The following is a 144,179-nucleotide window of genomic DNA, read 5'->3' as shown; positions in this document are numbered from 1 at the left end:
TCTTCACCCTGTACTCATCTGTTTCCAAATGTTCCCTTCTTGTAAGGGCAGCAGTCATGTTGGGTTAAGACTCGTTCTGACTACCTCCTTTTAAGTTAATCCCCTCTGTAAAGACCCCATCTCCAAATACAGTCACATTCTGAGGTACTAGGGGTTAAAACTTCAACGTGTGAGTTTTGAGGAGGCACTGTTCAGCCCATAACAGGGGCTTTTGCAGACTACAAAGTTAAAAGGGAGACGGGAATGAAAACTATGCCATAAAGGTAGCTGATAAAACCACTGCATGAGGCAAGGAAAGACAAATGATTGAGAGCCTTTAAAAGCCAAACTTGGCTGAATACTAGTCAAGCAATTGAAAGTAAATTTTAATCCCCTACCATAACTTTCACAGTTGGTTATATTAACTGAGTTAATGGTGTGCAAGCTTTTAAAAAATGCCTTCTATACAATAAGGACTTAGTATTACCTGTTGCCCCTGCCATTATTGTTGTTGTCATTATCGTCAATGTCACCATCATTGTCAATGTCATCGTCATTGTTCTCTCATCCTGGCCCTCACCACAGCCTACTGTAATAAAATGGTGTAGTCATATCTGTCTCCCTCAACAAACATGGGTTGCTAAAGGTATGCTCACTTAATTGTCTTCATATTAGGATACATTGTATACCGTTCTTGACACCTAAATCAATGTTGAACTTAATGAGAAGATGAAAACAAAGCAAGGATTCCCTATTTCTTAACATGTTTTTCCTTAAAAGCTTGGACTATACATATGTTCTAGTAAGTGCTAAATTAAATACAGACAATATTTGCCTAAATAGAGAACTAAAATTTTTTGGGTAACAAAAGAAAAACCATTTACTGAGGTATTTTAGAAGCTCATGAGAAAAACATTTTAACCAGTAAAGAATTTCAGTTTGGTAGTGTTTGTAAAATGTTGTGAAGATGCAGACTGCTGCATGTGCATTTTTTTAACTTGACAAAAAGGAAAAGGATACAGAATATATAAAACCAGATGGAGTGTGAAAAACACGAAAAAAAGTGAAAACTAAATCAGCAAAAACAGTTTTTAAAAATAATTAATATTTTTGTTGTCATGTTGGCCATGTTGGCCAGGTTGGTCTTGAACTCCTAACCTCAAGTGATCCACCTGCCTCGGCCTCCCAAAGTGCTGAGATTATTGGCATGAGCCACCGCACCAGGCCCGTATTGCAATTTTTTTTTTTTTTTTTTGAGACTGAATCTCGCTCTGTCACCCAGGCTGGAGTGCTGTGGTCGGATCTCAGCTCACTGCAAGCTCTGCCTCCCGGGTTTACGCCATTCTCCTGCCTCAGCCTCCCGAGTAGCTGGGACTACAGGCGCCCGCCACCTCGCCCGGCTAGTTTTTTGTATTTTTTAGTAGAGATGGGGTTTCACCGTATTAGCCAGGATGGTCTCGATCTCCTGACCTCGTGACCCGCCCATCTCGGCCTCCCAAAGTGCTGGGATTACAGGCTTGAGCCACCGCGCCCGGCCTGCAATTTTTAAAGTAATTCTAAAGTATGTAATTTGGAAGGAAGCTGTCATGGTTTGAAGAGCTCTAAATTAAGACTTGGCTGGCATTCACATTCTGCTCAGCTAGGAATTAAATGTTGAAAAATAGGTAATTTATGTAATTTCTCTAATCTCTTACTTTCTTATCTGAGAGACAAGGGAAATAGTAACCATTCTTGCTATCTAATGCAGTTGTAATGAGGACCACAGTTGTAATGAGAATCATGAGAAAATGTACATAAAATTTTTATTAAATGAAGTGTGATTTACCCTTTATTTTTTTTAACACAATTTATAGTTTTTACTCAAGTGACCAGTTTCCACCCTTCATGTCTTATCAGTGTCAAGAGACACCTGCTCTCTCCATACATTGCTCAGCAAATTGTATCAAGCAGCTTCTCTTCTTGTGAAGTTTGGTTGTGTATGATAAGACATAACCAAAATTTAGAGTTAGAAAAACACTCAAAATATCTAATTAGGCTTCTGTATGAATTTGTAAATAAAGAGACTGAAGCCCTGATATAGTTAATAATCTGTGTAAGATCATTGTACTCTGATATGTAATTTAATGCTTACTATGGTTCATGCATGATGCTAGTGGCACTAATAGCTGGACTGCATTTTGTCTGGACTAGTGGGCTTTGTCTCAATATTTTAGATCAGGGTAAGTAAACTACAGTTCATGGGCCAGATCTAGCCTACTGCCTGTTTCTGTAAATAACATTTTTTTGAACACAGTCACACCCATTTGTTTAGGTATCATCGTGGCTGCTTTAGCTCTACACTGGCAGAGTTGAGTAGTTGCAACAGAAACCTTATGGCCCTAAAATATTTACTGTGTGGCTCTTTACCAAAAAAAGTTTGCTGACCTCTGTTTTAAAATAATTATTTTTTATAAAATTATTTGGAATATCTTTGAAAAGTGATATATACTTTTTAGGATAAAATTCAAATGTTCAGAAGTAAAATGTAAAAGAGAAAACTTTCATTCTTCTCAGGTGACATTTCTATCACCCGTGGAACCTAGCAGAACTACCTGGCACAGAGTAAATGGTCGTCAGTGAATTTTTGTCAAGGGAAGAAAGGAAGGAAGGAGGGAGCAAGAGAGAGATATTGGGAGGGAAAGACAGGAACCAAAAGGCTAGGTGACAGGTTGAAAGGTCAAATTCAAGGTCCTAATGTCATGAAAATGAGAAAAAACAGTGATTTTTTTTTCTGCCATGCTGTATGAGTATTCTGAACAAGGTAATAGATTTTCTCTCCCAATGAGACATTTTGTTTCCGTTCTAAAATTGGAAACATGTAACATAAGAAGAAAATTTGGTTGAGATGTGTAGTTCTGAGCTACTGCCTACATAAAATAAATACAGCGAGCCCTCTTACCGTGGGGCACATGTTTCAAGCACCCCAGTTGATATCTAAAACTGAGGACAGCATCAAACCCAGTATCTGCTATGATTTTTCTCATACATACATACCTATAATAAAGTTTAACTTACAAATTAGGCACAGTGAAAGAATAACAACAACGATAATAAAATAGAATAATTATAACGATATGTCAGCATCACTACTCTTGCAATTTGAGGCCATTATTAAAAAAAATAAGGGTCACTTGAACATAAGCACTGTAATACCACAACAGTCAATCTGATAACCCAGACGGCTATTAAGTGACTAGGCAGGTAGTGTCTTCAGCGTGGATATAATGGACAAAGGGATAATTCGAGTCACAGTTGGGAAGGTGCAATATTTCATCACACTACTCGGAATAGGGCACACTTAAAAATTTAGGAATTGTTTATTTCTGGAATTCTCCATTGAATATTTTCAGGGCTTGGCACGGTGGTTCACACTTGTAATTCTAGCACTTGGAAGGCTGCAGAGGGTAGATTGCTTGAGTTCAGGAGTTCGAGACCAGCCTGGGCAATATGGCAAAACCCCGTCTCTACAAAAATGCAAAAATTGGCTAGCATGGTGGTGCACACCTGAATTCCAGCTATTTGGGAGGCTAAGGTAGGAGGCTGGCTTGAACCTGAGAGGCGGAAGTTGCAGTGAGTAGAAATAGCACCACTGCACTTCAGCCTGGGTGACAGAGCCAGTGTCAAAAAGAAAAAAAAAATCTCTCTCTCTCTATATAGATATATCAATATATTTTTTTCTGGATATATATATGTACATATATTATATATATACACACACATTTTTTTTTCAGAGTGTGGTTCACCACCGGTAACTGAAACTGCGAAAAGCAAAATTGTGGATAAGGGGAGACAACTGTACCGTAAATGCTAACTTTGGCAGAAGTTAAAGATTTTGTTTTGCAGAGCAAGAAAAAATGAACCACATAATTTACACATAGAATTAGTCTTCTGGGAAAAAGAACAATAACAACAAAAAAATTTTAAAAAATAGATTTTTCCATAAGAAACAAGAAAGCAATGGATACTTCTGGAATACTCTCAATCCTAGTTTCCTAGGGGATCACAGACCAGGGGTTGCCTTGGCAGGGATTTAACTACACCATTTAACCAAAAGACTGCTCTCAGTTCATTAAACATGAATTGCATATGCTTCTCTTATGCTGTTTCTAAAGCAAGTTATTGTAAAACAGTGCTAGCCCATGAATTCTCAAGAGAAAAGTGTCATGAGAAAGACATCATAGGAAATGTACCTATTTCCTTATTATATTCCTATTTCTTCACTTCACTTTTGACTGGTGAGGTCATGCAAGTCAGAACCTTCAGCTTATTGTTTTAAGAGTTCATCTAGTTCACTTTGGTTCCTGGGTGGTAAATTGCTCAAAGACCTCCCATAGGTAACAAACCTTTGTATTGTTATCTCATTACACAACAGTGAAGGCTTGAGGAATGAATTTTTTAAACTTTTTTTTTCCTCACTGCAGTTCGTCTCTGCTACATAACAATGTGATACAGAATGCAGCTGGCTCAAGTCTCTGTAGGTGATATTAACTTGGAACTGCTTCTTGGCTGTCATCATTGACCATGTCACCACTTTGTCACCTGACTCCTAGATTTTGTCAACTGGAGCTGGGCGTCTGAGATCACTTTCATCCCTGTGGAATGTGCCTGCAGTGTTTGCATGAGGGCCGGTCCACTCAGACTTCCCACACAAGGCTATCACTGCTGATGGAATGGTTTTACTTGCAATCTCTGTACTTGTAAGATTAATATAAAGCCCTCCAATGGGAAGGAGGAGGAGGATTCTAAGAATGTCAAAGGAGGAAGCATTTCCTCTAGCTATTTGATTGTGAGGTTAATTTTATGAAACAAAATAGGTGTGAAATTTTTACTTACAGCTTTTTTATCTCACCCAATACTGTGGCTGGGCTTCCCTCATCCGGCTTTTCTTTCATTCAAAAAAGAAAAAAAAAAGTGTTATCAAATCCCAGAACTCAGTCCCCCAGCATCTGTTTACACTTCGTAGAGTGACTGAGTATGTGTGAAAAGAAAATAACAGAAACAAGAAATAAGGAATGACCCCATTCCTAAACTCGAGGATATTCAGTTTCTCCCCTCTTTCCTTCTCCTCTTCCTCAATTTCCACCCAAACGGCTTCACTCTGTGTGTGTGGAAGTTTTCTATTTGATGCTCAAGATTAATTTTAATACTTAAATGATTCAGCTGTTAGTTTTTCAGCAACCTGTGTGACTCTCTCTGCTTTCGGTGACTGTAAAATAGGTACAGGGTAAACAACAGGATTCGTTTTCATCTACACTCACAATGAAAAATCCTTTCATTTGCTTTAAAGTAGTAACTCTCAAAAACTAAAACTATTTTCAAATATTTTATCATTTAGTTAAAACTATTCAAGCATATCACAAAACATGACTGAACAAAGAAATACGAATAGGAGGTGTGGGGAAGAGAGGATTCAAAATTCTGGTGGAGTCCCAGCAAAACAAAATAACAGTGATCATTTTAGTATCTTATACATCTTCCTTTTCTTTTTCAAAGAAAATCTCAATAAGCATGCTAGCCTGCAACATCATTGTTTTAGGCTTCTAGCTCTGTTCCTGCTTAACTACATTCAATCCTGTCTTTAAGAACCCCACTGGGAGAGGAACAACATTCCCTTTGCTGGCAGGTGGTCTTTTTGTAAGCACTTTTCAATTGAAAACATATGTGTCTGGGTGTGAGGAGGCTTCTGGTAAGTTAGTGGGGAGTTTATGCCGGGGAATGATTGAATTCTACAGGCAAATACAGGGCAAACATGGATAGCCCTCCCTTTCTTTCAAAATGAAGGCAGAGGCTTTTGGTGTCATATAGAAGTTCTCCATCCTACCCACCCTCACCTTCAAGTCAGAAGTTAGCCTTAAATGTCTACAACATAATTCAATATTTACAATCATTTCTTATCAGTGTTATAAGACCCCCTTGTTTCTCCTCCCTTCTCCTGGTCTTTTCCACCAAGATGGGTTAAACTACCAACAACTGGGGACTGATCTTAGGGATAAAACCTCTTTTTCAGACCTCAGAACGCTTCACAGTTAATCGAAGAGAAAAGAGATATGCCAAAGTAAATGTCTTTTCAATTAAGAACCAAAAATCTTTTTCCTCTTCGAAAAGGGGGAAAAGGCTTTTGCAAAACACTTTTTAAAATGAGAAATATGATGCAGGAAGAGCAGTATGTAAATAACCATTTGAAAAGAAGTCAATTAGAAAAGTGGAAGAAAATCATTATAACGAAATAGATGTTAATAATAAAGTTTTACTAAACTTCAGACCTCTATTAGGTGCCTTTCCCCATCTGAACACATCTTGATAAAAAGGCTCAAGGTGGCTAATGCCCTTATAGCTTTCTGTTACATTTCCCAGAAAGAAGAAAGACTGAGTCAGCTTCATATAAATTAGAGTTTAATTTGCAAAGTAACTAAAACCGTAAAGGCATTTCCCCCAAATCCCTAACTCTAAAAATAATTAAAGATTGCACAGAGGCAGTGAATTACTGAATAATGTGGGAAAATGTACTTTACTCTAAGCCCAAAAGTACTTTATAAACAACTGTACCTCACAAATATCAGTCAAAAGAAGAAGTTAGATTGACCCTGTTTAAGTTACTGGTCATTTAATTAACATTTGCTATATCAACACCATAATGCTTCCCAAAATACCAATGCTCTGTAATGAAATTTCTTTTGCTTGAAACTTCAACGTGTTCTTTATTGGTTCAGAGAAAGTGATAGCACATTTTCCCTCTGTCCTAATAAATGACTTTTGAACATTTACTACAGAAAGTGAATATAACCAAATCAAGGGAAAAGTCACATTGCTTAGCTTGGAAAATACTGAAAATGAGACAAAGTCCTCTTATTTTCTTTTTAATGGAATATCTTGCACCCTACTTGTATATCATTGGTCTATACATGAAGCCACTTGCAATAGATAGAGTGTTACATGTGCACATTAGAATTCCTAGGAACTGCTTGAGTAACCCAGAAAAAGGGGTCAAGAATTATTAGACTGTCCTTCAGTTATTACAGACTAACTAGAAACTGGAAAACAAGTTAATTCTAACCACCTCAAAATCATGGTACTTTGTTGTATACTGCGTTTCAGACATGACTTCATTGTTTATCAGAACATTCTTCTTAGTGTAGGTAGCAACGGTTTTCTACAGTTTATAGAAGCATAATCTTGGGCATAAAAAGATTAATTGATTTCTGTTGGGTAGAGAAAATCTATACTGAAAGGAGGGAGAAACTAACTTTCTCCAAGGACTCCAGAGCCTGCTATTTCTCAGGGATATAGAAACTACATCATCAGCAATCTTGGTAACAGGTTCTTAAAGTCTTTGACACAACACTGATATTAATCATCTATATGATATTGACTTAAGAAGGTTTGGTGGTTTTGTTTGTTTATTGTTTTATACTAACACACTACACTCACATAGAATATAGTTACTAATTGGTTGAACAGCATGTTGCATATACAGCAACAAATATAATATGAAAATCGGTAAATGATGCTTAAATCTTAATTCAAGAGTGCACGAGGGGTACAGTTAGAATTGTCATTACTCACTCCCAGAAAGTACCATTTAAGGACAGAAAATTACATAAGTGTACTCGCTTCAGCAGCACAGATACAAAAAGTAGAAAATTACACAATTAGAGAAACTTCAGAAGTCTATGATTTCATGAAAAATGGATAATATAATTATAACACCCTTATGAAAACATCTTTAGGAGATTGCTTTGCTTATGTAGTTTTCCCTGTTTGAATGTATCACCTCTACTTTCTCTAACATCTCTGCAGTTCATGCATTCGTTACTTCATGTATTTAATAAATATTTATCCAGTACCTATATTTTGCCCGGAAACTTTGCTTAATATTGGGGATCTTAATACTGGGGCAATAAGATAGGTAAGGTCCTTATTCCCAAGAAATTTATAATGGTAAACAAATATGTTAAAGGAGGAAACACGTTCTATCAGGGAGACAACAGCAAGTGGAGATCGTGGAAAGCTGGAAATTCTGTGCCCCTTGTAAAGAGTATTGTGCCATGAGGGGGCACAGGCCATAGTCCACACAGATTATGGATTTTTCAAGAGGAGTTCAAGGCTTTATTTTTTTGGTGGTGGTGTTTTGTTAGTTGTGAAATTATTTATAATTAAAGCAAAAAAGTTTTTAAAGTATGTCTATAGTGTTGTGTTCTCTCATAAATATTGTTGGGATTAACAGCGGAGTTTCTGGCCTCAAATACTGATTCTGCTATTTCCAGGATGTATGACCCTGGATACATTATTTTACTTCTCTGTGCTTTAGTTTCCTTAACTGTAAAACAAGACATACCTCATTAGGTGTTGTGTGTAATGAATGAATCTGGCATGCGGTAATCACTCAATTAATCCTTACTATTTATTTTTACTGTCTTTACTATTACTATAGTCTTGTGGGAAAAACGTGATTAAGGAAGCAACTACCGTAATGTGTTGTAAGGACTCTGTCAGGGGAGTTTTGGAAGGCGGTGGAAATGCAATGCAAGAGCATTTGACTTCAGTCTGTGGAGTATATATATGGTAGAAGGTTGTAACATGGAGGTCAGGGTAACTTCCCTGAGGAAATTATACAGGAAGGAATAGTAGATTTCAGTCTAGCATATTGTAGATTCTAAAAGTAGCTCAATTGGGTGCACTCACAATAGGTAAAGGAAAGGGTGGCAAGAGTTGAGCCTGGAGAAACAAGCAGAGGCACAAATGGCCTTTCAAGACAGTTATGTTAAGAGGTTTAATTTTTTTTAAGAACAATAGAAAATCATTGAAGCAGAGGTGCAACACAATTTGCATTTTTGAAAGTTGCATTTTGGTGGTTTGGAGAACACAGAGGTCAAAGAGATGGAAGAAAATATGATCAGTTAGGAGGCTTTGGTGAGTATCCAGGTAAAAAATATTGCTGGCATTAATTGGAGCAGTGTTAGGGGTCTTGGAAAGGAGCAGGAAGACATACAAATATTTACTTGTTAACATTGATGTTTGGTTAGTTTTGGGGGTTGATGGCAAAAAAAGACATATAGATGTTTTTCCAAGTTTTCAAATTTTTTTTTTTTTTTGAAACGGAGTTTCGCTCTTGTTGCCCAGGCTGTAATGCAATGGCATGACCTTGGCTCACTGCAGCCTCTGCCTCCCAGGTTCAAGTAATTCTCCTGCCTCAGTCTCCTGAGTAGCTGGGATTACAGGCATGTGCCACCACGCCCAGCTAATTTTGTATTTTCAGTAGAGATGCGGTTTCTCCATGTTGGTCAGGCTTGTCTCGAACTCCCAACCTCAGGTGATCTGCCTGCCTAGGCCTCCCAAAGTGCTAGGATTATAGGTTTGAGCCACCATGCCCTGCCTGTTTTTTGTTTGTTTGTTTGTTTGTTTTTCAATTAAGTGGATGCTAGTTCCATTCAGTGAGATTAGGATTAGCACAGTATCACAGATTTGGTCTTGCAAAGATGAAGCCCCAGCTATTGACTTGAGAGTTTAAGTGGCCTATGAGAAATCCAGGTAGAAGCAGAGGCACCTGGATGTGTGGTTACATCATCCAGCCTCAATGTTTATCCTCCATGAAACCTTCTATGATCACCTCATTGGAAGCCAAGTCTAAACTCTGGATGGTCCCTCATTTCCAGGGATTTGAAGAACTTATCTCACAGTATCTTGATTTATAGTTAAAAAATAAAAACAAAAACAAAAACCTACCTAATTTTTGAGTTGCTTACATTCTAAAAGCTCAAACATATAAAGTAAATTTATAAGCAATGATCTTCCCTGAATATGTGAGGTATTTTTCTTAATTCCACTTCAGCCAGAGAGTATATTCATTTGCTGAGACGCTACACACTTCTTGGAGTTCAGCATTTCCTGGGTGTTATGAAATGAGGCTATTGTTTTTAAGTCTGTCAGGTGTTTGATTTAAGAGATGATTCCTATGCTTTTAAGCCCAGACCTCTAATGAATACTTTAAATTTTCAGATATGAATTTACAAGCAGTCCTGTCATTCACTCACTTGTTTAGCAGGCATTGTTCTAGGAGTTGGAGATTTGGCAATGAATCTCAAATAGATGCCCCTTTCCTCAGAGAGATTACAATCTATGATAAAGACAGACAGTAAAGAAAAGATGGTAGAGAATATAGCATATCAGATGGTTATGAATTATCTGAAGAAAACTGAAAGCACCAGAAGATTAAAGAAGAAACATTTGAAGAGGGATATTTTCAGTTTTCATTGTGGAAAGCTTCACTATGAAGATGAGATTTGAAAATTTACCTAGCGGAGATGAGGCAGGAGGCCAAGCACTATTTAAAGGAAGAGCGTGTCAGACAGAAAGGCAGCAGCACACAGGCCCGTTTCCAGCCATGACCTCCACAATGAGGAGGCCAGTGTGACCAGAGTGGAGAAAGTAAGGGGAAAAGTTGGAGAAGACCAAGCTGGAAAGGGAAGGAGGTAGAGGTCTAGGTGGTGTGGGTCTGCTAGGCCATGAAACGAAGGAATTCATGGAGGGTTTTATGTAGAGGAGTGCCATGTTCTGACTTCTTATCTTAAAGGATCACTCTGACTTGGTTAAGAATAGGCTATCCAGTGTTAAAATGGAAGCAGGGAAAAGTGCAACAATTCAGGATAGAACTGACAGGGTTGTGCTGTGTCAGTGAATTCCAGCAGGCCTGGAACTGGCCTGAGCTGTTTTGCTAAAGGTAGGAGATATATCTGGATGACACTGATCCCTTAGTCAAGGCGTGAAATATACAGAATAATAGTGTTACTTTGTAACCATGAGTCCAAGACAAGTTTGAGGGTAGTTATTACCAGGTTTTCAGCATTATTTTGTTTACCGATAATAGCAAGATTGATGATCTGTACCTGGTTTCACTGAGACCTCCACAGGGCTCTGATGTTGAGGCTAAATAATTGACTTAAAGGAGATGAGGGAGGAGGCCAAGCAACTGTCTAAAGGAAAAGCATGTTACATCGCAGAGAACATGCCTGATTGTCCAGCAAGGAATTAAAAAACCAAGTCAGAAATCCACCTAGATGTTTCTTGGACACATTGGAGGTCCTGATCTTTGAGAGAAAACAATAGAGTCCTACAAATAGGAGATGATTGGCGCCTATATACAGACTTTCTAGACCCCTTGCTGAGAGGCAGCCTTTGGCCGGAATGCATTCTTACTTTAATCCTGTGCTTTTTCCAGCAATAAACATTACATTTGTATTCATTTTACTTTGGATCCCATGAGTCTGGCAACACTAGTGCCAGGATTTAGACCAAGGTGGTAGCTGTAGAAGTGGTGAGTCAGTCTGTTGCACCCTGTATAACATTTACAGAAGAACTGATGTGATTTGCTGATGGATTAGATGTGGGGTATGCAAGACACAACAGGGTCTAGAATGACTCCCAGTTTCTTCATCCTGGGCAATTGGCAGGATACAGTTAGGAATAATGACTGAGATGAAGACTGATTAGCATTCACACAGTTAAAAAAAGAAAAGAAAGAAATTGAAGACATTGAGTTAAGACAATTCTCTTGGGGAGATCTCATTTAAAAAGACGCAGAGAAAGGGAAATTTGTTGGAGAATCACAGAACTATGAAGATTTAAGAGAGCTGGTAATCTAGGCATAAAAGGGAATTAATGTTTTGAAAACTTATTTGAATAAATTATTTCCTTTTTCCATACTGGCTATTTAAATTTTAGCTAACACAAGCAAATAGAATACAATAAATATCAGTGCCATATTTAATTATATTATGAGACTTGTTCTATAAACTATATCATCCTGTCTCTCAGATATTTTCATTCCAAAGTGATATTCCATTTAACACTAAAATAAAAGGTGACTGCAATACTATAGCACAATAAAATCAGAAGCTGGAGCCTAGGGAAAATGTAAAATATTGACTCAGTTTCCTATGTGGAATATTATATTTAAGCAAAATATTATTCCTTGTGATTCTGGACCCAGTATTAATCCTAGAATTACGTGGATATAATATGAGCCCAAGAAAAGAATCCCATTTCTAAGCTAAAATGAATTAAACTTGCCATTAATGATGCTATTTACCTTTAATATTTATTTTGTTCTGTGTTTACATTTCATCTGGAAGTCTTTTTGTAGGAAATCTGGGATGATTTTTACTTAGTTTGAAGGTAAAAACTTTGAAAACACCCTTAACAGCTGTGTTGTAGGTGCAGAATAAATGTTTGCTAAATGGATGAATGCATACATTAATGAATATATGAATAAGTAGAGAGTTGCATAAATGGTTGACAAATGAATATATGAATTTACCATGGCATATATAATGCAAAAGACATTGCACATAAACAGAGAGGAAGGCATGAATTCTTTATGAATCCCTTTATGCGTGAATAGGAACAATATTGAGAGATACTAACAGAATTCAGGCAGCAAAAAATAGCATTATCATTGATCATCTTAGAACAAACTAGGTGGATGGAACACAGGGCAGAATGAGGAGAAAACGCAAGTCTAACACAGGTGATTTCACTAAACAATTACTATGTGTTTTGGTGGCATCCTTGGCCCTTACAATGGAGATTGAAGTTAGAGTTACAGCCAAAAGAAACTGCCCAAAAAGAATGTGTCACTTTTGGTGTAGAATTGACTCACCTGAGAAAAGAGTGAAGTTTATCTTTCCTCCTCTGAGTTAGGAATTTGTGACCTCCCTCCTGTTTCTACACACACACACACACACACACACACACATACACACACGTCCCTAAGGCATTAGTGAAGTGAAAGATTTATATAGGCCCTCTTAAAGGATATGACTGTTCTCATGAGTTTCTCTACCCATCCGTCTCTCAAGGTAATTCCTAAACCAGGTAGAAAATTGAGGCATGGAATTGAGACAAATACCAAAAAGATATTTTAGGGAGATCAGCCTCAGGACAAAAGAGAAAAAGTAATTCTAAATTTTTATATTCTTACTTGCATGTACTTCTAGATAGACAGACAGACAGACAGAGCTCACCTTCATAGAAAAGGCTTCCAACATTATCTCTTTCTTACTTTTAAGCTATTTTTAAAATGTCTTTCTGCTTCCTTTTTTTGCAATTTAGTAAAGATGGGCCAATTCTCACAGGATTAAAAAAAAAGATAAATTACCTATCGTAGCACAATTTGATAGAAATTAATCAAAGAAATGCAATGCAGCTCTTCTAATGCCAAGCTGCCACACTGCCCACTAAACCCATAAATGGGGATTTCCATTCAAATAGTTGCAAAATATTCTTTGATACTTCAGACTCTTTCTTGATGGCAGGATTGTTTCCTCAGTGAAACAGAACAATCCTGCCCTCTGTAATGAAAAGAAAATTAAATTAAATGTTAAAAGAAGGCAGTTTGTTGTTTGTCTTTAGACAGTAGACACCAGGCACCAGGAGGTAATGAAATAAATGCAAAGAGAAAAGATGTAGGTCAGAATTTCCAAAGTTTTTCCCACGGAACTCTAGTCCAGATGCTCCAAGAAAAGTGTGCTCCACGCTGAAGCAGTTCTGCAGCGCTCCATATGCTGTCCTCTCTAGGGGACGCATAGTGCTCATTAAAACAGTAAAGGCCCCCAAATCCTGAACTAAAAAACCCATTGAGTCTCCTTTAACCTTGTGTTTCCAAAATTTATGAGTCCACACAGCCTTTTAAAATATAACACACATCAAGATCCTGCAGAGTTAGTGACATGGAATATGCCTGGGGCGTTCCTATACAGACAATGCAAACACATCCAAGTGTGCACAGAGCCAGGCCCTAGGGAAATGGAATCACTTAGTGGTAATCAAAGCCTTTGGTAGAAAAACATAACCTCTTGATGGTCAGAGCACGAAAAAAAAAATTATTTAGGTTGGGAACAATGTACTATATCACTTAGGGATAGCTGGAATTAGAAAAAATTTGAAAGAAGCCAAGAAACTGGAACAAAAGCTTAATAATTACATTCACTAGACTGTATTTTTAATTAATCTTTCTGGTGGTACTAGACACAACTTTTCCAGCTTAAAGGATATTAATATTATGATATTGTTCACTACACCAGTACCTTCTAAACTCTGAGATACATTTGTCTTTGGAAAACCCCACTTCCCAGGGGTTCCAATGGGGAGAATTAAAAGATTCACAGGCATCTTGGACATCAAATTCCTCTTAAAAAACAATAATTTGTTGAATTAAGTGCTAATGAAGCAGATGGATTACATTTCCCTCACAATGTGCACAAATTAAAAAATTAAAGAGAAAAAGCACTTGGTAAAACCAGCTTTGTATTTTGCTGGTTCTGAAACATTTAGGAAAATGGTTCGAGATGTTTGGCCAAAGCCCAGTGCCACCAGGCCTGTCTGGCTCCAGACACCAGTCTCATTGACTGAAATATTCTATTAAGCAAACAGATGGGTGAGCAGTTTGTTACTGACTTCTCCACAAAAGTGAAACATGAAATGTAATATTTCCGGAAGGATAAAAGCCTTGTGCTTCATACTTTAACAAAGCTGCGATTTATCTCCAGGACACTTCAGAATAATAGAAGCTCAGGGAATTTATTTTGTAAAGAGATTAATTGTATCAGTATGAGATAATTGAGAAAACGAGAAATAAGTACTCAAAGAAAACAAAGTTAAAAAAATCGGTAGCATAAATTTTGTGAATAGCTTGAATTTCTGCAACTAGGAATACAATTATTGAAATACTTCTTAGAATAACATATTTATAGATAAAAAATAAGATGTTGTGTATGCTTTAATAAAAATTAATAAACTTTATTTTTAAAAGCAGTTTTAGGTTCACAGCAAAACTGAGTGGAAAATACAGAGAGTTCCTACACAGAAACCCCTGCGGCCACACAGGCACAACCTCTCCCATTATCAACATCCCTCACCAGAGTTGTGCATTTCTTCCAATCAGTGAACCTACATTGACACATTGTTATCACCTAAAGTCCATATTTTACATTAGGATTCACTCTATGTGTGTTTTTAACAAGGCAGTAACTTGATATTATGGATTATTTATCTTGTCAAATAATTGACAATGCTATGTAAAGCATATTATTAGTAGATATTTGAGGATATAGAAGACTGGAATTAATGCTTTGCCTTGTTGTAAAAGAAATAATTTATAATTACACATTGGTTTATTTGATTTCAAAAGGAAATACTTACAGGAAAATGTAAGTTTTACAGACTTAACTTTGATGTTCTTCATAGGAAACAGATAAGCCTAATAAATTATCAAGCACCCTAATTTTTCTAATTTACAATTGTAGATTTATAATTTCTGCAAATGTAGAAATATTATTTCCCTGATGTGACCCATTCTTTCTTTGGATAGCTATCTTTGGAAAGGCATATATTAGCACATATTAGAAAATTAGCAGCTGGAAACCATCATTCTTAGCAAACTATCACAAGAAGAGAAAACCAAACACTGCATGTTCTCACTCATAGGTGGGAACCGAACAATGAGATCACTTGGACTCGTGAAGGGGAACATCACACATCGGGGCCTATCATGGGGAGGGGGTGGGGGGAGGAGGGAGGGATTGCATTGGGGAGTTATACATGATATAAATGATGAATTGATGGGTGCTGACGAGTTGATGGGTGCAGCACACCAACATGGCATAAGTATACATATGTAACAAACCTGCATGTTATGCACATGTACCCTAGAACTTAAAGTATAATAAAAAAATTAAAAAAATGTAAAAAAAAGAAAATTAGCTTTATAGCAATGCTTTACATAGATTATCATAATAACAAAACAAAGCCCATATTCATTTCTAATAAGCCTACTTTGCAAATGCTCCCATTTCAATATCATGCTGAAATCTTCAGCATATCAATCATGTATCTCCTCTTTTACAGGGACACTGAGATATATTCATGGGATGAATTGTGATGCTGATTCTGACTCTAAAGGTTCAACTTCGGTTTTTCGAACTAAGCTGAACCTCTTAATCTATTCCCTGACATTAAAATTCCCAAGAAAGAGATTAGAAACTCCACAATCAATTTAGAGTCTGTGAATGTTCCTGCCTAAGGCCTGATCCACACATTTCTGGCATTAACTCTCCTCAGATATATTCTTGAAGAGGACGACTGGAGTTTGCCTTTGGCAACCCAAAGAATCACTGTTTTTCTCAGCAATGTCCAGAAACCCTGGACGTACAGAATTTTTAATAAATTGATTAAGTTAGAAATTCACTCTTACAGATCATTTTATCTGGAGTTTAAGATTTCTTTATATGATGGTTCTCTGGGTTTTATTACTAAGTTAAGTCTCTATTATTCTTTTGCTTCACAGTAAGAATAACTGCAGATATTTTAGTTTATTTTTCAAATTGAAGGACATGATTTTTTTACAAACAGAACAAAATGAAATTCAACTGCAATCCCCAACTATCCAATGAATACTCCCTTTTTGTTTTCTTATTTCTTGTCTCTATTTATCTCTTTCAGTTGTTACCTTCCCAATTTCATTTTTCTTTATCCTTGATGCAGCCTTCAACCTGCAATTTTTGCTCAGATATCCACATTTACTCCATTTTGACCTGGGGTTCCAAGGTTAGAGCACTCATCTAGGTTTGGCCAGATACCTTAATATCTTCCTCCACCTCTCCATTCCCCGATCCATGGTAATAAGTTGAGGATTGGGCTATGACCAAATCCTGTCAAAGCTGGATTTTCGTTTATGTAAACCAATACATTCTCTTTTTTTGCTTAAGCTGACTTGAGTTGGTTTTCTTCAAATTTGAAACAAAAATAGTCCTGGTACACCTTTTCAGATTTTTCTGGGTGCTATTCATGCATGTATTTTTACTTAGTATAGTTACTTCTACGAATTAATGATAGTGACAAGAGGCAGTCAAATGCCTAGGCACATAGAGGTGGGACCCCAGGGAAACCTGACCTTCAAGCCAAAGATAGCCCTGGGTAAACCAGATTGAGAACCTGTCTTCCTGTTTGGTGTGTTTTCCTCTGAGTGATCCCTACACTTCACTTATTTTATAATACATATACCTACCCTTTTCTAATTGGTTTTATACACTGTCATGCTCACTTTTGAGTAGTGCCTTTGCTTTAGTCTTTCTCTGCATATTCACAAACCAATCAGCACCCACTTCCCTCTTCTGAGCCCATAAAAGCTCCAGACTCAGCCACACAGGGAGAGAAACCACCTGACTGCAGGGATGGGGGACTAGCCCCCACATCCCCTCTCTGCTGAGGGCTGGTCTGTCACTCAAAATTATTCTCCACCCTCCTCACCCTTCAAAATGTTAGTATAATCTCATTCTTTTTGGATGTGGGTCATGAGCTCAGGAAACCACTGAATGTGGGTACAAGCTATAACACAGGCAAGCTAGGGCACGTCTGGCCCAGCCATGGGCTGAGCCAGTACACAAGCCAGTCTTGGCCCAGCAGGCAAAGTGGGCAGGGTGCCTGTGATGCCAGGCCACAGGGCTGGGGGCAGGGGTGCGTCACTGGCTATGGAGGTCCCTGGTTTCAAACTGGCTGAGAAATGTCCTGTGTCATTAACTTTTACAACAACTAAGTAAGAGAGCTTGTATTTGGTGATTTTAGTTCTGTAATAGAATTAGTTCTGTAATAAAATTTAGACTCTGAATGAACTTTAGCATTGTATTAAGAACATAGAAATAATTTGATATTTTTATTTGATGGATTGATTTTTTTTTTTCTAGAATACAGGCAGTTTTGAAGAAGTTTCAGTAGATTTGTTGCTTTGTTGTACAACATTGCAATTCAGAGAAAATCACATGCTTTTTTTTTTTTTTTCTGAGACTGAGTCTCACTTTGTTGCCCAGGCTGGGGTGCAATGGCACAATCTCGGCTCACTGCAACCACTGCCTCCCAAGTTCAAGCAATTCTTCTGCCTCAGCCTCCCAATTAGCTGAGCTTACAGGTGCCCACCACCACACCCAGCTAATTTTTGTATTTTTGTAGAGACGGGGTTTCACCATGTTGGCTAGGCTGGTCTTGAATTCCTAACCTCAGGTGATCTGCCCACGTTGGCCTCCCAAAGTGCTGGGATTACAGGTGTGAGCCACCGTGCTGGGGTGATCACTTGCTTTTTGAAAAATATTGCTCTGTATCTTGTTAATTATTCTGCATATTTGAGTGGGATTTATTGGGAACATGTCAAGAAAAGAAAAAAATCATTAATTAGTATTTAAAGAATTAATTAGTATTATTCAGAAGTCTTTCTCAGGACTATCGACAAAACCTATGGCCTGGGAGCAGTACCATCAGACTGCTCTGGCATGGTAGTTCAGCCCACTGCTACGTACGGGTGGTGGGGGTTCAGTACATGCAAAATCACATTGAGCTTGCTCAGAAGTTACATTAAAGCAGAACCACATCAAGACTGGGGTGTATGGAATACTATGCAGCCATAAAAAAGGATGAGTTTGCGTCCTTTGTAGGGACATGGATACAGCTGGAAACCATCATTCTTAGCAAACTATCACAAGAAGAGAAAACCAAACACTGCATGTTCTCACTCATAGGTGGGAACTGAACAATGAGATCACTTGGACTCGGGAAGGGGAACATCACACACTGGGGCCTATCATGGGGAAGGGGGAGGAGGGAGGGATTGCATTGGGGAGTTATACATGATATGAATGATGAATTGATGGGTGCTGACGAGTTGATGGGTGCAGCACACCAACATGGCATAAGTATACATATGTAACAAACCTGCACGTTATGCACATGTACCCTAGAACTTAAAGTATAATAATAAAAAAAAAAAAAAAAAAAGACTGGGGTGTAACCAGTATATAATTGATCTATATAACCCAAAACCTCTTGTACTCCAAAAGCTATTGAAAAAATATTTTTAAAAAGATTGGGGTATAACAGCACATCTGGTTATAAACTACAGAGGCACAGTCACTAATCCTGTCAGACGTTGTTTTATGTGTAGACAAAGGCAAGGACTATGGTCATTATGTTTTAGGGAATAGAGAGACTCAGGCAAGAAACATGGGGGGCCATGTACTATATTCTGTTTTATCTTCAAGGCATTATTCTGGAGAGCTGCAATTCATCATAGAGCCAGGGGTTCGAGCAGGCAGGAATAACCCAACATGGCTTCTTACATGTTTACTACTTTGTGTCATCACACACATAATCCATCAGTTTTAGCTTTGATTTCTCATTAAAATGATCTTGGCTTAATTAGTTGGAAAGCTACACATGGATTGCAAAAAAACACATCCTGTTTTAAAAGCAATTAGTCTATAAAGTCACAATTTTTTCCTTGATTCTGTATGAGAACTATAGCTTGCTAGTTTCTATTTCAACTAGAGAGGTGAGCAACAGTTTCTAATCCAATCATTGTAGGTGAGGAATATGTGTAAGAGAATTTGGGAGCATAGTAAAATAGTCTAATAAACATGTTATTGCTGTCTCAAAAAAAGAGAATAGGATCAAAGCAGTTTTTGAAGAGATGATGTCAAGTATTATTTTAAAATAGGCTGGGTGTGGTGGTTCATGCTTGTAATCCCAGCACTTTGGGAGGCCCGAGGACAGGTGGATCACTTGAGGCCAGGAGTTCGAGACCAGACTGGCCAACATGGTGAAATCCCGTTTTTGCTAAAAATACAAAAATTAGCCAGCCGTGGTGGTGGGAGCCTATAATCCCAGCTACTCAGGAGGCTGAGGCAGGAGAATCACTTGAACCCAGAATGCAGAGGTTGCAGTGGGTGGAGATCATGCCATTGCACTCTAGCCAGGGCAACAAAAGCAAAACTCTGTCTCAAAAAAAAAGAAGAAAGAAAAGAAAGAGAAGAAAGAAAAGAAAGGAAGGAAGGAAGGAAGGAAAGAAGGAAGGAGAAAGACACGAACCACTAGGTTTATGAAGGTCAGCAAACCCCAACCCAGATAAATACAAAGATAACTCCATTATGCCTATTTTTTTTTTTTTTTTTTTTTTTTTTTGAGGCGGAGTCTCGCTCTGTCACCCGGACTGGAGTGCAGTGGCCGGATCTCAGCTCACTGCAAGCTCCGCCTCCCGGGTTTACGCCATTCTCCTGCCTCAGCCTCTCGAGTAGCTGGGACTACAGGCTCCCGCCACCTCACCCGGCTAGTTTTTTTTTGTATTTTTAATAGAGACGGGGTTTCACCGTGTTAGCCAGGATGGTCTCGATCTCCTGACCTCGTGATCCACCCGTCTCGGCCTCCCAAAGTGCTGGGATTACAGGCTTGAGCCACCGTGCCCGGCCCGATTATGCCTATTTTAAGCAAACTTACAGAAACCAAAAGTAAAGAGAAAATTTTAAAATCAGCTAGGAGATCCAAGAAGAAATGTTACTTTCAAATAAGAAAAATCAAAATGAATAGTTGGTTTTTCAGCCAAAACTGAAAATTAGAAGACAGCAGAATGACATCTTTAAAGTACTAAAAGAAAAACAAAATGCCAACTAAAATTGTAAGCACATTGAAAGTATTCAAAAATAAAAACAAAATAAAATGTATGTAGTTGAATAAAGACTGAAAGACGTTGTTAGCAAAATGGCAATACAGAAAGTATTAAAAAGAAATTACTCAAGTCAAAGGAAGTGGGAAAATACAGGAATGAGTGCAGAGCCTTTGAAAGTGTGTGTAAATATATTTTAATTAATATTTAAAATAATTGCAATATATTAGGATGCTCATAATATCCCAAGATAACTCAGTAGAGAAATATAGCAATCCAAAATGTGAGTGCACCAGATAACATAGTTTTTTTAAAAAAGAAGAAAAATTGACAGAACTATAAAGAAAAATGGAGCAATCATAATTGGAGATTTTAACGTATCTCATGACTGATGGAACAAACAGATAAAATATAGCAAGAGTATTTAAGATTTAATTTAATTTATATTTCAGAACACTGCACTAAACAATTGCATTTTTTACATTTTTTTAAAAGTGGACATGGGATATTTGCCAAAATATAGGCCCATAAAGCAGATCTCAACAATTTCAGAGAATTTGAGTAAAACAATATATTACTGAATCACAGTGGAGTTGAACTAAAAGATCAATAATAAAAATATAACTAGAAATTGTGCAAATTTATGGAAACCAAGTGACACACTTGTAAAGAAACATGCGTCAAACAAGAAATCATAATGGAAATAAAAATTATTTTGAACTGAAAGCCAATAAAAACAGGACATGTAAACACATGATATACAGATAAAGCAATGCTCACTATGAAGTTTACAGATCTAAATTTACATAAAAATAAGAATGTTTGCAGGTTAGTGATATAAGCTTACATCTTAAAAAGCTAGAGAGAGAATTCCAAAGTAAATAAAAGAGCATAGCAGAAAGAAAATAATAAGTAAAAGAATAAATGTCAATTAAATAGAAAACGAAAAGGTAATAGAGATAATCACCAAAACCAAAGGTAGGTTTTTGAGAAGATTAATTAATAAACTCAGCCAGGCGTGGTGGCTAATGCCTATAATCCCAGCACTTTGGGAGGCCAAGGCAGGCGGATCACGAGGTCAGGAGATCGAGACCATCCTGGCTAACACGGTGAAACCCCGTCTCTACTGAAAATACAAAAAAAAAATAGTGAGGCTTGGTGGTGGGTGCCTGTAGTCCCAGTTACTCGGGAGGCTGAGGCAGGAGAATGGTGTGAACCCGGGAGACAGAGCTTGCAGTGAGCCGAAATCATGCCACTGGACTCCAGCCTGGGCAACAGAGTGAGACTCTGTTTCAAAAAAATAAAAATAAATAAATAAAATAAACAAATAAATAAATAAACTCAATAAAAATGATCTAGAATATAAAAGAGAAAAAGACAAATTATCAATACAAGGAATAAACTTTGGGACATGAGTAAAGACTTTAGGGATGTTAAAAAGATCACTCAGACAGCAGGGCAGGGGAAACATAGATGTAAAAATCCTCAACAAAATACTAGCAAATAATCAAAATACTAGCACATAATTAAAAAGCTAACCTACCATGATCAAGTAGGCTTTATCCTTGGGATGCAAGGTTGGATCAACATATACAAATCTATAAATGTTATTCACCACATAAACAGAACTAAAATAAGAAGCCACATGATTATCTCAATAGATGCAGAAAAGACTTTCAATAAAATTTAACATCGCTTCATGTTAAAAACCCTGAAAAAACTAGGCAGTGAAGGAATATACCTTAAAATAATAAGAGCCATCTATGACAAACTCACAGCCAACCTCATACTGAATGGGCAAGAGCTGGAAGTATTCCCCTTGAGAACCAGAACAAGATAAGAATTTCATGATGGTTATATCAGAGGCTGGGAAAGGTAGTGGAGTGGAGAAGAGGAAGTGGATATGGCTAATGGGCACAAAAATATGGTTAGATAAGATGAATAAAATCTAGTATTTGATACCACAACAGTGTGACTACAGTCAACAATAATGTATTGTACATTTAAAAATAACTACATGAGTATAATTGAATTGTCTGTAACACAAAGAAAGGATAAATGCTTGTGGTGATGGGGTCATTTACTCTGATATGATTAATGCACATTCCATGCCTGTACCAAAATATCTTATGTACCCCATAAATATATATGCATACCTACTATATTTATACCATAAACATATATACACCATAAATATACACACCTATTATGTACCTCAAAAAATTAAAAATAAAAAACCATCAGTCTTAAATGGTGTTTTATCAGATAATCAAAAAAGGAGAAATATTTTTTACCTCAAAAGACCAGCATAACCTTAAAACTAAAGCCTAGTAAAACATTGTAAGAAAAGGAAAATCGCTGAGTAATAATCCTCATGAACACAAATGCAAAAATACTAAATAAAATAATACAAGAATTCAGTAATTTATTAAAAGGATAACATACGATGACCAAATGGATTTTTTTCTAGGAATCAAGGTTGGTTTAGCTTTCAACATCAATGGAAGAAATTTACCACATTAACAGAATCCTCTCCAAAACTCCATATGACAATTTATATAAATGCTGAAAAGCATTTGGTAAAACAGCCGTCACTCATGATAAAATCAATTGTCAGCCAGTAGGAATGCCCTTCATCTGTTAAAATATACCTACAAAAAGGCTTACACTTAACATAACAATGGTGTATTGAAAACTTTTCTTCTGAATGCAAGATCAAGACAAGAACGTCTACCACCATCACTTCTACTAACCACCATACTTACAGCCAATGCACAAAGGCAATACAAAGAAATCAAGTTACAAAGACTAAAAAGGAAAAAGAAAACTTTCATGATCTACAGATGACATAATTTTATGTGGAAAATAAACAATAAATCTATAAAATTTTAGTGAATTTAGCACAGTTACTGGATACACACTCAATATAAAATTTACATATATGTTTTATATAAAAGTAATAAACAGCTAGAAATGAAATGTACAAAAATTACCATTTATAATATGCGGTAACAGCAATAAAACATTTAATTCATGGAATAAATCTAGTTAGACATTAAAAATTTCTATGCCGAAAATTAAATTGCTGAGAGTAAAACAACTAATCCTCTCAAAATTGATCAACATAATCAAGAAAAGTACAATCAAAATTACCAGAAAGCATGTGTGTGTGTGTGTGTGTGTGTGTGTGTGTGTGTGTGTGTGTAAACTAAAAAACTGATGCTGAAATGTACATAGAAATGCAAAGGACCTAGGTAAGGCATGGAAATCTTGAAAAAGAAGAACAAACTGGTGGATTTTACAAATTTACAGTAACTATCACAGTGTAATATTGGCACAAGGACTGAAACTGAACCAATAAAAGATAGCAAAGATTCCAGAAACAGGTTCATGCCTATGTGGTCACCTGATTTACAACAAAGGCATCAGTGCAATGTAGTAAAGAAAGATAGTATTTTCCATGGCAGGGAAGGGGAACAAAACACCTGCCTTCCATTGTACACAAAAATTATTTTGAGATAGATCATGAATCTAAGTGGGAATGGTAAAACATTAAAACTACAGAAAAATAGAAAAATAATTTAATATAGGGAAATATGTTTTAAATAAGTCCAAAAAGATAAAATATTATTAATTTAGACTTCATTAAAATTATGAATTTTATGAATTATTGCTTATTAAGTCACCATTATGAGGGTAAAAAGACAAAATGATGGGCAAGAATGCTTGCAATATATTTATCTTGCCAATCATCTGTACCTGGAATTTCAAAAAACTCCTATAAATCAAGTTTTAGAGTCACAAAAAACACAATAACAAATAGACATAAGATTTGAACAGGTACTTCACAAAAAAGGATATCTAAATGCCCAAAAACATAAAAGTGCTACCAATCATAACTCATCATGGAAATGCAATTTAAAACACAATGAGGCACTTTCATATATCCATCAGAATTACTAAAATTAAAAAGACTGACAATACCAAGTGTCAATGACAAAGTGAAGCAACCAGAACTCTAACGCTACTGCTTGTGGAAGTGGAAGTTGGTAAAAGCATGTTGGGTAACTATTTATAGTAGTATCTACTAAAACTAAGCATACTTATACCCTGCGAAATGACAATTCCACTCTTACGGGGATAACTAAAAAAATAAGGGCATGTGTCCATTTAAAAGACCTACTTAAGAATGTTCATGGGCACTTTATTCATAAAAACCTCCGTTGGAAATAATCCAAATGTTCATCAAGAGTAGAATGAAGAAGGCCGGGCACGGTGGCTCATGCCTGTAATCCCAGCACTTTGGGAGGCTGAGGCGGGCGGATCACAAGGTCAGGAGATTGAGACCATCCTGGCTAACACGGTGAAACCCCGTCTCTACTAAAAATACAAAAATAAATTAGCTGGGCATGATGGCAGGAGCCTGTAGTCCCAGCTACTCGGGAGGCTGAGGCAGGAGAATGGCGTGAACCCGGGAGGCGGAGCTTGCAGTGAACCGAGATCGTGCCACTGCACTCCAGCCTGGGTGACAGAGCAATACTTCATCTCAAAAAAAAAAAAAAAGAGTAGAATGAAGAAATGAATGGTGATAAACCATTGATTTGGCATACGTTAATTACTGTGTGAGATACACTGGAATCCCACATAGTAACTAGAGTAGGTTACTGCTACATGTAGTAACATGTATAACTATCACAGAGATAATATTGAATAAAAGAAGTTAGACATAGAAGAATACACACTGAATGATTACATTTGTCTCAAGTTCAAGAGCAGCCAGATCTTATATGTGGCGGTAGAAATCAGAATACTGGTTTATGGCTAGCGTGTTGCAGACTGTAAGAAATGTGCTAGAGATGTTCTATATTTTGGTCTTAGTGGTGGTATCACGGAATATCGGGAGAACCCGCTCCAGATGATTAAGGTGGGTTTTTTTCTATTTCTTAAGTGTCTCGGCTGGGTTGAGAAATAAAGGGAAACAGCACAAGAGAGAGAAATTTAAAGCTGGGTATCCAGGGGAGACATCACATATCGGCAGGATCCGTGATGTTCCCTGAGCCCTAAAACCAGCAAGTTTTTATTAGCTATTCTCAAAAGGGGAGGGAGTGCACGAATGGGGTGTGGGTCACAGAGATCACGTACTTCACAAGGTAATAAAATATCACAAAACAAATGGAGGCAGGGCGAGATAACAGGACCACCGGATGAGGTGAAATTAAAATTGCCAATGAAGTTTCAGGCACGCATTGTCATTGATAACATCTTATCAGGAAACAGGGTTTGAGAGCAGATAACCTGTCTGACCAAAATTTATTAGGTGGGAATTTTTGTTCACCTGATAAGCCTGGGAGCGCTAAAGGAGACCAGGGCTTGTTTCATCCCTTCTGCTTTGACCATAAAGTATGGGACACCTTTAAAAAGGGCCGTCTATAAGCCTACCTTCAGGGTGCATTCTCTTTCTCAGGGATGTTCCTGGCTGAGAAAAAGAATTCAGCAATATTTCTCCTATTTGTTTATGAAAGAGGAGGAATATAGCTCTGTTCTGTCCGGCTCACCTGCGGCCAGTTCAAAGTTACCTCTCGTTCCCTGAACATCGCTGTTATCCTGTTGTTTTTTAAAGATGCCCAGATTTCATATTTTTCAAACACACATTCTCTACAAACAATTTGTGCAGTTGATACAATCACAGGGTCCTGAGGTGACATTCATCCTCCTCAGCTTACAAAAAAGATGACCAGATTAAGAGATTAAATTAAAGACAGGCATAGGAAATCACAAGGATATTCACTGGGGAAGTGATAAGTGTCCATGAAATCTTCACAATTTATGTTCAGAGATTACAGTAAAGACAGGCATAAGAAATTATTATAAAAGTATTAATTTGGGGAACTAATACATGTTCATGAAATCTTCACAATTTATATTCTTCTGCTGCCGCTTCTGCCGGTCCCTCCAATCCGGGGTCCCTGACTTCCAGCAACAATGGAAGAGGATACAAATGTAAAAATGTATCCACCTGGATATTTAATATCCATGTGTTTTTCTCTTTTCTGCAAATACCCTGTTTTTAGGGTATTTGCAGAGATACTTCATATCTTGAAGTATAAAGATTAATTTATATGTTGACTTTTAATTTTTAAAATATAGTCTATATTGAACTTTAAATAAATGCTAAGAAAAGACACACAATTTTCCTACTTATTGCAGAATAATATATTTAAATGTGTTTAAATAGCTATATCGTTTTGAAAATTCTGCTGACTAAAAATAGTATGTACAACTCCTTTCAAAGGTTGTTCAAGTACCTGTTAACACATCTGTGCAAACAGAAAGTTGTAACAGTTGTCTAAACATCAGATAAAAACATCAACACAATAACAAAATTTAACTCCAACTATTAAAATATGTTTCTATTTATTATTGAGGAGTGACTCAATCTTTTTTCTTTCTTTGCCTCAATGTTTGTTGACATGAAATGAATATTTATGCATGAATCAAATTCTTTAATAGTGTCAGCTGGATAGAGTGAAATTTGAGACTGAATTTGACAACACGGGTTGTAGTATCTATTTCACGGGCTAGTCATCTAAGAGCAAACTTTTATATTGACGTGAATTGTGGTAATAAGTTTGTTAGTTTTTCTTATCTATACATTCATGTAATTCATTTTATATATTTATTATATATAAATTTCAAACTACCTGATTCAAAAAATGTAGCCAGATGTTAACCTCAACATTTGAGTAATTCACTATTTTTCTTTTGAAGTATTTTTAAAATTATTTGATCCAAAATTTTGTTCTACTTAGTAACTTACGATTGGATATTCATAAGTCTATTGGCCATTTTAAGTATATTATCATTGTAACTAAATAATTGCTTCGAATTAGAAAAGTTCCTTTTGGCGGGGCATAGTGGCTCAGGACTGTAATCCCAACACTTTGGGAAGCGGAGGCGGGCGGATCATGAGGTCGGATCGCGTGGTCAGGAGATCGAGACCATCCTGGCTAACACGGTGAAACCCAGTCTCTACTAAAAATACAAAAAATTAGCCACGCGCGGTGGTGGGTGCCTGAAGTCCCAGCTACTCGGGAAGTTGAGTCAGGAGAATGGCATGAACCCGGGAGGTGGAGCTTGCAGTGAGCTGAGATGGTGCCACTGCACTCCAGCCTGGGCGACAGAGGGGGAGTCCTTCTCAAAAAAAAAAAAAAGAAAGAAAGAAAGAAAAAGAAAAGAAAAGTTCCTCTTAACAGAAAGGTATAAACGGCAGCCTCCTTCTATAGGAAGAGAAGTAGAAATAGAAATAACAGCTTTTCCAGTAGATGATGTAAACAAATATTAAGAATACCAAAGAGGGTGGGGCCAAGATGGCTGACTAAAAGCAGCAACAATGGGAGGCTCCCATTAAAAGAACCATAACAGCCTGAATCCAGCACCAGCAACCAAGGTATCCAGGTTCTGTCATCAGAAGTGACTACATGGCTGGCATGACCACAGAGAGGAAGGAAGAATAGTGTGGTGTGGCGGCCCAGCTGACAGCCACACAGGGCAGGGGAGACCCCAACCCCCAAAGGAGGCAGTGAATGAGGATGCTACCCAGGCTGGGAAACTGTGCTTTTTTCTCAAAAGTGTGCCACCACGGATTGGAGGATCCCACTTGTAAGCCCATGCCTCCAGGGCCTAGGGCCCCAACCATGGAGCTGCACAGATTCTCAAAAGGTATTCAGCTAGAATCTGGAATCAGTTAGAGTCTGCTAAGCTCCCAGGGTGGGGGTGGCCAGCACCATAGCTGCTGCTGCTTGCCACCATCTAAGCCATTTGAGCTCCTTGCGAGAGGGGCAGCAGCCAGCACTGGGACTGATAGCTGCCTAACACTAAGCTCCTAGGGAGGGGGAGGGGCAGCTGCCATCCCTATAGCTCCAGGCCATGCTTTTCCCCTGCTGGAGCAGAGAAGTCCCAAGAGGTATCTGCCACAGCCTAACAAAACACCTGTGGCAGACTGTGGCCAGAGACACTCTTCAGGCCTGATCCTGACCTATCACTCCTCACTTGGCAGGGCCTCCCTGCAGCAGCTCCAACAACTCCTGCCAGGATCTCAGAGACAGAACTCTGATCTCCCTGAGCCTAAGCCTCTAGCAGGACGGGTAGCCACAGTCTCCACGGAACAGCAGACTTAGTCTGTCCTCTTGCTAGTTCTGAGGAGTCTGGGCAGCCCAGGCAAGTGGGTTTTCCCCCAGGAAGCACACCCCTTCCACCAAGGGACAGTCAAAGCACTTTGTTAAATGGGTCCTGCTCCCTGTGCCACCCAACTGGGTGAGACCCTCCAAAAGGGGTTGTCAGATACCCTATGCAGGAGCATACCTACTGGCACCAGGTCAGTGCCCCTCAGGGTCAGAGATCCCAGAGGAAGGAGCAGGCACCAATCTTTGCTGTTCTGCAGCTTCCTTGAGTGACATCTCCAGACGCTGGAGCGAACCAGATGAATAAGGCCTTGAGTGAACCCACAGCAATCCGCTGCAGCCCTATAGAAGAGGGATCTGATAACTGAAAGAAAAACAAACAGAAAGTAACAAAAATAGCATCATCAACAACAAAAAGCCTCCATAAAAACCCCATCCAAGATTCAGCAGCCTCAAAGATCAAAACTAGACAAACTCATGACGAAGTGAAAGAATCAATGAGAAAAATGCTGAAAACCCAAAGGCCAGAGTGCCTCTTTTCCTCCAAATGATCGTAACGCCTTTCCCGCAAGGGTGCAGAACTGGACAGAGGATGAGATGGGTGAATTGACAGAAGTGGGCTTCAGAAGGTGGGTAATAACAAACTCCACTGAGCTAAAGGAGCATACTTGAACCTAGTGAAAAGAAGCTATGAACCTTGATAAAAGGTTACAGGAGCTGATAACTAGAATAGACATTTTAAAGAGGAACATAAATGACCTGATGGAGTTGAAAAACACAGCACAAGAACAACATGAAGCACACAATATCACAAGTGTCAATAGCTGAATTGACCAAGAGGGAGAAAGCATATCAGAGTTTGAAGACCATCTTGCTGAAGTAAAGCATACAGACCAAATTAGAGAAAAAAAGAACAAAAAGGAATGAACAAAACCTCCAAGAAATATGGGACTATGTATAAAGATTGAGCCTATGATTGATTGGAGTATCTAAAAGAGACAGGAGAATGAATGCAAAACACACTTCAGGATATTATTCAGGAGAAATTCCCCCTACCTAAAAAGACAGGCCAACATTCAAATTTAGGAAATACAGAGAACACTGCTAAGATACTTCATGAGAAGATCAGCCCAAGATGCATAATCATCAGATTCTCCAAGGTCAAAATAAAGGAAAAACTGTTAAGGGCAGCCAGAGAGAAAGGTCAGGTCACCTACAAAGGGAAGCCCATCCGACTAACAGCGGACCTCTCAGCAGAAGCCCTACAAGCCAGAAGAGTGGGGACCAATATTCGACATTCTTAAAGAAAAAGAATTTTCAACCCAGATTTTCATATCCAGCCAACTAAGCTTTATAAGCAAAGGAGAAATAAAATCTTTTCCAGACGAGCAAATGCTGAGGGATTTTGTTACCACCAGGCCTGCCTTGCAAGAGCTCCTGAAGGAAGCACTAAATCTGGAAACGAAAAACCAGTACCAGCCACTGCAAAAACATACCAAAATATAAAGACCAATGACACTATGAAGAACCTGAATCAACTAGTATGCAAAATAACCAGATAGCATCATGATGACAGTATCAAATTCAAACATAACAATATTAACCTTCAATGTAAATGGGCTAAATGCCCCCAATTAAAAGACACAAACTGGCAACTTGTATAGAGTCAAGACCCATTGGTGTGCTATATTCAGCAGACCCATCTCACACGCAAAGATGCGCATAAGCTCAAAATAAAGGGATAGAGGAAAATTTACCAAGCAAATGGAAAAAACAAACAAACAAACAAACAAAAAAACAAACAAACAAAAAAAACAGGGGTTGCAATCCTAGTCTCTGACAAAAGTCTTTAAACCAACGAAGATCAAACAAGACAAAGAAAGGCATTACATAATGGTAAAGGGATCAATTCAACAAGAGCTAACTATCCTAAATATATATGCACCCAAAACAGGAGGACCCAGATTCAAAAAACACGTTCTTAGAGACCTACAAAGAAACTTAGACTCCCACACAATAACAATGGGAGACTTTAACGCCCCATTGTCAGTATTAGACAGATCATTGAGACAGAAAATTAACAAGGATATTCAGGACTTGAATTCAGCCCTGGAACAAATGGACCTAATAGACATCTACAGAACTCTTCACCTCAAATCAACAGAATATACATTTTTCTCAGTGCCACATGGCACTTATCTAAAATCGACCACATAACTGGAAGTAAAACACTCTCTTAGCAAATGCAAAAGAACTGAAATCATAACAAACAATCTCTCAGAACACAGTGCAATCAAATTGGAACTCAGGATTAATAAACTAACTTGAAACGACACAACTACATGGAAACTGACATTCTGCTTCTGAATGACTCCTGAGTAAATAATGAAATTAAGAAGAAATCAAGAAGTTTTTTGAAACCAATTAGAGCAAAGAGACAACATACCAGAATCTCTGGGATGCAGCTAAAGCAGTGTTAAGAGGGAAATTTATGGAACTAAATGGACACATCATAAAGCTAGAAAGATCTAAAATCGACACCTTAACATCACAATTAAAAGAGCTAGAGAAGCAAGAGCAAACAAATTCAAAAGCTTGCAGAAGACAAGAAATAACTAAGATCCAAGCAGAACTGAGAGAGACAAGAAAAATCCTTCAAAAAATTAATGAATTCAGGAGCTGGTTTTTCAGAAAAAATAACAAAATACATAGACCACTAGCTAGACTAATAAAAAAGAAAATAGAGAAGAATTAAATAGACAAAATAAAAAATGATGAAAGGGATATCACCACTGACTCCACAAAATTACAAACTACCATCAAGGAATACTATAAACCCCTCTAGGCAAATAAACTAGAAAACCGAGAAAAAAATGGATAAATTCCTGGACACATATACCCTCCCAAGACTAAACCATAAAGAAGCTGAATCCCTGAATAGATCAATAACAAGTTCTCTTATTGAGGTAGTAACTGATAGCCTACCAACTAAAAAAAGCCCAGGACCAGATGGATTAACAGCCGAATTCTACCAGAGGTACCGAAAGGTACAAAGACGAACTGGTACCATTCCTTCTGAAACTATTCCAAACAAGTGAAAAGGAGGGACTTCACCCTCTCATTGTATAAGGCCAGCATCATCCTGATACCAAATCCTGGCAGAGACACAACAATAAAAGAAACTTCAGGCCAATATCTCTGATGAACATCGATGTGAAAATCCTCAATAACATACTGGCAAACTGAATTCAGCAGCACATTCACAAACTTATTCACCACAATCAAGTCAGTTTCATCCCTGGGATGCAAGCCTGGTTCAACATACACAAATCAATAAATGTAATCCATCACATAAACAGAACCAATGACAAAAAACCATAATTATCCCAATAGATGCAGAAAAGACCTTTGATAAAATTCAACATCTCGTCATGTTAAAAACTCTCAATAAACTAGATACTGATGGAGCATATCTCAAAATAATAATAGCTATTTATGAAAAACTCACAGTCAATATCACACTGAATGGGCAAGTTGAAAGCATTCCCTTTGAAAACTGGCACAAGACAAGGGTGCCCTCTCTCACCACCCTTGTTCAACATACTATTGGAAGTTCTGGCCAGGGCAATCAGGCAAAAGAAAGAAATAAAAGGTATTCATATAGGAAGAGAGGAAATAAAATTGTTTCTCTTTGCAGATGATGTGATTCTATATTTAGAAAACTCCATAGTCTCAGCCCCCAAAATCCTTAAACTGTTAAGCAAATTCAGCAAAATCTCAGGAAACAAAATCAATGTGCAAAAATCACAAGCATTCTTATACACAAACAATAGACAAACAGAGAAACAAATCTTGAATGAACTCCCATTCACAATTGCTACAAAGAGAATGAAATACCTAGGAATACAACTTACAAGGGATGTGAAGGACCACTTCGAGGAGAACTACAAACCACAGCTCAAGAAAATAAGAGAGGACACAAACAAATGGAAAAACATTCCACCCTTATGGATTGAAAGAATCAATATCACGAAAATGGCCATGCTGCCCAAAGTAATAGATTAATAGATTCAATGTTATTCCCCTCAAACCACTACTGACATTCTTCACAGAATTCGAAAAAAAACTACTTTAAATTTCATATGGAACCAAAAAAGATCCCATATAGCCAAGACAATCCTAAGCAAAAAGAACAAAGCTGGAGGCATGATGCTACCTGACTTCAAACTACACTACAAGGATATAGTAACTAAAACAGCATGGTACTGGTACCAAAACAGATAATAGACCAATGGAGCTGAACAGAGACCTCAGAAATAACACCATACATCTACAACCATCTGATTTTTGACAAGCCTGACCAAAACAAGCAACAGCGAAAGGATTCCTTATTTAATAAATGGTGCTGGGAAAACTGGCTAGCCATGTGCAGAAAACTGAAACTAGACCCCTTTCTTACAGCTTATACAAAAATCAACTCAAGATGGATTAAAGACTTAAATGCAAAACCCAAACTATAATAACCCTAGAAGAAAAACTAGGCAATACCATTCAGGACATAGGCATGGGCAAATACTTCATGATGAAAATGCCAAAAGCAACAAAAGCTAAAATTGACAAATCGTATCTGGTTAAACAAAAGAGCTTCTGCATAGCAAAAGAAACTATCGGGGGGGCGGAGCAAGATGGCCGAATAGGAACAACTCCAGTCTCCAACTCCCAGCGCGAGCGACACAGAAGACCGGTGATTTCTGCATTTTCAACTGAGGTACTGGGGTCATCTCACTAGGGAGTGCCGGACAATCGGTGCTGGTCAGCTGCTGCAGCCTGACCAGCGAGAGCTGAAGCAGGGCGAGGCATTGCCTCACCTGGAAGCGCAAGGGGGAAGGGGATCCGTTTTCCTAGCCAGGGGAACTGAGACACACAACACCTGGAAAATCGGGTAACTCCCACCCCAATACTGCGCTGTAAGCATACAGGCATTCCAGGAGAATATATCCCACACCTGGCCGGGAGGGTCCCACGCCCACGAAGCCTCCCTCACTGCTAACACAGCAGTCTGCCGCGATCTATCGGCAAGGCAGCAGCGAGGCTGGGGGAGGGGCGCCCGCCATTGCTGAGGCTTAAGTAGGTAAACAAAGCCGCTGGGAAGCTCGAACTGGGTGGAGCTCACAGCAGCTCAAGGAAGCCTGCCTGTCTCTGTAGTCTCCACCTCTGGGGACAGCGCACAGCTGAAGACCAACAGGGGAAGTAGCGGGAGCCGGTGCAGACGCGAACGACTCTGTCTGACAGCTTTGGGAAGAGCCGCGGATCTCCCAACGCGGAGGTTGAGATCTGAGAACGGACAGACTGCCTGCTCAGGTGTGTCCCTGACCCCTGAGTAGCCTAGCTGGGAGAAATCCCCCACTAGGGGCAGTCTGACACCCCACACCTCCCAGGGTGGAGTACACCCCTGAGAGGAAACTTCCAAAGGAAGAATCAGACAGGTACACTCGCTGTTCAGCAATATTCTATCTTCGGCAACCTCTGCTGCTGATACCCAGGCAAACAGGGTCTGGAGTGGACCTCAAGCAATCTCCAACAGACCAACAGAGAGTCCTTCTGACTGTCAGAAGGAAAACTATCAAACAGGAAGGACACCTATACCAAAACCCCATCAGTTCGTCACCACCATCAAAGACCAGAGACAGATAAAACCACAAAGATGGGGAAGAAGCAGGGCAGAAAAGCTGGAAATTCAAAAAATAAGAGCGCATCTCCCCCTGCAAAGGAGCGCAGCCCATCACCAGCAACGGATCAAAGCTGGTCAGAGAATGACTTGGACGAGAGGAGAGAAGAAGGCTTCAGTCCATCAAACTTATCAGAGCTAAAGGAGGAATTACGTACCCAGCGCAAAGAAACTAAAAATCTTGAAAAAAGAGTGGAAGAATTGACAGCTAGACTCATTAATGCAGAGAAGATCATAAACGAAATGACAGAGATGAAAACCATGACACGAGAAATACGTGACAAATGCACAAGCTTCAGTAACCGACTCGATCAACTGGAAGAAAGAGTATCAGCGATTGAAGATCAAATGAATGAAATGAAGCGAGAAGAGAAACCAAAAGAAAAAAGAAGAAAAAGAAATGAGCAAAGCCTGCAAGAAGTATGGGATTACGTAAAAAGACCAAATCTACGTCTGATTGGGGTGCCTGAAAGTGAGGGGGAAAATGGAACCAAGTTGGAAAACACTCTTCAGGATATCATCCAGGAGAACTTCCCCAACCTAGTAGGGCAGGCCAACATTCAAATTCAGGAAATACAGAGAACGCCACAAAGATACTCCTCCAGAAGAGCAACTCCAAGACACATAATTGCCAGATTCACCAAAGTTGAAATGAAGGAAAAAATCTTAAGGGCAGCCAGAGAGAAAGGTCGGGTCACCCACAAAGGGAAGCCCATCAGACTAACAGCAGATCTCTCGGCAGAAACTCTACAAGCCAGAAGAGAGTGGGGGCCAATATTCAACGTTCTTCAAGAAAAGAATTTTAAACCCAGAATTTCATATCCAGCCAAACTAAGTTTCATAAGTGAAGGAGAAATAAAATCCTTTACAGATAAGCAAATGCTTAGAGATTTTGTCACCACCAGGCCTGCCTTACAAGAGACCCTGAAGGAAGCCCTAAACATGGAAAGGAACAACCGGTACCAGCCATCGCAAAAACATGCCAAAATGTAAAGACCATCGAGGCTAGGAAGAAACTGCATCAACTAATGAGCAAAATAACCAGTTAATATCATAATGGCAGGATCAAGTTCACACATAACAATATTAACCTTAAATGTTAATGGACTAAATGCTCCAATTAAAAGACACAGACTGGCAAACTGGATAAAGAGTCAAGACCCATCAGTCTGCTGTATTCAGGAGACCCATCTCACATGCAGAGACATACATAGGCTCAAAATAAAGGGATGGAGGAAGATCTACCAAGCAAATGGAGAACAAAAAAAAGCAGGGGTTGCAATCCTAGTCTCTGATAAAACAGACTTTAAACCATCAAAGATCAAAAGAGACAAAGAAGGCCATTACATAATGGTAAAGGGATCAATTCAACAGGAAGAGCTAACTCTCCTAAATATATATGCACCCAATAAAGGAGCACCCAGATTCATAAAGCAAGTCCTTAGAGACTTACAAAGAGACTTAGACTCCCATACAATAATAATGGGAGACTTCAACACTCCGCTGTCAACATTAGACAGATCAACGAGACAGAAAGTTAACAAGGATATCCAGGAATTGAACTCATCTCTGCACCAAGCGGACCTAATAGACATCTATAGAACTCTCCACCCCAAATCAACAGAATATACATTCTTCTCAGCACCACATCGCACTTATTCCAAAATTGACCACATAATTGGAAGTAAAGTACTCCTCAGCAAATGTAAAAGAACAGAAATTATAACAAACTGTCTCTCAGACCACAGTGCAATCAAACTAGAACTCAGGACTAAGAAACTCAATCAAAACCGCTCAACTACATGGAAACTGAACAACCTGCTCCTGAATGACTACTGGGTACATAACGAAATGAAAGCGGAAATAAAGATGTTCTTTGAAACCAATGAGAACAAAGATACAACATACCAGAATCTCTGGGACACATTTAAAGCAGTGTGTAGAGGGAAATTTATAGCACTAAATGCCCACAAGAGAAAACAGGAAAGATCTAAAATTGACACTCTAACATCACAATTAAAAGAACTAGAGAGGCAAGAGCAATCACATTCAAAAGCTAGCAGAAGGCAAGAAATAACTAAGATCAGAGCCGAACTGAAGGAGATAGAGACACAAAAAACCCTCCAAAAAATCAATGAATCCAGGAGTTGGTTTTTTGAAAAGATCAACAAAATTGACAGACCGCTAGCAAGGCTAATAAAGAAAAAAAGAGAGAGGAATCAAATTGATGCAATAAAAAATGATAAAGGGGATATCACCACTGACCCCACAGAAATACAAACTACCATCAGAGAATACTATAAACGCCTCTACGCAAATCAACTAGAAAATCTAGAAGAAATGGATAATTTCCTGGACACTTACACTCTCCCAAGGCTAAACCAGGAAGAAGTTGAATCCCTGAATAGACCAATAGCAGGCTCTGAAATTGAGGCAACAATTAATAGCCTACCCACCAAAAAAAGTCCAGGTCCAGATGGATTCACAGCTGAATTCTACCAGAGGTACAAGGAGGAGCTGGTACCATTCCTTCTGAAACTATTCCAATCAATAGAAAAAGAGGGAATCCTCCCTAACTCATTTTATGAGACCAACATCATCCTGATACCAAAGCCTGGCAGAGACACAACAAAAAAAGAGAATTTTAGACCAATATCCCTGATGAACATTGATGCAAAAATCCTCAATAAAATACTGGCAAACCGGATTCAGCAGCACATCAAAAAGCTTATCCACCATGATCAAGTGGGCTTCATCCCTGGGATGCAAGGCTGGTTCAACATTCGCAAATCAATAAACGTAATCCAGCATATAAACAGAACCAAAGACAAGAACCACATGATCATCTCAATAGATGCAGAAAAGGCTTTTGACAAAATTCAACAGCCCTTCATGCTAAAAACGCTCAATAAATTCGGTATTGATGGAACGTACCTCAAAATAATAAGAGCTATTTATGACAAACCCACAGCTAATATCATACTGAATGGGCAAAAACTGGAAAAATTCCCTTTGAAAACTGGCACAAGACAGGGATGCCCTCTCTCACCACTCCTATTCAACATAGTGTTGGAAGTTCTGGCTAGGGCAATCAGGCAAGAGAAAGAAATCAAGGGTATCCAGTTAGGAAAAGAAGAAGTCAAATTGTCCCTGTTTGCAGATGACATGATTGTATATTTAGAAAACCCCATCGTCTCAGCCCAAAATCTCCTTAAGCTGATAAGCAACTTCAGCAAAGTCTCAGGATACAAAATTAATGTGCAAAAATCACAAGCATTCTTATACACCAGCAACAGACAAGCAGAGAGCCAAATCAGGAATGAACTTCCATTCACAATTGCTTCAAAGAGAATAAAATACCTAGGAATCCAGCTTACAAGGGATGTAAAGGACCTCTTCAAGGAGAACTACAAACCACTGCTCAGTGAAATCAAAGAGGACACAAACAAATGGAAGAACATACCATGCTCATGGATAGGAAGAATCAATATCGTGAAAATGGCTATACTCCCCAAGGTTATTTATAGATTCAATGCCATCCCCATCAAGCTACCAATGAGTTTCTTCACAGAATTGGAAAAAACTGCTTTAAAGTTCATATGGAACCAAAAAAGAGCCCGCATTGCCAAGACAATCCTAAGTCAAAAGGACAAAGCTGGAGGCGTCACGCTACCTGACTTCAAACTATACTACAAGGCTACAGTAACCAAAACAGCATGGTACTGGTACCAAAACAGAGATATAGACCAATGGAACAGAACAGAGTCCTCAGAAATAATACCGCACATCTACAGCCATCTGATCTTTGACAAACTTGAGAGAAACAAGAAATGGGGAAAGGATTCCCTATTTAATAAATGGTGCTGGGAAAATTGGCTAGCCATAAGTAGAAAGCTGAAACTGGATCCTTTCCTTACCCCTTATACGAAGATTAATTCAAGATGGATTAGAGACTTAAATGTTAGACCTAATACCATAAAAACCCTAGAAGAAAATCTAGGTAGTACCATTCAGGACATAGGCATGGGCAAGGACTTCATGTCTAAAACACCAAAAGCAACGGCAGCAAAAGCCAAAATTGACAAATGGGATCTAATTAAACTTAAGAGCTTTTGCACAGCAAAAGAAACTACCATCAGAGTGAACAGGCAACCTACAGAATGGGAGAAAATTTTTGCAACCTACTCATCTGACAAAGGGCTAATATCCAGAATCTACAAAGAACTCAAACAAATATACGAGAAAAAAACAAACAACCCCATCAAAAAGTGGGGAAAGGATATGAACAGACATTTCTCAAAAGAAGATATTCATACAGCCAACAGACACATGAAAAAATGCTCATCATCACTGGCCATCAGAGAAATGCAAATCAAAACCACAATGAGATACCATCTCACACCAGTTAGAATGGCAATCATTAAGAAGTCAGGAAACAACAGGTGTTGGAGAGGATGTGGAGAAATAGGAACACTTTTACACTGTTGGTGGGATTGTAAACTAGTTCAACCATTATGGAAAACAGTATGGCAATTCCTCAAGGATCTAGAACTAGATGTACCATATGACCCAGCCATCCCACTACTGGGTATATACCCAAAGGATTATAAATTAGTCTACTACAAAGACACATGTACACGTATGTTTATTGCGGCACTATTCACAATAGCAAAGACTTGGAATCAACCCAAATGTCCATCTGTGACAGACTGGATTAAGAAAATGTGGCACATATACACCATGGAATACTATGCAGCCATAAAAAAGGATGAGTTTGCGTCCTTTGTAGGGACATGGATGCAGCTGGAAACCATCATTCTTAGCAAACTATCACAAGAAGAGAAAACCAAACACCGCATGTTCTCACTCATAGGTGGGAACTGAACAATGAGATCACTTGGACTCGGGAAGGGGAACATCACACACTGGGGTCTATCATGGGGAGGGGGGAGGGGGGAGGAGGGAGGGATTGCATTGGGGAGTTATACATGATATAAATGATGAATTGATGGGTGCTGACGAGTTGATGGGTGCAGCACACCAGCATGGCATAAGTATACATATGTAACAAACCTGCACGTTATGCACATGTACCCTAGAACTTAGAGTATAATAAAAAAAAAAAAAAAAAAAAAAAAAAAAAAAAACCACCAACATCCACCTATCACATCATCCCCCTACAACTATTCACTGATCAAAAGATATCCACTGCCCAGAATTACATAACTATAAAAAATGAATGCTATTAGAAAGAGGGAAGAAGATGTTGGCATTGGCATGGAGGACTAGAGGGTGTTCTCAACAATTAGAAATGGATTTAGGAACTGTCTTTATGGTCAATTTAGATAACTCAGACCAAATAACTTCCTTTATGCTGAAATATCTACCTTAATCCCCTAATTGATTATTCAATTCCCTTTTTATTATAGTTTGCCCTTGTAGACAATGGCATGGGAGCTCATCCATGTTCAGCATAAAATTCAAGGAGGAATTTAAATAGTAATATCAAACATTCTAACGTTGCCCAATTGAGACTGCTCTGTGAAATCCTTCTGTATGTCCATTTCAATGGCAATATTGAGGAGGTTCCAAAGACCTCATTTTTAACATATTTTCATTTTTCTATACAAAATTCTACCCTTATATAAAAGGCACCAATAAATATTTCTTTAAAAGATATTCACTATAGCTAATATCAAATCTATTTCCTAGAGTGAATTACAAAGAAATCTAGTTCTTACCAGGCATTTTATTCACATTGGGATTTATGCATCTCACAAAATGAGGTGCTGTTGATTTCAGATTAGTCATCAATTTATTCAGGTTTTCCTAAAATGGAGACCATAATAAACACAAAATCACTTTGCAAATCACTAAAAACACCAATCCACCTCACAAATGTCTCCAAATCTATCAACTTAATCTCACAGCCAAGATGTATTCTAACAGTAAAATAATGAATTCAACATTCAAAAAAAAAAAAAAAAAAAAAGAAACTATCATCAGAGTGAACAGTCAGCTCACAGAAACAGGAAAAAAATTTTGCCATCTACCTTTCTGACAAAGGTCTCAATCTATAATCTACAAGAAACTTAAACAAATTTACAAGAAAAGAAAAACCATCAAAAAGCAGGCAAAGTATACGAACAGACACTTCTCAAAAGAAGACATTTATGTGACCAACAAACATAAAAAAAGCTCAACATCATTGATCATTAGCGAAATGAAAATCAAAACCACAATGATGTACCATCTCACACCAATCAGAATGGTGATTATTAAAAAGTCAAGAAACGATAGATGCTGGCAAGTGTGTGGAGAAATAGAAACACTTTTACACACTGTTGGTGGGAATGTAAATTAGTTCAACTATCATGGAAGACAGTGTGGCTATTCCTCAAGGATCTAGAACCAGAAATAACATTTGATCCAGCAATCCCATTACTGGGTGAATACCCAAAGTAATGTAAATCATACTACTATAAACACACATGCACACATGTGTTTATTGCAACACTATTTCTAATAGCAAAGACATGGAACCAACCCAAATGCCTATCGATGATAGATTGGATAAATAAAATGTGGCACATATACACTGTGGAATACTATGCAGCCATAAAAATAAATGAGATCACGTCCTTTGCAGGGACATGGATGAAGCTGGAAGCTATCATACTCAGCAAACTAACACAGCAACAGAAAAGCAAACACTGTATGTTCTCACTCAAGTGAGAGTTGAACAATGAGAACACATGGACACAGGGAGGGGAACGACACACACTGGGGCCTGTCAGCAGGTGGGGAGCAAGGAAAGGAGAGCCTTAGAACAAATAGCTAATGCATGTGGGACTTAAAACCTAGATGACAGATTGATAGGTGCAGCAAACCACCATGGCACACATAAACCTATGTAATAAATCTGCACATTCTGCACTTGTATCCCGGAACTTAAAGTAAAATTAAAAAGAAAAAAAAAAGAATGCTAAAGAGGACATACTTTGTCATGAATATACTGCTAAGATTAAAATGAGTTAAATGTAATTAAATGGTGGGAAAGTCTGAGAGCCTTGTTTTCAGAAAAGTACTCAGGATTTTTTTTTTTTCTTAAAAAAACACAAAGAAATGTATATACTTTCTGTAAGCTGTTCTGCTATATTACTATAAACATCTTTCTAGTCAATGCACACACACCCCTGACATACAAAACTAACAGTATTTTAAATGAGTACTTATATGCCCCAGGTTTGGTGAAGCATAATTAATTTAGTTTAATAAATTTTAGAAAATGTATGGTTTTCAATTTTTTATATTTCTAATTTGTTAAATTATGAATTATACTGTAATTAATATGTTCAGAATGAAATATTTTCTTCAATTCATGATGATTTTAGGGCAAATTACTGGAGTTTGGGTAGGTACACTTTGATTAACAAGTCATTTAAACATATTTTTGCCAAACAAGATAATTATCTTATACTGTAACCAACAAAGGGCATTAAACTTCCATAAGAGAGAGAGAGACAGAAATCAAATCTTTCTATCTTTTCCTTTATAATTTCTGTTCCTTTTTTTTTTTTTTTTCTTTGAGACAGGGTCTCATTCATTGCAACCTTAAGCTTCTGGGCTCAGGCTTCCCAGATAGCCTCTGTCCTCAGCCTCCCAACTAGTTGGAACTACAGGTGTGTGCCAAGTGCCTGGCTCATTTTTGTTATTTTATTTTATTTTATTTTTTTGTAGAGATAGAATATTTTTATGTTGTCCAGACTGGTCTCAAACTCTTGGCTTCAAGGGATCCTCCCTCCCTAGTCTATTAAAGCATTGGGATTACAGGCATGAGTCACTACACCTGGCCATAATTTCTGTTCTTAATGGTATACTTAAAGAGGTTTTTCTTACTACAATATGCATATTCACTGTGATAGTTAATTTTAGGTGTCAACTTGACTGGATTACACATAGCTAATAAAGCGTTATTTTTGGGTGTGACTATAAGGAGCTTGACATGTGAGTCAGTGAGCTGAGTAAGGAAGATATTCCCTTAGAGTGGTTGGGCACCATCTAATTTGCTGGAGGATTGGGTAGGGTAGAGCAAAAAGCAGAGGAAAGATGAATTTGTTCTCTCTCTCCTGGAGCTGGGACACATGTTTTCTCCTGCTCTCAGACATTAAAAATTCAGGTTTTCCATCCTTTGGACTCTGGGACCTGCACCAGTGACACCACTCCACCACCACCCACTCCTTTCTCCTGAGTTCTCAGGCCCTGGGGCTGGGAGTTACAACATCAGTTTCCCTGGTTCTGAGGCTTTCAAACTTGAACAGCCATGCTACTGACTTCCCTGGTTCTGTAACTTGCACATGACCTATCATGGAGCTTCTCAACCTCCATAATTACATGAGCCGGTTCCTCTAATAAAAAAATCTCTCATATATCATTATCTATTTACCTTATTTGTTCTGTAACTCTGGAGGAGCCTAACTAATACAGTCACTTAAATTTTACTCTGATACTTATATGGTATTATTTCTGAAAAATCACATTTAAGAACATGGTGTGCTAAATTTTTTTGGCTCTCAGTAAGGATTTCTATATAAGTGACACTTTCTTGGTGAGTATGTTATATTGTTGCCTATGTTTTTATTGCTATTACTAACAGATTATTTTTATTACAGTTTCTTACCTATTTCTGGCATTTAAGAAATCCATAGATCTTTTTGTATATTTTTCTTTTTCTTCATTGACTATTACAAAATGTTTTCATGGTTTTAACAGTTTCTTAGTTGATTTTCTTGGGATTCTCTTGGATTTCCTCACTGAAGAATCATGGTTGCATTAGACACATAGGTCTAACCTGATGTATAAAATACCTGCTAGATGTTGCGCACCCTTCTAAGTGACCAAAATACAGTAAATGCAGTCATTGTCCACAGCATAAGAACACGAAGTATCACTCAGCAGGAAACAATCAAATTCCATTTTCAAAGTAGCAAATTAATAGACATACACCCACATAGTATATGAGGCAATGGAGTTAAAAAGTACTGAGAGAAATGAGGTAAGCTATTTCTGGCAGGCACAGGTCAGATTAGAGTAATTACAGTATGTTTATAAAAGAAGATCAAGTTTGGATAAGGATCGTAGACTAACAAGGACATTAAGGCCTGAGAGACTCCAGCAAGATGGCAGCATCAAATTTTTAATCCTTCTGAATCCTTATATAAAAATAGAACAACTGAATACAAATTGAAAACCTATGGATAACATTAACAGCAACACCAATTTACGTGACAGCCCTACAGACCACAAAATACAAACTGTAGAGGATAAATTCTACAGCTAAAGGATCAGGATTTTATCAGCATCTATATTAAAAGAAACATAAAGAGGTGACAGAACATTCAATGAACATGAATTTAAGAAACTCCAAATAGCCAATAGTATTCATTTTAGAGGAAAATGAGCCAACTTGAGAACAGCAGCTTAAATAAGTATCTGAATACAAGAGCTCTATAGAGTTTTCTATTGCTGCTATAATTTATCACAAACTTAGTGGCTTAAAAAACACAAATTTATTATCTCACAGTCCTGTAGGTAAGAAGTCCTATAGGCTTGGAAAGTTTCTCTGCTCCCACAAGACTGAAATTAAGGTGTCAGCTGGGCTGAATTCCTTTCTGGAGGCTCTGAGGATGGATTTATTTATAATCTCATTCTGTTTGTCAACAGAATTTCATGTGGTTGTTAAAATGATGTCCCCATTTCTTCATTGGCTACTGGCCCATAATCATTCTCAGCTTCTAGAAGCTGCTGAGATCCTTGACTTGTGTCTCTCTTCCTCCATCTTCAAAGACAGCAGTGTTAGGTCAAGTCCCTCTCATAATTCAAATATATCTGAATTTCTTTCTGTGGAATCTTTTGGCTCAACTTTGAGACATTTCTCTCTCTCTCTCTCTCTCTCTCTTTTTTTTTTTTTTTTAGGGCTTATGTGTTTAGCATTTGGCTTACTTTGATAATTCAGGATCATCTCCCTACTTTAAGGTCAGCTGATTAGTAACCTTAATGACATCCATAAAGTCCCTTCATGAGAGTACTTAGATTAGTGTCAGATTGAATAACCAGGCAACAGAAATCTTGTGGGTCATCTTTAGAATTCTTCCTATCACAGAATAGTCAGTAATTTCTTAAAGGATTGGACCAGTGGGGACCACATAAACTTTGAAAACCAATCAACTAAAGTTCTTTCCCAAGAAAGCCCCACACTGAAGAGAAACTGCTGGGATGGAAGCAAAGTTGAGAAGTTGAGTAGAATATAAGCGAAATAGATGAATAAAAGATAAATTATAGATAAAACAAAGGAAGGATAAAGAGACGGTAAATATTAGAAAGCAAGTCACCATATGTTTCTACATTTCACAAAAACAATAGAAGAAGGGCTGGGCGCAGTGGCTCACGCTTATAATGCCAGCACTTAGGGAAACTGAAGTGGGAGGATCACGAGGTCAGGAGGCGGGAGGATCACGAGACCATCCTGGCTACTGCGGTGAAACCCTATCTCTACTAAAAATACAAAAAAAATAGCCACACGTAGTGGCATGTGCCTGTAGTTCCAGCTACTTGGGAGGCTGAGGTGAGGCAGGAGAATGGCTTGAACCCAGGAAGCAGAGGTTGCAGTGAGCCAAGATCACACCACTGCACTCCAGCCTGGGTGACAGGGCAAGACTCCATCTCAAAAAAACAAAAAACAAAAAACAGTAGAAGAGTTATGTTAAATATCTATCTCCTAGCAAAATAATCAGCAACAGAAAGGCATTGAGATTAAATAGCACAACGATTGTTAAAAGAAAAAAGATGACAAGAAGTAAAATAATATCCCTACAGGCAAAGGAATTACTCTAGAAAGATATGGCCACAAAACAACCTGTACATAAATTAACTATACACATTAGGAATGGTTATAAGACATAAAAAATAATTAGAATTATAATAACTAGAAATGAGGTAAAAGAGTTTAGAAATGAATTAGAAATAAAACAAAAAATAGAAATGAAAAAATTAGAGAAAATGCAAAAGAAAAGCATAATAGATAATATTTTAAGAGAAATAGAAAGTGAAAGCAAATACTTTTTTAAAAATTGAAATAAATGAAGAGACAAAAAGATATTTGAGACTATGACAAATTATGGAGATTGATAAAGAAGATCTAACAAAAGGATAAAAGGGGAGTTGGGGAAGGAGAAACAAGGGAACAGAACAAATGCACAACAAAATGTAATCCCTGAAAAAAATGTGACTACAAATTGAAATATCCACATTGTTTCATACATCTGAGATTATCTGATAATGTTGACCCAGAATAATCAATATCAATGCATATTCTAGTGAAATACTGAACTTTAAAGGAAAGAAAAAAAAATAGCTGATGGTTTATAAACCATCACCCACCCCAGAGGTTGTATTGATAGTAAAAGAAACGGCATTTGTTTGTTTTTTTTTTTCTACATTAAAGACATTACAAGTTAACCTGTATACATTGGTCACTGTTTCTAAAGGACATTTTCACAGGATCTCTCATGACACAAGTTATGTGCTTCATTGCTATGCATTTCATTGTACTTCCTATAATCCTTGTTACTCAGACTTTTACAAGTTAGTTTCATTTTAAATGGTCTGAGGTAAAGATAGTTAATACTCATTTAGCCTCTGTTCGCAGCTCTATTTTATATATGAGGAAAGTGTGGCTAAGACAGCTTAAGAAATTTGTCCTCTTCGAAGCAATTGTGAATGGGAGTTCACTCATGATTTGGCTCTCTGTTTGTCTGTTATTGGTGTATAAGAATGCTTGTGATCTTTGCACATTGATTTTGTATGCTGAGACTCAGCTTAAGGACATTTTGGGCTGAGACAATGGGGTTTTCTAAATATACAATCATGTCATCTAGGAATCCAACTTACAAGGGATGTAAAAGACCTCTTCAAGGAGAACTACAAACCACTGCTCAGCTAAATAAAAGAGGACACAAACAAATGGAAGAACATTCCATGCTCATGGACAGGAAGAATTAATATCATGAAAATGGCCATACTGCCCAAGGTAATTTATAGATTTAATGCCATCTCCATCAACCTACCAATGACTTTCTTCACAGAACTGGAAAAATGACTTCAAAGTTCATATGGAAACAAAAAAGAGCCTGCATTGCCAAGACAATCCTAAGACAAAAGAACAAAGCTGGAGGCATCACGCTACCTGACTTTAAACTATACTACAAAGATACAGTAACCAAAACAGCATGGTACTGGTACCAAAACAGAGATATAGATCAATGGTACAGAACAGAGCCCTCAGAAATAATACCACACATCTACAACCACCTGATCTTTGATAAAACTGACAAAATCAATAAATGGGGAAAGGATTCCCTATTTAATAAATGGTGCTAGGAAAACTGGCTAGCCATAAGTAGAAAGCTGAAACTGGATCCCTTCCTAATATCTTATACAAAAATTAATTCAAGATGGATTAAAGACTTAAATATTAGACCAAAAACCATAAAAACCCTAGAAGAAAACCTAGGCAATACCATTCAGGACATAGGCATGGGCAAGAACTTCATGTCTAAAATACCAAGAGCCATGGAAACAAAAGTCAAAATTGACAAATGGGATCTAATTAAACTAAAGAGCTTCTGCACAGCAAAAGAAATGACCATCAGAGTGAACAGGCAACCTAGAGAATGGGAGAAAATTTTTGCAATCTACCCATCTGACAAAGGGCTAATATCCAGAATCTACAAAGAACTTAAACACATTTACAAGAAAAAATCAAACAACACCGTCAAAAAGTGGGTAAAGGATATAAACAGACACTTCTCAAAAGAAGACACTTATGCAGACAACAGACATATGAAAAAATGCTTATCATCACTGGCCATCAGATAAATGCAAATCAAAACCACAATGAGATACCATCTCATACCAGTTAGAATGACAATCATTAAAAAGTCAGGAAACAACAGGTGCTGGAGAGGATGTGGGGAAATAGTAACACTTTTACACTGTTGGTGGGATTGTAAACTAGTTCAACCATTGTGGAAGACAGTGTGGCGATTCCTCAAGGATCTAGAACTAGAAATAGCATTTGACCCAGCAATCCCATTACTGGGTATATACCCAAAAGATTATAAATCATGCTGCTATAAAGACACATGCACACGTATGTTTATTGTGACACTATTCAAAATAGCAAAGACTTGGAACCAACCCAAATGTCCATCAATGATAGACTAGATTAAGAAAATGTGGCACATATACACCATGGAATACTATGCAGCCATAAAAAAGGATGAATTCCTGTCCTTTGTAGGAACATGGATGAAGCTGGAAATCATCATTCTCAGCAAACTATCAGAAGGACAGAAAACCAAACACTGCATGTTCTCACTCATAGGTGGGAATTGAACAACGAGAACACTTGGACACAGGATGGGGAACATCACAGACTGGGGCCTGTCTTGGGGTGGGGGAAGGGGGGAGGGATAGCATTAGGAGATATGCCTAAGGTAAATGACGAGTTAATGGGTGCAGCACACCAACATGGCACATGTGTATATATGTAACAAACTTGCATGTTGTGCACATGTTCCCTGGAACTTAAAGTATAATAATAAAAAGAAAAAAAAAAGAATAAAAGAAAAAGTGAAAGCATTAGAGTCAGGGAGATCTAAGGTCAAATTTTCTCTTTGGTGCTGACCTGCTGTTTGATAATACAGTAGGATTTTAACACCTGCAGATCTCAATGTTTTTGTATGAAAAATGGGGATATTGTCACTTTCTTAACTGGGGATTTTTTTTTTTTCAGATTTAAATAATGAGTTAATCTGAAAAAAGAAAAAAGAAAAAGAAATTTGTCCTCGAATTTTAGCCAGGAATTGTATGATGACAAATCCTCAGTTTTCATCCTGCTGACTCCTCTGCGGCCTTTAATACTTGACAAATAATAGAGAAGAAAATGTAGTGCTGAGAATGTGAGAATGCGATTAGCATCTTTCTAGAGTATTGCATAAAGTTGATGGTCATCAACTTTAGGAAGAAAGAAACATCCAAGTAATTAATTTGAATAATTTTCCAGGAATTCCAAATGTAGGTCTTATATGAATCTTGACGACAAAAATTTGTTTAGTAGGTACAAGCTGTGAGAGGAAGCACAGAACTCTTGGGAGTCATGCAATAGTCCTTGAGTAGCTGATTTCAGCAAGCCCACCTTACATGACATATCTCCAATGGCATTGCAAAACCAAGCAGTGAGGAAAACCTGCACATGTAAGCTTCCATGATGAGATACAATACCAGAAGAAGCAGGGCCACTGCAAAGGCTACTTTGTAAATAAACATAAATAAGCAGACATAAGATCTATGCAAATATTTATTTTATGTATATATAGGAAACCAGTTTTATAGACAGTTGTCAAATGAGTTACAAACCACAATCTCTTTAAGGTACCGTGTATATTAAGGAAGTATTTTTTTTTTCTTCTAGACAACAATCTCTGACACAATCCTTTCAAAGAAAATGTCTCATTTAAATCAAACACTACTTTGCTGATTTTTAATTTACAGAGAATTTGAAATTAGAAACTTAAATTATGTACCCTCTTATATGTCACATCATTGATCCTCTTTACAATTCTACATATAAACAAAGTAAAGCAAAGACTTCAGGAATTTTACAAGACTACCTGGTATTATTGCCAGAGATGCAAATGTTGATATTCTCTCAGTAAAACTGTATTTACAGGAGGCAAGTGTTTTTCAACCACACTTTATTATTTGGCCCCAAATATCTTTCATACATTCCTTTGAGACTTGTCTTAGCAAACAAGGAGGTAAAACAAGTAGGCCAAATGGCACATCACAAAACTCTCAAAAGTAGAACATACTCAGAATTGTAAAGGACAATGCTTATGACATTTGGTATTTCATCTTGACACCAATAAATTTAGAAGGGAACCCTTATTATCTATTATCGCCTGAATTTTTAAGCCCCAAATTAAACATAATTTAAGTTATCTTAGTTGAAAAATTGATGATAATCTTATATTTTAAAACTATATGATTGTATATAGGTAGGCTTAAATGCACATACCATCACACATAGAATCACAAATAATTATAAAAGAAAGTGAACCCATTCTTTTTGAAACAATTCCTATGTGCAGATTTTCTTTACTGTCCGCATATATTTACAATTATAAATCAAATCTTAGCAGCATTAATTCATCACTGATACATAAAATCTTTATTAGAATTAAAATTACAACAAGGCCATTGAGTCATTAAAAAGAAAAGCCAAATGCTTATAAGTAGATTTAACAATACCAAATTTGCTCTGAAAGAATAAAGGATATTGTGTCACATAATCTCCTTACTTACTTTGATTATTGGTCTGTAATTTTGCTGAAAATTACAGCAAAACAATAAAAAATGAGTTTTGACATTCAAAGTCAGATTTGGGTGTGCCAGCAAAGAGCATATACTATGATTCAATAAATTTGAGAAGCATTCCTTTTGAATAATGATTTTGAAAATTCTCATGAATCTGAAAAAGTAAAATGTTCTTTTTCTATTTTGAAATTCTGTTAAAATATAACTCCCTATATATTCAATACATTGCTTGTAATAGTTAAAAAAATATAAAAAAAAACAAAAAACAAAACAAAAAGAAGAAACTCAAAAACTATTTAAAGAAACCAATAAAATAATACTGGTATTATCTACAGTACTCCTAATGTTCTGAAGAAGTCTAGTAAAAACAGTTGGGAATGTTAGTACTGCATTTTTAGTCCATAATTTGAGAAAAGAATGAGCTGGAAAAGCATAGTAAAAGTTGTGTCATACAGACTTATCAGGATGCCAGGCAAGACTTAGACCAAGCCAATGTCACGTGAGAAACAAGAAAAAATGTCTGCTTACACTCAGCCACTCACACTGGATATAGCATCTGACTGGATTACCAGAAGTGATGTTACTTACCATGTTAACTAGGCTAGGAAGGCAGAGATCATTGACAGTAGGAAATTTCATTTCTAGAACTTGTCGTAGTCTGAACCATTAAATTGTGAAATGACTACTTATTTACATTTCTCATTTCTATTGAAATCTAAGAATGTCACCGTAGGCAACAAAAAAGGGTTATGTTTATTAATAATATTGCTTTTGCCTAGAGAACTTCCTAGCTTTTATTTTTATTTTTCCTTTTTTTATTTTTTGAGTCAGAGCTTCACTCTTGTTGCCCAGGCTGGAGTACAATGGCACAATCTCGGCCCACTGCAACCTCCACCTCCCGGGTTCAAACAATTCTCCTGCCTCAGCCTCCCAAGCAGCTGGGACGACAGGCATGTACCACAGTGCCCAGCTAATTTTTTGTATTTTAGTAGAGATGGGGCTTCACCATGTTGGTCAGGCTGGTCTTGAACTCCTGACCTCAGGTGATCCACCCGCCTCAGCCTCCCAAAGTGCTGGGATTACAGACGTGAGCCACTGCACCTGGTCTCCTAGCTTTTATTAAAATAGCTGTGCATATTTTTATTCTGCCGTTAATGATAAATGTTTCATGTGACTTAGAAAGAAAAGGCTGGAAACTACTGGGGACTTCAGTGAATCATAACATAATCTGCAAACTTTAACTCAAAATAAGATCAAATGTATGAAGAAATTTACCACTTAACAGAAAAGCTACTGATTTCATATAGTAGAAGCCAAGTCTGTTTAGATAGACTAGCACTTCATTATGGCTAGACATAGCCTCTCCTGACTCCCACCATCAAATATTTGTTACAAGATACTTTAAAAATATTGGAAAATAGTGTAACAATGAAAAATCAGAATGTAGTATAACAAAGCTAGATACGATCTCTCTCCTTGCTTTCCTTTTCAAAAGTAAAATAATCCCCCATCCTATGTAAACGGAAGTTAAAATATGGTGCATATAGTAGAGTCCTTTAAGACATAGAGAGGTATGGAAGGCTTATCATAATTCTCCTAACCACCTAAGCTCTCCTCTTCTAACATTTTGTGTGCTATATTTTACTTGGTTGAAAATAATGTCCTTCCTGTATTACTCTCCCAGCTGCCGAGTGGTATACAAATTTATAAACTTAAAGTATAACATTTGAAAAAGAAAAAAAGATTAGTATAACATAGAATAAATGACTGATTGAAGAATGAGTTTAAGTAGGATCATTTACAGTTAATCCAATTTAAATAGGAATAGTACTAAGAAAAACAACCTTATTTTTGCATAATATTGACAATTTTTCATAGTGTCTCGAAGAAAAAAATTGTCACTGGTTACTATTTTTAATACTTTGAAATAATGTACAGAAAAGTTTAATTCAATTGACATTTGTACTCTTTCAGGAAAAGCAAAACAAAAACAAAAACGAAACCCAGAAAATAACAAGAAGTTTTTGATAAATAGTACAAAAGTAATCTTAAAATATTCTTTGAAATCTACAAATTATTCTCCAAACATTTTTTGGAACAATTTCCTATGAACAGCATTATGAAGATTTAGTTTCTAAATTCTCATGACTAACAGGTAAGTGCTGAAAAATAGTTTAAATTTTTGTTCATGCTACCTGTTTTCTTAATAAAATTTAAAATATGTAAATACAGAAAAATAAAGTAACAAATGGCAGGACTTCAGTTTTTGCAAATGCACATGTAATAAAAGTTTGGATCAGAAAAAAATGCAGAGGATTGCTTGACAAATCAGTCAGTACTAAGAGTTCAGGGTATCTGAACTTAATGTTTTGATGGCATTACTGCTTCCTGAAAGCATACCGATGTCTCAGTCAGAAATGGAATCTTTGTGGAGCACAGAACTCAGCATTGAAATTATCGTGCTTTGTTACTTACCATTTTTATTTAATTAAGTGAGATTCAAAACACTTTTATTTCATGAAATAAACCTAGCTTTTTTTATTTTTTAAATTTTCAAACATAGAAATTTATGCCTGCAATCTGGGTGGTATATCTGATCACATACACCTTATCTAGTGGCAGACATAAAATTGAATTGAATATTATTCAATTCAATTTTTTGCTTTAGCAAAAACTAAAGTTCAGCAAAAACGAAAGTTTAGCATTAGCTCTCATAGGAAAAGTAATTTTCAGTAATTTACCCTGTTACATGTGTGGTTTAACATATTCTAATCATTTTTGGAGTCTTCTTATAATTTATATAAGTAATACCTCTATATAGGCTACCTATTTTATTGAATTTAGTAAGATATGCCAGTACATGCCAAATAGAAGAATTTTGGATTAACCCTAACCCCAAATTAACTGATCTTGAAAGATGTCCAGATATCCTTCCACATATTTACACAACCCAACTCAAATGTAAACTGACAACGAAAGACCTTTCCAAATTATCTTCCATAAAGATTTAGAGAAAACTATTAAACCAGTTAATATGAGACAAAGGATATTATTTTATGTTCACTGACATTTTTCTAAATGATTTTTTGCAACTATGGTAAATAGGCTAAATGTCAAATGTGCCTTGTTGACTCTTGGCTGAGTCAGAGGGAAACAGGAAATTTCAGATTTTGACATTTTCATCCATTTTGAAACTGTCTGATAATGACAGAGATCCAATACTACAGGTAATCATCCTGTTTCTACAGACTGTGCAAAATGAGTGTACCAGCTAATAACTCAGATATTTCACTTAATCAAACTTTCCAATGATTTTTCTTAGACTAATAACATTGATACAACAGGAACATAGAAAGTAAAACAAGAAAATCTTTATCATATTTTTTCATGAGAGAAGGAGGTGGTGGAAAATTAAATGTCCAGATTTCCTGGGTTCTTTGAGTGTCAATAAAGGACAAAGCTTTTTAAGTCTGTACGTGATGCCTTAAAGGTGATTCAATTTAACTAGCAGATAGGAATAGTCCTAATAAAAACAACCTTATTCTTGCATAATATTGGAAATTTTTCATAGTGTCTCGATGAACAAAAAATTGCCACTGGGTACTATTTTTAATACTTTGAAATAATATACAGAAAAGTTTAATTCAATTGATATTTGTATTCTTTCAGGAAAAGCAAAAACAAGAACCAGAAAATAACAAGCAGTTTTTGATAAATAGCACAAAAGTAATCTCAAAATATTCCTTGAAATCTATGAATTATTCTCCAAACATTTTTTGGAACAATTTACTGTTCCACTAACAGCAATATGAGGATTTAGCTTCTAAATTCTCATGACCAACAGATAAGTGCTGAAAAGTAGTTAAAATTTTTGTTTATGTTACCCGTTTTCTTAGTGAAGTTACATGCTATTAATAAATAGTTAAAATCTTTTCAAAAAACATCATTTTTTTTTATATTGGATATTGCTTTTGGTGTTAATCAGTCCTAACATTATGAAATGTAGCCATTGAGAAAATGATAGGTGAATAATAGTTATTTAAATCAAGTATTTTTTTTTTTACTATCGTGAAAACCTCTGAAAACATTTTGGATATCTTAATTTTTATCAGAACTGATTCATCTGCTTTATTCATTTCAAAAATATTATTATGCTGTTGAAAGAAGAGTTTGTTAATGACAAATAGTCATGATTCCAACTTACATTTTGAAAAAGAAGCATGAAGTTGGAGGACTTGTGTAATTTCAAATTTTAATACAAAAGTACAGTAATCAACACAGTATGACATCAATATAATAATAGATATGTAGGTCAATAAAACAGGATGAAGAACCCAGTAAAGAACCCACACATTTACAGTAAATTGATTTTTAACAAAGATGCCTAGGAAATTCAAGAGGAAAACAATAATCTTTACCACAAGTGGTGTTAGAACAAATGGATCGCTATATGCAAAACAAAACCAAAAACCAAACCAAAACGAAAATCCTTAGATGCTTACTTTACACCATATACATGTTTAAATAAACACGGATCTGAGACAGAAGTGGAAAAATTAAAACTATCCACATTTTAGAAGACGACATCTGATAAACAATGTGTGTCCTTAGGCAAGAATTTCTTAGACATGATTCTGAAAGCCTGATTCACAAAATAAAAACTGGCGAATTTGACTTCATCGAAATTGAAAACTGATGGTATTCAAAAGATCCCATTTCAAAAATGGAAAGGAAAAACCACAAAGTGAGAAATGTATTTGCAAATCATACATATCAGAAACACTTGTATCCAGAATATAGTTGTTATCTGTTGCCGAATTACTGTAATACTTAGCATCTCAAAACAACAAGTCACACAGTTTTGAGGGGCAGGAATCTGGAAGTGGCTTAGCTGAGTGGTGCTGGCTCAGGGTGTCTCAAGACAAGCTGTTGGCCAAAGCCGCGGTCATCTGGAGCTAGAAAATTCCGTGCTCACTCACATGGTTGTTGGCAGACCTCGGTTCCTTGTTGGCTGTTGGAAAAATACCTCAGTTCCTTGTCCCAGGGGCCCTTTATAAGCCATCTGATTGTCCTCATGACACGGCAGCTGGATTATCTGGAATGAATGATGCAAAGGGGTTTGGCAGGGGAGAGAAAGAAGCTGAGATGGAAAACACAGTCTCTTATAACCTAACCTTGGAAGTGATATGCCATCATTTCTGCCGTATGTTGTTTGGTTCTTTTGGTCAGACCAATCCTAGAGCAATGAGGAAGGCACTGCTCAAGGGTGTGAATGCTAGAAGATGAGCTCATCTGGCTCTTGAACAGAATACATAAAGAACTTTTGAAGCTCAATAATAAGTGACAAATAACTCAACAAGAAAATGGGCAAAATATTTCAGTAGGCATTTCACTAAAGAAGATATATGTATGGCTAAAAATAAAATAATAAAAACACCAAATGAAGATATGCTCAACATCATCAGTCATTAGGAGAATGCAAATTAAAATTACAATGAGATATCATTATATACCCACTAGAATGACTATAATAAAAAAGACTGACCATACCAAGTGTTGGCAAATATTTTGAGAAACTGGAACCTTTATATATTATTTGTGGGGATGTAAAACGGCACAACCCTTTTGAAGAACAGTTTGGGAGGTTTTAAAGTTAAGCATCCATTTACCATATGACTCAGCAATTCTAATCTTAGGTATTTATCCAAGAGAAATAAAATCATATATTTAGATATCCACATAAAGATTTGTACATAAATGTTTATAAAATCATCACTTACAATAGCCAGAAACTGGAAACGACCCAAATGACCACCAATAGGTGATTGGAAAAAATAAAATTTGGTATCAATACAACAGAATGATACTCAGCAATAAAATAGAATAATCCGTGCAACAAAATGAATGCATCTCAAAATCATACAAAATGAAATAAGTCATTTCTATGAGTTTTCTATTGCTACCATAATAATTCCTACAAACTGAATGACATAAAACAATACAAATGTATTATCTTATCATTTTGGAAGCCATAAGTCTACATGGGTCTCACCAAGCTAAACTGACAGGGCTGTGTTTCTTTCTGGAGGCTCTAGAGGGTAATCTACTCTCTGACTGTTCCCTTCTAGAGGTCCCCTCCATTTCTTGACTCATGGCTCCCTTCCTCCAACTTCAAAGCCATCAATGGCTGACTGAGTCTTTCTTGCATTGCATCTCTCTGACTCTTCTTCCATTATTGTATCTCTCTGACCCAGCTGAGAAAGGTTCTGTGCTTTTAAGGGCGGAAGTGATTACACTGGGCCCATCCAGATAGTTCTGGATAACCTCCACATTTATAAGTCTTATTTACATTGGCAAAGTCCCCTTTCCAGTGTGATGTAACATATTGACAAGTGCAGGGGATTTTATTTTGCAAACCACACTTTTTATATGAAATTTCTAGAAAAAGCAAAAATAAGTAGATGAAAATTATATCAGTATTTGCTGGGACTGGGGGTGGGAGCAGATTTCACTAAAAATGGACATTAAAGATCTTTTTAGAATGACAGAAGTTATCTAAAATGGAATCTATCATAGTTACACAATTCTAAATTTTACTAAAAATCATCAAATTGAATATTTTCAATGGGCGAATTTTATATGTAAAATATAGTTCAATAAAACCATTAAATATTTTTAAGTGAATAGAAAAAAGCAAAGAAAAATAATTTATTGTAGTTAATACTATTAAAATAAGCCCTGAAAACATGGACCTCTTATTTGGGATTTTGACTCTTGGTGAATTTCTGTTTTCTCCCAATCAATTAAATAGTGTTTTGGCTTTTGTCATAAGCACATTATGTTTATATTCAATACATCATCTGCTGATCTTAAACACATTCCTATTACATCATTTGATAGAAGTGCATAAGTGTGAGACTTCTGAATTCAAGGCCCCCCAAAAAGCTTTTCTTTTAATACTTTCATTGGATAAATTATGAACACATCGACAGAAATGCTAGAATCAAATCTCAAATGCTTCATCGTACCATATGTGTAAAACTATGATTCATTATTATTAAGAATCATAACAAAGTTCATTCACCAATTAATTTTTTTTCACATAAATATGTGGTGAAACATTTATTTACAGTTTCCTTTGCCTGGCAAGTGGTAAACCACAATACTGAAAATTTATGTCTTTTCTTAGTACATAGACTTAGTGACAAAAAACCAAGCACTGCATACACATTTGCTCCAGAAGTACTCAGAAGGGTCATGTTACCCTAGTGAAGAATAAAAGTACACACCTTGCACCTTTATTAGTGATGAATCATTAATTTATTCTGATTGGACTTAAAGTTATGAATGAGTCAGCTAACTGAACTGTGTGAAATGGTGGGTGGTACAGGGAGAAGTTTGATGCTGACATATTTAACTATAGATGTTAATGCCTTGCTGTGTATATTCCCATGATGAAATTAATTCTGCTTTTGCTTTGTGCCTCAAGGTCTCCTATAATTAAAGGTGTAATGTCTACGGATTGCTTTGAAATGAAGTTATCCGAAGAGAAGGTATTACCATATTACAGAGCTATCTGATTAAAGCTTGCCAAAACATTATGGACAAGAGTGAGGGCCCTAATAGTGCATGCCAACATGATCTCATCTTGAAGTATGAGAACGTAAGAATCAGCACATACTTCTAAATACTTACTTCAAATAAATAAAGAGAGGCTAATTGTTTAGCTCATTTATTTTATTTTATTATTTCTTCACTACAATTTTTCCTACTCTATTTTTACTATTGTGGACTTTTCAAAATCCCTTAAAATTGATGGCCATGTATTAGCATGTAATTTAAAAAGCTTCAATTTCTTTTCCCATGTATGGGTTACGTTAACAAAATAATCAGGAGTTAAATAGATATATCCCTGGGAAATGCAATTTTAGAGATGTTTATCAATGTCTATATTTCATTAATTATTTATAAAGTAGGGCTTTGAGGCAGAAACAATTTTTCCATTATATCTGTAACCATAAAAGATGAAAGATGCATTCATTTTTTTTTTCTTCAACTTTTATTTTAAGTTCCAGGGGAGGTATTCATTTTTAACTAAGCGGAAGTAATGCTTGAACCATGAATAAAGATACAGATTCATTTGACTAGGCTTTGTTGGTCTGATTCATTAATAGCTTTTTAAACGTTAACGTTCTTACCAAGCAATTTTTATTTCTTAAAAAAAAATCCTGAGTTTAATAACAGGTTAGAGTAGTTTCTGTTACCAAAATGACTTTGGAATTCCACATAATTAGAATCAGATAAAATGTATGTTCTGCAACCAATTTCAAGGGTGCTATTTAAAAAAACCATGACAACACCAGGATTTAATTTCTGACCTGTTTCTCAGATCTTTTTATTTAATCTGCAATCCAGCATTAAAAAAAAAAAAAAAAAAAAAAAAAAAAATCCCACAAGGAAGCACTCTACTTAAGAAGAGATAAACCCAGGTAAAGAATTATTTTTCTTGAGAAGTGACTGGGATCAAGAGAGACTGACAGACCTTTTGTTTCTTGTCAGGAAACCTGGATTTCCATTTGATTCCCACAGAAACCTATTGTGCAATCTAGAAATATGCTATGTCCTTAGCATAAATGAATGGAATTGACTATATAAACTTTTATGAAAGTGAGTTCTAAAACCCTATTCTAGAACTCAAAAGGTTAATACCTTGTCTATAAACAAATGGACTGAAAAGTCACCTTTGAAGTTTAGAAGCTGGATCTCAAATTCTAGGCCTGTTCATGAAACCACAGGTTTACTGGAGCAGATAAAATAAGGAAAACCTTGTGAAAATTTCTCAGAAGTTAAACCCACCAGAAATGTGCATAATTTTTGCATTTTCCACATCTAAGCTTCTGGTCAATTAGAAAGACTATGGTCAAAAGCGGCACATTGCTTAGATGCTGGCATTGATTTAATTAAAAGGAAAAATGGAAGAAAATGAATTCTAAGAATGGGGCAAATCTTAATGTCTTAATTTGTTTTGTGCTGTGAGTCTGAGCAATGTATAAAGAACAGAGATTTATTTCTTACCATTCTGGAGTAATACACCACAATGTAGGCTTTTCCTAGCCTGCTCCTCTAAATTCTTCCACACTCTACCCATTACCCAGTTCCAGAGTGGCTTCCAGTTTTAGGTATTTGTTATAACAAGGGTGCCACTCCATCGTACCAATTTTCTATCATAGTCCATTCTGTGCTGCTATAATAGGATACCTGACACTGGGTAATTTATAAAGAACAGGGATTTATTTCTTACAGTTCTGGAGGCTGAGAAGTCCAACATTAAGGTGCTGGTATCTGGTGATGGCTTTTGTGGTGCATCATCCTATGGCAGAAGGTGGAAGAGTAAGAAAGCATGAGAAGGCAAGAAAGAGTTGAAATCACTTTTATCAGGAACCCGTTCCCATGATAATGAATCCATTCCTGTGATAAGAGCATTAATCCAGGTCTGAGTCCTCATGATCTAATTACCTCCTACAGGTCCCGACTCTCAACACTGTTGCATTGAGAATTAAGTTTCCAACACGTGGAGATAGGTCAGCCTGTCTCAAGAGAGGGGTCACTTGTGTGTAGGGCAAAAAGGGGTTATGGGAAGAGTTTATTTTACCTGTTACTGTATCTCTCTCGCTCTAGCAGCTCTCATGAAAATGTGCATTTTGGGGGACACATTCAAACCACAGCTGTTAAGTAACTCTCATTTTCCCCTTGTTCCCATACCCATAGTCAACTACATGAAATGCTTTTGTTTTTTGTTTTTTTTTTTTTCCAATTAGAAGTAAATAGTTGTAGCTACTACAACTATTAGCTACAGTTTAATAAATATCACTGAAGAGCATTTCATGAGACAAATTCAGTAGATAAACCTAAAGGTCCTTGCTGACATTTTTTCATGTCAGCTTTAATAGTTTCTTAATCTCATGTTAATTATCTTAGTTTAAAAGCCAGATTCTAAATGGATTACATAGAATGACCAGTGGACAAAAACTAAAGGAGTCATTTTAGGTTGGAGGCTTTATTTATTTATTTTTTGAAACAGAGTCTTGCTGTGTGGCCCAGACTGGAGTGCAGTGGTGCAATCTTGGCTCAGTGCAACCTCCGCCTCCTGGATTCAAGCAATTCTCCTGTCTCAGCCTCTCGAGTAGCTGGGTTTACAGGCATGCACCACCATTCCCAGCTAACTTTTGTAATTTTAGTAGAGATGGGGTTTCGCCATGTTGGCTGGAGGGTTTTAAATGAGTATTTGCTCCAATTAGAGGCTGCTTTGGTAGTCATTGCCAGATCTGGTGCCTTGTACAGTGCCTGGTGCATGGGAGAGAATTATTAAATGTTGGATTAATGAACAGACATACCTCAACCAGGCTTTATTGGGTCAGCTTGTCTTAAGAGAGGGGTCACTTGTGTGTAGGGCGAAAAGGGGTTATGGGAAGGGTTTATTTTACCTGTTACTGTATCTCTCTCGTCAAGCTCTCTACCAGCTTTCATGAAAATACTGCTCTCTGTACCTTCCCTGACCATCTATTTCCAGAAATGCCACATCACAAATATTACACAGGAAATACAGCATCTAAAATTGTCAACCCTCTGACCAGAATGTCTTTCATCTGACCCACGACTTGTGCTAAAAAATCAAACCCCAAACCCCATAGAATTTTAAAATTTGGGGTTTCTGGTGCTGAATATTTTGTGATTTGTCTTCTCCTGAGGCTTAAAAATTTCTATGTACTGGTACAAGTAAATATAGAGGTAAAAAATAAATAGGCTTTTATTGGACAAGTGACTTTGAGTGCACACTGTAACATGTTTGAGGAGAGATTTTATAATAAAACTTGGTCGGTCCAACAAAGCCTAAATGTTTATGTAGCTCATTCAAACTTGTCTGTGTCCTCAAATTGACACTGTTTTACTTCATGCCATATCAGATAAAATTTAATGTGTTTATCTCTAGGAGAAAGAGCTTCTTGTCAAACACGAAAATAAGAGAGAAAGAGGTGGAGTTTCCTCACTGAAATTAGTCAGTAACATGCTGTGTCCATTATGAACCCTCACATTCAACAAAGTGGAGAATGCCAGGATACTGCAGCAAATGGAGTTTTGCTGAAGATCAAAGCAATATAAGCTGCTGTAACAGACTTTATGTTCTGTCTTTGCATTTCCTGTAGGTGGTGAGCTCCTGAATTGTGGTAATTACCAGTCCTTGATTGAAGGCAATTCATTTCCTTCCTGACACTGAAAATATCAAAAACCAAGCTGCCTCTTGATGGCCCTGACTTTACAGCCCATTTGTAATTATTCTGGTCAGTTGCAAGGGGAGGTAAGAATTAGAATATGTCTTAAGAGATTATTTAAGTTCCTTGCTGGAGCTTATTTTTAAATACCCTCGGTAATTTGTTTTATATTCATAAACAAACTAATTTGATCACTTCAAATTCTTACCAATTTTTAATTAGTCTGTTAATAAAAAAATTATACCTTATCCAAGTATACTTTTACAAAAAATTGTATCTTATAATTCTATGACCTAACTGAATTGCAAAATTAAAATTGTGCACAAACATTTTTTAGGTTGAAAAGTTTAAAAAGAAAAAAGCATGTATAAAAATACACTCTAGTTTTCATTTTCAGATAGAGTAATTATATCTGTCATATATAAAATTTATATATATGAAAGAATCTATATTTTTCATGTATTTATATATAAAAGCAATCATATATATATGATTTTTACCTTAGGTAGCTCCAAAGATAAAATTCTTAAGATTGATAGGGAGCTGAGAAGAAATTTTAAATAGTGGATATAACTTGTAATCATTTAAGATTTAATTAAGTCACATTTTCAGCAGATGTCCTAATAAATACAATAGTAGGAATTAGCATTATTATTAGGATAGTGCCTGAAATAAAGGGTGTAAACATTACATAAAGCTTGGATAGAGAGCTGTAGGCTCAGAATCAAAAAACTTCAGACTGGAAACATACCTGAAACAACTTTAGTCAATTTCTGAGTTTTACAGTTAAAATTCAGTTTCAGACAAACTGTCTCAAGTTAAATTGTCACTTCGTGGCTTAGTTGAGGCAATAATTCGTGTCTTCTAATTCATTTACTCTGGTGTTTTAACATTTTTAACATTACTATATATATTGAACTATTCCTATAATTATTAATTTAAACTCTCAAGTTAAACTTTTACATGCAGAATAATACCTAAACATATTTTATATAGTGCTATACATCTTGCAGATAACATTCAATTTTTTATTGCTTACTCCATATTTATTTCTTTTGTACCAGCATAATTATGGCAGTAGAGGAAAGTTAAAAAGAAAGGGCAAATGCACACAATTTTCACCATCATATATAATTTTTAGTTTTTACTTCTAGAATTTATCCATGCTTACATATTTTCTGAAGTTGTAATGATGAGGAAATACAATCTTTGTTCTGTTTTATTTAATTAACATTATATTATGACATTGTCATGTTCACAATTACTACTTTAGCAACTACATAATATTTCACTGACTTAATTTGATAATTATCCAGTCATTTCCCTCTCATGAGTGATTAGGTCATTTCTAATATTACTATAAAAGATACTGTTGTGAATTTCTTTGTGTACATTGCTTTTCTATATTGTTTGTCTTTTGATTTTTTTGTGTGGATAAATCATATTATGCTTATATGGATAAATTATGTCATATAAGCTCGTGTGATTAAACAGCACAGTCCCTCTTTTACCTGAAGTGGAACATGAAAACAGCAGAGAAGCTACAGGCAGAACTGGCCCTATGTGCAGAAGGGTACCCAGAAGTCTGCAAAGATAATTTATAGGACAACCCCCCAAATCACCCCCAGTAGTCTTTCCTAAAATTTCCAACAATGCTCTGCCGCCCAGGCTGGAGTGCAGTGGCCGGATCTCAGCTCACGGCAAGCTCCGCCTCCCGGGTTCACGCCATTCTCCTGCCTCAGCCTCCCGAGTAGCTGGGACTACAGGCGCCCGCCACCTCGCCCGGCTAGTTTTTTGTATTTTTTAGTACAGACGGGGGTTTCACCATGTTAGCCAGGATGGTCTCGATCTCCTGACCTCGTGATCCGCCCGTCTCGGCCTTCCTAAGTGCTGAGATTACAGGCTTGAGCCACCGCGCCCGGCAAGAGGTAAGTTTTTAATAAAGTTAAGGCATTTCTAGACTAAACAAAGGAAAAGCATTAGCTAACACATATGCAGGGTGTAGTTTATATGGTTAATTCCCATTACCAATCATAAATTCTTAGGCAGCATAGACTCAGTTCTTCAAATAAGTATTAAGAACAATATTGAGAGCATGACACTATGATGTCTCTTGAGTGAAAGAAAATAAGAGAATTGAACTTCAATCTCTCATACATTATAAACATGTTTCCTACACAAAACACATACCAGTCAATGAAAAGTTCATGCTTTTCACAAGTTCTTTAGGACTCAGGCCCAGAATTTACAAGATTGTTGTGATTTAGTCACTCATTATTGTTCAGCATTTATTTTCCTGGCATATACAGCTATACAGCTACCATGTATTGCAAAGCTACAATGTCTCAGCCACTTTTTTCATGATCTCATTTCATCCTTATAATAACTCTATATAGTATCCATTATTTCTCTCATTTGACATATGTGTACATTAAGGCCCAGAATGTTGAAGTATTTTGTATAACATCACTAGGTCTGAGTTCTTAAGTGGCATAGCCAAAATTCACCTTTCTCTGAATGATTATTCTGTAAGTACTCCTTAGTGAGCAGGGATTTCTACCATAATATGTCAATAGCTTTTTGGGGCCATCTGAATTCTCTTGTGATTTTTCTATTCACAAAACTTGAACAACCTCTTAGTTAATTCTTTTTCCCAGAATGTCAGTCATGCTGGACATTGGCTCTACTGTTAAACATGTAACTAGAGAAATACAAGTGGGAACCACATTTGTGACCCAAAATGAACTTTTCAAAATTTTTTGAAATGCTATAAATATTTTGCACTCACTCTTCATGACTAAAGTGTACTAAAGTCACAACAGATATTCCAAATCAGCAGTTGTGTTGCCAATGGAATCTCCACAATATTAATTCAGATTTAACAACCACTCTGATTCATCTCCTTAGATTCAAGTCCCATAAAAACACAGGATGAAGTCTCATGACTTTTATTAAAATGTCTGTAAATATAAGCCCTAAAAAGCAATGAACTCTGATATGGTGTTTGGATCTGAAAAATTTTGGAGAAGAAAAAGAATGTAAGAATGTACCTGCACCATAAGCATAGCAACTTCAGATTTAATGACTTTTTTTGTTAAATTTTGTTCAGTAACTAAGCTGATCTCTCAGAAAATCATTTAAAATTACAAGAATGTAATTATGTAGTGTTGGAAAGATCTTGGTACACAATAAAAAAAAAAAAAAAAAAAAAAAAAAAAAAAAAAACTTTTCTTTCATTGCCTCAAAAACTTCACCCAAAAAAAGGATTGAATGAATTCCAAGTTTTTAAAGTTTAAGAATTCTACTACAAATTTAACTTCAAGGAGAAAATAATCTAAGTTATAATTAATGAATTATTGTTGAATGTTTAGGACACAAAGTCTCATACTAGAAATCCACAAAAAAAAAAAAAAAAAGTTTTGAATCCATAATAGGTAGAAAGATAGTGGGTGATATGGTTTGGCTCTGTGTCCCTACTCAAATCTAATTTTGAATTGTACTCCCATAATTCCCAAGTGTTGTAGGAAGGACCCAGTGGAAGATAATTTGAATCATGGGGGCGGTTTCCCCCATACCCTTCTCATGTTACTGAATAAGTCTCAGGAGATCTGATAGTTTTATCAGGGGTTTCTACTTTTGCATCTTACTCATTTTCTCTTGCTACTGCCATGTAAGAAGTGCCTTTCACCTCCTGCCATGATTCTGAGTTATCCCCAGCCATGTCGAACTGTAAGTCCAATTGAACCTCTTTTTCTTTCCAATCTTGGGTATGTCTTTATCAGCAGCATGAAAATGGACTAATACAGTACATTGGTACCAGTAGAGTGGAGTAGTGCTGAAAAGATACCCAAATATATGGAAATGACTTTGGAACTGGGTAACAGGCAGAGGCTGGAACAGTTTGGAGGGTTTGAAGAAGAAAGGAAAATGTGGGAAAGTTTGTAACTTCCCTGTGACTTGTTGAATGGCTTTGACCTAAAGCCTGATAGCGATATGGATAATAAGGTCCAGGCTGAGGTGGTCTTAGTTGAAGATGAGGAATTTATTGGGAACTGGAGCAAAGGTGACTCTTACTAAGTTTTAGCTAAGAGACGGGCAGCATTTTGCCCCCATCCTAGAGATTTGTGGAATTTTGAACTTGAGAGAGATGATGTAGGGTATCCGGCAGAAGAAATTTCTAAGCAGCAAACCATTAAAAATGTGACTTGGGGCCAGACATGGTGACTCATGCCTATAATCCCACACCTTGGGAGGCTGAGGTGGGCGGGTCACTTGAGTCAGGAGTTCAGGACCAGCCTGGTCAACATGGTGAAACCCATATCTACTAAAAATACAAAAATTAGCTGGGTGTGGTGGCATATGCCTATAGTCCCACCTACTTGAGAGGCTGAGGCAGGAGAATTGCTTGTACCAGGAGGTGGAGGTTATAATGAGCTAAGCTCACACCACTGCACTCCAGCCTGAATGACAGAGAAGAGAATCAATTGTAGCAGGAGACAGAGGTTACAATGAGCTGAGATCACACAACTGCACTCCAGTCTGGATGACAGAGTAAGACTCTGTCTCAAAATAAAAAAAAAAAAAATGTGACTTGGGTGCTGTTAAAAGCACTCCATTTTAAAAGGGAAACAAAGCATAAAAGCAGAAAATTTGCAGCCTGATGATACAGTAGAAAAGAAAAACCCATTTTTTGAGGAGAAATTCAAGCTGGCTGCAAAAATTTGCATAAGTAACAAGGAGCCCAATGTTAATCCCCAAGACAATGGGGAAAATATCTCTAGGACATGTTGTAGGCCTTCATGGCAGCCCTCCCTTTACAGACCCAGAAGCGTAAGAGGAAAAAATGGTTTTGTGGGCCAGGCCTAGGGTCCCCATGCTGTGTGCTGCCTAGGGACTTGGTGCCCTGCATTCCAGCTGCTTCAGCCATTGCTAAAAGGGGTCAAGGTAGAGCTTGGCTTATGGTTTCAGAGGGTGCAAGTCCCAAACCTTGGCAGCTTCCATATGGTGTTGAGCTGGCAGGTGTACACAAGTCAAGAATTGAGGTTTAGGAACCTCCACCTAGATTTCAGAATGTGTATGCAAATGCCTGGATGCCCAGGCAAAAGTTTGCTGCAGGTTGGGGCCCTCATGGAGAACCTCTGCTAGGGCAGTGTGGAAGGGAAATGTGGGGTTGGAGCCTCCACACAGAGTGCCTACTAGGGCACTGCCTAGTGGAGCTGTGAGAAGACAGTCATTGTCCTCCAGATCCCAGAACGGTAGATTTACTGACAGCTTGCACCATGCACCTGGGAAAGCTACAGACACTCAACACCAGCCTGTGAAAGCAGCCAGGAGGGAGGTATACCCTGCAAAGACAAGGGGGTGGAGTTGCCCAAGACTTTGGGAACCTATCTCTTGCATCAGTGTGACCTGGAAGTGAGACATGGAATTAAAGGAGATCACTTTGGAGCTTTAAATTTTGACTGCCCCACTGGATTTCAGACTTGCATAGGCCCTGTAACCACTTTGTTTTGGCCAATTTCTCCCATTTGGAACTGCTGTATTTATTCAATACCCATATTCTCATTGTGTCTAGGGAGTAACTAGCTTGCTTTTGACTTTATACGCTCATAGGCAGAAGGGACTTGACTTGTCTCAGATGAGACTTTGGACTGTGGAGTTTTGGGCTAATGCTGAAATGAGTTAAGACTTCGGGAGACTGTTGGGAATGCATAATTGGTTTTGAAATGTGAGGACATGAGATTTGGGGGGGTCATGGGTGGAATGGGTTTTGCTCTGTGTACTCACCCAAATCTCATCTTGAATTGTATTCTCGCCGGGCGCGGTGGCTCAAGCCTGTAATCCCAGCACTTTGGGAGGCCGAGACGGGTGGATCACGAGGTCAGGAGATCGAAACCATCCTGGCTAACACAGTGAAACCCCGTCTCTACTAAAAAATACAAAAAACTAGCTGGACGAGGTGGCGGGCGCCTGTAGTCCCAGCTACTCGGGAGGCTGAGGCAGGAGAATGGCGTGAATCCGGGAGGTGGAGTTTGCAGTGAGCCGAGATCCGGCCACTGTACTCTAGCCTGGGCAACAGAGCGAGACTCCGCCTCAAAAAAAAAAAAAAAAAAAAAAGAAAAAAGAAAGAAAAGAATTGCATTCTCATAATTCCCATGTGTTGTGGGAGTAACTCAATGGGAGATAATTTAAATTATGGGGGCGGTTTCCTCCTTACAGTTCTCATGGTAGTGAATAAGTCTCATAAATCTGATGGTTTTATTAAGGGTTTCTGCTTTTAAATCTTCCTCATTTTCTCTTGCCACCACCATATAAGAAGTGCCTTTCACCTCCCTCCATGATTCTGAGGCCTCCCCAGCCATATGAAACTGTAAGTCCAATTTAACCTCTTTCCGTACCTGACCTGATAATGTCAGGTATGTCTTTATCAGCAGCATGAAAATGGACTTATACAGTGGCCATTAATCGCTTGAACTTTTAACTGTGAGAATTAAATTTTGCTACATATTCAGCCTAACTTTACATAGTTAGCTAAGCTCTATATCATTACATAATTACAAATATAGTTATATGATGAGTTAAGTCCTATGAAAAAGAAAGAATATCATTTCATGTAGGTACACACAGTCCTCAAAATTTGCTTGTAAATTATTTGGCTTTTAAAACATAATTTTTGATAGAAAATATTTTAAATTATAGCCTCTCCCCACCTGAAACCTATTGAATGTGTAATTCAGTTGAATTGTGCTTATTATACTTGAGACAGAACTCTGAGTTCAGGAAGGAAGGAGGTAGAGAACAAATATTTACTTCTTTCTGGCTACAGGACTGGCTGTGAATAAAATTTGGCATAGGCAATATACATGGGAATTTTTTTACTTTTTTATATTTATTCCTCTCTCACTTGAATATTGCTGCTATTTGGGTATACTATGCTCATTTCCTAATTTAAACTATGCTTATTAGCACACTTCCCAGGGACCAGCCTACCCCTCAAACTACTCTGTGCCTCAAAATTATCTCCTCCATTCTTGTTGCTGCTACAGTGCCTTGCACATAGAAGTCACACAATAATTATTCATTAAAAGAATGAATGAAATAAGAAACATAGAAAGTCTTAGAGAAAGCACCAACCTAACAGGAAGAAAAGATGTGGCTTTAATTGATCCTTTGCCTCTTTACATCCTCTACATTTACATTCTCAGCTATTCTTCAAGTTTTATACAGTTGTTGTTCTGTATAATGATTTCTTGAAGGCAAAAGCCTGAGCTCCAACAAGGTTAGGGGGCATCAGTGCAGATGTTTTATGCACATTTTTAGAATTGGTGTTGATAGAAGTCTCATTTTTAAATGATGTAAAAAATGAGGCTGTATAGCCTGATTCATAATGCTCAAAAGACCATTATGAATCATTATGAAACAAAGCAAACACATAGTTGTTGTATGATATAGCAGTTCTAGACTTGCTTCATGTGTTTCAAACAGTGATGGTTCCTTAAGAAGTCACATCTCTGGGCTATCTAACACATATAGAGGCATGATAAAACAGTACAGTTACTGTGCTCTAATGTAGTTCATGGCCAACACTGCTTAGTGCTGAGTGTGGCACCCACGGTAATTTGTGGGCGAGGTGCCTCCTTAGGCCTTTCCTGTGTTGCATACCTATCTCATTGCTAAACTGCGTCTGGTTAGAAAGCCCATCCACATGCTCTTGTATGGTCAAAAAGGAGAGACTTCCTCTATACAGAACTCACTCAATGCCCGGCATGGGCACATGGCAGGCTGACAGCCAAAATGTGCCCACTAAGCCCCTAACAAATGAATCATGAATCTGGGTGACTGGAGAGACAAATGTTTACCATGGAATGGTAACAAAAAAGTCTGGGCTTTTTGCCATTTCGGAAAAAAAAAAAAAAAAAAAAAAAGAAAAGAAGCATGTGATCCTTCCTATCCTTTCCCAGATAGAGCTCTGAGAAGGTGTAGTACAATCACCTCAGTCTTTGGAGGGGCATATTGACAATAAAATGATACTTTGTATAATTTCACAATTTTATGTGTGTGTGTGTGTGTGTGTGTGTGTGTGTGTGTGTGCGCGCGCGCGCGCAGTGATTTTCTCTCTTGTGGTGACTGATTTGCTTTACCATAAAACAAAGTAGGATGATACTATTATAATTTATCCTTTCCTATCACATCGTGTTTTAATTTAAGATTATACAGCAAATAGACTGTGTTATTACTCATTGAACACCAAGAATGAAGAAAGAATAATATAAGGTTTTTGAGTATGGTTCTTTTCTCTGCTCAGTGTCAATTCTAGCTCTGCCACTATCTGGCTGTGGGATGTTTGGTAAGTTACTTAACATCTTCCCCTATAATGTGGTCATTGAAACTAGACAATACGTGTGTATGTATTAAGTGCCTGGAACAGATTAATAATAAATGCCAGTTGAAAATTATTTATTTGCAGAGGATGATGGTAGATAGGACTAGCTTGCAGCTCCTGCCCACATGGACAGAGCAGCATGTGGAGACTCACATAGTGAACTTTTGCTCCAAGAACTATCACAGGAACATACCAGGAAAGCCGAGATAATCCACAGACCCTTTGAAGGAATGGGATCACTGCTACAGGCTCTCTGAGATGCCAAAAAACTGTGAGTTGAGTTGCTTTCTCAGGAGGGACTGAGAAAGGTGGTGGTCTGGGACATGTTCTCTGCCTGTCACTAGCTGCCTGAAAATAGACTTAGTGCTGCAGAGGGGATACGGTGTGACTGAGACCAGCCTTTTAAGACTGCAGGCTGTGTGGGAGCAGGGTGAAGCCTGTGACTGCTGGCTTTCCCCTACTTCCCTGGTGACCTGTATGATGCAGCAGAGGCAGGTATAATCCCCCTGGGAATATAACTTCATTAGACTGGGAACCACACCACCATCCCCTACAGCAGCCGCAACAAACCCCACACAAGGAGAGGCTGGGCTCAGACAAACCTATCCGTGCCCCCACCTGGTAGTCTTTCTCTATTCACCCTGGTAGCCAAAGACAATGGTCATAAACTTTTAGGGGCTCTATGGCCCTGCTCACCTTCTGAGAAACCCAGATACTTAACCAGGTAGCCCTAGGGCCAGTTTGCATACTCCCTATAGGACCACAACTGATGCGCTCTTGAAAGCGCCACCTCCTGGGTGGAGGCAAACCAACACAAAACCAGTGCACTAAACAAAAACACAACCAAAAACCCTCATAGAGTCCATTTCACTCCCCTGCTACTTCCACCAGGGCAGGTGCTGGTATCCACAGCTGCAAGACCTGAAGATAGACCATATCATAGTACTCTTTGCAGACACTCCTTAGTACCAGCCTGGAGTCCAGTAGCTCTGCTGGGTGACTAGACCCAGAGGAGCAAAAACAATCACTACAGTTTGGTCTCAGAGAGCTCCATTCTTAGGGGAAGGGGGAGAACACCACATCAAGGGAACACCCTTGAGATGAAAGAATCTGAAAAGCAGCCCCTGAGTCTCAGATTTTCCCTCTGACATAGTCTGCCCAAATTGGGGGGAACCAGAAAAACAATTCTGATAATATGATAAAACTTATAAAGTCCTAAAGAACTTATAAACTTCTTTAGGACTCCCAAAAGATCATACCAGCTCACCAGCAATGGATCCAAACCCAAACAAAATCTCTAAATTGCCAGAAAAAGAATTTGGAATGCTGATTATTAAGCTAATCAAGGCGTCACCAGAGAAAGGTGAAGTCCAACTTAGATAAATCAAAAACATGATACAGGAAATGAGAGGAAAACTCTTCAGTGAAATAGAAAGGATAGATAAAGAAAAATCACAGCTTCTGGAAAGCAAGGACACACTTAGAGATATTGAAAATGCACTAGAAAGTCTCAGCAAGAGAATCAAATGAGCAAAAGAAAGAACTTCGGAGCATCAAGACAAGGCTTTCAAATTAACCCATTTTGTTAAAGAAAAAAAAAAAAAAGAAAAAATAATCTTTCAAACTGAACAAAGCCTCCAAGAAGTTTGGGACTATGCTAAATATCCAAACCTAAGAATAATTGTTATTCCCAAGGAAGAAGAGAAATCTAAAACTTTGGAAAACATGTTTGAGAGAATATTCTAGACATCCAAATGCAAGAAGCTCAAAGAACACCTGGAAAATTCATTGCAAAAAGATCATTGCCTAGGCAAATAGTCATCATGTTATCTGAAGACCAGATGAAAGAAAGAATCTTTAGAGCTGTGAGGCAAAAGCATCAGGTGACCTATAAAGAAAACCCTATCAGATTAACAACAGATTTCTCAGCAGAAACCCTACAAGATGGAAGGGATTGGGGTCCTATATTTTAGCCTCCTTAAACAAAACAATTATTAGTCAAGATTTTTGTATCCAGCCAAACTAAGCTTCATAAATGAAGGAAAGATACAGTCTTTTCCAGACAAACAAATGGTGTGAGAATTTGCCACTACCAAGCCAGCACTACAAGAACTACTAAAAGGAGCTCTAAACCTTGAAATAAATCCTCAGAATACACCAAAATAGAACCTTCTTACAGCATAAGTCTTATATGATCTATAAAACAATAACACAATGGGCCGGGCGCGGTGGCTCAAGCCTGTAATCCCAGCACTTTGGGAGGCCGAGACGGGCGGATCACGAGGTCAGGAGATCGAGACCATCCTGGCTAACATGGTGAAACCCCGTCTCTACTAAAAAAAATACAAAAAATTAGCCGGGCGAGGTGGCGGGCGCCTGTAGTCCCAGCTACTTGGGAGGCTGAGGCAGGAGAATGGCGTAAACCCGGGAGGCGGAGCTTGCAGTGAGCTGAGATCCGGCCACTGCACTCCAGCCCGGGCGACAGAGCGAGACTCCGTCTCAAAAAAAAAAAAACAATAACACAATGAAAAACCTACAACAAGGTATTCAGACAACAAATAGCAAAATGAATGAAATAATACCTCATATCTCAATACTACATTGAATGTAAATGGCCTAAATGCTGCACTTAAAAGATACAGAATGGCAGAATGGATACAGATTTACCAATCAAGTTTCTGCTGTCTTCAGGAGACTCACCTAACACATAAGGACTCACATAAACTTAAGGTAAAGGGGTGGAAAAAGATATTTCATGCAAATGGACACCAAAAGTGAGCAGAAGTAGCTGTTCTTATGTCAGACAAAACAAACTTTAAAGCAACAGCAGTTTAAAAAGACAAAGACAGACATTATATAATGATAGAAGAACTAGTCCAGCAGGGAAATATCACAATTCTAAATATATGTGCACCTAACACTGGAGCTCCCAAATTTAAAAACAATTACTTCTAGACCTAAGAAATGAGATAGATGGCAACACAATCATAGTGGGAAATTTTAGTACTCCACCGACAGCACTAGACAGGTCATCAAGACAGAAAGTCAAGAAACAATGGACTTAAGGTACACCCTAGAACAAATGAACTTAACAAATATTTATAGAACATTCTACCCAACAACTGCAGAATATACATTCTATTCATCAGCACATTGAACATTCTCCAAGATAGACCATATGATAGGCCACAAAACAAGTCTCAGTAAATTTAAGAAAATTGAAATTATATCAAGTACTCTGTCAGAACACAAAGGAATAAAATTGGAAATCACCTCCTCCAAAAGGAACCCTCAAAATCATGCAAATATATGGAAATTAAATAACCTGCCCCTGAATGCTCACTGGGCAAACAGTGAAATCAAGATGGAAATTTAAAAAATTATTCGAACTGAGTAATTGTGATACAGCCTACTAAAATGTCTGGGATACAGCAAAAGCAGCGATAAGAAGAAAGTCCATAGCATTAAATGCCTATATCAAAAAGCCTGAAAGAGCACAAATAGACAGTCTAAGGTCACACCTCACAGAACTGGAGAAAAAAGAATAATCCAAACCCAAACCCAAATCCAGCACAACAAAAGAAATAACCAAAATCAGAGCAGAACTAAATGATATTCAAACAAAAAAAGTACAAAAGATAAATGAAACAAGAAGCTGTTTTTTTTGAAAAGTTAAATAAAATAGATCATTTGCGAGATTAACCAAGTAAAGAAGTGAGAAGATCCAAGTAAGCTCAATTAAAAATGAAACGGGAGATATTACAACTGATACCACAGAAATACAAAAGATTATTCAAGGCTACTATGAACACCTTTATCCACACAAACTAGAAAACCTAGAGAGATGGATAAATTCTTGGAAATATACAACCTTTCTAGATTAAACCAGGAAGATATAGAATCTCTGAACAGACCAATAATAAGCAGCAAGATTGAAATAAAATGTTTTAAAACTGCCAAAAATAAAAGTCCAGTACCAGATGGATTCACAGCTGAATTCTATCAGACATTCAAAGAAGAATTGACACCAATCTTACTGACACTATTACAAAAGATAGAGAAAGAGGGAATTTCCCGAAATCATTCTATGAAGCCAGTATCACCCTAATAGCAAAACCTGGGAACAACATAACAAAAATAAAATCACAGACCAGTATCCCTGATGAACATAGATGCAAAAGTCCGCAACAATATCCTAGAGAACTGAATCCAACAGCATATCAAAAAGATAATCCACCGTGATCAAGTGGGTTTCATACCAGGGATGCAAGGATGGTTTAACATATGTAAGTCAATAAATGTGATACACAACATAAAGAGAATTAAAAACAAAAATCACATGATCATCTCAATAGACACAGAAAAAACATTTGACAAAATCCAGCCTCCCTTTATGACTAAAACCCTCAACAAAATCAGCATAGAAGAGACACACCTTAAGGTAATAAAAGCTGTCTACAACAAATCCACAGCCAACATTATACTGAATGGGGAAAAGTTGAAAGCATTCCCCCTGAGAAGTGGAACAAGACAAGGATACCCACTTTTACCACTTCTATTCAACATAATGTGGGAAGTCTTAGCCAGAGCAATCAGACAAGAGAAAGAAATAAAGGGCATCCAAATCAGCAAAGAGGAAGTCAAACTGTCATTGTTTGTTAATGATAGGATTGTATACCTAGAAAACATTAAAGACTCATCCAAAATCTCCTAGAACTGGTAAATGAAAAAGTTTCAGCATAAAAAATTAATGTACACAAATTAGTAGTTCTCTGTTATACACCAACAGCAAACAAGTTAAGGATTAAATCAAGAACTCAACCCCTTTCACAATAACTGAAAAAAAAAAAAAAAAAAAAAAAAAACATAGGCATATACCTAACCAAAGATGTGAAAGACTTCTACAAGGAAAACTACAAAACACTGCTGAAAGAAATGATAGAAGACCGAAACAAACAGAAACACATCCCAAGCTCATGGATGGGTAGAATCAATATTATGAAAATGACCATACTGCCAAAAGCAATCTAGAAATTCAATGTTATTCCCATTAAACTACCACCAACATACTTCACAGAACTAGAAAAAAATCTTAAAATTCATATTTTAAAATTTAAAATTCATATTACCACAGAACCAAAAAAGAGCCCACATAGCCAAAGCGAGACTAAGCAAAAAAACAAGTCTGGAGGCATCATATTACCTGACTTCAAACTACATTATAAGGTCATAGTCACCAAAACAGCATGGTAAAGATATACAAATAAGCACATAGAGCAATGAAACAGAATAAAGAAACCAGAAATAAAGCCAAACACTTACAGCCGACTTGTCTTTGACAAAGCAAACAGACCATAAAGTGGAGAAAGGACACTCTATTCAACAAATGGTGCTGGGATTATTGGGGAGCTACATATAGAAGAATGAAACTGGTTCCTCATCTCTCACCTTACACAAAAATCAACTGAAGATGAATCAAAGACTTAAATCTAAGATCTGAAACCTAAAGATTCTAGAAGGCACTATCAGAAAAACCCTTCTAGATATTGACTTTGGCAGAGACTTCATGACCAAGAACCCAAAAGCAAACACAACAAAAACAAAGATAAATAGATGGGACTTAATTAAATTAAAAAGCTTCTGCACAACAAGAGAAATAATCAGCAGAGTTAACAGACTACCCACAGAGTGAGAGAAAATCTTCACAATGTATACATTCAACAAAGGACTAATATCCAGAATCTACAAATAACTCAAATCAGGAAGAAAAACAAACAAACAGTCCTATCAAAAAGTGGGCTAAGGACATGAATAGATAATTCTCAAAAGAAGATATACAAATGGCCAACAAGCATGTGGAAAAATGCTCAACATCACTAACTATAAGGGAAATGCAAATCAAAACCACAATGTGGTACCTCCTCACTCCTGCAAGAATGGCCATAATCAAAACGTAATAGATGTTGGTGTGGACGTGATGAAAAGGAAACACTTTTACACTGTTGGTGGGAATGTCAACTAGTACATCCACTATAGAAAACAGTGTAGAGGATCCTCAAAGAACTAAAAGTAGATGTACTGTTTGATCCAGCATTCCCACTACTAGCTATTTACCCAGAGGAAAATAAGTCATTATACATAAAAGATTCTTGCACATGCATATTTATAGCAGCACAATTTGCAATTGCAAAAATATGTAACCAGCCCAAATGCCCATCAATCGATGAGGGGATAAAGGAAATGTGGTACACACATCATTAAATACTACTCATTCATAAAAAGGAATGAAACAATGGCATTCACAGAAAACTGGATGGAATTGGAGACTATTATTCTAAGTGAAGTAACTCAGGAATAGAAAACCAATATCAAATGAGGAACATGAATGGAGAACATTGTATGTTCTCATTCAGATGTGGGAGCTAAACTATGAGGAGACATAAACTATAAAGGCATGAGAATGATACATTGGACTGTGGGGAGTCAGGAAAAAAGGTGAGGGGTGGCAATGGATAAAAGACTACACATTGTACTGCACACTGCTCAGGTGATGTGTGCACCAAAATCTGAGAAATCATCACTAAAGAACTTACTCATGTAACCAATTACCACCTGTTCCCCAAAAACATATTGAAGAAATGAAAAAGTTAAAGAAAAAGAAAATAATTTATTTGTTTATATTGTTTCTAAAATTAATATTAGGATAAAATTCATCAGTAGCATTATAGCCAGAGACCAAAATATCTACCAATAACATTGTGGCTTGCTAGACTAGATTTTTTTTTTAATCTAAAAAAAGCTATTTGGGAAAAAATATTTTCAAATTAATTACTGTCAACCTTTTCTTAAGATTTTATTTATACTCTGTGTTTTATCTGCCCCCTCACTGTGCCAGGTAAATAAAATAAAATAACTTATTTTAGACAATGTAAGTAGCAAATGAGAGCTCCAAAACAATGAAAATCTAATATAGTAATGCATTCTATTCTAGAGGAAAAATAATAAAAAAGAAGCTTACAGAATATTTATGAATAGCTTAATATTGGCATATATGTATATGTACAAACAGTATAGAATATAAATATTAAGCTATTCATATATATTCATATGCATATACATAAATGTATACATATATATGTATCAGCTGTCCATAGATATACCTATGTGTGTGTATGTATATGTGTGTATATAGATGTGTGTGTATTTTTACATATATATATATATATATATATATATATATATATATATATATATATATAGCTGAACCCAGTTTTTGAGAACTAGAATGTATGAGGCAGTTGTACTCATCTTTCCTTTAGGCCAGAAGAATGCTGCTTCTTCAACTGTGGTTTTCTTCTCTTCAGCTTTTTGGCACTCTGACCAACAGTGTGACAATCCTGTGTTGAGTATGCAGACTTTGATGGTTCTCTAATATCTTCATTCAAATAGTCAAGGAGAAGCTGAGAATAACAAACTATTTTTAATTATGCTGGAAACATACCACAAAGTTTCCTACTGTGTAGTGGAGTGGAAGTGATTTATTACATGAGAAAATGAATCATTGGTCAATGGAAAGTTGACAGCTAATAAAAATTTTGCAGTTGGGACTCATCACTTCATGACAAAGATATTTGAGAAAAGTAGGAAAATTGAGGTGATTTGAACTACTTATTACACAAAGTTCTGACACTTTTTTAATGAAGCTACTAAAAAAGTATGATTTTCCAACTTCAAGACTGAGTGATGAAGAAAAGACATGAAATTTTAGAAACTTACTTCCCAAGAGACTTATTTTGGATGCTCTAAAAATATCAGTAAGACTTATTTTAAAATTTCCTTGTAAGGTTCCCTTTCTTTAGAAATTTGCTTTGCAATCCAAACCTCAAATTCAACTGCAGTATAAGTTGGAGAAGAGAGGTAGAAAAGGAAGACTGGAACTTTGCTCTATCAAAAGTACCCTTTTGTAACCTGTGTGTTCTAATAAGTATTTGATACTTTAGAGAAATTTGTTCTTATTTATACAATTAATTATGCTTTGAGGGATGACATCAGCAAGATGCCAAAATAGAAAGCTCCAGCACCTCCTTCCCCCAGTGAAGACACTGATTCAGTAACAATACACAGACAAATTATCTTTGTTAGAAATCCAGAAAGCATTCAAGAGGTTCATGCATCCCAAGTGGGTGTGAAATCAACTGCATTGAAACCCGTAGGGAAAGTTGTGATACTCACTTGTCAGAGAAAGAGAATCTGACAAAACCTCTCTAATGGGAAATGTATATGCACAAGTTTAGAGAAGATACATTCACAGAAAAGGTTTAAGAAGTCCACAGAATCTCCAATTGGGCTAATTATGAATGTCTTTCTCAGTATAAAGCTAGTTTATAAAGACTGGGAGAGGTAACTGTTTTTTCAAATGCATGGATCCCAACACAAAGTAACAAGGCACAGAAAGAAATAGTTAAAGTTGGTCAAACCAAAGGAGCAAAATAAATCTCCAGAAACCAACACTAAAGAAACAGAGGTATATGAATTATCTGACAAGGAATTTAAAATAAGCATCATAAAACTGCTCATTGAAATCAAGGAAAATGTAAGAATAAAATGCAAATATTAATAAAGAGATAGAAAATGTGCAAAAGAACCAAATAGAAATTTTGTAGCTGAAGAATATAATTGAATTTTACAATTCACTAAATAGGTTCACTATCATCTACGATAAACAGAAGAAAGAATCAGTGAACTCATATACAGGTCATTTGAAAGTATTCAGTCAGAGAGAAATTTTTTAAAAAAGGTTGAAAGAGAGAAGAAGCCTAATGAATTTATTAGAGAGAAGAAGCCTAAGGAATTTATTTGGTCCACCAAGTGGACTAAAATACACATTATGAGAGTCCCAGAAATAGAAGAGGAAGAAAAAGAAAGAAAGGGGAAAAAAGCTTATTTAAAGAACTAATGGCCAAAATCTTTTCATTATTGTGAAGGAAATGAACATCCAGATTCAAGAAGCCAAATGAATTCCAGATAAGATAAACTCAAGGAAGAAAACACTGAGACACATTATAATCAAACTGTCAAAATCCAAAAAAGAATTTTGTAAGCATCAAAACTAAAGTGAATTGTCACATACAAGAGAGCCTACACGGAGAGATAAGACTATCAGCTGGTATCTTAGCAGAAACTTTGTAGAAGGAAGTGGGTTAATATATTGAAAAAACTAAAAGAAAAAAAAAAACTTGCCAACCAAAAACACAATATCTAGCAAAATTATCCTTCAAAAAAGGAGAAATAAAGACTTTTCCAGACAAAGGAAATCTAAAGAGTTTTATCACAACTAGATCTGACTTATAAGAAATGCTTAAGGGAGTCTTTCAAGTCAAAGTGAAAGGACACTGAACAGCAACTTGAAAGCATACAAAGGTAGAAGACTTGCTGGTAAATGTAACCATATAGATAAGTACAGAATATTCTATATAATGGCAGTATGTAAATCAATGCCAATTCTGGGATGGATGCAAAAAGACAAAAGTATTAAAATAACTATAAAATGTGTTATTTATTATTATTTATTATTATATAATAATAAATTTATATAATAAATATATTATTTATATATTACTAAAATAACTATAAAGTGTGTTATTTTGTGTATTATGAATACACAAAATAAAAAGATGCAATTTGTGGCATCAACATAAATTCTGTGTGGGACAACAAAAGAGTAGAGTTTTTTCTATGCAGCTGAAGTTAAGTCATCATTAGTTCAAAATATACTGTTATGTATATTAGATGTTTTATGTAAGCTCTATGGTAAGCACAAAGAAAACATCTACAGAAGATATACAAAAAAATATGAGAAGGAAATCAAAGCATGTCATTACCAAAAAAAAAAAAAAATCAATGAAACACAAAAGAAGACAGAGAGGAAAAGAAGTGCAAAAAAATTATGACAGAGAAGACAATTTGCAAGATATTAATGGTAATACCTCCCCTATCAATAATTATTTTTAATGTAAAGAGACTGAACTCCCAAATCAAGAAAAACAGAGTGTCTATAATGAGATACCATTTCATACCAGTTAGAATGGCTGTTATCAAGAAGTCCAAAAATAATAGATGCTGGCAAGTTTGTAGATAAAATGGAACACTCATAAACTGCTGGTGGAAATATAAATTAATTCAGCCATTATGGAAAGCAGTTTCGCAATTTCTCAAAGAACTCAAAGCAAAATTACCATTCAACCCATTGATGCCATTATTGGGTATATACACAAAGGAATATAAATTATTCTATCATAAAGACGAATACATGTGTATATTTATTGCAGCACTATTCATAATAGAAAAGACATGGAATCAACCTAAATGCGCATCAATGGTAGACTGGATAAAGAAAATGTGGTACATATATACCATGGAATACTCACAGCCATAAAAAAAAGACAAGAGCAAAAAAAAAAAAAAAAAAGACAAGAGCATATCCTTTGTGGCAACACAGGTAATGCCAGAGACCATTATCCTAAGCAAACTAACACAAGAACAGAAAAACAAATATGCATGTATTCACATATAACTGAGAACTAAACATTGAGTACATATGGATACAAGGAAGGGAACAATAGATACCAGAATCTACCTGAAGGTGGAAGGGGGCAGGTGACTGAGGATTTAAAAACTATCTATCAGATACAATGCCTATTATCTTGCTGTTGAAATAATCTGTACTCCAAACTCCCATGACATGCAATTTACCTACATAATGAACCTGCACATGTTCCCCTGAACCTGCAATAAAAGTTAAACAACAACTAGAAAGAATGTCTAAATTGATACAAAACAGGATCCAACTATATGCTATCTTCAAGAGACACACTTTAGACTTAAGCTTACAGGCTGAAAGTGAAAGGATGGAGAAACATAGTCCAGGCAAATAATAATAAAAGAAAGCCAGGGGTATTTACACTTCTATCAGACAAAGTAGACTTTAAGTTAAAAACTATCACAAGAAGCAAAGAAAAACATTACAAAATAATTTAAAAAGGTCAACTAATCAGGAAAATAAAACAACTATAAATATATGCACCCAACATCAGAACATCTAAGTATATAAAGCATCTAAGTACATAAACTTTTAACAGAACAGAATGAAGAAACAGACAGTGACACAATAATATCAGAAGATTTTGACACTCACTTTCAATAATAAATAGAACACCTAGACAAAAAATCAACAAGGAAACAGGACTTGAACAACACTATATACCAAATAGACCTGAAAAACATGACAGAACATACTCTCAACAAGAACAGAATACACATTCTGTTCAAGCACACACATGATTTTCTCTGGGATAGAACATGTGTTAAGTAAGAAATAAGTTCTTAATGGATGTAAGAAGACTTTTCCAACCACAATGGAATCAAACTGGAAATCAATAATGGGAAATTTTGGAAAATTCAGAAATATATGGAAAATAAAAAACATACTTATGAAAATGAATAGGTCAAAGAAGAAATTAAAAGGGAGCTTAAAAAATATCTTGAGACAAAGAAAAGTTAAAATACAAAACACTACAACTTAAGGTAGCAGCAAAAGTAGTATTAAGAGAGAAATTTGTAGTGGTCTATGTCTAGATTTAATAGGAAGGTCGATCTTAAGTAAACAACCTAATTTTACATCTCAAGAAGATAGAAAAAATAAAACTAAGCCAAAAGTTAGCAGAAGGAAACAAATGATAAAGATTAGAGCAGAGATAAATGAAATAAAGAATAGAAATAAAAATAAATAAATAAAAATGATCAACAAAATTGACAAACCATTAGCTGGACTAAGAATAAAAGGGAGGAGACTCAAACAAATAAAATAAAAAACTGAAAGAGGAGACATTATAACTGATGCCACAGAAATAAAAAATATGATAAGTATCATTAACATTATTGAGTTGTAGGAGTTCTTAACAGTTTTAGATATTAACCCCTTTATAATACTAAAACAATTATATGCCAACAATTTGGATAACCTAGAAGAAATGGATAAACTCTCAAAAATGTACAACTTATGAAAACTGAGTCATGAAGAAACAGAAAATCTAAACAGATCTATAACTAGTGAGGGGCTCACACCATAATAAAAAACCTTTTGACAAAGAAAAACCCAGGACTAGATGGCTTCATTGAAGAAGTCTACCAAACATTTAAAGAAAAATTAATGCCAATTATTCTCAATCTCTTCCAGAAAATTAAAGAGATGGAACACTTCCAAACTCATTTATGAGACCAGCATTACCCTAATAACAGAGCCAAACACTACAAGAAATTGAACTGTAGGTCAATATTCCTGATGAATACAGATGCAAAAATCTTCAACAAAATTCTTGTAGACCAAACTCAACAGCACATTAAAAAGATCATACACCATGACCAATTGGGTATTATCCCTAGAACACTAGGATGGCTCAGAATATGAAAATTAATCAATGTGATATACCACAGTAACAGAACAAGGATAAAAATTACACAGTCATCTCAATCGATGCAGAAAAAGCATTTGACAAAACTGAACACCTTTTCAGAACAAAATCACTCAACAAACAAAGACTAGAAGGATTTTACCTCAACATATAAAGGTCATATGTGAAAAATCCACAGCTAACATTATACTCAGTAGTGAAAAACTACCATCTTATCTAAGATCAGGAACAAGGCAAGGATGCCCACTCTCACCACTTCTATGCAATAACAAAAAAATCTGAAAAGGAAATTAACAACAAAATAATACCACTTTCAACAATCCCACTTTCAATAATCCCAAAAATAAAATACTTAGGAATAAATTTAACCAAGAAAGTGAAAGCCTTGTATGTTGAAAATAACAAAACTTTCAATAAAGAAATTAAAGAAGACACAAATAAGTGGAAAGACATCTGTGTTCATGGATTGGAAGACTTAATATTGTTAAAATTCTCAAACTACCCAAAGCAAGATACAGATTTAATGCAATCCCTATCAAAATCCTAAAAGTATTCACTGTAGAAATTTTTTTAAAAAATCCTAAAATTCATGTGGAACCACTTGGGATGCAGAATAGCCAAAACAATTTTAAGAAGAAATATTGAAGCTGGAGGCCTCATACTTCCTTTCTTCAAAACACACTACAAAGCTATAGTAATTAAAATAACATGGTATTGACATAAAGACAGACATATAGACCAATAGAATTGAATAGTAAGCTTAGAAATTAACCCAAACATATACAAATGATCTTTGACAAGTGTGCCAAAATCACGAAATGGGGAAAGGGTAGTCTCTTCAACAAATGGTGCAAAAAAAAAAAAAAAAAAAAAAAAAAAAGTATATGGTCACATTCAAAAGAATGAAATTGGACCCTTGTTTTACACCATACACAAAAATCAACTTAAAATGGATGAAAGACTTAAACATAATACCTGAAAACTATAAATTTCCTAGAAAAGAACATAAGAGAAAAGTCTTGGCAATGAAATCCTATATATGACACCAAAAGTACAAACATCAGAAGCAAAAATAGACAAATGAGACTACATCAAACTAAAAAGCTTCTGCACAGCAAAGGAAACAATCAATAGATTGGAATAGCAACCAATGAAATGGGAGAAAATCTTGGCATAACCAGATATCTGTAAAGGGGTTAGTATCTAAAACTATCAAGAACTCCTATGACTCAATAATGTTAACAACAACAAATAAACCAATTTTTTTTTTAATGATCAAAAGACTTAAATAGACATTTCTCCAAGGAAGACATACAAATGGCTAACAAGTATATGTAAAGATAGTGAACAGAGGATACTCTCTTAATCATCAGGGAAGTACAAATCAAAATTACAATGAGACATCACCTCACATTTGTTAGCATAGCAATTATGTTAGAAACAAACAAACAAACAAAACAAAACCTGAAAAATAACAAGTAACAAGTATAGGTGAGAAAATTGGAATCCTTGTCATCGACAGTGGGAATTTAAATGGTGCAGCTGCTGTGGGAAACAGTGTGGAGTTTCCTAAAATAATTAAAAATAGAATGACTATGGGATCTAGCAATCCAACTTCTTAATATTTATCTAAAAGAATTGAAAACAAGATCTCAAAAAGATATTTGCACTGTCATGTTCGTTGCAGCATTATTATTATAGCTAAGAGGTGAAAGCAACCTAAGTGTCCATCAATGGATGAATTAAGAAAATGTGGTATTCACCAAAAAAAAGCCCAGGACCAGACAGATTCACAGCTGAGTTATATCAAACATACAAAGAGCAGCTAGTACCATTTATCAGAGGAACCCACCCCCAATATTTCAGAGTAGGTTCTTTCTATTTTCCCTAAGTGTCGGCCAGTGTGAGAAATAAAGATAAAGAATACAAAGAGAGGAATTTTACAGCTGGGCCACTAGGAGTGACATCACATATCAGTAGGTCCATGATGCCCCCTGAGTCACAAAACCAGCAGGTTTTTATTAAGGACTTCAAAAGGAGAGGAGGGTGTATGAACAGGGAGTAGTTCACATGCCTTAAGGGGCAAAAAGCAGAGAAAAGATCACATGCTTCTGAGGAAACAGGGCAAGGACAAAATCAGAAACTCCTGATAAGGGTCTATGTTCAGTGGTGCACATATTGTCTTGATAAACATCTTAACATAAAACAGGGTTTGAGAGCAGAGAACCGGTCTTGCCTCAGATTTACCAGGGCTGGGGTTTCCCAATCCTAGTAAGCCTGAGGGTACTGCAGGAGACCAGGGTGTATTTCAGTCCTTATCTCAACCACATAAGACAGACACTCCCAGAGCAGCTGTTTGTAGACCTCCCCCCAGGAATGCATTCCTTTCCCAGGGTCTTAATCATCAATATTCCTTGCTAGGAAAAGAATTCAGCAATATCTCTCCTACTTGCACGTCCATTTATAGGTTCTCTGCAAGAAGAAAAATATGACTCTATTCTGCCCGACCCTGCAGTTAGTCAGACCTTATGGTTGTCTTCCCTTGTTTCCTGAAAATTGTTGTTATTCTGTTTTTTTCAAGGTGCACTGATTTCATATTGATCAAACACACATGTGTAACAATCAATTTGTACAACAGTGGTCCTGAGGTGATGTACATTCTTAGCTCACGAAGATAACAGGATTAAGAGATTAAAGTAAAGACAGGCATAAGAAATTACAAGAGTATTATTTGGGAACTGATAAATGTCCATGAAATCTTCACAATTTATGTTCAGAGATTGCAGTAAAGACAGGCATAAGAAATTACAAAAGTATTAATTTGGGGAACTGATAAATGTCCCTGAGGTCTTCACAATTTATGTTCCTCTGCCACAGCTCCAGCCAGTCCCTCCATTCAGGGTCCCTGACTTCCCACAACAACCATTCCTTCTGAAACTATTCCAAACAATAGAAAAATAAGCACCACCTAACTCATTTTATGAGGCCAGCATCATCCTGATATCAAAACCTGGCAGAGATACACACACAAAAAGAAAATTTCAGGCCGATATCCCTGATGAACATCGATGAAAAAATCCTCAATAAAATACAGGTAAATAGAATCCAGCAGCACATCGAAAAGCTTATCCACCACAATCGAGTCTGCTTCATCCCTGGGATGCAAGGCTGGTTTAACATAGGCAAATCAATTAACATAACCCATCGCATAAACAGAACCAATGACAAACACCACATGATTATCTCAATAGATGCAGAAAAGGCCTTCAATAAAATTCAATATCCCTTCATGCTAAAAATTCTTGCCGGGCGCGGTGGCTCAAGCCTGTAATCCCAGCACTTTGGGAGGCCGAGACGGGCGGATCACGAGGTCAGGAGATCGAGAACATCCTGGCTAACACAGTGAAACCCCGTCTCTACTAAAAATACAAAAAACTAGCCAGGCGAGGTGGTGGGCGCCTGTAGTCCCAGCTACTCTGGAGGCTGAGGCAGGAGAATGGCGTAAACCTGGGAGGCGGAACTTGCAGTGAGCTGAGATCCGGCCACTGTACTCCAGCCTGGGTGACAGAGCGAGACTCTGTCTCAAAAAAACAAAAAACAAAAAACAAAAAACTCTCAGTAAACTAGCTATTGATGGAACATATCTCAAAATAATAAGAGCTGTCTATGACAAACCCAAAGCCAATATCATACTGAATGGGCAAAAGCTGGAAGGATTGCCTTTGAAAACTGGCACAAGACAAGGATGCCCTCTCTTTCCACTCCTATTCAACATAGTATTGGAAGAGAAAGAAATAAAGAGTATTCAAATAGGAAGAGAGGAAGTCAAATTGTCTCTGTTTGCAGATGACATAATTGTCTATTTAGAAACACCCATCATCTCAGCCCAAAATCTCCTTAAGCTGAAAAGCAACTTCAGCACAGTCTCAGCATACAAAATCAAGGTGCAAAAATCACAAGCATTCCCACATACCAATAATAGACAGAGAGCCAAATCATGAGTGAACTCTCATTCACAATTGCTATAAAGAGAATAAAATACCTAGAAATACAATTTACAAGGGATATGAAGGACCTCTTCAAGGAGAACTACAAAGCACTTCTCAAGGAAATAAGAGAGGCCACAAATAGAAAAACATTCCATGCTTATGGATGGGCAAAATCAATATTATGAAAATGGCCATACTGCCCAAAGTAATTTATAGATTCAGTGCTATCCCCATTAAGCTACCATTGACTTTCTTCACAGAATTAGGAAGAACTACTTTAAATTTCACATGGAACCAAAAAAGAGCCTGTATAGCCAAGACAATCCGAAAGCAAAAAGAACAAAGCTGGAGGCATCACGCTACCTGACTTCAAACTATACTACAAGGCTACAGTAACCACAGCAGCATGGTACTGGTACCAAAACAGATATATAGACCAGTGGAACAGAATAGAGGCCTCAGAAATAACACCACACATCTACAACCAACTGATCTTTGGAAAACCTGAGAAAAGCAAGCAATGGGGAAACGATTCCCTATTTCATAAATGGTGGTGGGAAAACTGGCTAGCCATATGCAGAAAACCAAAACCAGACCCTTTCCTTACACCTTATAGAAAAAAATAACTCAACGTGGATTAAGGACTTAAACATAAGACCTAAAACCATAAAAACCCTAGAAGAAAACCTAGATAATACCATTCAGGACATGGGCATGGGCAAAGACTTCATGACTAAACACAGAACGCAATGGCAACAAAGGCCAAAGTTGATAAATGGGATATAATTAAACTAAAGAACTTCTGCACAGCAAAAGAAACTATCATTATAGTGAACAGGCATCCTACAGCATGAGAGAAAATTTTTGCAATCTATCCATCTGACAAAGGTCTAACATCCAGAATCTACAAGGAACTTAAACAAATTTACAAGAAAAAAACAAACCACTCCATCAAAAAGTGGGCGAAGGTTATGAACAGACACTTCTCAAAAAAAGATATTTATGTGGCCAACAAACATGAAAAAAAGTTCATTCATCATCACTGGTTATTAGAGAAATGCAAATCAAAACCACAATGAGATACCATCTCCTGCCAGTTAGAATGGTGATCATTCAAAAGTCAGGAAACAGATGCTGGAGAGGATGTGGAGAAATATGAACGCTTTTACACTGTTGGTGGGAGCGTGAATTAGTTCAACCATTGTGGAAGACAGTGTGGTGATTCCTCAAGGATCTAGGAATATACCCAGCAATCCCATTACTGGGTATATACTCAAAGGATTATAAATCATTCTACTCTAAAGATACATGCACACATATGTTTATTGTGGCACTGTTCACTATAGCAAAGACTTGGAACCAACCAAATGTCCATCAATGATAGACTAGATAAAGAAAATGTGGCACATATACACCATGGAATACTATGCAGCCATAAAAAAGGATGAGTTCATGTCCTTTGCAGGGACATGGATGAAGCTGAAAACCATCATTCTCAGTAAACTAACCCAGGAATGGAAAACCAAACAGTGCATGCTCTCCCTCAAAAGTAGGAGTTGAACAGTGAGAACAAATAGACACAGGGAGGGGAATATCACACGCCGGGGCCTGTCGGAGGGTGGGGGTCTAGGGGAGGGTTAGCATTAGGGAGAAATGCCTAATGTACATGATGGGTTGATGGGTGCAACAAACCACAAAGGCACACGTACACCTGTGTAACAAACCTGCACATTCAGCACATGTATCCCAGAACTTAAAGTATGATAATAATAATAATAAAAAGTTTTCATATGGAAAAGAAAGAGTGTATAGCCTATTTGTGGCTGTGTACACAGTTGATTAAGACAGTATATATGTTTCAGGCACCAGATGGAAAGAGCTGAGGCTGGAAATTTCACAGAAAATTCTCAGATTAAGGGTTTTGTAAGCCATGCTAATGTGGACTTAATTTTGATTGTTACGGTAAGGGACTGTAGAATTTTAAGCAAGAATGTGAAGACTTCTTTCCACTCAGACTTCAAAGCTTGCAGATTTACGACCTTTTCCTCCTCCCAACTGGGGATTAATAGCCTATCTCCCAGACCTTAAATTCGATATCTGTGTCCATAGCCTCTGTGGTTTACACAGTCTCAGCTGCCCCCACAGCCTGACCTGGCTTTGAGTTCTCTTTTTTTGTATTTACCAACTTAGAATTTTCCTTTCACTTGAAACCAGTTTATATATTTTTTAAATTTTATTACATATTATCCTGAACTTTTAGCTATCTGTAGTGGCAGAGCCAAGCCCTTTTTAAAATAGCTTAATTGCCATATTATCATAAAGTTCAATAAAATACAGATATTACTCCTACATCTGTTGTCTTATTCTAAAAAACTAAAACTGGAATCACGTGATATTCAATTCCTTCAACAGACCACAGTGCAATGTGACTAAAATACTGTATAGTATTTAAACAACATTGTCCTTTCCCCAATAGTAAAGTGTTCAGAGAAACTACAGAAGAAAGTGAGAGAACTACAGCGATGAGATACTTAATAAATGAGCAAGGAGAAATTACAAGGATGCTCAAATACTGCAAAATCTTCAGAGGGCTTTGCATTACAGATGCTCCTCAACTTGTGACGGGGTCATGTCCTGATAAACCCACCCTAAAGTAAAAATAAAATAAAATAAAATAAACTGAACTATTGCAAGTCAGGGACCCTCTGTACTAAATATAATTCAGTATGCCTGTGTAGATTCTAGTTGACTCCACAAAGAACTTTAAACCTTATTATTTAACTACATGTTTTGCTGATTATGAAAAAATACAAAGAGAATATCTCTCTCTAAAACTTCAAGCAATGAAGAGACAAAATAAAACGCGAACGTTGCCCTTTACTCTTTACTCACCTGTTCCCAGAGATAACTATTTGATGTATGTTTAATTATTTGATGTGTTTTCTCAGACTTTCTAATTATATATAAGCATATATGAATATACATATATGAGTATATATACACATACACACATGTATATCTATATAGGAGGTTAAAATGCTAGAAGTAGCACTGCTGCATTAAAGAATAATCTTACATTTTGAAAGTATTATTGAATCCTTCTAAATATCTCTAGACAAAAACATTTGTGTTAGAAAGAGGTATTTTTTCAAGGAGTAAATTTTACCAGTGACGGCGAGAGAGACTTCTTAGATTATCCTGGAATTGAATGTGACAGATGGTTATTTAATAACTGTCTATATTTGAATAAAAAATTTCCTTATATTAGCATGTGATTGCTGTTATTCAGGGTTTCTTCTCTGATACTATTTAATGGGCACATCCTTGAGGCCAAGCACAGTACTAGGCACTTTATACAGATTATCCCATTTCATTCAACAAAACCATGTGAAGAAGATAGCATTATCCTCATTTTACAGAAGAAAATATGTAGTTCAGCTATGGTAAAAACCTTGAAAAAATACATAGCTTTTAAAGAAGTGAATTACTAAGAAATAAAGTTCTGATGAATAACTCTAAAACAACTGCCATAATGTATATATTTCTACCTCAAATTTTTGAAGTCAGAATACATCACTTACAATCAATATTCATTTTATATTGATTTGATTTTGATCAAAAGTCATAGCTGTAGCTCAAAACAGTGTAAACAGAGCTATCTAATCATTTTGGGTATTTTTGAGAAAGGAAAAGTTTAGAAAAACAATGTCTGAAAAATCATGAAGTAATTATAATGGCTGCATCCCACGAACTTTGCATACAACATAGCTATTCTTGCAATAGTCATACATGAAAATTATTTTATCCCCATTTAGAGATGAAGAGATTGAAATGCAGGGAGATGAAGTTAATTGTCAAAAGTCAAGTGTCTAGTAAATTGTAAGGCTGGAATCCAAAGCCACTTCTGTCTACAGTGAGAGATTACAGATTACAAGCCAAAATATCTGCAAAACTAGAGACAAAATACATCTGCGAATCAAGTAGATGTAATGCAATAGATAGTAACAGTGTCTATGGACTAATGTCTCGTGTATGAGTAGGCCTGTGTGATCTGCTCATTTATATCACTGGTTTAGACTTTTTAAAAGAATAAGTGAAAGAATGAATGGTAACCAAGTGACTCCCAGTTGAAGATGGCATATTGAGCATACAGATTTTCCTTCACTCATTCAAAATTTCTCTAAAATAATAAAATAGAGCTTACTAAATGAAACCTAAGTCAAAGGGGACTAGAAATGATATAAGATTAATAAAATGTAGAAAGCTCAAAAACTGAATAAGTGATAACTGACATTATAAGACAGAAAGCAGAATCTTAAGACGATAGCTGAGAAAACTAAGAAGAAACCAGTTACACCATAGTACCCAAACAACTTGGAAAAATGGCATTAGGTATCTGTGAAAGTGCGTTGAAGGTAAGGCTGCAAAGAGACTTGTTTGAAAATTTAAGAAACAGTTATACCTTCTAGAGCCTCTCCCTCACCCTATGTAACTGCCCTTCTCCCATTTTACCTTAATACAGGATGTTTTTCCTCTGCAGAAGATAAAGTAGACAGCTCTGTGGGATACTAAGAAATGATGAGATTTAGGAATTTTTACAGGGAAGGGGAGAATTCAAGGAAAGTTTTAATATTCAGTGTTGAAGTCCCAGTTTTCTTCTGCTGCTTGATTTCCAGAATACTAGCAACAGATTACTGCCTCCCAAACATAAGATTGTAGAGTTATTATCCAGGGAATTTGATCAGCTCAAGAGAAAAGTCCCGTTAATGATATCCAGGCTTCCCTCAGTGAAATACCTCAGCCAGAACACATGAAGAGTGAAGCACACGGGAGAATTAAGTTTCTAATCAATTGATTTGTGTCATAATCTTTACTATTTAAGAGCAGTTGATGATTGTCAACATTTGAATAAATCTGCTAGCGCAAAACTCATAAATATTACAAAGGAGACAGAATAAAAACAAATTGAAGATCCAGAGTCTATAGAGAGACTTGAGAGTTTAAAATAAGAGAATTATTACTCCCATTAGCAATATGAGAAAATGCAGCATTTACGAAACAAGAATAGGGTCGTATCAAATAGAACATGGATGAATAGATGGTTTCTACCTTAAAAGAATCCAAAAAACAAAATAATTTTTCTGAAACTAAAATATATTACTCTTACAATTTAAACTCCAGTATAAGGAATGAAAAATAAGGATGGGGGTGGAAGACTCCAGGAAGTAGAAAGGTAAAATAAATAGAAATTTTAAAAGAGATTGTTGATAATTAGAATAGTGATGCAAGAATTTCAACATTTGAAAACAAAATATCAGCAAAGACAGAACAGAGAAATGAGAGGAAAAAGTCACATAATAATAATCTAAGATAATATCACAAAATTGAAAGGGCCCAATAAGTGCTCAGCACAGTCCTGATGTTGAACTCCACCAAAGCACACCATTGTGGAATTCAGAACATCATGGATAAAAAGAAGATTCTGTATGCATCCAGAAAGAAAACAAAATAAATTACTTAAGAAGGATCCAGAATCAGAATGGCTTTCGACTTCTCAGCAGCAACACCAGAAACTAGACGTCAATGGAGGAAAGTTGTCAAAATTCTGAGTGACGATAATACCAATCTAGAATTCTAAACTCAACCAAATTATTGATTTATTAAATGTGACAATATGAAGATATTTTCAAACTTGAAACATCTAAAATAATACATCACTCACATATACCTTCTCAAGAAATGATTGAGAAGATGTCTTTCACCAAAATAAGAGAATAAATCCATATAAAGGAGAGAGAATCTAGAAAACAGTGGATCCACTCAAGAGGGAAGCAAATGGAATTCTCAGTATAATGGTCAAGGGAAAGAACATGATGACAGCTATGGACCAGGCCTTGAGAGAAACTAGTCCAGATTACAGCAGATCAAAAAACTCTAGAAGACTAGGTACATGTATGATATATCAATTTAAAGACAAAGAAGTTAGCATGCAAGAAAGGCTTAAGAAGAAATATAGCCACAAGAAAGAACTGTTAAAATACTTGATATTTAAACATTTAAAAAGGAGATACAGGTAACTTGTGAGAGTTTAAAAATGAATTCATAATAAATATATAGAAAACTAAATGATAGAAAAAAACGAGAAAAATTTATAATTCTAGGGAAAATAAAATGCTATGCAAATGGTGAAGAATAATCATTTATCCTATATAGCTCATTAGTAAATAGCATTATACATATATATGCTATTTTTAATAATGTGAATACTTATCACCTATTTAACCAAAATTATGATATAATTATATTGAGAAGCTAGGGAAACAAAAAATGAATGAGAAAGAGGTAGAGTGACAGAAGTTAAATGTTAATTTTCCATAGTAGAAAGTCAATATGTATTGCTTAAAATTAAAAAACAAAACTAACACTAAGCATATTATTTAAAGGAACAGAGGTAAGTAATAAAGGAAATAGCTAAAAGAGAATAAAGTAGTTGCTTGCAGGAAAGAAAACTGGGGTTGGGAGAGGTAGGCACTTTATTGCTATTCCATAAAAATAATACAAACCTACTGAACTATTTGCCCATGTTACTTTGATGTAGATAAAAAGAAAAATAAATTGTGGTAAAAATAACAGGGCACTCATAATCTTGAAAAAAATGAATTTGATTAATAGATAGTTTCCATCCTAATTTGATAAAAATATTTGTGGGCAGCAGTGTCAAGCTTTGGCCCAGTTGAAAAAATAAAATAACATAAATTAATTAAATAAGATGGAACTTCCTAAAAAAGAAAATAAAGAGGAAGGTTTCTTTATCTTCTACTAGAGCAGTGGTTTGTTCGGATTTTTTTCTTTTTTTTAGGAAACACAGCTTTACTGGCCGAGGACTGCCTTTCCTGTGGAAGGAAAAGTTATGCTAAGCCGTGTGCTAAAGTCAAAGAGCTGCAGAGCCACGCCTGCTGTTTTCAATTAGCATGCCAGTCCCAATGGCATGTCCGGCAGACGGTGTTTTATTAAGGGTTGGTCATCTCCTCCTCCAAGCCACGTGAACAGCCTGCGGTTCTACATGCTTCCCTTGACCTTCCAGTCCCTCTGGAGTTGTGTGACCGCCGGAAGCCGAAGCCACAGCTGTCTGCCACTTGACTCCCAAAGCTCAGTGTGATCAGCAATCTTCCCTTGGGACAGAGAAGGAAAGCATGTTGATGGAAAGAAATGTCTCTTCCTGAAATAAAATAGTTTCTTTTCCTCGAGCATGTTTGAGAACGTAAATGAAGGTGATGAGCATACAGAGATGTGGAAGGTGGTCATGTAATAATGCTCAGCAGGAATCAGGTGGGAAGTTCTGGTCCTCTCAGCTAAGGGACCGGTTCTGGGCTAAAGGACAGTGGCTTTTTACGAATTAGGATGGCAATCATACCGAAAAGCTTGGCATATATGACTCTGGAGAAGAGTGAGCAGACCTGGAATTTAGCCTAAAGAAGAGAAGGTTGAGGGTGATTTAAAGAGGAACTCTGGAGCAGGAAATGTCATTATATTAGGAATGAGGACCAGATGTTCTCAATCTCGTCAGAGCACAAAGTCGAGACAAAGAATAACTTTATAGAATAAAGCAGAACTTCATGATCGTTGTTAAACAGTGGAATGGGGTGTTCGTGGAGGCTGTGGAATTCTCCATAAAAAGAATTCCTTTGTCTCATATGAGCATTTGTATGTAGGTTTGCCTTAAGCATTAAAGATTAATGAAACAATCTCTAGGGGTTCCCTTCATGAGTGTTATTTGTATGACAACAGTCTTTCAGATAAATAAGGAAAAAGGGCCCTTGGAAATCCTACTGATAGTAATCCCTGGATCACACAGCTATAGGGGCCTGAATGAACAGTACAAACACGTTTTCTTGTTTTTTCCTTCTATTCTCTTTCCAGTTTCCTGTACATGTTTATAAACATGTTGATTACACTGATCAGAGTAACAGAGGGACAACAATCCCTCAATTGCATCTTTTCACCACTTTGTTCATTATTGTGTTGGAGACAGAAAAGTTTATTACTTAAGACAAATACAACTTAATGTCTTAGGCCTTCTTTGCAATGAAATGAAGTTTTGTTTTGACGCTTTTAAGATATTCAGTGAGATGACAGGAGTAATTTACAGGTTTGAATAAAAACATTCCTTTTATTTTTCTTAAATGGTATGGCAGTAACATATAAATGTATGGTCAATTCTTCCATTTGATCTAACACTTACTTGATATGTAATTTTACTTTAAGTCTTGCAAAATATCCATTCACCTTTAAGACGGAAATATCCACAAGACCCACAAGACTCGGACATGTCATCTCACAGAAATTTTAACAAACAAACCAATAATGTATTGGTGACTGTAATTCACTGTAATCTGTAGTTAGAATAAGTAATTTTCAATTTATATTTCCTATGCTTCAAATCAAAGCTAACATTTTAATTAGTAAAATGACCATAAAAAAGAGGCTGATAGCTAATTACTACTAATTACTACACTGTTAGCTGATTAACGAGTTCAGTTAGTAAGATAGGTATGCATTTTGATTAAACTCATCCGTGTATCTTTCAATGAACTAAATTACAATTCTGTTTATTAACCTGCTGCAATTTTGGTGAAGTTTTTATATTATTTAACAAAGAAATGGTATTCAAAGGAAAGGAAAAACTGCAAATATATAAACTAAATTGATATATATATATACAAATAATATAGAGCTATCTTCTCTTTGCGTAATGACAAAAGTTAATACGATGACATTTTTCTTGCACCCATCAACACAGAATCACTGCACTTACTTACCAAATAATTTTTTAAGAAATAAATAAGCAAAATTTCTAGGAATGAAAGGGTCTTGAAATCTATATTTTATCCATCCCTCTGCTTCTAGTCAAGGTTGAATTTAAAGCTGTCTCATAAGATGGCTGGCTCTTAAATCAACTAGCAAGCAGGAAAAGGAACGAGAAGTTATAGGAAGGAGTGTGAACAGCCAATATCACCATATTTGTGTCACAGTACCACCAGGGTTAAAGAATCTTAGGTGCCAATAACTTGTTACTCAGAGTATCAGAAGCTGTGCTGCCCCCAAACTACATAAGCAGTCCCAGAAGCCAGAAGAAGTGATAGCACCTTGAGAGTTCTTTTAAGGAATACAGAAGTAAGTGTTTGCTGTGGAAGGGGTTCAAATATTTTAGGTATATTAATTGATAATTTTATATCCCTAAATCTTAAAGAAATATGTAGTGTTCTATTTTTATTAGGCTGCTAATAATCCATAGTTGGGATTGTTATTTTGGCACCAGGTGGTTATGTCTACCTTCAAACTTTATCAACCTAAAGAGTAATGAGACCAAAATTTCTGTAGTTCAATTACTACAGTAACCCAGAATTATCTCTATATGATTGGAATTAATATTTGTACCATAAACTGTCTTTTTGTGCATCCCACTGTAGAAAATATGGTGTAATAGAGTACTATATCATAGGGGAAAAAACTTCACTACAAAAAACCTTGGTGGTTTGATGACAAACTAGGGTGTAATGAGAAGAATGGATGTAAGTGAGGAAAGGTGGAGGAAAAAGTATGACTGCAAAGTTCCTGGCTTGAGAGGCAGATAGACGTAGTGCCCCAGCTGCTGCCCAACATTAGAATGGAAAGGCAGTCTGAGGGAGAAGAAATGAGTTTTGTTTAAAACTGTTGTATTTTAGTCACTTACATGGCTTCTTCAAAAAGAAAAAAAAGTTATAGGAAATACAAAATTAGGATTGAACCACAAGTGAGAGGAGAACATGTAATCCAAAATGTAGTGTGTGCAAAGCATTGGATTGGAGTAGAAGCTTTCTGAGGCAATGCACACTGGGAGGTTGGACAAAGAGTCATAAGCAGATTGTTGGAAAAACAAGAGTTGAAAGAAATTGAAAAGATAAGGAAGCACAGCAATGTAGAAGCTTTATTTCTGTATCATTTTCTGTATTTTTATATTTATGTGATTCTCCATGAAACCTTTCTTTAAAATTATTTTGTAAAGGAAGATTGCACAAAATTATATGCTATTTGATAATATAATACTACAAATTTATAAGGACATATAAAATCTTAAGAGGCTATTATGCCCTCTTTATGAAAATATCATAGAAAAAGAGTTCAAGAAAGAGGTGGTCTAAACTATTAAGAAATATCTGTTTGTAATTAACCCATATGAAATCAGAACTAATTCATAGTAGATGAACTCAAAAAAAGTACCTACATGATTTTTTTAATGTTTTTTCCATAAGAAATATAGCTAAAAATAGAGACAGAATTAGTCATACATTTTTATCAAATATGTGAATTTTATTAAAAGTGTCCACTGACTCGGCTTTAATTCAAGAAGAAAACAATTCCATGGCAAACTTAATTTAGGCCTGGGTTATTTCCTTTTTTTTTTTTTTTTTTTTTTTTTTTTTTTTTTTTGCTTTCCTCTTTTAAACCTTTCCTATTCAGTTTCTAAGTTTCCCAGACTTCCCAGACAGGTACAACTTTGTAATCCTTTCAGTATATCTACATAATATCTACATAATCTCATTTGTTTGACAACTTTCAATCGTTTGTCAGTATTTGAAATACACTTTAAGCTGCTTTAAAATAAATGGAAACAGAAAAAATTTGACTATAAAAAATGCAATATGATAAAACTTTTCTTGAGTATAATTTAATAATATTGATCATGTTCTCGGTGACTTTTAAACCATTCGACAGTTCAAAGGTGAATTTCTGGCTGACAAGACCAGTTATATTCTGAGGGGAACCATGTGCTGCTTGGTAGTTTCTAAGACTTTTTACCTTAAAATCAGTTAAAGTTGGATCTTTATGGGGTTCTGTTTTTCTTGGGACTCAAATACAAATCCATATTTACATTTTTGTTTTTGTTTTCGAGACAGACGCTCACTCTGTCATCCAGGTTAGAGGGCAGTTGTGCTATCTCTGTAGCCTTGAATCCTGGGCTCAAGGACCTTTTCCTCTTGACTCCTGAGTAGCTGGGACTACAGGCACACACCACCAAACCCAGCTATTTTCTTCTTCTTCTTCTTCTCTTCTTCTTCTTCTTCTTCTTCTTCTTCTTCTTCTTCTTCTTCTTCTTCTTATTATTATTATTATTATTATTATTATTACTTGTTGGACAGACAAGGTCTCACTATGTCACCCAGTCTTGGTCTTGAACTCCTGGGCTCAACCAATCCTCCTGTTTTGGCCTCCCAAGTTGCTGGGATTATAGGCGTGAGCTACCGCATTTGGCCCTATTGGACTGTTTTGAACATTTTCCTGGGCGTGTTTTGTGGTATTAAAATACTATTATATACAGAATTAACCAAAAAAGCTTCCTATAGTATACCATATTTCATAAATCCCCAAACAGTTTTAATATACTCAAAATTAGCATTGAATTTTTCACATGATTCATGTGTAATTTTATTAGTGGCCTCATTTGGTAACACCTCCATAATGGTGGACACAGAATTTGTCTCCATGCTTAAGGGATAATTTTGGAAGTTGGAGTCAATTTCATTATCTGGGGGCTGATTAATGCTAATGGTGAAGACAAACAGTGAGACAACACATTTGGGAACTTTTAAGATTTTTCCTAATTACCCAAAAGTCGACCAAAAAAAAAAAAAAAAAAAAAAAAAGAGCAAGAGAGAGATTTAATGCCTGAAACTAAAAGTAACCAGAGGACACTACTTTGTGTAACAAAGTACTCCCTGCTCTCAACTATTGACTGTAACAGTCCTCCCTATTGGGAGGTGAGGGGATGGCTCTCCAGCATTCTTAATGTTGCCTTCTATGTGGAGGAATCCCACCAGTGTGATGTTCTTAGCCTCTCTCTACTCCTTCATTTATTTCTCTTCAAAAAGACATAGCATTCAATCTGATGGGTAAATCTAAAAGAAACCAGATACATATAAACTAGTCTATTTCTATCCCCATTTATTTTGGGGAGAAGGCATTTGGCAGTCCGGTACTTTTTGTAACTGGGTAGGTAAGTTTATCTAGTTCTGAGGATCAGTATTTGGAAGCTCACTTGCCCATACATTTAAACTATATTCTATTTTATTAGCTTCATTGGGAATTATATTGTTTTCTATCTGACTTACTTTGTTGTCCTACTTCTCAGTTAGTTCATAAGCCAAACAGAATAGAGAGGTGTTGAGAACTGAGCCCGTTAAACATCAACACTCCTCTCCTGGCTAACAGTCTCTTGTTCATGTTTTCGTACAACAAATATTGATGAAGCCTTTGCTACATATTGGATCCTGCACTCGGTGCTGTAGGTGGTGAGAAGGTGAAGTCAGTCCCAGCTTTAATCTAATCCTGGCTTAGGTCTATCTTCTGAGAATGAATTATAGGGTCAGCTCTCAATCCAGACAAAGCCATTATGTTGGCTGTGAAACTGGAGGAATTAAGTGAGGAAAGGAAGGGAGCATGGACTTTAATTTTGCCTTGCACAGCTCCTACTCCAATAATTGACAAAAGATAAATTTATTAAATGTAAACAGGTCAGACTAACAGAAAATCTTTTTGTTCATGATTTATGAAAGTTTATTTGAAATTTAAGGTCTTTGTGAACTAAAATTATATTATTTTTACATTTTTTAATGATGCCTACAGAATCATACTTTTGTTCCCAAATGTTTAATATTGCCTAAATAAATGCTTTGATCAAATCCATTGGACTATTTTTGCTTTAATTGTGATTTGAGTTGTCTATGAACTCCTTCCTCTTCCTTCTTGTTTCCTTTATCCCAGTGATAGAAAATTGAAACAAGCTTTCAACTTTGTTTAACAAGTAGAAACAAGTTTGCTACTTGTTTCTTAGTCTACTCACTATGTAATTAATAACTGACCAGATTATGAATCCTTACTTCTTTATGACTCTGTCTCCTAAATGTGTTGTTTCTGCCTCTTCACTGAGCTTTCCTAAACAGCCTTACAAAATTTAGGGGAAAAAATAAAGGGAACATGGATGAATCTTGGGACTCTCTTAACAGTAGGCCTAGAATAGTACAGAAATAACATCTTTGCAGAATGTGTTGTTAAACAGCTGGGGAAAAGGGATGGAGGCTTTCCCAAAACCCAAACAATGTTTCTTCCACCTGGAACCCATACCATTATTTTGCCTGAGAGACCAACCTGTTCCAAATTCCTCTTTCATTCCAATCTACTGCCAGGCCAAGGTCTACCCAAACCTGTCTGTCACCCATAATGAGCTGGATAATGTCAGTGGACTGGGATGAATTTCTGTTTTCTCAAAGATACTCCGTTCCAAGAAATATAAGACCTTTTTTAAACTATGTGAACAGTAAACGTATGTACTGTTTATAGAGCATGCCAAAATAGTTTAAAAATGATACTATGGAAAATTATTAACCAAGCACTTTGCAACTTTTCAAGATAGAATTTAAATGCAGTTTCAAGCACTCTCATTTAAAACATTTTTTATCTGTTTGTGACGGTGACTGATTTTGACTCTGCTAGGAAAATCTCAGGATGGAAATTTCCTGAGCTGACAGTAGGTCATGCTGAATTAGAGACATCACTCATGTGGGGGGAGGGGGTAGCAGTTAAAGAATGTAACTGAATTTATTTCTCATTAGTTATATATTCATAAAAGCATTGAAGAGTAACTTTCTAATTTCCCAGTTTTAAAAACAATGGATCAGTTTTTCCATTCAGCTTCTCCTAATATGATGGTAGCAAAGAGATACTCAAAGGAAGCTTCAACTCACATCATGTTTCAGAACTTTTTTCCTAAGAATGTTGTTCTTTTCTTCTCTTCCCCAAGTCCCAATTATCTTTTCCATGACATATGATTGTGATATCAAAAGCAGATATACTGTACTCTACAAATGGACCATTTCTAAAATCATTTAGAAAATGATTTGTACACATTTTATTAATTAAGAGGCACACAGAATTTCACTGGAAATTCTGACTCAGGCAGGCTAAAATATACAGCCCATCTGTGCTTACCTTTATCTACCAGTGTATTCTTAGTTAAGAAAATTAGACTGTTCCTTTGCTACCAGATATTTTTATTTACTACTCACATTAGTGGGCACCCTAAAAACTGAAATTTTAATATGGGGATAACAATTAATTCAATCCAGTGCTTGAGAGGAGGCCAGGAATTGAAGGCAAAAGGAACTTTGATTCTTTTTAATAACTTTCATTCCTCTCTTAGCTGTTAAAAAGAGGAGTTCTCTCTTGTGCTCCTTTCCTGACATCATCTTCAACTTTGTTTGCTCTTATCCTTTCTTCTGAAAATTTCCCCCAATTCAACGTAACTGTATTAATCAGCTATAGCTACTATGATACTACATAACAAACCACTCAAAAGTTCAGTGCACTGGAACCACAAGTGTTTATTTCGTCTTCTACAGGTCTGTGGTTTGTTTGGGATGGTTCTGCTGCAGGCTATGAGTTGACTGTGCTTCATCCCAGGCTTCAGATTAACTACAAATGGGCTTTGTATGTCTCCACATACCCCTAGACCAGGAGCTATCCAAGTCATGTTCTCTTCACAGTGGTTCACAGAAGACCAAGGAGGCAAGCAAAAACCTAGGATGTCTTTTAAGATCTTGGCTCAGAATTCCATATTCATTGGCCAAAAACTTCATGTGGCCAAACCCAACATCCTTGGAATAGAGAAATCTCCACTCATGGTCACGCACTACCAGACGCATGGCAGGAGGGAGAATTGAGAAAAATTACTGAATCTATAGTGACGAATGGAAGGTAAAATATTCCATTGTTTCTGGACTCCACCTCAGGCTGCACATTAAATGTGATGTGACTTGCCACGAGTGTTATGTTATACAATAGGTTACATTAAAAATAAATGTTGTACTTAAGAAAATGTTGTATTTTAGAAAATGATTTGTACACATTTTATCAACCTCATGTAATAATGCCAATTACAAATGAACACATAGGATTTCACAGCCATTCATACAGATAGGCCAGCATTCTCAGAAACATTTGTCTTTCTCTTGTATTCATCAAACATAATTATACTTTCCAAACCCCAGTACATCCTTGGATATTGCAGTGATTTTCCTTTATTCTCTCTAACTCTTATTCCATGGTTTAGGCATGGAATAAGGAAAGTTATACAAAAAGTTACCTAAAAAAATTAGAAATTAGAAAAGGAAAATGTAACAAAAAGTGAGTGCTAAGTAAATGGGATGAAACAGCTCTGATAATACTCATTGTGAGTCTATGCAGATCAAATAGACTAGAATCTGAGGTCTCTATTCAGTCCCAAGTGAGCCTTAAAAGACATTACAAGGAAACGAATGGGTTCATCACAATTAATTCCTACTATCATCTTAAACCTGGAATTTAAGATATGTCACCAAAACTGGTGATGATAAAGTCTCACTAACTAGTCAGGAGCCAACTCTAGTGACTGAAACAGTAATCTGATACGTATTCTGTGCCTGGAAAATAAGTAAGCACTCATAAATGTTTAACATTATTATTCCTTTTATTATTGTATATGAGTTACTGTGCTACATGCTACAGATAAAGTGGGGGGCAAAACACAAATGGGTGCACTTCTGCAAATTGTCCAGTGGCTAAATTCAAAATTTGGTCTTAAGACTATCAGGTAGCCAGGCGCGGTGGCTCAAGCCTGTAATCCCAGCACTTTGGGAGGCCGAGACGGGCGGATCACGAGGTCAGGAGATCGAGACCATCCTGGCTAACACGGTGAAACCCCGTCTCTACTAAAAATACAAAAAAATTAGCCGGGCGAGGTGGCGGGCACCTGTGGTCCCAGCTACTCGGGAGGCTGAGGCAGGAGAATGGCATGAACCCGGGAGGCGGAGGTTGCAGTGAGCTGAGATCTGGCCACTGCACTCCAGCCTGGGCGACAGAGCAAGACTCTGTCTCAAAAAAAAAAAAAAAGACTATCAGGTAGACCTATACACAATGAATCTTGTTTAAGAGTAGTTTTTGTGAAAATTACTTAATGTTTTTATTTCCCTGTATATTCAATTTGAATTAACAACGGACTATGGCTACAATGGAAAATTGTTTTACTGATAGGTTAATTAATAGAGATATATTTCCCAAATAGGTTAATTAATAGAGATATATTTCCCAAATAGGTTAATTAATAGAGATATATTTTCCTAAAAAAGGAAGGCAATCACCCCACTTTGCTCTTGACAAGTCAGTAAACATATGGAGAACTATATTAAGTTTATGTTACCAAGTATTAACATTTTCAGAAAGTTAATGAACAATTGAACTATTCACAGAAGAGGGCACCCAAAAGGGTAATTTATCTGGAAATATTTTTATAAGGAAAAGATGAAGGGGCAAGTGACTTTAATCTTAAAGAAGAGAAATAATTTTTAGATAACTTTCTTAATAAGTGTTTAAAAGGTTACTGTGGGCCGGGCGTGGTGGCTCAAGCCTGTAATCCCAGCACTTTGGGAGGCCGAGACGGGCGGATCACGAGGTCAGAAGATCGAGACCATCCTGGCTAACATGGTGAAACCCCGTCTCTACTAAAAAATACAAAAAACTAGCCAGTCGAGGTGGCAGCCGCCTGTAGTCCCAGTTACTCGGGAGGCTGAGGCCGGAGAATGGCGTAAACCCGGGAGGCGGAGCTTGCAGTGAGCTGAGATCCGGCCACTGCACTCAAGCCTGGGTGACAGAGCGAGACTCCGTCTCAAAAATAAAAAAATAAATAAATAAATAAATAAATAAAAGGTTACTGTGGTCAATATATTATTTTGTTATCATAGAGGTCAAAACTTGCAGTAAAGACAGAACTGATTGTGTTTAGTATAGCTGTAACTATGATTGTCATATTTAAATGAGAAAATAGATGCCTATATAACTTGATATATTTTTTTCCTAGAAATATTCAGGAAATGCTCAATGGTATGAAGAGTTATTTAAAATTTTATTGTTTCAGGCTACAATTCTATGCTACTAGTTTTCCAAAGGAACATGCATATATCCTGACCCACTCATTTATTCATTTGTTTAGTTTTTAATTCAACAAATATTCTTTGAAAATTTACTACATTTTGTGCAATGACCTTAGCATCAGGAATATAGCAGTAAAGAAGAAAAACAAAATCATTGTTCTCATGAGCCCTAAGTTCAAGTAAGTAAAAAATTTGTAAATAAATAATCTCATATTATTATAAATTCTATTAAGAACATGTATTTAAAATTGTTTTAAGAATGTCAAAAATGCATGTTTTGTGTGTGCTCGCTCCCCATACCAACTCTATCACTTTCAGTCTCTTTTCATTTTCATGCTGAGATCTAAATGTTTAAGTCACGATATGGTGTGGCAGAGGAAGGACTGTAATACACATTAGACAGATCTGGCTTCATCTTTGGCACGGCTATTTACTAGCTATGTGAGCTTAAGCAATTTACTAAGCAACTTATCTTTGACCCTCACTTTCCTTATTTATAAAATGCAGGGAAATGCTGATAGCATTTGTACAAGGATAAAATGAGATGACATGTGAGATAGTTACCTTTTTGGTGGTTCTTTATTGGCAGCTCCCACCATCACCACTCTTCTCCACAGATCTATGTATTCTCTTCCCCTGCCTTACTTGAGGCTGATCTTCAGGGACTGCATCTCCTGGTTTCCCTTGTTGATTGGTTCCCAGTTCAGTTCAGCGATTGGAAGCACTGGCAGGAGATTGGAGAATACCAAAAAGAGAGGTAAGAGTATTTCTTCCCTTTTGTTTCTATGAGTTGGCAGGTATATTTAGCACTAGCCGCATCCCTCCAAAACTAATGCTTCAACCAGGTGGCCCATATTTTTAAAAATCCTAGCTCCCTCTGTGCTTGAGTAACTTCATTTCCTCCCTGACCTTTCTGTCCTTGGAGTAATGTTTTCTTACTGGTGTGAGTCCATGGATGCCTCACTATCCCTTCACCCCCCACACACATCCATAAGTAGTCCTTCATTAAATTCTCTGCATTTGAACCATCTGGGAAGAATCGTTGCCTGTAGGGATTCTGACTAATACAGTATTTACTACCAGGAATAGCCACGTAAAGTAGCTCCTTAATAAGGTATTCAGAAGCTGGTTTGTTAAATGTTGGATGAAGGCATTATCTTCCTGAAGGAAAATAGGAGATAGGTAAAGGCTTGCTGTGGTATCACAATTACTCGGATTATTGCCAGCACTGGCATAGGATGGAGGATCAGGTATCCAATTCCTGTTGCATTTTATTTCTATGTCAATAATGGTAATTATAAAAAATATGGGCTGGCTACCTACTTATGACTATGCAGGGAGCTCAAACAAACAAACAAACACACAAAAAACAAAGTGCACAGCAACTTAAATTTCAAACACAAAGCACTAGTGGAGAACTAGACAGCTCCTATAACGAATCTTAAAAGAATCCCTTATATCTCGTAACTGCAGGACAGACATGCCTGAAGACTGGGCCCCAGTGTATAATTGTGTAAGTAGCAGAATTGCTGCATTTTATAAATGTACATCATTACCAAAGCACTTATGATAAGTTTAGGGCATTGGTTAAGAAGTTGCACTGTGAGACTGGGGATAAGGATATTTGGATAGGATAGACCCATTTGAATGTGTAAACTTTGATTTTCCAAATCACCTCAAGATTATTTTGCAAAAAGAAGGAACCTTTCTTTCCTGGTATTAGAAAAATAAACTTCCTGTGTAGAAAGACCTTTCAATGACCTAATCTGCACTTCTGACTCACAAAGGGATGCCAGTTCTTCTCAAAAGCCACCCCCCCGCCCACACACACTATCTCTCATTGCTTCTGTACCCATAACTAGAGTTATATCTCAGCAGCCCTCAGGTATAGAATTGATAACCCTGTTTCATAAAGAGACAATATATATCATAAGACTTAAAAGATCTTTTAAAACTGAATCATCATGAACCTTATAAACTGTATAGGGATGGTTTCTAAGAGTGTTATACTGAAGAAGACAAAATATAATGGTGAATTGAGCCAATTCATCAATAGATAACATATGCACTTACCCAGTATTTTGAATTAGTGTGCCAGCCAAGGCAACTGTAAGCACCTCTAGTAGTTGTCTTTGTTGGCTACTGAAGCCTGGATTTAATGAAAAACAACATTTCATGATATTAATCTGCCAGAACTTTCTTGATCTAATTTGAAGAAAAAAAACCAAAAAACAAAAAACAAGACCTTAAAGAATTAAAGTCTTGAGGCTGATTTATTATATGCAATGTATACACCTTCCTTGTCTGTCCATCAAGATATCCAGAGAACACTGTACCTTTTTCTGTGAAGGCATTAAAAAATTAATACTCTTTCCATCAAAGCAAATAAGAAAATTCACAAAGAGAATAGCATCTTCAGAAAGTTTTGAAGTGGCTCTTTGACAAACTGAAAATAAAGGTGGGGGATGCTGCCATTGTATTAGGATCTTTCATTTCTTGTTTATGAGAGAAGAAATCTCTCATTTAAATGAGAATAATGGAATCCTGGGGTAGGAAAGGCCATGTGGTAGTTCTTAACCTTCAGAGAAAAGGTGGTTGCAATTACCATAATCAGTCACAGAGATGGGGTGGCAATCAGTGTTTTGACCTGCAGGAATCTGTGGCGGTGGCTAATGACAATGTTCCCTGTAATAAAGTGGATGGGTGGTTGATGAGGTATTACTTGATCTATATAATTGCAAAAAGTGTATGTTTTCTAAACAGAAATCTGGTTTGAGTTGCCAAAGAGACGGGGGGGTTTCATGACCTCTTATAGCCTCTCACTCAGTTTCTAGACCTACGAAGTTTTTGAGGACCCTGCAAATCAACCCCAGGGAAGATGGTTAGATGGTCTTTGGAGAATGACTGTGAATTATCAACAATTTTATCTGATTTTAGCTGTTATTCTAAAAGTGATATCTGGTCTGGTGAAAATTAACATAGCTCTTGCTTAATAGGATAGCAACTATTCATCTGGCAAACATTTTTCTTTTCTCATCCCTAGGGACACTATACGAAGCCTCCAGCACATACAGGACATACATATAGAATTTTGGAGCAAAGCAACATTCGTCCATTTGAGAAGCAGCTGTCAGGAGCATCACTTCTGTGTCCGGAATTGGTGGGTTCTTGGTCTCACTGACTTCAAGGATGAAACCACCGACCCTTGCAGTGTTACAGTTCTTAAAGATGGTGTGTCTGGAGTTTGCTCCTTCTGATGTTTGGACATGTCCGGAGTTTCTTCCTTCTGGTGGGTTCATGGTCTCGCTGGCTTCAGGAGTGAAGATGCAGACCTTCGTGGTGAGTGTTACAGCTCATAAAGGTGGCACAGCCCCAAAGAGTGAGCAGCTACATGACTCACTGTGAAGGGCAAAAGAACAAAGCTTCCACAGTGTGGAAGGGGATGCAGGCTGGGGCAATCTGCTTTTACTCCCTTATCTGACCCCCAGAGCTAGACCCACATCCTGCTGATTGGTCCATTTTACAGAGAGTTGATTGGCCCATTTTACAGAGAGCTGATTGGTCCATTTTGACAGGGTGCTGATTGGTGCATTTACAAACCTTGAGCTAGACACAGAGTGCTGACTGGTGCATTTACAATCCTCCAGCTAGACATAAAAGTTCTCCAAGTCCCCACCAGAGTAGTTAGATACAGAGTGCTAATTGGTGCATCCACAAACCCAGAGCTAGACACAGAGTTCTGATTGGTGCATATATAGTCCTCCAGCTAGACATAAAAGTTCTCCAAGTCCCCACCCTACTCAGGAGCCCAGCTGGCTTCACCTAGTACATGCTAAGCTGGGACTGTGGGCGGAGCCGCCCATCAGTCTCCCGCTGTGCACCCGCACTCCTCAGCCCTTTGGCAGTGGATGGGACTGGGCATGGGGGAGCAGGAGGTGGTGCCTGTCAGGGAGGCTTGCGCTACGTGGGAGCCCATGGCAGGGCAGGGCTCTGGCATGGTGGGCTGCAGGTCCCAAGCCCTGCCCCCCAGGGAGGTGGCTATGGCCCAGTGAGAATTTGAGCAGGGCACAAGTGGGCGGCACTGCTGGTGGACCTGGCGCACCCTCTGCAGCTGCTGGCCTGGGTGCTAAGCCCCTCACTGCCTAGGGCCAGCGGCGCCAGCCGGCTGCTCTGAGTGTGGGCCCACTGAGCCCGCACACAGAACTGGTCCTGGTCTGTCAGAGCCTTGCACAGCATCAGTTTCCGCCCATGCCTCTTCCTCCACACTTCCCTGCAAGCAGAGGGAGCCAACTCTGGCCTTGGCCAGCCCAGAGAGGGGCTCCCACAGTGCAGGGGCAGGCTGAAGGGCTCATCAAGTGCAGCCAGAGTGGGCGCTGAGGCGGAGGAGGCGCAGAGAGCAAGCAAGGGCTGCCAGCAGGTTGTCACCTCTCACTTCCACTGTAAAAAGTTGCTAAAATCTAGTGTTTGGGGTTTTGAATGCATAAACGTCTAGCTAGAAACCACATCTCAACCTCCCTAGTATCCCCTTCCCACAGGTTGCATAGATACGCAGGAACCCAGCTTCTATCATACAGAAGAGGATCATATCCTAGGAGTAGCAAATGCTATAAATATGAGTTTCTGAATAATCACCTGCAACAGAGCTGCCCCACCAGCCCACACTAGCCAGACATTTCATGAGAGAGAGAGAGAAAGAGAGAAACTTACCTACTATTTAGGCCACAGTATTTTGAGGTCTTTCTATTTCACCAGCTAAGTTTTTACTTTACCTAATATTCTGTGAATGCTGCTGTTGCCCTCATTCCCTTCTTCCTCTTGCTATTACTAGAATGAAGTCTTCACTTTCCTTTCAACTTAACTAAGAAACAATCATAAACCTAAAGAATACCAGATGCCATTTTTACCTATTAATTTGGGAAATAATATTTAATAACATCCAGTATGAGAGATGATGTATAAAATAGAACTCTCACAGTTGGTAGAATGACAAATTGATACAAACCCTATGGAGGATAATTTGGCATAATCAATCAAAATTTTGAAGGTAGGTAGTCTTTGATCCAGCAATGCCATCTAGGAAGCTGTTGTATATGTACACGAAGTTGTGTTTATAAGAACATTGATTGCAGCATTGATTGATGCAGCAAAAATGCTGGTAATAGCTTAAAGTTATCACTGGGGCAAATATTAAACTGAACTAGTGTCTCTATTATGAAATCCCACTATTGAGTGAATGATACAGGTCTACACATCTTGATATAGAATAAACAGGCTAGGTATGGTGGCTGACGCCTGTAATCCCAGCACTTTGGGAGGCTGAGGCGGGTGGATCATGAGATCAGGAGATTGAGACCATCCTGGCTAACATGGTGAAACCCCATCTCTACCAAAAATACAAAAAAAAAAAAAAAAAAAAAAAAAAAATTAGCTGGGCGCAGTGGCGGGCACCTGTAGTCCCAGCTACTCAGGAGGCTGAGGCAAGAGAATGGCCTGAACCCGGGAGGAGGAGCTTGCAGTGAGCCAAGATTGCGCCACTGCACCCCAGTCTGGGCGACAGAGCGAGACTTCGTCGCAAAAAAAAAAAGAAAAGAATAAACATAGAAAAATCTCCACAGTGCCGCATGAAAAAAGCAAGGTACAAATTATTTGCAAATAGAAGCATATAAATATATATACTACACAGATAAGCAACACACACACACACAGAGAGAGAGAGAGAGAGAGAGAGAGAGAGAGAGAGAGAGAGAGAGAGAGACATTAAATGATAGACAACACACAAATCCTAGAAGGAACATCAACCCCCTTAATGCACTTTGGGGAAATTTCATTTTTAGCTGTTTATATGTAAAACTGTCTTGAATTTTATATTAACCATAATGAAAAACAACAAAAATAAACTTAGGCTTAAAGAACTTAAAGGGGTGGGGGAAATTCCAGGTTCTGCTTTGGGGAAATTTATTCTAAATCTAGTAATTACTTTCCCTTTTTAAAGAGGAAACTTACGCCCCCGGAAATCTTTTACACCTCTTAGGATAAACATTATCATTGTTGGCTAACTTGCACAGGAATTTCAGAGGTAAATAATTTCTTTTTTCTCAAAGTAAGGTGTTAATTCATCTTTAAAAATCCAAGATTTAAAAATCTGAGAGGAAATTTTGGAAATAAATCATTTATAATTGATGTGGTAAATCATTCTGGATAAACGTCTGGTTTATTTTTAGTTCAATTAATATCAGGGAGAGAAAGAAAAACCATCCACAAGCTTACTGATGTTCACAATAAGTATTCTAAAAGTCACTTAGTAACAGTGGCAATTTACAAGCTCACTAACAACCCCAAACTATTCCCTGGATAAACTTTGTCAAGTAAACCTAATTTTATTCCTAAAGGCACTATTTCCATCCAAAGAATTACATTACATTTCTAAATTTACTTCTCTTTATTTCTTTAGTCTTAATGCTTGAGGAAAGTAAGAATGTCAGGGATTACTTCTCTTCTTCCTGTTTTACGTAAAAAGTTACAACTAAACCTGGAGTACTTCATCTCAACAGACTTATCAAGATGAGAATGGTTGTGAAATGTTTTTAAATGGGCATGTGTCAGATATTTTCCCTCTTCCTATGATTCACAAGATGAATCCTTATGTAGTGTTACATTTAAGAGCCATGCTTACACATCTTATGAATCAATGTTGCTCTTGCTTCAGAGGGTGATTAAGACTTTTCTTTTCGCACACTTCTACTGTTCTCGGCTTGGATGTGGGACATTTTCCAGGGAGTGCCCTTTGCTTTGAAGTTCCCTTTCCAATCCTGTTTCCCTTTTCTTCTGGGAGGATAGAGAGGGCCTGCTTTTCCAGTTGGATTTATTCAAAGAAGAAAAATATTTCCTTTGAATTTATTAGAGCTTTTTGGTTTTTGTCACTTAGTATTGGCATGAACTTTTTTGTTTGGGCTTTGGTTTTGGTTTTCTTGCACAGAAGCAATTGCATTAAGACAGTGGTTTTCCATTTGTGGTCCCTGACCAGCAGCATCTGTATAACTTGGGAACTTATGAAAAGACAGATTCTGAGCTTCATCTTAGATTTACTGAATCTAAAACTCCACCCAGCATCCAGACTGGACTGATCAATCTTCATTTAAACAAGCTTTCCGGCTGGTTCTGTTGCATGTCTAAGTTTGAAACCCCACCACCACTACCCCTACCACCACATGAAATAATATGAAAGGGGCTTAACATTTTAACATATTGCAAGTATACCTGAGCGATTTACACTTGGAAAATGGGACATTATGTTGGGCTAGATTCTGGACACAGTATGGGGTCATCAGAAAAGGTGTTCTGAGTTTGAGTGCTATTGGCCACAGGCATGGAGGGGTGGACATGGGGACTGAAGTGTTCATTTCTTTAATCTTTTGTTTAAGTACTCCTTTACCGGGAAGTACTTGAACCTTGGTATTTCAAGTATGTTCTGAGGACAGCTTTTCTAAAAATAGAAATTCGTCCGAGAATGTGCATCTTAAGTAGTTCACCCGATGACTCATACTTACATAAAAATGAGAAGAGTCATTGATCCAGTGAGTACCTGGTGGCCTTTAGTTCAATGTCAAGGTCCCTCTTCTTGCACTTGGTTTTGATTCATGCTCTTCTGATACTTGAACTTCTTTACTGGATTTCTGGCATGTTGCACTTATTTTCTTCTCTTATGTAAGTTAAATAAATGTGGAATTGTTAGGTCAAAGACTGTCTTTTAAACATTGATAGACACTACATAATTGTTCTCTACAGAATGGACCTCTTTATCTTTTCATCAACAATTTGTAAGGATTCCAGTTTTTTCCAGCCTTCTGCCATACTGCATAATTTTTAAATATTTAATTTTTTCCAAAACTAAAGGTGAAAAGTCTTATTTTTGTTCTGATTTTTATTACATGTTGGAAATGTTGCTTCTTTTCTGCTGTTTCTGTTTAACTTTATGCCATCACTGATTATCTATTATGTGCCATCAACTCGCAAATTATTTTAAATATACAATAGGTAGCACAATAATCCCGCAAGGTATACTTTATAGTTTACAATTTAGATCTAAGGATATTCAAGTTCAGAGCAATTAAATCATTTGTCCACTAAGATACACATAGGTTACACACAAATTAAAATTTTATGCAAAAATTAAAAATCAAGTTCAATTCAAACATGCATGTATTTTCTATGAAATTGTGCTGTCTCCCTGTTCAGAAAAGTCTCCCTGTTCATAAGAAAAGTGAGGAATAGCATACTTGGATTCAAGAAACTATAAGCAAGAAAGTAGAGCTGAAACTAACTCTTACGGGTAAAAAATGTCAAAAAAATTATGAGCTAAATGCTAGTGTGTCATATAATAAATAAAAAGAAAATGTTACATTCAGATTATGTTTTCCCATTATCATAACTGGTTGAATGTGAAATAAAAGGAATCGCGGCCAGGCGCGGTGGCTCAAGCCTGTAATCCCAGCACTTTGGGAGGCCGAGACGGTCGGATCACGAGGTGAGGAGATCGAGATCATCCTGACTAACATGGTGAAACCCCGTCTCTACTAAAAAAATACAAAAAACTAGCCGGGCGAGGTGGCGGGCGCCTGTAGTCCCAGCTGCTCGGGAGGCTGAGGCAGGAGAATGGCGTAAACCCGCGAGTTGGAGCTTGCAGTGAGCTGAGATCCGACCACTGCACTCCAGCCTGGGCGACAGAGTGAGACTCCGTCTCCAAAAAAAAAAAAAAAAAAAAAAAAGGAATCAATGAGTTCATGGTTTCACTTGTGCAATATTAAAATATTTTTATATAACTAACTTTAAAACTTATTTTCTTCAATAAAGTAACTTTGCTGCTTTGGTGAAATAATACTACCATTAATGATTATGATATTTATTAATTTACTACTATGTGACAGCCACAATTGATGGTCCTTTAGGTATATTAACTAATTTAATCCTCTTATCAGCCCTATGAGGCAGATATTATTGTTAGAATAGGTAGACAGGCAGATATGAAGGAGGCAGGATAAGGCCCCAAAAACTATCAGGAAATTTTCAGGCGGCTGGTAACAGACAGGGATTAAATCCAGAATTGGCGTAACCCTCCCAGCTTTTTTTTTTTTTTAGACGGAGCCTTCTCTGTCACCCAGGCTGGAGTGCACTGGCACAATCTCAGCTCACTGCAACCTCCCCCTCCCAGGTTCAAGAGATTTTCCTATGTATTACTCAGGAGACTGAGGCAGGAGAATTCTTTAAGCCCAGGAGTTTGAGGCAGCAGTGAACTAAGATCACAACAGTGCACTCCAGCCTGGGAAACAGAGTGAGATGCCATCTCTAAAAAACCGAATTCTTTGAAAGGAATGAAATAATAAAATAATTTAAAAAATAGATGTGCCTACATATACACTTAAAAATTTCAAAAGGCCGGAGCAATTAAGCAAGAGAAAGAAATAAAAGGCATACAGGCTGGGTGCCATGGCTCACACTTTTAATCCCAGCACTTTGGGAGGCCGCAACACTTGAGGTCAGGACCATCCTGGCCAATATGGTGAAACCCTGTCTCTAACAAAAAAAAATACAAAAATTAGCCAGGTGTGGTGGCGGGTGCCTATAGTCTCGGCTGGTAGGGAGGCAGAGGTGGGAGAATCACTTGAACCCAGGAGGTTGCCGTGAGCTGAGATCCCACCACTGCAGTCCAGCCCGGATGACAGCAAGACCCTGTCTCACAAAAAAAAAAAAAAAAAAAAAAAAAAAAAAAAAAAAAAAAAAAAAAAAAAAAAAAAAGCAAGGAAAGAAAGAAAGGGCAGCCAAATTGGAAAGGAAGAAGCAAATTAGCTGCATTCACAGATGACATGATCTTATGTTTGGAAAAACCTAAATACTCCACCAAAAAAATTGTTAAAACTGATAAATTCAGTAAAGTTGCAGGATACAAAATCAACATGCAAAAATTAGTAAATTTATATACATCAACAGTGAAAAATCTGAAAAAGAAATCAAGAAGGCAATTCCATTTATAATAACTACAAAAAATTAAAATACCTAGGAATCAATCTAACAAAAGAAGTAAAACATCTATAAAGGAAAACTACAAAACTCTGATGAAAGAAATAGAAGATGACACACACGAAAAATGGAAAGATATTCCATGCTCATGGATTGGAAGAGTTAATATTGTTAAAATGGCAATATTACCCAAAGCAATTTACAGATTCAATACAACCATTATCAAAATACCAATGATATTCTTCACAGAAACAGAAAATAATCCTAAAATTTCTATGGAACCACAAAAACCCTAAATAGCTAAAGCAATCTTCAGCAAAAAGAACAAAGCTGGAGGCATCACACCACCTTACTTCAAAATTTATTACAAAGCTATAGTCACCAAAACAGTGTGGTACTGGCATAGAAACAGACACATGGACCAATGGAATGAAATACAGAATGCAGATTCGTGCATATACAACCAAATCATCATTGACAAAGGCTCCAAAACTTTCCAGTGAGAAAAGGACAGTTTTTTCAATAAAGGATGCTAGGAAAACTGGGTAACTATATGCAGAAGCATACAACTAGACTCCCATCTTTCACCATACACAAACATCTAATCAAAATGTATTAAAGACTTGAATCTAAGACCTGAAACTATAAAATTACGAGAAGAAAACATTGGGAAACACTCCAGTACATTGGTCTGGGCAAAGATTTCTTGTGTAAAATTTCAAAATCATAGGCAACTAAGGCAAAAATAGAAAAATAGGATTATGTCCAAATAAAAAGCTCTTTCATAGCAAAGGAAACAATAAAGTGAATAGACAACCACAGAATGGGAGAAAATATTTGCAAACTATCCATCTGACAAGGGATTAGTAATTAGAATACAAGAGGAGCTCAAACAACTCAATAGTAAAAGAAATAATACAATTTAAAAATGAGCAAAAGATCTGAACAGACATTTCTCAAAGGAAGACATACAAATGGTTAACAAATATATATATATATAAAAAGTTCAGCATCACTAATAATCAGAGAAATGCAAATCGAAATCACAATGTGGTATAATCTCACCCCAGTTAAAATGGCTTGTATCAAAATGACAAACAGTAACTGATGCTAGTGAAGATACAGAGAAAGGTGGACCTCAATATGCTGTTGGTGGGAATGTAAGTTAGTACAGCCACTATGAAGAACAGTATGGAGGTTCCTCAAAAAGGTAAAAATAGAACATGCATTTGATCCAGCAATTTCACTACAGGATGTATATCCAAAAGAAAGGAAGTCAATATGTCAAAAAATATCTGCACTCTCATGTCTATTGTAGCACCATTCACAACAGCCAAAATGTAAATCAACCTAAGTATCTACCAATGAATAGATGGATAAAGAAAGTGTGGCATATATACACAATGGAATATTATTTAGCCATAAAAAAGAAGGAAATCCCATCATTTGCAGCAAAAAGGATGAAACAGGAGGCCATGTTCTTACATAAATAATCCAAGGACAGACAGACAAACATTGCATGTTCTCACCCATATACGGGACCGTAAAAAAAGTGGATCTCATGAAGATTGGTGGGTGGAGGGATGTAGGAGGGAAAAAGAATATAAATGTATGTATTTCCACTGAACTGTACACTTAAAAATAGTAAAGATGGCAAAGTTTATGTGTATATTTTACTTCAATAAAAAAATTTTTAAAATACATCTTGAAATAAACCCACCATACATAATTTTCTCACATATTTACAAAGTGGGGCAATATTTTTAACAGAAATACCTAATAAAATTTCTTAATATATGTGTTGCTGATTTGCCTTTCTAAACTATAAATTGCTTGAGAAAAAGGACCTGCACAATCTGTCATTGAAAAAATACTTTTTGAGAGCGTAAGTTAGTTAATACATGTCAGGAAATTGATATAGGCAAATACTGAAATACTTTAAAAGGTTTCTCTGGCTGAAGAGTTTTGTTTTTATTTCAACTGCAAACTATTGGCAAATGCAGTTATTTTTACCTAAGATTGGGTATATGACTATTCAGTGATAGACACATGAAAATGTTTTTAATGATGCAAGCAACATTTAACAGTGTCTTAAAAATGACTGCAGATTTGGGCTTTGATGGCTCCTTGTTTTATTATTTTTCTAAGCTAGATTTCTTACCATTAAACATGTGCATTGAACCCAAGTGTCATGAATGGGCATGCCATCTTAGGAAACAAATACATTTCATAAGCTGAACATTTTAAATGTTTTCTTAATTTCATCATATAGTGCTTTGAGATCAAGTATAAGAAGCAAGTCATAAAAGTAGTGCCAAACGTAATTCTTTGGTGGTGAGCCATCTTCTCATTGATTTCATCAATAATTCTTCTTTGTTGTGTTTTGAGGTTAGTTTCTTATCCTTGCAAATTCAAACCCACTTATTGCCCTGATAATAAATTGTATTAATGATGACACCACCTCCAATTTGCCATGCAACTTTGGGCAAAAGACTCAATCTCTTTCCATGTCATTGTTTGCCACCCATAGAAATGCAATTTTAATATTTTAATTAAATCTGAAACTGTTGATCTAGTCACAGTGCTTTAGTCAATGAAACAACATAGAAAGAGGCCAGCAGATAATTTTCTTTAAATTATAGTCATTTATCTTGCAAAAAACATACTGTCACTCACCAAAAGGAAATATTTACAACTGGCTCAACTATTTTCATTATCAACCCAAAGGTATAAAAAGTACTTACCCATAGGGAATTTAAAGTGCTAAGATTTTGATCACAAACTCTGCTCTCTGGTGTTAAGAAAGTACATAGGAAGGAGTGACATCAGGAAGACTGGCCAACTGGATTTACCTGGTTCTTATCCCTCCAAAAAAAGGCACTAAAACAATAAATAAACAACTATATTCCAAGTGGACTGACTGAAGAAGTAAGCTGTCTTTGTGTGTGTGTGGCACATTACACTTAAACTGTCAAAACAGAAATTTTAAGTTATCAACAGAAAAACTTCAATTTACATATAAAGAAATTCTGATAGACCAAATAGATCTAGCAATCATTTACAGAACACTCTATTTAACAGTTACAGAATCACATTCTTCTCAACTGCACTTGAGACATTCTCCAGAATAGATCATGTTAGGATTCAAAACAAGTCTTAACAAATCTAAGAAGAGAGACAGCATATAAAGTATATATTCTAACAATATTGGTATAAAATTAGAAATCAAAAACAAACCAAAAATTTACAAATACATGGAAATTAAACAACATGCTCCCAAATAACCATTGGGTCAATGAAGAAATTAGAAGGTAAATTTCTTGAGTCAAATGAGAATAAAAATATCATATCAAAACCTATGCGACACAACAAAAAACAGTTGTGAGAGGGAAGTGAATAGCAATATCCTCCTACATCACAAAAGAAGAAAGATTTCTAATAAACAATCTGACAAGGAAAGTGAAAAACAAGAAGAAAATAAACCCAAGATTGATATAGGGAATAAAATAAAATAATAAGTCCCAGAAAAGAAATAAATAAAATAGAGGGTGCAAAAATAATTCAAAAGATCAATGAGTGAAAAGCTGCTTTCTTGGAAAGAAAAACAAATCTAACACACCATTATCTATAAAAAATTTAAAAAATGAAAAAAGACTCAAAATCAGAAATGAAAAAGGAGACATACAACTGACACAACAGAAATGTAAAAAATAGGACTATTATAGACAACTATATATCAACAGATTTGATAAGCTAGAAAGAATTAAATTATAAAGAAATAGAAAATCTGAACAAATTATGAGTGAGGAAGCTGAATTAGTAATAACAATCTTCCATCAGAGAAAAGACTAGGACCCTGATGGCTTTACAGACGAATTTTAAGAACTATTGCCAGTTTTTCTCAATCTGTTCCAGAAAATTAAAGAGGCAGGAACACTTCCAAACTCACTTTATAAAGACAGCATTACTCGAACACAAAAACCAGATCAGGATACATACAAAAAATAAAATTGCATACCCCTGATGAACATAGATGCAAAAATTCATAACAAAATACTAGCAAACCAAATTCAACAGCACATTAATAAGATTATTCACACTTCTCAAAAGAAGACATTTATGCAGCCAACAGGCACATGAAAAAATACTCATCATCACTGGCCATCAGAGAAATGCAAATCAAAACCACAATGAGATACCATCTCACACCAGTTAGAATGGTGATCATTAAAAAGTCAGGAAACAACAGGTGCTAGAGAGGATATGGAGAAATATGAACACCTTTACACTGTTGATGGGACTGTATATTAGTACAATCACTGTGGAAGACAGTGTGGTGATTCCTCAAGGATCTAGCACTAGAAATATCATTTGACTCAGCCATCCCATTACTGGGTATATACCCAAAGGATTATAAATCATGCTGCCATAAAGACACATGCACACGTATGTTTATTGCGGCACTATTCACAATAGCAAAGACTTGGAACCAACCCAAATGTCCATCAATGATAGACTGGATTAAGAAAATGTGGCACATGTACACCATGGAATACTATGCAGCCATAAAAAAGGATGAGTTCATGTCCTTTGTAGGGACATGGATGAAGCTGGAAATCATCATTCTGAGCAAACTATTGCAAGGACAGAAAACCAAACTCCTCATGTTCTCATTCATAGGAATTGAACAATGAGAACACTTGGACACAATATGGGGAACATCACACACCAGGGCCTGTTATGGGGACGGGGGAGAGGGGAGGGATAGCATCAGGAGACATACCTAATGTAAATGATGAGTTAATGGGTGCAGCACACCAACATGGCACATGTATACATATGTAACAAACCTGCACGTTGTGCACACGTACCCTAGAACTTAAAGTATAACAATAAAAAGAAAGATTAGTCACGATGATTAAGTGTGATTGATCCAAGGCATGTAAGGATGGTTCAACATAATGCAAATCAATAAATGTGACATAACTCACTAACAGAAAGAAAGCTTAAAACCATATTTTTATTTCCATAGATGGATAAAAAGCATTTAGTAAAATTCGAAAATTCTTCATGATAAAAACTCTCAACAAATTAAATATAGAAGGTATGTACCTCAACACTATAAAGGCTACATATGACAAATTCACAGGTAACATACGAGTAGGCAAAGACTAAAAAGTTCTTCCTCTAAAATCAGAGAGAAAACAAGGGTGTTCCCTTGCACCACTTCTGTTCAACATAGTACTAGAAGTCCTAGCCAGAGCAATTAAGCAAGAGAAAAAATAAAAGGCATCCAAATAGAAAAGGAGAAAGTTAAGGTGGTGTTGTTTGCAGAAGACATGACCTTATATACAGAAAACCTTAAAGACTATACCAAATAACTATTAAAACTAATAAACAGATTCAATAAAATTCCAGGATATATAACAAACATAGAAAATTACAAATACTTATATATACTAATAGTAAACTATCTGAAAAAGAAATTAAAATTCCATAATAGCTACAAAAAAGATATCTAGGAATAAACTTAACCAGGAGATAAAAGATCTGCACCCTGAAAACTACAAAACACTGATGAAAGAAATTGAAGAAGACACACACATAAATGGAAAGATACACTGTGTTTATGAATTGAAAAAATTAATATTGTTAAAATGTCTATGTTACCCAAAGTGATCTATAGATTGAATGTATCCCTATCAAAATACCTATGACATTCTTCACAGAAAGAAAAAACTTCTAAAATCCATATGGAAATCCAAAAGGCCTCCAATAGCCAAAGGAATCTTGAGCAAAAGGAACAAATCTGGAGGCATCACACTATCTTATTTCAAAATATTTTACAAAGCTATAATAACCAAAACAGCATGGTAGTGGCATAAAAATAGACACATAGGCCAATGGAACAGAACAGAAAACCTAGAAATAAATTCATGCATCTACAGCCAACTGATTTTTTACAAAGGTACAAAAACACAAATTGGACAAATGATAGTTGTTTCAATAAATAGTGCTAGGAAAATTGGATATATACATGCAGAAAAATAAGACTAGACCCTTCCTCTCACCATATACAAAAATTAACTTGAAATGGATTAAAGACTTAAATGTAAAATCCAAACTTATTAAACTATTACAAGATAACAAAGGGGAAACACTTTACAACATTGAGCTGTGAAAGAATTTTTTAAATAAGGCCTGAAAGCAACAGGCAACAAAAGCAAAATAGACAAGTGGGACTACATCAAGCTAAAAAGAGTTTGCACAGCAACAGAAACAATCGGCAGAGTAAGAAGACAACCTACAGTGTGGGAGAAAATATTTACAAGCTATGCATCTGACAAAGAATTAATATACAGAATATTCAAGGAACTCAAACATCTGAACATCAAGAAAACAATTAGATTGAAAATCGGCAAAAGACCCAAATAGACATTTCTCAAAACATGATATATAAATGGCTTAGAGGTATATGAAAAAATACTCAACATCACCAATCATCAAGGAAATGCAAACCAACATCACAATGATTTGTGCCCAGAAGCTTTGTTAAAGGTTCTTCAAAAAATGTTCACTTCTTCTAGCTTCAATTGCTTCATAGGATTTCTCTAACATCTATCCCATTTTGGCAGAACCAAAATTAGACTTTTCATCTTGGACACAATGCTCGCTCTCCTCTATTTTCATAGACTTAAAAGTTTCAGAGTTTATCTTTCCTAAGACTACTGAGTCTAGGACATGAATTTTGATTTCCTTTGTCCCATGCCTGCAGTTAAGGGCCAACCTTACCGTCTTTGGTATGTGGCTTCAGTGATACTGAGATAGGCACCCACACATGCACACACACACATTCACACTCACACTTCTCATTTAAACTCAGAAAACTCTACAATAACCACAATGACAAATGGCGGTAATGTTATCTAATTTCCTCTCACTTCACCATCCCTTATGTCACTACTGGAGAAACCACGCAGTAAGTGGGTCCAAAGTGTTGATTCTATGTAAACCAAGTACATTTCTTTCTATGATCACAAGGTGAGAGACCAGAAGGTGAAAATCAAAAAGATACTTGAAAGAGGATACTGAGTCAAACCAGAAGAGGCTGTCATTGCCTAAAATGGATCATCAAGCAAAAGGGCAGACTGCAAAAACTAAGAGCTATAAAGGCAGACTAGTTAAGGAGCCATCTTACCTTTCTCTCTCTCTATTCTTATCCCTTCCTATCCAAACTCTGAACCTCAGCCTGAGTTAGCTATTTAAAATACAAATCTAAATAACTAGTTCTTATATTTAAAACTCTTTTAAAATGCCTTATTCTTGGTTCTGGAATAAAGTCCAAAATCATTAGAAAGATGTAACAAAACTCTAGATGGTTTGACGCATTAATTGGTCTTACCACCTTCATTCTCTTGTCTTCAAGTCCTAAGGAAAACTTCAGATGACATCACAACACCCTAAAATATCTTCAATGGTTCCCTATCACTTGTAGAATTTGAATTTCAACTTCTCAGCTCAAATTTATTCTGTTTTTTTCCTCTTATGTTCTTTACTTTGACGACTCACATTCCTCTGTCTCCTTGTTCTTTTTTTCTTCTATAGTCTCGCTTATCCCAGCCTCTCCATGTCTAATTCCTTTCCAGTAGAACTTGAATCCCATCTCCTCCATGTCTCTTTTCTTAATTCCTCTTATCAAGAAATAATCTCTTCACCATCTGCATTATTATATTATTTTACCATGGCATGTTACCCCTTGCTTCTTTGGGTTGTAGATGGGAATGTCTCTGTCTCATTTCATCTTCTTTCCTGAGCACTCCTTTAGATGCAAACCAGGAGCTGCATCTGGTTTATCACTTGTTTCAAAGCACCTAGCACAGTTTCAGGATTCTTAGCTGGCACTTGCTTAACAAATATTTATGCAATAAATGACTGTATACAACCATCAGAAATAAGTCACTTCAAGAATCTACAAACCCAAACTACTACTGACTTCTTTTGTCTACTGTTGGCTAAGTGGAAAGTGCCAAACAGTCCTAGAATAAACGAATTGCATTTTTAAAGATGAAGAAGCACAAAGCAAAGAAAACAAGAGGGAGATGATCACACCATGGCCTGATTGTTTTGCCCAGGAGGCTTCAAAGTCTTTAAACAGTTTAACCATGGGAGGCAAAGGATGGAATGTGTTCCTAATTAATGCTTTAAACTCATTATGCTTACAAGCCAGAAACTATAATAACTGCATAAGAATTTGAAAATTATTTCCACCAAGATCATGGCAGGTTTTTTGGGTTTTGGTTTGTTTTTGATAAATCTCAATCACTGAGCTTCAAAGAAGCCTGTGCCACTAGCTGAGCTGATATCATAAACCAAATGGGGCAGGACTTGAAGATGGCAGTTTGATTTAGATATAGTTAGATGAACTATATCACCACACTAAAAATCTCTTCTTTTCCCTATCTTAATATTTCATAAAAATGTTACACAGTGCAGTCAGGATATTTTCAGTGATTAGATTCTAAATACATTTATAGGGGAAGGATTGCTTAAGTCAAAGTTAACTATGAACGTTCATTAAACTTTTAAGAATTAGAATAAACATAGTTTGAATATAATATAATTCTATTTCTCAAGAAGTTCAGCGAATTATTTTTCCTTGGAGTAGGGATAGATTATTGGTTTTTATTGGTTGGACATCAGAGGAAGTAATTTGCTTATGACTAAAGGGCTTTGCTTTGTGAAAACCGTTTTCTTTTTTCCCCCTTAATTCATAAAGTTGAATGTGTATGGTTAAATATTCATTAAATGAAATATGACTATGCTATATTTAATTCACTTGATCCTAATTCACATATTGTTAGTAATTTCAGTACTCTTCCACATAATGATACCAAACAAATATTTGTTGAGTGGATATTGTATGAAGACACTAGTTTGAACTCTACAGGGAACATAAAGATAATCAGTGTATTATCCCTGAGCTAAGGTTTTTACAACTTTTAGGAGAGCTGTGGCAGCTATGTTTCAAGGTAGTCCTCAATGAGTCTACCTGCTGATATTCCCAACTGTGTATAGTCCCTTTCTATACTGAATCAGGGCTGGCCAACAGAACATTGTAGAAATTATGATATGTGACATTCTAGGCTAATTCAAAAAGTCATCTCAGCTTCTGCATTGATCTGTTAGCTCACTCACTCTAGAGGAAGCCAGCTGCCTATCAAGAACCATGAATATTTGAGATTTTATCTTACTTGCAAACACACAAGTTACCTCGCCACAGTTTTGTGGATGGTAATAGAAGAAACAAGATCCCTGAGTCAAAGTCAAAGGACAGCTGATGACTCAAAACAATGAAAGTAACCAAAAGTTTAAGCATGTTCAGTTCCTTCAGCCCCAGTTTCCACAGACCAGTGCAAAGTGGAACAAGGGATGATTATACACGCACTGGGTTGTGTTAAAGAAGACACACACCCAAATTTAGGAAACTCAATTTTTTACAATGGGCTGTAAACTTGTCTGACCTTTAGCTTAAGGAGATAGTATCTTTATTAAGTAGAAGACAAATGAAAAATCTGTTCCCTTTGCTCTAGAGGGGGACTGTCTTCATGACTATCAAGGCAGTTTGCTATGCAAACATCTTCGAAAAGAGAATTCAGAACAAGGGAAATTTTAAGATCCCCTGCTCACAAGATGTGAGAGATGTATGGCGAGTCATCTCCTAACACTATAAAGCCATGAGATGCTAAAGCATCCCTGGAGAAAGATCTATGTGGTAATGAACTGAGGACTGCTTCCAGCAACCAGCACCAGCCACCAGCCAGGTGACCACGTCACCTTGAAAGTGAATACTCCAGCCCCAGTAACCTTCAGATGACTGCTTTCTTAGCTGAAATCTAACTGCAATCTTTTGAAGGACCTCTAGCTGGAGACAGCCAAGAAGCTATTCTCAAACTCCTAATCCACAGAGGGTATGAAGGATGCTAATATTGTTGTTTTGTTCCACTAAGTTATAAGGTGATTTGTTACACAATAATAGATAGCCCATACAAATAAATTTTTGTACTTAGAAATGGGGTGCTATTGCAGCCAAAGTTTCAGAATGTATTAGTGGCTCTGGGGATGATGTAGTAGAAAGAAGCTTGGGAGGCCTATGGAAGGTGTTAATTAAAGCACTGGAAGCCTTGAGGACATTTTTAGGAAAACTCTGAAAGTCTCATCAAGGTCTTTAAGGAGGCTGCTGGGAGGTCTTTAAAAGCGGTGAAGGAAGGTTATTGGATCCTGGAAGAAAGGAATCTTTGTTACATAGTGGCGGAAACTTAGCAACACTGTTGCCTGCACTAACATGGAAAGTGGAAAATGTACCTAATGAATGGGATGATCCAGCTAGAGATTTTCAAGTTGAGTGTTGAATATCCCATCTGGCTTCTTTGTGCTACTTGCAGTAAAATGAGATAGATAGCCCTCTTGAGGACGCTTGAACACAATGTTTTATAGGCAACATACATCCAGTACATAATTTGCAATTCAAGCATATTGCATTTTTGGAAGGTAAATCACATTTTTTAATATAAAATTGAGTTATCTATTTAAACATTATGAACAAACACCATCTTTTAAGAAAAAATAAGCTAGTAATAGAGAAAGGGAAAGTAAGAACCTTTGTTTCAGCTGGCTTTTATTAAGTGGCTTTGAAGGTAAACGTCAAAGAATAAAATGATTGGAAATAATATTTTCAGTATTAGCTTCCTGGAGGGTCAAATTACCCTCTCCTATAGAGTTAAAGGTCTTCTACTATGAGCCAAAGTAAAATGAGGGAAGTCACCATGAAAATGAATATTGAGGAGTCACTAGGATACAAGAGAAATACGAGGTATTAAAATAGAACCCTATTCTTAGAGAAACAGTGTTAAAACATATTTTCATGGGCAAATGCTTTCCTACCTTAAATAATTATTCTGTCTTTGAAAAATTCTAAACAACAAGAAAACACTTGGTCCAAAGATTCAATAAGCTTTTAAGTTGCCAACTTTAATTTGGCAGTGATATTAAGCTGGTCTGTGAAAGCTGAACACATTGGACAGATTCAAATGATGAATTATTTAGAGGCCCATGCAAAATACTTTCTGAACCCTTTCTTAATCACCTCCTACTATAGTCAACAATTATTAACTTTTCAAAATCCGTTAAACATGCTTTCCTTTAAATTTTGTAATTTCATGTCTAACAAATAAAATCAAAACAGTCACGGGGTGACTCCAGTTCAGACATAGCAATTATATTTGGAGTATTTTATTTAATGAACACTTCTAAAAATTTTTTCCAAAAAAAAAAAAAAAATACAACAGACATTCTCTTCTTTCTTTTGCTTTTTTAAGAATATCTGTCTTTGGAAAAATAATGTCAGCTTCTAGCAGAAACTCATCAGAATGGTAAAACACTAGGGGAAAGGCTTTATTTCTTTCTTAGAAACTGAGTTTCTCACTCCACTCAAAAAAGAGCAGAATATTCTTTTCACTGTACATTTATCGAAAATGAGCAGTCAGGTGTTCCTGGACACATCAGAAGCACTGCCTCTATTTCCTAAGAAAATGTGGTTTGAAATTCAGTCTGGTATTCTCAACCCAAATACAGGTACCTCCCTCTTTGAATTCTAGATGCCAGAGACACTAATATGGAATGAAGACAAGCGTATCCCCAGAATCTGCCTGAAATGTGCTATAATAGAATGTGCACAGGGTTTGGAGGGTTAAGAAAACTGAATCTTGACCAAATTTTGCCCACAACTTGCTGTGGAGTCACTTGATACCTTTAAGCCTAAGCTTCCTCATCCATGAAGTAATTTCCAGGCATACCTTGGAGATACTGTGGGTTCATTCCAGAAGACTGCATAAAAGCAAATACAGCAATAAGTCAAGTTACACAAATGTTTTGTTTTCCCAGGGCATATAAAACTTATGTTGATACTATACTGTAGTCTATTAAGTATGCAATAGCATTATGTCTAAAAGTAATATACCTACCTTAATTAAAAAATACTTTATTGCTAAAAATTCCTAACAGTAAATTGTAATCTTTTTGCTGGTGGAGGATCTTGCCTTGATGTTGATGACTGCAGATTGATCAGAGTAGTGGTTACTGAAGGCTGGTGTAGCAGTGGCAATTTCTTAAAACAAGATATGATGAATTTGCCGCATTGATTGACTCCTCCTTTCTTGAAAGTTTTTTCTGTAGGATGCTGTTTGACAGAATTTTACCAACAGCAGAATTTCTTTCAAAATTGGAGTCAATCCTTTCAAACTCTACCATTGCATCATCAACTAATTTTAAACAATATTCCAAATCCTTGGTCATCATTTCAACAATGTTCACAGCATATTTATCAGGGTAGGTTCCATATCAGGAAATAATTTTCTTTAACTATCCATAAGAAACAACTACTTATTCATTAAAATGTTTTTATGAGATTGCAGCAATTCAATTACATATTCAGGCTTCACTTCTAATTCCACTTCTCTTACTATTTCCACTACATTTGCAGCTACTTCCTCCACTGAAGCCTGGAATTCTTCAAAGTCATCCATGAAGGTTGGAATCAACTTCTTCCCAACTTGTTAATGTTGATATTATAACCTCCTCCAATGAATCATGAATTTTCTTAATGGTACCTAGAATGGTGAATCCTTTCCAGAAGGTTTTTAATTTACTTTGCCCAGATCCATCAGATGAATTACTATCTATGCAGCTTTGGCCTTTAAAAATGCATTTCTTAAATAATAAGACTTGAAAGTCGAAATTACTCCTTGATCCATGGGTTGCAGAATTAATGTGTGTTAGCAGGCTTGAAAGCAACATTAATCATGTACATCTGCATCAGAGCTGTTGGGTGATCCGGTACACTATCAATGAGCAGTAGTATTTTTAAAGAAATCTTTTTTTCTGAGATTTCTTTCCTTAAACCTCGAGAATCAACCTCTTCTAGCTTCAGAGATTTTCCTGAAGCTTTCTCACCTTCATCAGCCTTTATAGAATTGAAAAGAGTTAGGACCTTGGTCTGGATTAGGCTTTGGTTTAGGAAAATGTTGTGGCTGCTTTGGTCTTCTATTCAGACCACTCAAATTTTGTCCGTATCAGCAGTAAGGCTGTTTTACTTTATCACTGATATATTCACTGAAGTAGCATTTTCAATTTCCTTGCATTGATAACTCAATTAACTGGCACAAGAGGCCTAGCTTTTAGCCTACCTTAACTTTCAAACATACCCTACTCACTAAGCTTAATCATTTATAGGTTTTGATTTAAAGCAGGATATGTGCAACTCTTCCTTTCTCTTGAATACTTAGAGGCCATTGTAGGCTTATTAATTGGCCTAATTTCAATATTTTTGTGTCTCATGGAATAGGGAGGCCTGAGGAGAGAGAGAGAGAGATGGGGAACAGCTGGCTGGTGGAGCGGTCAGAACACATACACCATTTATCGATTATGCTTGTTATCGTCTATGGGCACAGTTCCTGATGCCCCAAAACAATTCCAATAGTAATAACAAAGATACATCACAGATATAAAAGTAATGAAAAAGTTGGAAATATTGTGAAAATTACCAAAATATAACAGAGACGCCGGGCGCGGTGGCTCAAGCCTGTAATCCCAGCACTTTGGGAGGCCGAGACGGGCGGATCACGAGGTCAGGAGATCGAGACCATCCTGGCGAACATGGTGAAACCCCGTCTCTACTTAAAAAATACAAAAAACTAGCCGGGCGAGGTGGCAGGCGCCTGTAGTCCCAGCTACTCCGGAGGCTGAGGCAGGAGAATGGCGTAAACCCGGGAGGCGGAGGTTGCAGTGAGCTGAGATCCGGCCACTGCACTCCAGCCCAGGCGACAGAGCAAGACTCCCTCTCCAAAAAAAAAAAAAAAAAAAAAAAAAACAGAGACATGAAGTGAGTACATGCTGTTGGAAAAATGGTGCTGATAAACTTGGTTCACACAGGGTTGTCACAATATTAATTTGTAAAAAAAAAAAAAAAAAAAAAAATGCAATTAACTTTGAAATACAATAAAACAAGGTATGCCGACAGTTGTATTGTGAGGTAAGTTTCCTTCCAACTCAACTAGTCTGTGATTCTGAAAGTCCCTACTTTTCAGATGACTATAACCTGATATAAAATAATGAAGTCCAGCTTTACTGAGTAGTATCATCTGTAGGCATTGTTTTTTTCATCATGATATATTTTTCCCTGAGGTTAATGCTCAATTATCATGAAAGCTACACCTTTTTTCAAATCAGTCACCATAATTTAACGACAATGTCTGAGACCTGTGAAAACTCTAAGATCTTGATATTGTTGGTCATGGTTATGTTATGTTACATATGTGATGAATTTTTTAACAACTTTGTCACTAAAATATAAGCTTATATAACTTTTTATAGCGGTAATCTTCATGAAAGGTGATTTCTGTCACTGGACATATTCTGTTTTACCAAATACCCTCCTTTGATTAATTGCTTCAATCACAAGTCATGATTGAGTTGTCATGACAAAGAGTATCTGTTCCATATTCAGGAAAACATTGATTGGTATAAAAAATATGATTTGCATTTTGTATCATATGGTTTTCTTCTCCAAAGAAAGAGCAAAGAACAGGTGAGCCATGAGGTTGGCTTCCTGCTTTTTACTAAACCCATACACATTCACTCAGTAGATGATGTCACAACACACTTGTTCACAGTAAACTTTTACAATACACTAGAATAAAATGAGGTTTCAGTTTCCAACTTTGAAGTGTATACATCATACTATGGGGGGGTAAAATTACTGTATATGAATATGAAAGGATTTTGATATTGAAGAAGATTTTCTATTCTTAAAAAAACAAATTTCTTTTCAAAATACAGACTAGCAATCTTTTCTAAAAGTAAGAACACTGTAGATAGTTGTGTTGGTTTTCTGGCTATTTAAATAAGTGTGTGTGTGTGTGCGTGTCTGTGTGTGTGTGTGTGTTTCTCCAAAAGAAAACAAAGTGAGCATATTTTCTGAAGTGGCATATTTGAACAGTTGTTCACTCATACTACTTCTAAGTCTTTTGTATTTTATTTCTAACTTACAGAAGAATCATACTTTTAAAAACCCTCCCAAGTAAACAAAATTACTAAGAAATCTAAAATATCTGAACAGGAGCCAAACATATAGGTAAATTCATCTTAAACCATTTGATTCACACGTGTTCCTTCCCTGACAAGATGAGACAAGCCAAACAGCATCCAGCAGCATTCCTCTGTTTTCCCTTTTGTTGTTTGCCAGTTAATTTCTATTCACTGGAAATGCCAATTTTCCACATGCTATTCAATGTGGTGTGCTTGTTTGAAAAGAAGCAAAGAAAAAGCGCTAAAGATGCTAAGGACTTAACTCATTCCTCCCTTCTTTCCTCTCCTCCTCCCTAACAAGTTCCCTTTCTTCCAGGCTTAGAGACAAACAAAAGCAGGCTCATTCAACCTCAAAACTTGAACACATGCCAGGTGAAATATTTTAGTGAGGCTTATCCTCAACTTGGTCATACTGTATAGGTGGGCCTAGTTAAGTGGTTTTTGTTGGCTACTCTGCTTATTATGACTTTGCAGTCACACCCTCTGTGTCAAAGTGCAGCTCAGCAAAGTATATATATTATATGCACACACATATATCATTTTAGAAACTGAGGAAACATTATTTCAGTAAAACTTTTATCTACAATGAACTAATTTGATCTTTACTATATATACTATATATACACAGCAGCTTCTATATATCCTTATTATTTTCTCCTAATTAAATAAGCTGGAAAAAAAAAGTGCTGGTTAACTTGCTCTAGGACAGGTTTGAAAGTCAGATAGAAAGCAGGAGCACAAAATAAAACTTTCAGATTGAATTATTTTACCTGTATCAACAAACAAGTTTCTCAGCCTCTGGAGGAACAGGGCAAAGTCATGCAAATAGCAGGATCTAAACAATTCTTACAGAAGGTACATCTCCAGAGTCACTTATCCAGCAGAGGATTCCTTGCTCAGAGTTGGCACCAATTAGGGGCAGTTATCAGTATACATTACATAAATACAACTTAGCATGTTTGCTAATAAAAAGAGCCTAACCTGTGGAATCCAAACTTTCTTGTAGATTGTGGGTGATTCTCAGCAAAGGAAATCCAAATATTTGGGGATATAAACATGTTCTACACGTTCCTTGTGTGTTATATTAATGGAGATGACTAAGGATTGGTTATTACTATTACATACTTGGTAATATTTTAGGAGTAGAGATCAGCTTCAAGATCAGCTAGTTCAGTCCTTTCATTTTACAGATGAAAAAATCTGAGGCCAGTAAGTGATTCATCAAATATCACATGGACAGTTAACAGCAAGAGGGGGATTTTAATGTGGTTTTCCTGACAGACAATTCAACTCACCAAACTTGTGGTTCTACTTTTCCTATGGAGGAAATTTTCCTACTGATGCAAAAGGTGTGATGATATACCACAGTCCCTACCTACCTTTAAAGAAATAATAGAGAAATAAGACAAATTTTATGAAAGCAAATGAAGATATAAATTTCCATGGGGTTCAAAGGATGGAGGGGAGAAATTTTCCACATTTTCTCACTACTCTAAATCATAATGATTCCTTTTTCACAGCTATGGTAGAAGAGACACCTGAAAATGACCTCAGAAAAATCCATCAACTTCATCAGGTGTTGGGAGAAAAGCTGAGTGTTGGGAGAAGCTGAGGCAGGGCTTGCATGTCTGACATAATGTAAAAGAGTCTTGGAACATATCCAGGGTCCAGAGTCTAAAACCCCTTGTGGCCTTTGGAACACCAAGCTCTGTGCTAAAGAGTGGAAAGCTACCCTGACTCACCATAATCTAAGCCCAGGGCATAAAACCCCTCATGGCTTGGATAGAATCCAGGGCTCGTGGCCTCTGGACTGTGTCTAGACTTGCTGGCTCCTTGCTCCTTACTCTTCCAGGATTGATTGTATCTTGAGTTAAAAGAACCTGCTCTCTATTATCTCAAGGAGCAGAGCATATGCTAAACTATCACAGCTGGAAATCATGTGCTTAATGCAACCCTCCCTTTCACCCCTACATTCTCACCACTTGTTTCTTTGTTTGATCACCAATAAATAGTCTAGGTTTCCAGAGCTCCGGGCCTTCACAGCCTCCATACTTAGCAATGGCCCCCTGGACCCACTTTCTCTCTTAAACTGTCTTTTCTCATTCTTTGACTCTGCCGGACTTCATCATTCCCACGACCTGGTATTGGGTCTGAACCCCCCAACATAAGGTAGCTATCCAAATTAAGGGTGACAAACTCATGCCCTAGGATGTAGGACTCTTCAGAGCATGAGGTTTACATATCGAAGAAAGAAAGGTAAAACTGATGCTACTATGAAACAGTACTCTATTTTAATGAAATGTCTGTTTTGTTAAAAACTCTAAATGATAACAATGTAAAGCAAATATCTCTACTTTCAAACAACCAATAATAACAGGAAAACATATTGTATAATGTAGCCCTTTGCTGATTCTGTACTCTATTATTATATTGGGCACTTTTGGATAAAATCTTATGACTTGTGCCCTTAAATTTTTTTTACTTACTTGAATATATAAATTCCATTAGATTTTTGTTGATTAATGTTTCCAAATTGTCACAGCATATTTAAATTAATAATTTAAAAAATTAAGTTCACATTTAATCAAGTTTTTGTTACCCCTGTAAATTTAGAATTATCAACAAATTTTATAAGCAAATTCTTAACTCTGTAATTCAAGTAATCAACAGAGACAGTGAATGAAAATCACGAACATCATTAGTGAATCCCATATTATTTCATATTGATAGTTCATCTTTAGATAGGACATTTGATGTAATCATTTATACAAGCAAAAGGACTATGATTAAGAGTACATTTTCTAACTGATTTTAAGAGCATGTCTTATCAGCTATATATTGAATATTCATGGACGTGTAGCCCTCCAAGCACTAGAAAGTATACAGAATGATTGAGAAGAAAACATTAATGCTGCCACTAAGAAATTTTTTATCTAATGAAGAGATACAATTCATGTAATATTAATGTGAGTCATCTATTGAAGAGATATAATTAACGTAATATCACTGTGAGTCATATGCGAAAGTTGACCCAAACACTGTTAGAAATGAGATAGTACCTGAGAAGAGACTAATCAGTCCTGTCCAGATGCAGAACAACATTAAGGAACAATCAAAGCCAGAAAGAAGCCAGCTTGGAAGGGAAGGGAAAGTCTATACTAATGCAAATAAAAAAGGAACTTTAATAAACATGAATATAAAGATTCACAAAATTAATTGGTTGCTAGACGTACAGCCTAGACAATATTGTACATTAAATAATACTCAACAGGGGGATTATCTTTTTGAGTTAAATATTCATTTTCATAAATTGTCAAGGCATTGGGATGAACTCAAACGCCTAAGAATAAACAACTTCTCACGAAGGGCGCTTAAATAAATCTATCACATTTAAGATGAGAACAAGCAGATTATCCCAGAGACAATGAGAACATTGAGATGAAAACAAGCAGATTGCCCCAGAGACAATGCAGCAGGCAAAGACAAAGTGTGGAATAGGCAGAGGCAACATTGTGCAAAACACATTAGAGGAATGCATGAGTACTACAAAAACTTCTAAGAAAAGAAATGTCAAAGATGACATCCTCAAAGACTGCATGTGGAAGAAATACCTAGGCAAGAACTAAGAATCTCATAAGAAATGCCTGAAATAAAATGTGAACATCTCTGCATGGACTAATCAATATAGAATAGTGAACCACCCATATTGAGAGGATACATGTGAGACTGATACTGTTTTTGCTGTTCTGATACTGGATAAAAATTCTCACCTATTCTTTAGAAAAGGAACAGGCATTGAAATTCTGATGCCTTCAATGCATAATTAAGTTTGTTGCACATAACGTTATAAAATGCTGTTTATGTTTCTCATTATAGAATTTGGTTGAATATTTCTCAGCACATCTCTTTAATCATTTTATCGTTATTGTTATTATATGAATACCTGAATTTGTAGATGACAATGTGCTTTAGAGATTCGAAGTCACATCCAAAATTATTTGAATAAGCAATTTACAAAATAACAAAATATGGATAAGTACCACAAAAATGTACAATTCTCATCAGATTCAAAAAATGTGGATTAACATGAGATGTCAGTTTTCACCTTACAAAATGGCAAATATGTTTTAAAATAAGAGCAAATTTGTCAAGATTGTATGAACTGCTGATGAACATGTAAATGTACACAACCATTCTGGATATTTTAAATCAAAATAATATATTTAAGGAATATAAAATATTTTATTATTTCTCATTGTAATATATTATGTAGCCTGATTTGTGTTGGGAGAATATTTAAATGATTGCATATTCACTCATTTCTCCTTTCAACAAATATTTACTAAGCACCTATTACAGACTTCATGCTAGATGTGCAATGAACAAAATATGTCCTCATGCAGTTTATATTTGAAATTAAATCTGATGAATATTGAAAGATGTTTTCATGTACTAAGCTGTAAGAAAATATTATAAGCCTCATAGTGTAAACTTATGTATATATATAGCATATTTATGTATATGAGTAAAAAGCATTCTGAAAAAATATGTTTAGGATTTAATGCTGATAATGTATATCTAGTGAAACTAAGGGAATTTGTTTTTCTTTATGTTTATTAGTATTTCCTAATTTTCTGCAACAAATATGTATTTAAAAAATAAATTGTATCTTCTGGTAGGACAAGAAGCCATCCTTTATAGATGCCTTTAAGGCTTACTCTTATCTGAGTTGGCTATAAACATAAAGTCAGAAATTTATTTTGTTGAATCATATTCCTAGAATCTTCATTTAAAAGCAAGATAGTGGAAAATAAATGATTTTTACCTGTTGAGTTAGCTACACAGAATAATAATTTGAAAATATAATACTATTTAGACTTATTTTATTTTTACTATTACATAACACTTTCTAATGAAGTTATTTGATTCTGATAATCTTGTAATGTGTTCAGGTCACAGATAATTATCTGTATTTTACAAGTGAGAAAAACTAAGACTTTGGAAAGTTTGAGTCTTTTGCTCACAGGCCCAAAGGAACTAAGTAGGGAGGTAGGAATTAGAATTCAGATCTTTGAAAGTACACTTTCTACCTTTGTATGGTCGGTACAAAGGTTTTGAACACATGGAAAGCCTGCTGTTAAATTTTGGTTCTATAAAAAAATACTAACATAATGAAATTCCATTTGGCTTATGATGTGTCCTTTTCCATTTGCTTTATAATGTGTCCACGGTCAAATGATACTAAGTCCTTTTCCCAGCTGCTTACAGTAGAAAGAAATAAAGCATCTCTTTAAGAGCATTAGTTGAGCTTATTAATAAAATGTAAAGTGTTTAAAAAGTGGGAATGGGGGCCGGGCGCGGTGGCTCAAGCCTGTAATCCCAGCACTTGGGGAGGCCAAGACGGGCGGATCACGAGGTCAGGAGATCGAGACCATCCTGGCTAACACGGTGAAACCCCGTCTCTACTAAAAATACAAAAACTAGCCGGGCGAGGTGGCGGGCGCCTGTAGTCCCAGCTACTCGGGAGGCTGAGGCAGGAGAATGGCGTAAACCTGGGAGGCGGCGCTTGCAGTGAGCTGAGATCTGGCCACTGCACTCCAGTCCGGGCGACAGAGCGAGACTCCGCCTCAAAAAAAAAAAAAAAAAAAAAAAAAAAAAAAAAAGGGGGAATGGGAGTATTTCCATTACTTGTGAAATGCTTAAGTTTTGAGAATTTGGCATATGTGCCTCATGAAAAATTTTTCCACTCCCAGGGGAAGGCCCTGGTTGGTTTATGAGTGGGCATGTGACCTAAAAAGTTTCAATTAGGCTGAATCTCAGAACTCTCATTTCAAATGCTGGGATAGAAGCTTCCTTCTCCTCCTCCAGAACTTGTGGTGTGCACATGGGAGTCCAAGGACTAGAATACTCATTTTCAAAGCCTGACATTGGACCCAGGAGACAGGGAAAAACCATCCTCAGGAAGTCACAGTGAGTTCCTTGATTTAGTTATACAACCAGTATGTTCCCTTATTTTTAAGCCATTTACCATAAGATAATCTGATCCTTACAATGAATAGTATTACAAATGACATAATCCTTACGACCTTCTGTAAACTTCTTAGCCTGATCCAAGCTTTGTGATCTGATTCCTTCCTGCTACTCTTGCTTTGTGACTGGTCATCTTCCCATACTCACCTTTTTCTCCAGATGTGAGGTACCATGATGATGTGAACACATTGTGCTGTTTGAGATCTTCACTTATCGACCTTTGTATGTGTTTGTCCCTCTTCTAGGAATGTCTTTGTTCCCTTTCTTGGTCTATCTAATTCTATTTATCCTTCAAAACCTTTGTTCTACGTGATGCCCCGAAAAAGATTTTCTGTACCATCTCCCACCTGACATAACTGTCCCTCCTATGTGTGTCCATGGCTTATCTTTCCCATAGTATTAATCCCATTGTTTCATAACTGCTTCTTCTCTACCAGACTAGAAACTCTTCAAAACAATTCATGTATTATTTGGCTTTGCCTTTTTTTTTTTTTTTTTTTAATCACCAGTACCTAAACTAACAGTTGGTATTCAAATATTGACAGAATTAATAAACGTGTCAGGTAAAATCACCACCTACAAAAAAAGAATAATAATAACTAATGCTGGCATGAGACAATGTTGTTATTTTTGTTTGGTTTCATTTTGTTTGTTTTAGGTTCTTATGTAGAAGCCAGCAAACCTAATGGATTTTAATTACTAGGAATGTATTTCCACAGTTTGGTAGAGTTTATTAACCTAACCCATTAGTAGATTGGTGACCAGATAGAAAACGTAATTACGAATGAGTTGCCTTCTCTGATAACCTGTCATTAGTCACCAGAGAGAAATAAGCGAGAAAGATTGAATGGATCAGTGAAAATCCACCATGGCAACTTGAAAATTCTCAAAGCACATGATTTACACAATACAGTCATGCTTATTTTGACTGAGGATATAAATGAAAAGACGGGGCGTTTAAAGGATTATTGTGGAAATTTTATATTACTTGAGAAAAATTTTATTTCAACCTTTTTCACAAAGAGATTGCTTTGCTAAATGGGGATTTATTGTTAGATATACAGGAAGCAAAGCAGTTTAAGACATCGTGTCTTTCTCCAAACTGTTGCCCTAGATCCCAGTTTTTCCATGACTGGGACATTTAGCATGCTTCATGGATAATGTCAGCAGTAGCTCAGCATCATTTCAGAAATAGTTGGATGTGTTCTCTGAGATGACCCAGTGATATCTTTTTCATAAAAGATACACAATAGAGGAAAATTCTTAGTGACCTCTTTTTTTTTTTTCTTCTTTTTTAAACAGTGAAGCTTGCCAAGATTGGTTCTCCTTATTCTAAAGTTGGTTTTGGCATATTTGTTATCAGACATCTAAGTGTCATTCAGAAACCTTCCTCACAGGAAACAGATGGCCCATTCACATCAGAATAATTTAAGAAGGGTTTGTTTACAAAGGGACTAATGACTGAGATGTGAATACAGTTTAAGAAACAACTCAGATCATGCAGAGACCCAGCACTAGCATCAATAGAGCTCTCACTCTCCTCTCCCATCCCATGGCCAGAGGGGTGAGAGGAGGAACTCGCTAGGAAAAAGGTGAGAACAGAAGGCCACCTGGAGAGGAGCAGGAATTTCCCATTGAGGGCACAGCCAGTCCTAGGAATAAGTCCCTGATGTCACTCTCTTCCCTACTTCCTGCCTCCTACTAGGCTCCTCCTTGACTGAAGTCAGAAAGGAGGCTTTTTGTTGTATTACAAGACAGTCAGCGCTTTCTGCTCAATAATGTTTCTCCCTGGATAGAAAGTCTACGCCTGCAACTACAGAAGAAACAAAGTCTCATCAACTATCATATCACTATAGGATAATATCAATTCAATCATATTACCTCCTGAAGCCTAAAAAGTTAACTCTTCTAATTCTTCCTCTTTTTTTTAGAGTCAAGGTCTTGCTCAACTCCTGCTTATCACCCAGGCGGGAGTACAGTGGCACGATCATGGCTCACGGCAACCCTGATCCCCGGGGCTCAAAAGATCACACTGCCTCAGTCTCCTGAGAAGCTGGGACTACAGTTGCATGCCACTATGTCCAGCTAAGTGTTTATTATTATTTTCTGTAGATATGTGATCTTGCTATGTTGCTCAGATTGATCTTGGACACTTGGCCTTAAGCTACTGTCCCACCTTGGCCAAAGTGCTGAGATTACAGGCCTTGCCTATTATACAAGGGAAAGGGAATTAAAAAAAAAAAAATGAAGTATCATAAAATATAACCTCTAAATTCTCCCTCTGTAGGTGGCCACTAGCATAAATCGATGATCATAACTGCCTACTTCCACCATCCAATTCCAAGCTCTCTTAGCATCTGGAAGTACTTCTGCTGGATGAGAGTTTTTTGTCTACTGGGATGACTAGAATATTCATTCCTCCTTTTGTGAATAGTCTTTGTACTCTCAGTGCAATCTATACTGGGCTCCAACTTTTATCATAGGCCTACTGGTGAAGTGGGTCTGAAACAATAGTCAATATTTGCTTGTGAGACAAGGAAAGTTTATGGGAATTTGAGAGTCATAGTTCTTAGCTTCATCTATATCTACCAAAATGTCCTCACCCATTGAGGCAGAGTTTCATTGCTTCCTGACAATTACCTTTTACTTAGCATAAGAGACCTGGCAGGTCAAGTTTATAATTAGTGCTAAAACTTTGCAACATTTACAATCATACCCTGAGCTTGGTTGTCAGCTGCATCTGTCCTGTGACTATAGGAGAGAAAGGCCTACCCCAAGTTATTCAGGAAACCCTCTGGCTCTCTGTATACACTCTTAATTACACATTTATAGTTACAACTCTCTTTTTCCCTATGTATATTTTGTAGAACTGTAACAAGAAATTAAGCGACTCAATAATCTTAATTGTTAAAACAGCTAAGTCCCACAACCACTTGATCTCTGCTAGCACATTATCCCATGTGCAACCACCAGAGATAACTTGAATATTTATGATGCTCTCATATGCCATATACCCTATCTGACTCCTCCCACCCCCAGAAAAAAAAAATTATCTCTATACTCCTCAAAGATATGATGTACGAATCCTAGGATCTCCTTTCAAGAGATCTGTTGTCTGGGGCCACTTCTAGTACCAATGAATGTATCAGCCAAAGTCCCAGCAGAATAGAAATAATTAGATGAGTATTTATTTAAAAAGTAACAGATTATGAATGTTTGAGTGGAGAGGAAGTGAATCACCACGTGGCCAGCAGCAGTAAACTGTTACCACTGTTAATCCAAAAGTGTTGAGGAAAGGGAGAAGTGAATAGAACCTCAAATGAAACAGTACAGAGCCAGAGGACATGGGAGGTCTGTGGATGTGACCAATGCAGGTCCATTTTTGAGGCCAAGGACAGATAGAGGAGGGAGAGTGGCTCGAGCAGTCACACAGAGGTAAATGACACAATGGTATTTGTTTCCTTCCTCTCTGCGAAACCGCTTTCCTATCACCCAGGCTGGAGTGCAGTGGTGACATCTTGGCCCACCGCAACCTTCACTACCCAGGTTCAAGGAATTCTCATGCCTCAGCCTCCCTCCCAAATAGCTAGGACTACAGGTGTGCACCACCATGCCTGGCTAATTTTTGTATTTTTAGTAGAGGCAGGGTTTTGCCATATTGATCAGGCTGGTCTCGAACTGCTGACCTCAGGAGATCCGACAGCCCCAGCCTACCAAAGTGCTGGGATTACAGGTGTAAACCAACACACCCGGCCCTCTCCTTCTTCCAAATGATACAATACTATCTTTTCTTGAACTATCTGGTTTGATTCATAGACTCTAGTTTTTAATTTATGTGTACACTCTTGTGACAGTAGTAAAATGTACCCTTATTTTTGTGTTCTTAACATGCACTCTGCTATTACATATCCATTCTCATACTTTTATGTATGTACAAATATACACAGTCACTTTTCCCCCAAATATGAATATAACCAGTGACCATGTCTTTTTTTGTCATTAGACTATGTCATAGGCATGTGCAAATATTAATGACTTCTTGAGTTTAAAAGGTGAGAATTGATAACTGTACTTGGAATTAAGTATAATTCTAAGAATGGTATCTTTCCATTTCCTCTCCCTTCCAACATAAGAATTCTTTCTTTGATTGAAAACATTCCGTTTTCAATTTATTTCATCATCTGGGGGGAGTGCTGGCTTTGAAAATGCAATTTAAAGTATGGCTTTCAAAAAGTGGCAAGAGATATCTTTAGTCTTGTAAGGAGTTCATGAGGTTTTTTAAAATATCTCATGTCAGTAATGATTCCTGATTTTCTTAACAGGGCTTAGAGTTGTTTTTATAAAAATCTCTTTTAATTACCTCAAACTTTTATTTGAAACAGAGAAACAGAGAGTGGGTTTATCTGAATGATTCTCCAAAGAAATATCATAACAGAGCATAACCAATTTAGTTGAAAATTGAGGAACGCATGTTGACCATCTTGTTGTCCAGTTTCAGAAAATTTAAGGTCTGAGCATTTTTATTGTAAGAACAATAAACTACAAGGTAACTACCCTAAAAGATCATTTTGAAACATCCATTTTTATCTACAAAATGTTACTGATTATGGCATGGGGAATAAATTCATAGTAACACTGTTCTAAATCCACTCTCATTTATAACAACTTAAAACTCAGATGGCAATATTACCATGGTTTCCAGACTCAAATTACCATAGGCATTTCCACCATTGTTTATTTGTTTTCCAACTATCTCACATTGATCCATAGTCAGTCCATGATTATTTGGGACATAAAATATCTATATCATTTCACAATGTGAAAAATAATACATTCTTGAAATGGAGACAATTCAACTAAAGTTGTATTTAACGTCTATGAGAAAGAAAGAAATAGAAACTGAGATGGTTGATTCTCTACTGTAGTGATTTAGGCTCCTAACAATTCAATTTTATACTTTAAGGGGATACCATGTCGATCATTTTGCTAGGAGACTCTACTCAGTCCTGTTTATTGGCTCAGCACTTATAGTAGACTTGTCCTTTGTGTACTAATTAGGTTATGTGCAGCACGATTTTAAAAATGCTGGTTCCAAATCTACACGTGTATATGGAGTGACAAGTTTCTGCCACTCTCTAGAGGCCAAGACAAAAATCAAGGAATACGTAAAAACTTAAGTTTAGTCCTCTTTTCAGTTTTGAGAAACAGAGAGCAGATGGGCAAAATGAATCTATTTTCCCTACTTAAAAGAAAAGAAAAATCTTATCGCTAGCATGTCATAACCTAAATAATCTATGTGAAATCCACCAATGCCTTTAAAACCAAATATTTCTGGCCCAGAAAGGACCAAAGACATCATTAACATGAGCTTCTGCACATAAAAAAAAAAAAGATTTTCAAGCTCTCCATGTAAAAGCGTGGCTTAAGATAATTCTAAATAGTAAGAACGTATCTGATGTTAAAATAACATTAGACGTGGGCTGGAATTTACTAACGTTAAAGGCTATTTTAGTGATGAATCTGGACAGGAAATGGTCATGTAAAATGTAATCATATGCTTCTAATTGTGATGTAATAGCACACTCAATGCTGAAAGGCAGCATGACCAACAAAACAAGACTGAGCAATAAAGGAATAGAAAAAGAATTAATACCAGACAGGACAGTTTCAAATCTCTTTGAAGACTTTTCAGTGAAAACATCTTTTAACCTTTTTTTGTACTCTAAACCTGGAGAACACTGGTAGAAATTCAGTGAAGCAAGAATGTGGCAGAAATGTTCCAGAAGAGTTGGGAAAGAGCAGGATATGAGGCAATGGCTTTGCCTGCCACGCTGGCCCAAAGGTAGGTCCAGAAAAGAGGCCTTACATTCCGAAGATCCTCCGTTGACTCCGAGTCTCACACTTTTTCCACTGTACCATGTGTGTCCAGTAAGTGTTGCCTAAGAAAATATTGGCTAAAAGGCCAATTTGGATTAAAAATGGGTTTGTCTGAAGCTAGAGTTCACAATTTTTACCACGTCACTCTCCTATTCAGAAACCCTTCAGTGGCCTTCGTTTCAAATGTGATGTGTTAACAAAGTGCATCATTATCTTGGCCTCCCATTGAGCCTCTCTCAGCCTTGCCAGTTTCATCTCTCATCACTTCCCTACAGGAAGGTTCTGACTCATTCAAATCAGTCCATTGCTCAGCCGTTGTGCTCTTCCACCACTGTATATATTTGATCTGGCTGTTCCTCCCATCTGGAACACCTCCTCTGTCCTCCGTTTATTTCCATCCTATCCAATATTTACTGCAAGGGTCAGAAACCCACCTCTTTTGTAGGTGTTTCCTAAGAGCTCAGTTGGTCCCCGGTTCTCCTTTCTTCCCCTGGACACCTAGAGTACACACTCTCAAGATCACTTATTTGGCTTTCATCAGATTCTACTTAAGAGTTGCAAACTCCCTTTCCTGGAAAGCTGCTACCATGTTGCAAAACCCCAGATCATACCACGATGCCTGCATCAGGAGCCCATACAATGTCATGTGCACTTTTGCACATAGAGCTTTCGCACATCCCACAGCTTAAATAAACAAGCTTTCATGCCCTCAATCTATAGAGTACACAGAGGGTTTTTACATTTGATATCTTGTTTCACAATATCCTTTGAGAAAAGCCTGACAGATATTATAATCTCCATTTTACAGACAAGAACGCAGAACCAGGAAATTATGAGTGATCTGCCCAAGGTCACATACCAACTAAGGGGCAATATGAAGGCGTACAGGCTTCTTTTCTGATTCTCTCTCTTTTTTTTTTTTTTTTTTTTTGAAACGGAGTCTTGCTCTGCCGCCCAGGCTGGAGTGCAGTGGCCGGCTCTCAGCTCACTGCAAGCTCCGCCTCCCGGGTTCACGCCATTCTCCTGTCTCAGCCTCCCGAGTAGCTGGGACTACAGGCGCCCGCCTCGTCGCCCGGCTAGTTTTTTGTATTTTTTAGTAGAGACGGGGTTTCACCGTATTAGCCAGGATGGTCTCGATCTCCTGACCTCATGATCCGCCCGTCTCGGCCTCCCAAAGTGCTGGGATTACAGGCTTGAGCCACCGCGCCCGGCCTTCTTTTCTGATTCTCTAATGCTCATTTGGCTTACTCGTTTTTTCTGTGTCTAATCACTTTAGTTTTGCAGTTTTAAACATCATGATTTGGAGTTTTCTCGATAAAGTATTAAAAACACAGAGAAAAAAATGACTTGATACTATAAGATCAGAGAGATACAAAGCTAATCAACATAATAAAGGTGTATGATCAGTATTTTAAATGACTTGGGCAACACATGCAAAAGAGAAGGAGAGCGTGAGAGATCTTAATGTTGAATCAAATCAAAGACTTAAGTCTGGTATAAAGAAAAATGAGATGAAAGTCTACAAACAATGTTTTAAAATTATGTATGTCTAGAGCTTTTTTCTAGAATTTTAAGTCATACACTGAAAGATGAAAAGAAATACTATACTATACAAAATCCATTACAAAGAAAGAAAAAATATGCTTAAGGTAAGGATTCCATTAACTAATCTGTTCTAGTGTTGAATTGCTAGCATTTCTTAAATGCAAACTCTGAGTCAGGCCCAGTTCTGAGTACTTTACATGGATTATGCACTCTCTCTGTCATAATGGTGCTCAAAAGTGTTATTATCCCGACTTTTCAGAGGAAGAAAGGCAAAGAACAGGTGTTGATACAGGTGTGATTTTCAACATGTGTCACCTAACTCCTGAGCTCAAGCTAAACTGTATATAACCACCCTTGTCATCGGGAAAATCTGAATCCAATTATTCCAATTCTTTTTAAGTCAAAGTAAGTATATTTATGCTTTATGCTGTTTCCTAATAATTATCCATATGTTTTTTACCAAAACTACTAAAACCCCTTGAGGTCTTGCTAGAATTGCATACAATGCCAATGACTTCATACTTCCCCAGAGGACTTGAATATCACGTTTGGGACAAAACAGTCTCCAGGACAAGCTCCTTTGTGCTTTGCAGTGTATACACATCTGTTTGCTTCTGCACATGGAAGAAATGAACACATGTGACTCTGTTAGGGTTGCCAAATATCTCTGACTATGAAAGGCGACATTTGCTTTAGAAAGATATTTAGGTCTCAGTGGTCTTTAGCCTTGTTGAATATAACCATAAATGCACACATTAACATTTTTCAAGGAATGCAACTCAGTATTTTTCTCTTAAAAAAGTGTTGTTATTGTTGGGGATGATCCATTCTCAAACATTTTTGTGTTTGACACATTCCTTACGCTATTGGCAACACAAAGTAAGAGCTAACAGATGGTTATTGAACCCAGACAGACATGGATGTGAATCTCAATCCTTCCATTACTAACTTTGTGGTAAGGGGCTTTCACTGGACTTATCTGAACTTTGGTTTCCTTATCCATAAAATATAAAACTAATTAATAGGATTTGGGTGAGGACAAAACAAAGTAATAAGTGGAAAATCTAGGGATTATGGCTAACAAATGCTCCATAAGTATTAGCTTGACAACAGAACTGCAGAGAACACAGAACACATACATAGAAAATGGATTTTGCTAGACAGATAAATATAAATATATCAATATAGTTGACTGTGAATATAAGATTATGAATGTTTCCTTTTTCATTCTAATTTTCTATATCTTCCAGAATTTTCGTTAATAAGTAAAACAGAATTTTGGCTAAGGAAAGACATCATCTTCCTGGCAGTAGCAAGAAATCTCAGCATACAGAGGTTGACATTGTTATCCACCTCAGTTCATTTGCAAGAAATCAGACACAGTCTCGAGGTTTTATATTAAATTTATTACAGCAACCATTTTTTTTGTTTGATTAGTTCTGTGAACACATTTCCAATGATCGAGCAGTTCGCAATCCCAGAAAACTCATTTTTAAGTGTAAAGATGTGGATTCTTCAGGAAAAAAAAAAAGAGTAGCCAAGAGTATTTACATGGGACTCTCACTTAGCACAGAGTATGAATTTAAGAGGTTAAGCTGGCACACTGAGAACACTGAACTTGGAAAAGCTGCCTCTAGCATAGTCTAAGGAAACTCTGAGGCTGTAATTTTCAATAGGCAGTCCACATCCTTTGGTAAACAGTGGTTTAGGATGAAGAAGACTATTTCACCTGACAATACCCATTTCAGGACTTGTCAATCTAGCTAGCAGAGCTTGCTTTCCTTGAAACTGGTAACCTCCTTTTAGGAGAATATGACTCTTTGGCAGGAAATCCACCTGCAACACCTGTGAATACCGGCTATTCCTAGAATGAATTTCACTGTAATATAATGAAAATGACCTTTACATAGATGGATCTTTTTTGAATGGAGGTACCTAGTGTGAGGGAATGAACTGGAGAAAAACGAACATGAGTATAGTTTCTAGCCAGGGAATGCTTCAGGAAAAAAATATGAAATGGATACTCTGAACCATGTTTAGGCATGTCCTTGTGTAATTAACCCAGAGCAATTTATTGATCTTAAAAATTTCTTCAATAATGGAATCATTGGTTCTGGTATAACCCAGGTTTATGTAGGTTAAGTCAGTCCTTCCCAGCAAACCTCAGAGAGCTGACAATTGAAGTTACAGGTGTGTAAAACTGAGACACAAAGAGATGCGGATTAACAACTTTGCCAAACTCGTAGTGAATCCACAAAAGGTGCATGCTACATTGCTCTAAATTGAGTGGTACACATGAGTCATCTGCTTTTTCTATAGTTTTCCCTTTGTCCCTTCAATTCCATATCTGTCACTTAAAAACTTTCCAACACAGCAGAGAGCAGAAAACTATGCTTTGGGGTTTATGCTTTCAAAGGCAATTTCGGTTAGCAAACGATGCAAGTCAAGGCAGGTCTCCTTCTCCTGTCTCTCATACTTCCCTCTGTACTCAGTGACTTGTGGTTACTAGTGGATTCTTGCCAGGCATAGCTCCTGTGGTGGTCATCTCCCAGTAGAGCCCTTTAAAATCTTCAGTTTGACCCTGGGTCTCTGAGACTGGAATGCTCAGTGTGATTATCAC

At 36.7% G+C, this 144,179-nt stretch overlaps 1 long non-coding RNA gene across 1 annotated transcript; it reads right to left on the bottom strand.

Moving 5' to 3' along the window:
• Positions 1 to 54,590: 54,590 nt before the first annotated feature.
• LOC115896973 lies at positions 54,591 to 103,662 on the bottom strand. The gene is made up of 3 exons (XR_004056926.1): positions 103,517 to 103,662; positions 59,142 to 59,210; positions 54,591 to 54,935 (listed from the first exon to the last, which is right to left on the bottom strand). It is a non-coding gene; the product is annotated as an uncharacterized LOC115896973 (long non-coding RNA).
• Positions 103,663 to 144,179: the final 40,517 nt, after the last annotated feature.

This window comes from Rhinopithecus roxellana, chromosome 4 (assembly GCF_007565055.1).
Source record: "Rhinopithecus roxellana isolate Shanxi Qingling chromosome 4, ASM756505v1, whole genome shotgun sequence".
Lineage (NCBI taxonomy): Eukaryota > Metazoa > Chordata > Mammalia > Primates > Cercopithecidae > Rhinopithecus > Rhinopithecus roxellana.
The sequence above is the reverse complement of the archived record's forward strand: the minus strand, read 5'-3'. Positions and strand labels throughout refer to the sequence as shown.